The sequence below is a fragment of the Lichenostomus cassidix genome, chromosome 11 (genome assembly GCF_008360975.1).
Source record: "Lichenostomus cassidix isolate B80296 chromosome 11, HeHo_3.0, whole genome shotgun sequence".
NCBI lineage: Eukaryota > Metazoa > Chordata > Aves > Passeriformes > Meliphagidae > Lichenostomus > Lichenostomus cassidix.
In genome coordinates this window covers 17,367,655-17,511,833 of record NC_139492.1, presented here as the reverse complement: position 1 = coordinate 17,511,833, position 144,179 = coordinate 17,367,655, and positions in this window count along the sequence as shown.

Below are 144,179 nucleotides of genomic sequence, written 5' to 3'. Positions count from 1 at the left end.
TTGTGCGAGGAAGGTTAACTCACAGCCGTACTTCTTGTTAACATGCAGTTATTTTAAAGCAACTTTCTCTGCCCGAAACAAAACAAATACTTTACCACAACAGCTGGCATTTCCTGCCCCTCTTTGCCTGGTCCCACAGCAAGTCACAGGGACTCTATTGTACCTCACAAACTCAATTTGTGCTTTTGTTTTTCACACGGCTTTCAAAAGACTGGCTGCTGACACACTGGTTTCACCTACTGTGTTTTCTGTGAAAATCAATTTATTACTTGGCATGTTGGTCTGACAATCAGATAATAAAGTGATATTTGGAGCAAAGTCTGTGCTGGGATAAGAATATTTCTCTTCTAGCTGAGAGATGCATAATTGATTAGGATGAATATATGAAACAAAGAGATCTCCTTCTATTCAGCTCTGGCATTTGAGTTACAGTTTGTCACCTGGGCATCAGCAGGGGAAATGGATTCCATATCCAGTAATCCCTACTTTTATTTGGTAGGAATGGATGCAGCAATCTGTCTTCCCTTTGCCTGCCCTCCCCTGCCAAATCAGGCACAGATACCCACAGGTGTTAAACACAATGCCTGCAGCTGCTGCATTTCCAAAACACAGCAGATTATGTGGATGTGATGCCCAAAGCAGCCACAAGAGACAAAAATGAGGTTAGGATGCAGCCTCCCTAGAGGGGATTTTAGGCTCACAGAATTGACCAAATCACAGTCTCTGATGCAGTTAGCCTTGTTTAAAGACCCACTGAACCTCACAGGTGCCTAAATTCACTGCTTGTTCCACAATGAGCTCTCCATCCACCTGAGCTTCCCCAGCATCTATGCCCCTTCCACACTCCAGAGGCACCAAGGCTTCCCTTGAAGGCACCTAATCATGGCTTAAAATCTGCCAGAATGGCCTAAAAGGCAGTGCTATTATATCTGTGAGGAATAAATTGAGGAAGGTTAAAAATACCAGAGTGGCAGAGGGGTTAATGGGCAGCAGGGAAGGGGAAGTCTTCTCTCAGAGTTCTTTCAATGTCTGCTAGTGCTCTCTCTTTGCTCCACAGACACACAAAAAAAACCCCAATATCCTGAAAAAAAAATCAGAAAACTATTTCTCAAGACCACAGAAAGAGCCTGGACAGTGTTTTCACCAAACCTTGTGCAGCTCTGACTTGCTCCTTCTACTACAAAGCAAAGGATAACCTGACTTTGGGAAGTCACAGACATCAGAGTAATTCAGCATGAAGTTCTGCTGTAGAAAACAAAGGACTCATATTTGAGACAAATAAATGCTCACAAACACACAGGACAAAATTCTGCACTGAATTCTGTGGAAAACATCTGCATTGGCAGCGTTTGAAAATCAATTAATTTTGGTTTCTGTTACAGATAAACCATCCTGGGAATATGAACCAACTCTCAAAACAAGCAGTGTAGTCCAGTATGTTTTAAATCAGCACCAGTATGTTTCAAATCCCCCCCTAATCACTGTGTGCACCCTGTGTTTCTGTTCCAACTGCTGTCCAAACAACATGACCCTTCCTCCCAAAAAATCCTCCCTCTGAAATGGTGTAGCAATAGCAAAATGCAAAATTTGCCTCCCCACAGAGAACTGGAAGCAGCAGAGATCATCCCACACAGGCAGCACCCTTCACTGAGGATTTATTTATAAAGCCACTCTGATTTGTTCATTGGGAATTAATGAGTTACAGGAAAGAAATGGTCAAGTTCTACACAAACCCTCCCAATAAGAGAGTTTTAAAGTTTTCTGTATAAACCCTTTGTGAAGTACTAGAATGTGCTACTCAACTTGTTCTGAGCAGGGTGTCAGATCAAATGCCCTTCAGAGGTTGCTTTCAACCTAAGTTATAATTATACTGCAGCTGATTTATTTCCACCTCATAGGGCAGCACAATGGAATGAGGCTCCTTCTGCCCTGTTTATACAAAGCTTTGATCAACTACAGTAGCATATGTGGGCCCTGTGCTGTTTAAATTTGACTGTTGCTATTGATCCCCTAGCTAGGACAGAAGGAAATAGGAAAAATAACAGAATTTGATATTGGATATAGGATGTCAATTATCCACAGATATCAAACTGCCTTGCACAGGACCAAGAAGTTTCAATTTCATGCCTGCATCTCTGTACAAGAGTAATTTCTCCTGTGATACAAGGGCATAGAACATAGATTATGAGGATGATTTTGGCTCATTCATCTCTTTGAACTTTTCACTTTGGCCCTTTGTTTTAAAAAAAAAAAAAACAAAACACATACACACAGAGCAAGGCATGGGAGGTTGAGTGTGGAGGGATGTGTTGGGACTCTGGGAAAAGGAGGATTTTCATATAGGACTCCTCCAGCATTAAAGTAACAGAACTGCTCATGAACAGATACATAACCCAGATGGCTTGGTTAAGTCATAATTTCCAGGTTTTTCTTGTATTTACCACTCTTAAAACCCAGCAGGGATTGCATTCAATGCAATAGATTAGCAAATGATTCCAGTTACACCTTCAGCAATTACAGGAACTCCACCCCACTCCATGTTACAGAATAGGGGAAAAAATTAATTCCCAAAGGAATAAAGTTTAAAGCCTCATATTATTGAATTCACTTCTTTTATTCCTTTCAAGTAAGTATGAAAGCTTAGTGAGCTTATCTGATTTTAATATCTAATCATTAGACAGGAGGAGGTGAACAAGGCTTTCAGATGTTAGCAGGAGGGATGAGAGGGGAAAAAGGAACACCTGTCTTTAATCTCTGCATACATCTGCTATTAATATCAAGGGCACTAAGAGTTAAAAGGAGTCCATAACCGTAAATACAGGACAAAAGCAACCATTTGGAAATTCAGGTATATTTGAACAGTCATTTAGAATGTTGAATAAAGTTCAAATGTATTTGGATGTTCATTTAGAATGACACTCAATGTGCAGGAGGAATGTGCCCCAGTAAAGACCTTGTACAAGCCAGTCTCCTGATTGTGAAGGTTAGGAATGTTCCTCAGAGAAGATTGAGGGAATGCAACTCAGAGAGGTTTCAGAGAGGGAAAGCCAGCAACTCAGACAGGTTTCTGAGGAGAAATCATATCCAGATCTTCCTGCATTTCTAATTACCATTGTGTGTTTTTATCCATTGTGTACATTTTTCATCATCCCCATTCATGGCTGCTGGTCCATCCGAAGGTGGGTGTGGGTAATACTGTAGGAATCACATTACTTCCTTCTGCTGCAAAAACAAAATGTTGTGAGGACCCCAAAAGAGCAGAAATGCCTCATAGAGGCATGAAACTCTGTGGATGTTCAACATGGTACCAGGGAAAACTCATCTCCTGGCAAGAAATACCCAAATCTTCAAAGTTATTTAGATGGTGGAACTTCAGATACTTTGAGAATCTACAGTTATATCTGTTGCAGGAGCCGGGCTCGGCCTTCAGCCCACTCGGCTCCGGCTCCGTCCCTCCGGACTAGCACCAGTCGGCCCCCGGGGGCACTGCCTGATTCCCTGGATGGGGAGAGGAGGAGTAGGCCGCCCTGTGGCAGAGGGTCAGGCCCGGTGGCAGGCAGTCGAGTCAGCCTCCAGTCCCCGAGAAGCAAAGAACCACAGAGGGCGAGAGCTTCAAGGTGCTTTATTGACAGGATAGCGGAGAAGCAGGCACCCTAAAAGCTCTCAGGCTGTCCATGGACATGAGGTCTGGCTGTCAGAACCCACGAGGCACAAACGGCCCAGAGCAATGGCAGTTGGGGGGTTTTAAAGTGGGGTACGGGGTTTCCAGGGGTGGGTCAGCAGGGGCAGAGCCAATCAGCTCGGGTACAGCGTTGACAGACAAGCAGGGTAGCAAATGAAACAAAACCAGGGGAGGGATACAATCCAACCAATGAGGGAGCGAGGGAAACAGAACATTCTAGATAGGGGTGGCAGCTGGGGTGGTAACAGGGGTGGGGTAACTAACCTTCTAACCAATAAACAAAGAGAGAACTTTCAGGAGGCGGGGGGTGGGAGGTTACACTTCGTCCTTGGAGTCTTGGACAAAGCTGCATCCCCTGTGGGGAGCTGCGCCACGTTTACAACTGGAGCCCTGGGCTCCGGGCCAGCCGGTTCGGACCAGTGAACCTCCACACCTATCAATGAATCATGGAATGGTTTGGGTTGGAAGGACCTTAAATCCCACCCAGTGCCACCCCAGCCCTGGCAGGGACACCTTGCACTGTCCCAGGCTGCTCCAAGCCCCAATGGCCAAGCTGCCCTTGGACACTGCCAGGGATCCAGGGGCAGCCACAGCTTCTCTGGGCACCCTGTGCCAGGGCCTGCCCACCCTGCCAGGGAACAATTTCTAAGAAACAAAATTTCATGCTTGGTCTTTACAAGAACAAACAAGCAGTCCATGCTCAAGGCCAAATTAAATATTTATTAATGAATTATAACAAAGTAATTAGTGTCAAATTAGAATATACTGGAGATTTGATTAGTACTTAATTGTCTTTACTCACCTGGGAGTCTGTTGTTTCTATATTTTCTGCCAAGTTAAAAATACAAGAGGAGAAAAAGTTGTGCATTGTATTGCCTGATACCATAATTTTTGAAGGTTCCCATCAAGTAAAGACAGCAGAGCTAATAGATACGTACATATAAATCAAAAAATCTGCATTTTAGTCACAATCCTGGAAGTTGCATCCTAATTTGAAGACTCAGTTCTTTAAACAATAATGTGTATTATTAATTCTTCTAGTGAATGTGATAGCAGAGTCACACCCAGGATTCATCTCACCTACATTCTGGGTTGTTAAAGCTAAACCTAAACCCTGGTTTAATGGGACCAGGAGTTCAAGCAGCCAGTTTAGAACAGAGTGCTGAACTGACAGGAGGTTAAATAAAAACTTAAACTCCCAAAGTCACTCCTTTCCACAGTTTATGGGCAAAAGTATGATGAATTTAGATGGTAGGAGTAAGATAACGTGAATTTAGCAAGTGAGAAATCCTTGCACAGCCCTAGTAAATGTGAGCCATAAATTGTGCAACTCTGCAAGGATTACTATGGAAATGGGAGTCTGGCTTTGGCAAACAGCTCTAATCAAAAGGTCTGATTCTCTGGGAATGCCCTAGACTTGAACTGAACTCTTGATTATAGAAAACTGGGAATTGAGGTTTGTCTGATAAGATCTGAATTAAAACCCTGCTCACTCTGCTTTAAATGCATCTAATGAAACGCAAAAGAAAGAAAACAATTCCTGAGTGTTTATGAGCTACAGTTGCAGACCCAGTAACAAGAAAACAAACAAAACAGACTGATCACTGTCACCTCCCACTCTTTTTGGGCAATTGGTGGATCATTTTTGCCCTCCTGCTGTCTCAAAAGACATCAGAGATTCTAAACATCTGCATAGTCCATGGGTGTCCTTGCCCTGCTCTGGAGCCAGAGTAACAAAAAAAATACAGCATTTAAGTAGTGCCTACATTCCCATGTAATTTTTAATAGGCTTTTGGCAATTCTTATTAAAGATAAGACCTGTGCCTCTTAAGATTTCATCATCTTCTTCTGTACCTTTAATATTGCTGGATTTACCAAAATATATGCAATAGTTAATTTGTCAAGGCTGACATTGTAACTTAATAAATACTTTCACCCAATGTGTGTGCATAGAAGAAGGAATTTTCAGATATGTTTCTGGAAATCCATTTGGGGAATCACCTTTTAGATGATTAGTGAAACAAGTCAAGAACAAGAGGAAAAAAAGAAGGAGCATTTATTTTTAGTCAGTTGTGTAACCATTCACATATGTAACTGTCCATATCATATGTCTGCTTCCTCAAAAAGAGTGGAAATCCAAATGACAGTTTGTGTTCGTACCAGGCACTGAAATAAATGTGCAGATAAAATATTAACTTTATCTGTAACTTCTGTTTTCACATCAATGAGACACCTGCTTTATCTCTATGCAAATTCATGATAAATTCACTACAGCAATATTGACCTTCATATTCACCTCCCTTGTATGCAGAAAAGTCAACTTTATGAAACATCAGCAATGGGTTTTAGGAGATACAGACTTTATCTGCCTTTACTATATCAACATAGAGTGAAGAAGATTAAGACTCTTGGACATTTACAAATAAGTGCAATGCATGGCACATGTCCAGAAAAAAGCAAAAATACCTCCAGAGCCAAACTGTATTGCAGGAAAACACTCAGGCACAGGATTGCAGTCTTGTGCAATGAAATGTTCACACCTGGTGGAGATTCCTTGGTTAAGCATCTCTCCAATTTACCTGATCACTGGAGGCTTCCTGTATGGACAGCAGAGAAAGGAAACTTCCAGGGATGGTGAATTCATTGACACCACGAGGTGTTGATTGACTGTGGGAGATGTTGTTTTCAAGCATTTCCATTGTTTTTCTCCATCTCATTTGCTACATGGTGGCAGAGCAGAGACTGCTGAGGGTTCAGATGCTGAAATCCTCTGTTTGACAGGTGTCTTGAGCTCTGCATGAGGCCTGATGGGAATCTGAACCTCAGGAGCATCAATCTACCAGCACTGCCCATGTCAGAAATGAAGAATCATGGAATCATGAATGGTTGGGATTGGAAAGGACCTGAAATCCCATCCAGTGCCACCCCAGCCCTGGCAGGGACACCTTGCACTGTCCCAGGCTGCTCCAAGCCCCAATGGCCAAGCTGCCCTTGGACACTGCCAGGGATCCAGGGGCAGCCACAGCTTCTCTGGGCACCCTGTGCCAGGGCCTGCCCACCCTGCCAGGGAACAATTCCTGCCCAAGATCCCATCCAGCCCTGCCCTCTGGCACTGGGAAGCCATTCCCTGTCTCCTGGCCCTGCAGCCCTTGGCAATTGTCTCTCTCCAGCTTTCCTGCAGCTCCTTCAGGTCCCGGAAGAAAGGATAGACTACCAGCTCTGTTCTTTCACTTAGTTACTAAATTTGATGAAGAATTTTGATTTGAGATTATTTCTAAAAAAAAAACCAGAACAAACAAAAAAATAGTTCCCCGCCCTTCCCCCCCTTTTTTTTTTTAATGTGTTAGTCTAGATTTTTAAATTTTGGGTTGCTTTTGAGGCAATTGAAATGCTTCAAAATGTAGCAGCATACAGGAATAAGCTCCTAGAAATATACTTTTAAAGGTGAGAGGTATTAAATACATAGTCCAGATTCTCTGGAGAAATACCTATTTGCCATCAGTGTGCATACTGGGATGTTCAGCATCACTGAAAATTCGGACTTATTCCAGTGCTTAACTTCAAGCAAACATTCATACAGGGCTGTGAGAAATACAAATGTTCAAAATATTTCAGCTTGGAGCCTTCATGGACTTCTAGAACTTGGATAGAGGGAAAGAAGGGAAATGTTAATCACAGCATTTTGTGTAGCAGAAATTCTGCTGTATCAATGACCAGCTGAAAAAAAAATTACACGTTTTTAATAAGGTCAGCGAGGTTTGAATGCAAATTTATGCTTTATATTTTATAATCGTTTTATATTTCTATGAACAAGAAGATGGCAAAGCAACCAACTTCTGTCCCAGCTTTGCTCTGATCCAAATTAAATTCCCAAATAAGTGTCAAATGCAAAGAGCAGAGTTTCATCAAGGCCTGAACTTCCAGGAACTCATTCTGCTATTGCCATCTTGTGGATGACCTGCAGTGTGATTTTGCTCATCTGGCATCTCTCCCCTCCCGCCTCAGGGAGGAATGTTTCCTGATATTCCACATTGCCATGGCAATCCACTGCCCAAAAGTTACAAAGTTCTTTATGTGAAAAGAATTGAATTTATTAATTTCAATTAACCAATTAAAGAAAATTAGGCGTTTTTCGGTAAATTAGGAGTTACTTTTTCCAAGTTAGGTGTTGAACAGTGGTAGTATGTGAAGTGAACTTTAAAAATTATCAGCTGTGCCATGAAAGTGGCTTTAATTACATTTGTATAGCTCCATTTTATTAGAGGATTGCATTGTGCTGAAGAAGAATGAGCCATTGTTTAAGGCACAAGGCTTATGTGAATCACGAGACTATTGAAAGTCACAAAGCCTTGAAGATAAAAGTTTTAAATATAAATGTATAACAGATTGAGCAAAACTCAGAGACCCTGGTGCTCAGTGGGAGGAGCCTTGTCATACATGAAAAAACTTCCCAGCAATACCAGCACTTGTTATTTTTGTTCTCCCATTTCACTTGGGAGAACTCCCCCTGAAGACAAGATTATGGAATATTGACATAATGATGGAATTCCCAAGTTTAAAAACTTGGGAACTTTTGTGTGCCTAAAGTGTCAATGGCTTTGCTTTCAGATTTACCCTCCCGAGTCTAGAACCAAACACGAGTTCAAGCAATGGCAAAAGTGACTTCAGAGCAGAGTTTTTCACTCCCATGGGACAAGAACTGCAGCAGAAATGTCACAGATATCTCTGCAGAGGCTTTTCTAGCTCCAGTGCTTCCTGCCTGCCTTATTCCAACTGCTGGGTGAGTTGCTTCCAGCCTGGAAGCCCAAATGCCTGGAGATGATGAATCCAGTCTTCCTGGCCACTTTGCTAGGTTTGACACATGGAATTTTACCTGCTGCTTTGCCCCTTGGACAGTTTATTATCTTGTGCCCTCCGTAGTTCTTGAACTCTTTTCTCTTCTTTAAAATGTGTTTTCAGTATCACTTCAATGTAAGAAAAGTTTAGGGTTTTTTGAAGAGAGTTTGCATCTGGATTCTGTATAATTGGTCTGCTTGTTTAGAAAGCAAGTACAAGATTTCGTAACTGGAAAAAAAATCATATTCCATTGAAAAGTATTCGTTCAGTAAGTTTTGCCTAGGTTTTGGGTTTCTTATAAGCAACACAATTACTATGATTATAACTGTGATAGAAGCCTCTGTCTGGCAGCACAGCAGAATTTTGAATTATAGAAGGACATAAGCTTTGTCAAGGTGAACCCCATTGGTACAAAATGAAAGGGGATATTAAAATACAGCAGCTTTTGTAAATGTTGAAGCCACGACCTGGGCAGAAATATGCCAATAAAAAGATTCAAAGGACAAAAAAAAATCTGACTTTAGAAAAAAGGAAAAAATCAGAAAAGATGTAAAGACTTAAAATGGAAAAGACAGCCCCTTCTCAGGCATCATATTATATATTTTGTCAGCCATTTTCTGATTATAGGAAAAGACTCTGTCATTAAAAATAAATTACAAAAGTAGTTTTTTCCGTATGGTTTTCCCTACACAGTAATTTCTAAATTTCCCACTGTGAGTACATGATTAGTCAGTGCCTGTTTACACAAACTCTGTGAGCTTGCAGAACACTGTTCAGGGAAAGGAGGGCTGAGAGAAAATCCTTTTAAATCAACAAACACTGTGGAGTACCTCAACACTGCTGTCACAATTAGAGTACTCAGAATTATGGTGAGTGGCAGAAACCTCCCAAAAGTGGTTCTGCTCTTGGACAGAGGGAGATGTAAAACGAAGGTGGGCAAACAACGTGGCACCTGACTGCATCACTTCTATAATAATGGTTCTATGAAGGTCCATAATTCTTAGAATAGTCTGTACTTTGGTCCCAGTCTAGTTTTATACATTACACCCACAGATTTGAAAGATTCCTGATGGAGAGAACCCATGGGAGGTAACAGCAGAGATGAAGGTGGGCACTGAGAGCCCAAAATGTCACCTAATGATCTCCTGGAGCTCAAAGGTTAGGAATACACATGTGAACCACACTGGAACCAGCCAGCCTCAGTGGGCAGTTCATGTGGTCACGTCCAGGGTCAGCACATCTTGTCACTTGGCACTGCAGACCATCTCCCTTGGGCCTGCAGCTCCTGCCAGCCCACTGGCACTGTAATTAATGTTCACAGAGCTCCACTTGCCCTTCAGACCTGCTGCTCCATCTCCCTGACTCAGTGCAACACGCCTAGACACAAGTTAGTGAATGTAAAACAGTTCTGGGATAGAAAACTTATATTAAAAAACAGATACCATTGGTTAAAAGAAATATTTAAATTTTCTCTGAAAATGCTAATTTGGTATTCTTCACATAAAGATATTTAGAGACTTCTGAGGTAACACAGGCAAGCTGTCTGGTGCTTAAAACTGACATGAACATTCAAGTTCACAATTTTTTGCGTGAGACATTTTATTTATGTCAAAAACTATCTTCTGAAAGGAAGTTATTAACAGGGGAGTTGGTAGAAACTTTAAAAGTTGTTTTGCACCTCCCTCTGCAAAATGTTATTACAGCTCACTAGGATTATGATTTACTGGGAGAAAGAAACAAACATTCATCCCTGGCAGTGTCCAAGGGCAGCTTGGCCATTGGGGCTTGGAGCAGCCTGGGACAGTGCAAGGTGTCCCTGCCAGGGCTGGGGTGGAACAAGATGGGATTTAGGGTTCTTTCTAACCCAAATTCTGTGATGGTTGCAACAGATCTTTGAGATATGGCAAGTAACCTTTTGGTTCAGAAAGGTGCTTCTCTGCCATCTGTTGTGTTAATTGTGCTCTGGTTAAGCTGAGCTCTGTGCTCTTTGCTCTCTCCCTTTGGGGTGATGGCTTTTCTGCCTGGAGCCCCATTGTCCACTGAAATCTGACAGAGGACAAACCTTGTGGACTTACTCCAGCTGCTTAATGCCCAGAGAGGGCAACAGAAAAAATGCTTCTGAAAACATATGTACAATTTATATGGTCCAACCCAGCATTCCATAATGAGGATAGAACAAATGTAAATGTGTATTTATTATCTTTAATGTATTTCTCTGGCTGTATGATGTATTGTCCAGACATTAATTACTTGATTGAATCCTATTTTCCACTGCCTCTCTCCTCACCCCCAGTCTCTCTAGCACACTATTTTTGTATTTCTTTAGGGATTTAGAGCAAGTGATAGCCACGTGCATTTAACAGGAACACCAGTGATTTCAGCTGCAGGACTCTTGGCATGAATGAACTACAAACTGACTTTCAGAACACTGAACAAGATGTTTAAAGCAATTTTGAGTAACTTCCACTTATATTGCTTAAAAGATCTGAGAAGCTGTTTATTTTCTGAGGGCATTTTGAAGTTCTGATGTTTCAAGAATTCAGAATACAAATGGTTTTCATATAAACCCTGAATTTCATTAGAGATTATTAGAACAATTGAAAGGCCTTGCAATAGAGAAGTAATTGATCTGTTCTATTCAAATGAAGAACACTTGTGTACGGTTTAATAAAAAGCATCTCTCATAAAGATTATGTCCTACACATTGTGGGAATTCTGTCACCACAAACAACCTAGATTAATTGTAATAAACAGAAATTGTCACTAAAGCTCTCAGCTTATGCCATCTAATATTGTGTGAATAAATTTCATTTTCTAATATTATGAAACAGTAAGAGTATAATAAATCATCTACCTAAGTCCTTGGAGAATTTTTGCATAATTTACCAAAACAAATTGATTTTAGCAGTAAAGCTACTAATTTACATGGGGAGGAATGGTTTCCATAGTGTGATGAATTTAATTTCTATTTCCCTGTTTGCATGAATTCACTCCAGCAATTCATCACTGCTAGAATTAAACTACAGCCATGTTTTAGTTGAGCAGGCACAGAACGTACACCTGGATGACAATAAAGTGCCTTTCAAAGGTGGGGTGTGAAATGCAGTGGAAATCGTTGGAAAGGCCACACTACCTGTCAAAAATATAAACAATACGATGCTGTACAGCCATAATAAATATTTGAGAATTTCATCCACAGATTGGTTGTCAACTTCCCATTTCTGAGGTCTAATCTTTCTAAGAATGTATAAGGTTTTGTTCTGCGGTGGGATATTTTCTTGTAAAGAACAAGGGTGTAAAAGAGAGTTTGTAAATTGAGTAGGTTTAAATTAGGACAGAATGAACTCTCTCTTCAGATTTTTAAAGTGAGTCATCCATCCAAACACTTACAACATGCACCGTATGGGAATAAATTATCTTTTGCTGTCAGTTCAAGCTGGTTCAATTTGGGACTGAAAAGTGACACAATACCACTGGCAACCCAAGTGTGAAAGGAATGAATTTGTATCCTTATGTCCACAGCCAGCATCAGATAATCCAGCAGCTGCTGGAAACCCGAAGTGAGTGGGTTTGTAGCTGTGGAGAGCAGTGCAAGGATGTTTTTTCCATCCCTGCTCTCAGGCTGGGGAATCCTTCCCTATTTCCCCTTGGGGTCAGGATTCACTGGGCAAAGGTTCCACCCTTCCAACAGGGCAGGGCAGGAGAAAAACTGTCCAGAATTGTTCCCTGCTCAGCCAAGAAAGCCTTAAAATACTCACATGCCTGTTTTTCAGATCTCAAACCCAACTGAAAGCTGCAGGAATCCAGGACAGAAAGCACAGCAGCTAAAAATGGAGCTTTTCTTCCCCACCTTGGGCAGCATCAGATCCAGTGTTCTCTAACAAACACAGCCGCAGGAAACCAAACAAGAAAGGAAGTTGCCTTTTTTGCCTGTCGAGCTGCAGACAGTTGGGTATATTTTGAGGCATTGTAGAGCTCGGATTGTGCCCGTGGATATTCCAGGAATAACATAATACAAAAGAAAAAGATCCTGATTTTTACAGGAGTGGATACAGTGATCAGACTGACTGCTTTTCAGCTTTCCCCCTCCCTCCATCCTGAGGATGAGAACCAGAACACTTCATTGTCATGATCCAGAGCTGGTTTGTCAGGCCACTGACCTCTCCATTTATAAATTGATGCCCATGTTAAATGACAACGATGCAAAACTTGCTCTCCAGGTAATGACACGGAGTGGTTGAAAGGAGAGCTGTCACTCCTCTGTTTAGCACACACAATATGGAAATTAATTTCACAGAAAGTAACTTGCTCCTCCGAGGGAAAAGGACACTGAGGATATTTATAGACTATTTGATTAGTTCCTTTCAGCAGCATCAAATAGGATGACGCTGGAGCAGTCTGTATTTACTTAATACTGAACCTATAAAGAATCCATCATTTACATATTCTCCTCAAAAGCACCAGCTGTACATTCTTAAATAAAGTCATAAATGGCACTGACAAGACTTCATTCTTTTAATGAAAAAAGAGACACTCTGTGGTACAGACTGTGCCTGTACTTCACTTTCCAGACTTTATAAGCTCAAAACTCTATAAATGTTCTCAATTGGAATTTGAAGAAGGCAAGCTGAAACTTCACTTGAAAATGAATTTGTTTGCTTTTGGAGTCTATGTAACATTCAACAACACTTGATTTACATATGTTATGGATAATTATTCCAAATATAAGAGTAAATACATAAAAGAAAACATTCAAGACAGCAGAGTCATTTTTACCTCCAGCCATCAGTTCTACTTCACCCTTGCAAGATTCACATCTGTGCACTGCAGGCACTGCTTGGAATCTACTGTTCAGTTGGAATTTTTCCTTTGTATAAGTTTCAGTAGTGCCAACAGCAGGCTGGAGTGGTTCCCTTGCCCTTTTGAAGCACTGTGTCCCTGTTGCCTGGCCACGGAACTGGATGGGAATCTGCTCTTTTCTGGGGTCAGCATTTTGTCCTTCACTGCTGGCAGCAGCATCCTGGAACTCCTGGATGCTTTCACAGCACACCAAAAATTATTCTTAATTACACACGTTAAGTCTCCTGAGGATATTTGTCATTGTTCCCAAGCAGCTCATTCCAGCTCCTTTCCTTCTTGATATTTTGATTTCTTTGGTTCTCCTGATAACTTGTTTTTAGATTTTATTGTGTCACTGTTAGAGTTTTTCGCTTTCTTTTTCATTCTGACTCTTAAGATCACATCTTGCTTCCTCTAGGGAAGCTTCCAACACACAGAATGTTTCTGCTGCACATTCCTGACTATTTCAGATACCCCAAACCCTACTACACAAGGAGGCCTGAATGTCCTGAGCACAGTGTAATGCTTTCATGGTACATTAGAATGTTTACTGTATTTTATTTAAAAAAATAAAAATAAAAGAGAGGCAGAGGAGCAAGGATGGAGAAATAATTTTGCTAAGGAAGCTCAACACAACCTCAAGGGCCATCTAGAATGAAGCTTTTCAAAACCAGCCTTTTATGTCCTTGAATATGCAGACTGCATCTTCCCTGTCATCATTTCCTCCCACAGAGGGATTTGGAATTACATGATCTGGGGCATGGAGCTGACTAGGAAGCAAGACACCCAAAAGCAGAAGTTCTTTATCAAGAAATTGAGCTTTCCTTTGATTAGAAAAGCAATTCTCTAGCCATTAGTCTAAAACAAGTCTTGGAAAGTAGATTAAAAACTCAGCAAAACAGACCAAATGGCCACAGAACTCTAAACTTTACGGACAGTATCTTGTTTTGGCAACTCCATAATTTGACTTACAACAAAGTCAAAATCTCCATTACAATGAAGGTTTGGGGTATGTTGTTAGTTGGTTTTTTTAGGGTTTTTTTGTTTTGCTTTGTTTCTTTTTGGTTTTTTTTGGGGGGGTTGTTTGTTTTTTGTTTTTTGCCTTGTTTTGTTTGGTTTGGAATTTTGGTTTTTGGTTTTGGGGTTTTTTTTTGAAATTTATTTCTAGTTCACCACAGAAAAAAAAGTTGGACCTGTGAGAATGTATAATTGAGAATATGATTTCCTTCCCTCTGCACATGAGTTCCCACCCCATCATGGCATATTAAGCACACATTGCCAGTAAAGACTGCTGGAATCATACACAAAACCACTGGAAAACACTCAGGACTGAAGTCAAATTTTCTAATCATGAACTGTTAACTTTAACACTCATGTTCTTTGCTACAAGTTGAATGGCTGCTAAATGGATGCATTATTGCCACAGCTTTCATCAGCAGCTCCTGCAGTAATCCTTCTGTTTAATGATCCTGATTTAAAAATCGTTACAGTTAACAACTCCTGATATTTTACTTTCTGCATTTTGGCATTCAGAACTGCTTAAATGAAACAGTTCAATCTTCTAAGTGACAATAATAGTTCTCATTATACCAACCTGCAGGACTTCCATTCTGCTACATTTTGATATATTATGGCCCTGCTCTGCTATGATCATTAGCATTGTATTAAAAATACACTTCATCTTTGTCACAATGCTCATCAAATATTGAATTTTTTGTTTGGAAATTTAACTGTCTTCCTGGGAATCACTCTTCCCACGATGGACATCCTACAGTTCAGATTCAATCTGAGGGTCTGACTGGGTTGTGCTGCTATTGCAAGTGTGTACAACAATGCATTAAAGCTGCCAACTGTTAGAGTAATTTAATTCATGGATAATACCCAGTAATCTCTGTATCATTAGAAAAAAAAAATAATTAAATAGCAAGGACTTGGTGAAGTCGTGTTCTTGAAACCTGTCAAAGCATCTACACTCTCCTGTTTTCATGATTTTATAGTGAAAAGAAGAGGAGAGGAAAAAGTCAAAACAATTTGCTACTCAGTCACCAGGAAAGGAGGAGACAACATTCTGTTTTCTGTGTAATTGCAGCATCTATTTGTCCATCCAGCAGTTCAGCTGAATGTGACAAATGGGCAATGGTCTCACAGAAAACAAATTACCAGGAACACTGTGAAAACTTGGAGCTGCACAGTTCCAAACAGACACAGTTCCATTTGTTCTTTTCCACCTCTTGCTGATTAATAGATATGGAACAGAAATGACTGAGAGTACTAAAAAACAGGGGTTCTGTGTGATGGAGAGGAAAAGAAACAGCATCATTCAAAAGATGAAAATTAAATTGGGGTGGGGGGTGAGGTAAAAGATGAAGGGAGAAAGAATCAGCACCTTCGACTTTTTATTTTAATTGGGGAGTATTTGAATCAAACCATGGTAAGGCCATTTTCCAAGCACAGGAATAGCACAAGTGACAACAGAGGCACAGAATGGCTTTAATACAAAAAGTTCTTTTTTGTGGAAAAACCAGAAAGGGTGCTCAGCCTTGGCAGGAGCTGCCCAGGGAGGTTTGCAGTCCCCATCCCTGCAGGTGTCCCAGGAAGGCCTGGCTGTGGCACTCAGGGCTCTGGGCTGGGGACAAGGTGGCCATTGGGCACAGCTGGCACTCCATGGGCTGGCAGGGAATTTCCAGCCCCAGTCCTGGGATTCTGTGACAGTGAAGACGTCAGTGACCAAATCAAGCTGAAAATACCTTGGGAATTGCATTTACTGTATTCCATGTACTTTATTCCATGCACAGCTGCTGTAGATATAGCAGGGAATCTCCAGGTGTGTCCCAGGTTTCTGTGACACATCCAAGCCCTGCTCCTCTGCCCTAAAGCTGTCCCAGACCCCTGGGGTCAATCCCAATCCTCATGGGTCTCATTTAGGTGCTTAAAGGATCTTGGCAAAGGACCAGCAGCTTTTGTGTTGGCAGTTAGGCTGCAGTGGCCACAAAGAGAGGAATATCCTGAAATCCTTCGATTTCATATTTCTAGAGATCTCTATACCAGCCCTTGTCACTCAGTGCAGCCAGCACTACCTTTAGAAGCTGGCTGTGCAGCCCTACTGCACATTAGTGTTTTATGTGGTATAAAATGGGAATTAGAGACAAGTAACTTCTGCTGGTCCCTTGTTGCTGGAGATATTCCAGGGAATAGAGCTCATGCATAGCAAGGCTACACAAAGTGCCAACTGTTTCATAAGCACTGCTATGAGCAACTTCAGCCTCATCCAAAAGATGTAACTTACACTGGTAAAAAAAACATCGAAAAGATGTAACTTACACTAGTAAAAAATAACATCCAAAAGATGTAACTTCTACAGGCAAAAAAACATCCAAACGATGTAACTTACACTGGCCAAAAAACCACCCAAAAAATGTAACTTACACTGGTAAAAAATAACATCCAAAAAATGTAACTTAGACTGGTAAAAAAGAACACCCAAACATTGTAATTTACACAGGTTAAAAAGAAAAAATCCAAAATATGTAACTTACACTGGTAAAAAAAAAGACTCAAAAGATGTAACTTACACTGGCAAAATTAAAAAAAAAAATCCAAAAGATGTAACTTACACTAGTAAAAAACCCATCCAAAATATGTAACTTCCACAGGCAAAGAAACATGCAAAAGATGTAACTTACACTGGCTAAAAAAACACCCAAAAGATGTAACTTACACTGGTAAAAAAAACCACTCAAAAGATGTAATTTACACAGGTTAAAAAAAAAAAAATCCAAAAGATGTAACTTACACTGGTAAAGAAAAAAAAAAAGATTCAAGAGATGTAACTTATACTGGTAAAAAAAATACCCAAAAGCTGTAACTTACACTGGTAAAAAAAAAAAAAATCACAGTTGTCAAGTCTAATTATTCATCTCAAAGTGAATCTTGGCTTCATATTAATTTTCTTTTCATCAAGGAATCAGTCCAGCTAAATCTCCTAATTGTCATTTACTTCAAAAAAATTAAATGTGATTTAGGTAATAGTTCTTTCAATTCTGAGTAGGAGTGTAGATACACATTAATATAATTTGAGTATATGATCCAGCATGTATATAATTATTTCATTAGGGTTTGTTTCAGGACATACCTTACATTTTTATGCTAAGGAAATTGAAATGGAGAAATTGAATAAAGAAATGAACTCATTACAGTGACTGTGTCATTGGAGGTTGACTGCAAGGTTAAAATTCCTGCTGAAAGCCTATGGAAGACCTAATGGCATTCCATGGATTCTACTTTGGATTATTCATACTACATGTGCTACACCTACAACCCACCTTGGTAACAACCTCAGCTCACTCTGGGGCTAACTCCAGATGGGTAAATAATCAAACCAAGCCTATGTGCTCCTCATTTATCCCTAGAGCAAAGCCAGGGTATGACTGGCACAGGATTTTAATCTGATCCCATAGACTGAAGTAGTGGTAAAGAACATTTTCATGTGAGCAAAGAGAATGTGGTGCTTCTAGAACACCACAATTAATTGGCTACAAACAACAATTAAACAGAAAGCAGAAGAGAAATTCAAGACTGAGATGTTGTTTTGGGTTGGTTTTGTTCAATCTGCCACACAAAGGTGTCACAACACAACAGTTTCACGTTAAATTTGAATCTCATCTTCCTGCTTAGGTAAAGTGAATAATCAGGTTTATGCTGCTCTCTAGCTCTGCTGTGGTTGTCCTTCTGTGGTCTGGAGAAAGTTCTGAGGTAGCCCTGGTGAGAATGACCTGGGCAAACTCAGAACACGAGTACACAGATTAGTGAAATTCATTTTAAATCCTTAAACCGCATTTTAAAATTTCTTTGCAAGCCAAAATGGAGCAACAGCACTGTGTACTCAAATGACTAACCCTGTCATCTCCTCCTAAATACAGAATATTATTTTCATTCACTGCATAAAGAATCAAAACCTATTCCCAATTCTGAAAGCTTAATTGTTCTGCAAAGAGTTCATTAGTCTGTGAAGCTGATATTTTCTTCTCTCCTGTAGCTACAAAGGGCTCTCCCTGCAGGGATGAATCTTTGCTGTTTCACCTTTGTCTGTCCCCAAATCCTTACCTGGTCAGCAGAGCATGGGAAGATTATCCAAGGGCTGAGCTGTCAGCAGATCAATAAATGTCTCTTCAGGGAAACATCAACAGAGCTCCACTGGAGAAATCCCACCTAGCCACAGATCTCCTCAGATTTCAGCACTTGTTGCACTTCTTGATGCACAACTCACCTGGAAATATTGTACCCTAGGGACAGGATTGTCCCACAAAGGTTTATTCTCCAAAGGGTTTTCAAACTAAAAACTGATGTGTGTTATCTTTGAATGAATTAAGAAGAAAAGAAAAACCACAAGCAACAAGTCCCAAGTTGTGCATTATTTACAATATTTGCATATCAGAAAATGAATGGCCCAAGGCAAAATTAAGAGATCGTGCACTGAAGTTAATTCAGTCGGAGAAAAATGCAACATTACAGAGGAGAGTACAATGGGAAAGCCAGATGTGTGTTTCACTTGGAAAGATTGATAGGAATGCAGTGAGAAAGCTCATCTTGTGAAGAATTCACATGAGAAAACAGTGCTTTAGTAGATAAAACTGGAGATAAAATTCTCTACCTGTGTTTGGCAGAAGATCTTGAACTCAAGTTACTGCTTCTGCCTGTTTCTTGATGGTTTTTGAGATCCTGCCTGAGAAGGTAAGCCCTGACTAGAGTTCTTAGCAGGTTTTTGAAGCTAATCTTACCTTTACTGCTCATCCTCCAGCTCTGGAAGGAGGAACACTGCTTCTTCCATCAAATCTCCTAATGCCTGATGTTTGTGCAGGCATTATTTCCTCCAATCTCTGTGCCAAGGGAGGAGGGGAAGAGGTGGGTTGGATTAATTTTTTGTGACTTTATTCTAGTTACTGCCGTGTGGAAACACCTAAACCACCTCTGACAGAACCACTAGGGTACACAAAAAGTGGTAAACAACTACAACAGCCTTTTTTACAGGTTAATCCTGATGTCTGGCAAAACAGTCCAGTTCATACAAGCTGTGTTTTAATAGAGCTAAGCATCCATGGGCAGTAAATACAAGATATATAAACAGAAAGCAAATACTCTGGGAAAGACAGACCCTGCAGAGGATGTTGATGAGCAATTCACAGTGCAAATGTAAAGGAAATAATTTTACTCCTCTGCCCAGAAATACTTCTTGTGGATTAGGTATTCACATGTTTAAAATCATGCTTAGAGAGTGGAGCAGCCTCAGAGAGAAACATAATGTTATATAAGCATTGCAGAAAAATCTTTGCAGGGAAAGATTGAAACAGTCTATCTCTTCAGCTTATCAAAAGGAAGATTGAAAGCAATTAAAAATTGTTGTTGTAGAAGCACATTTATGAGCAGAAAATATCAGTTACAAAAGGGCTCTGCAAGGAAGCAAAGAACAACACAACATGGAAAGTGAAGGCTGGCAAATAAAAGCTGTTAAAAACAATTGGCTTGAACAGTGACTGTGATAGAATAACAGGAGCAAACTATTGAGGGGAAGAGAGAATTTTCCCTCTCTTCAAGAATACAGATGGCATGCCAAGAGAAATCCAGCCCCACAGAAATTCATGGGATCGAGGCAGAGTCATTAGGATAAGCATGTGATAAACTTAAAAAGGTAATTTCAGGCAAGAGAGAGGTCTGCAAAACTATAAAATATACATCTGAACAGTCTGCCCAGGCCTGAATGGGAGATGCTGCTTTAATGAATCAGTGGACACAAAATATAAATCAGTTACCAGATAATTAAGACTTGTGAGTAGCCAAAGGGTAGAAAAACCAAACCAGACATTTCAGAGAATCACAGAATGATTTGGGTTGGAAGGAGCTTTAAAGATTGTGATCCCCCTGCTGGTTTTTCCATTAAAATAACTGAAAAATGTCCACTAATTTGGTATGGCCATGTTGTAATTTTCTCTTCTGGGAAATCCATTTATGTGTCTTGTTTATTTAATTTTTTTAACAATAAATACCAATTTTTAAACACCTGGTTGCTGTGTTCACATTTATTTACATACATCCTCTCTTCACAAGGCAGGTGCTGGTTTGGGATTTCAGTCCAAAACCAATAATTCACTTAATATTTCCTCTCCATACACTTGTTTCGTTGTTGTTCTTGTGAAACTTTTCAGGATCAAAAAGAAACGAGGAAGGAAAAAATATCTATTAAAGTGAACCAAGGCTGCATATTCGACATAAATCAAGTTATTAGCCCATCATGAGTATTTTGGTACATCATGATATACCAATGGCACAAGAAACAGGATTCTGTTGGGTCCTACACTGATTTTCTGCCCAGACTGTGCTGATTATTCAGACATCCCAGGGAGCAGGGACAGGAGGAGAGGGAACAGCATCAGGCACAGCTTGGACTGGATTATCCTGGAGACCTTTTCCAGCCTCAGTAATTCCAGGATTCTGTGATCTACAACTTGGACACAAAGGCTTCCCAGCTCTGACTGGTCTCATGAGGAGAAAGGAAATTTCTCACAGTACCTTGACCTTCATAGTCATAAAAAACAATCCTTGTTCTAAAATGTTGCTCTGCCTTTAGCAAACAGGAGAAAGCTTAGGGTATATCTGCTTCCCCTAAAAATAGGGCAGGAAAAAATTAACATCAGAAAGCAGTTAAATATGCACATTTGTCCTTCACTGAGGAGCAAATAACAGCCTGCTTAGCTTTAAACATATGGCCTTGAGTTCTCCTGACTTCAGGGGAATGAAAGCCTTAAATCTGATTTGCACTGATGGAAGTATCTGAGTATAGAAATGAATTCCAGATCAATGTTATGCACTGAATTCACACTTCTTGGAGTGTCTCTTATGCTTTTGTTGACCAAAGAAGAGATTAATTGTTTCACTTGGAGAAATTTCACTGCTGCATGAATTTCAGAAAGGCAAATATTTGAGAAAGAAAAAAAAATCACCGGCAATAAAAATTGGATACTTCAAAAGCCACTGGTAAAAGCCTCATCAATATTCAGGTGAAAATAGAATACTTTCCTAGAAAGCAAACAAACCCCTCATACGTCAGTCACAGTTTGACAAGGAAAAGCAGTTCTTACTTCAGAAATTGTCCCAACCTTAAATGAAAATGTTTCAAAAACCAAAAAAAAAGTTAGAAAATGGAGCAGGAAATCCCTACTGATTTGGCATATCAGAAAAATTCTGATCCGCAATACATCATGTTTGACCCCAATAACCTCTGATCAAAATTTAAATTGCTCTCTGTAGAAACCATTATATGGCAATTATTTTCTCCAAAGACTCATGATTATTTAAATGGCATAGGATTCATCACTAAGTGATATTCCCAGAATGAAAATTATTTCTTCAGAATAATAATAATAATAATCTTGCTAGAAACATCAGTACAATAGAGAGTTTGTACCAATTCAAAAAAAAAATTAAAAATTAATACATCTGGTGCTGAAAAATTTTACCTGGACAGCGAGGAAGAACACTGAGCTACGTAAATTGCTACATCTAAGAATTTTAATAAGAAAAGTCTTTTTCATAGGTACTCCTCACTTTAATATCATCAAGACCATCTTGATAGCTCTTTTTTTTATGGATTCTGCTGCTTTTAGCTACAACCCAAAGAACAGAAATCTGGCAAATCTCTCTCCAAGGGCTGCAGGGCCAGGAGACAGGGAATGGATTCCCAATGCCAGAGGGCAGGGCTGGATGGGATCTTGGGCAGGAATTGTTCCCTGGCAGGGTGGGCAGGCCCTGGCACAGGGTGCCCAGAGAAGCTGTGGCTGCCCCTGGATCCCTGGCAGTGTCCAAGGGCAGCTTGGCCATTGGGGCTTGGAGCAGCCTGGGACAGTGCAAGGTGTCCCTGCCAGGGCTGGGGTGGGAATGGATGGGATTTCAGGTCCTTCCAACCCAAACTATTCTATTCTATTCTATTCTGTTCTTTATTCCATTCCATTCTATTCCATTCTCTATTCTATTCTATTCTATTCTATTTTCTGTTTTATTCTACCTACACGACATTCATACAAGAGAAAGCTCTGTTGCTACAAGGCTGTACAAAACTCAAAGTGTAACATAATTTACACCATGTTTTAACCACTCCAAATGGGAGCTGAGTGTTGTGTTTTGGGGTTTGAACACTTTTTTCACCAATAAAGACTTTGCACAGACATGGGAACACTTCACACAGAAGGATGTTTTCCATTTATGACATCATTCAACCCACATGGAGTTATAACTCTCTAGGTTTGAAAATACATACTAATTATGTATTTTGATTCATGTGCATGCTTCTGCTGCTTGGAAGTCTCTGCAATGAAATTCCTGAGAATCTAGATGTGAATATAATCATAAATCATAGTGAGTGTTGATGTGTCCTAACACTTACAAGCAAGTTGAATTGTCCAGTAAATCCACTCACTCCCTCACCTCTTCCAGCTCCCCCCAAAGCTGCTGTCACCATCCCAGCACCTGCAAGGGCAGATAAGCAGCTCTGTTTGTGACTCTGCAGTCAGCAGCTTTCTCCAGGAAACTGAAGCTGTCACTTCTGCCAAGCATCCATCTTCTTGCCCCTCCTTGAGCTCCTAAACAGGGCAGCCTGCACTGGGAGCTGCTGGTGTCCCTCAGCCTGGCCTGGCTGGAAATGGAGCAGCTCAAGGAGAAGAGCAGCATTGATCCCAAGAATGCTGCAGGGTAAATACACACAAACATAGGTCTACAGTATCATAGAAGATTTTTTTAATATGCCAAGTTCTGTGTGATGCAGACAGTGGGAGATGCATGATGTATTAGCCTCTGAAGGTAAAGGGAAATGTTCCCTGAGGTCAAGGCAAGCTGCTCAGGACACTTAGCTCCATTTGAAGAGCACCTGAGACTGGCTGTTATCAAAACCTGGGCTAGACAGACACAAAACTTCACTCCATCACATTGTTCACTCCTTTGAGTGGCACTTCCAGTCCAGTCCCTTCCAGTTCCAAAATACCAGGGATGTTCCTCATTTAAAGGCTTGTTAGAGAAAAGACTTCCTAAAAAACACTTTATATTTCCTGTGCCTTTGAAGATATGGAGAAAAGTGTTGAGAACTGGATACAGAAAGACTTTGCTTCCTTGTTAGGCTGGTGCCTAATCCATATTTGAAAAGTTTATTTCCATATAAGTTTTAATGTTTTCTGCATAAATTGTATAAATTTCTTTCAAGGCCAGCTTGGACAGGGTTTGGAGCAACCTGGGAGAGTGGAGTGTCCCTGCACAGAGCAGGGGTGGAATGAGGTGAGCTTTAGGGTCCTTCCAACCCAAACCATCCTGTGATTCTATAATGCAAGATGAAGGAATTTAACCTTTTCAGGGGGGAGATTATTTTAATTTCAAAACTTAAAATTAATGGTCAAATTTTAAAATAATACTTGGAAAATATAAAATGAAAGGTTTCAACATGTAAAATTACAGATCCATGCCAACCTGCATGAATGCCATAGTTCTTTGCAGAATTACATTTTTAATCTTTTCAAGTCTGTTTAAGAAAGGACCTTTTGGATAAGCCACAGCTGCAGGAGTGGCAAGAGCATTTGGAAATCTCTATGTAACAGTCAAAAGAAAAACCAACGAGGTTCCATTTGGCCAAGTAATGGTCCTGCTATTAGAAGAACTGTTATTAAAGAACTCCTGAAGTTAGGACAGCTTTGGATGTGTGTAGGGAGAGTGTAGATATCTAATGAACAAAGTGACTTGGAAGCTCCCAGAACATTAAGATGAGATCTCCAAGGAAATGCCCAAAAATAGAAGCAACCAATATTTATTCACCAAGCTGCTTCTTTTCCAAGAAGCAAACTAAAAGCTCAGTTTAAATAAAAGGATCATGAAGAGTTGCTTGACAAGCTGTTGTCAAGGCAGATAATTCCTGACCTGGAGAAAGGAGGAGTTCTCTCTGCAGGCATGGAAGGACACACAGCATTTCTCATGGCAAGGCAGTGACCCTGCAAAGTTACACCACACAGAGTCCAGCTTAACTCACTGCTTCTTCCCCTGCATGTCTGAAAGGTAAAATATTCTTTATAAAGGCATTTTTTCTCACAGGAAACCTGAAACCTGAAGGCTGCTCAGTAAGCCTCTTGCCATCTGTGATAGCTTGGATCCCAATGCAATTGAGGTAATGACCATTTCACGCCTATCATTTTATAATGACAATATCCCTATCAGCAATCAATTTGTAGCTTTGCTAATCACTGCTCTAACAGCTGCATTTCACCTTAGAGGTGGCTGGATTTCTCTAATGCTGGAAGCAGTCTTCCCTTGGTGCACTCACAAAACTAGACCCCCCCTAAACATTTTCATATTAAGCTTCCTATGGCATTCATGCAGGTTGGCATGGATCTGTAATTTTACATGTTGAAACCTTTCATTCTATATTTTTCAAGTATTATTTTAAAATTTGACCTGAAATTAAAATTGTATCTCCCCAGAAAAGGTTAAATTCCTTCATCTTGTACTATAGAATCACAGGATGGTTTGGGTTGGAAGGAACTTAAAGCTCACCTCATTCCACCCCTGCTCTGGGCAGGGACACTTTCCTCTCTCCCAGGTTGCTCCAAACCCTGTCCAACCTGGCCTTAAAAGAAATTTATACAATTCCCTTCCCCCTCAAAATCGTCAAACAAAACCCACATAAAACTGGAAGGCAGTTTTTCACCTCTGTAAAATACATCCTCAAAGTATTTTCATTCTTGTCATTCTATGAAGCACAAAGCCAGCATAATTACAGCTGTTTAAGGTACAGCAGACCTGCAATCAAGTCTGCTTCAGGAATTGCTTGTGATTCACCTAGCTGGGATTTGGAGTGCTTAATCCATTTCTACAACCCTCAGACTCCTATCAGCTATGTTCTCTATTTTAGTTGTTTCCCAGGAATGCAAAGCATTCTCAGCAGCTGCTGTACAGAAACTCTTGCTGCTCCACTCTCACAACAAGAAGTATTTTTGATGAAATTCTGTTGTGTACAAGAAAAGCATTTACATCCAGATGATCAAACCCATGGGAAGACAAGAGGTATTCTCTTTGGTATATTTGCCTTCCTCTGCTCCAGTCTTTCTGGGAGGTGTTAGTTTTGATAATATTCTCAGGTTCAGGCCAAAGGAATTTGTACTTTGGCTCATTTCTTAAAGCAGGTGGCAGAAGTTACACAAGGGTTGAGGGAGCCTTAGCCATGCTGAGGTAGATGACCATTTGACCTCTGATTTCTGCTGGGAGGAACAGCAACATTGATGTCCTTTCCAGGTCATCCCTTTGCCTCATTTCCATATTAAGCTTCCATCAATCTTTGCAATAGCTTTTCTAAAGACAAATGACTAGACAGCCTCAGTTGGAAAGTTAATGGAGGTTTGCAAACCATGGCCAGTGGAGAGACCATCAACCCACACAGCAGCTCAGCAGTGTTTTTACTGAGACTGTCTGCAGCTGGGTGATTGGAGCACAATTCATTTTCTCAAGCCATCATTTCAGGCACTTTCAGATGGATTTTCTGGACATCAGTGGCATTGCCCTGTGTTAATGGCAGGTGCTGTGGCTACTTCTTGTATTTCTGTGCTGCTCACAGGTAGGGAGGTACCTGGAGGGATCACCACAGCATCCCACCCTGGATGAGGCTGGCAGGGAGCCCTGGAGAGCTCCTAATCCACCCTCCTGCCAGCCCAGGCTCACACAGAGCAGGCTGCTCACAGCTGTACCCAAACCAGGGATTTGGTGTCTCCAAGGGTTCAGACCCCACAGCCCCTTTGGACCACCTGCTCCAGGTTGGACTGTTCTCGCAGTGAAAAGGGTTTTTCTTGTGTTTAAATGGGCTTTCCTGCGTTTCAGATTGCTGAGATTCCCTCCTCTCCTTCACTCTGAACCACTGGGAAGGGTTTGGCTCCATCTCCCTTCCTGCCCCCATTCCTGCCATGTTCACAGTTACCAGCAGCAAGGCATAAACTGGAAGGATAAAAAATAACTGGAATTTCAGTTGCTTTAGCCTCTTCCTGCTCCATTGATTTGTTCTACTTCTCATTGAGCAATTTTACATAGCAGCACTTCCTGCAGGGCTGAAACAGGCTGGAGGCTCCTCTGGGCTGGAGGTGAATCACAATTCCTCTTTGTCTATTCCCTGGAATAAATGGAATTGTAGCTCTGAATTAACCACTGGGAAGAGAGGCAGAGTTCCTCCTTTAATGGGAATGAGGAGTTCCTATGCTCCTGCTCACCAGGCTGACAGAAAACATGAATAAGAGGTGGCAGCAGCCTCAATTTCCCCTCTGCACAAGGAAGATTTTGACAACAAAAGAACACCTTCTTCCATGAATTTTAAATTTTTCTGTCAGAATAATATATTTAAATTCAATTTATAAACTAGTTAAAATAGCAAAAAGGCTAAGAAAGGTTTGATACCAGAAAAGAAATAGAGAGAACTTCAGATATTTCACCAACTTGCTCACTGCTCTCCACCCCCACAGTGGGATGAGGGAGAAAATAGGAAGAACTAGAGTGGGAAAACTTGTGGGTCAAAATAAAGACAAGGAAATCACTTATAAAGCACTGCTGAGAGCAAATCAAACTCTTCTTGAGAGGAGAAGCTTTCCCCAAAGCTTCTCCTCTCCAGGCTGAACAATCCCAGCTCTGCCAGCCTTTCCTCCCAGCAGAGCTGCTCCATCCCTCTGCTCATCCTGCTGCCTCCTCTGCACTCTCTCCAGCAGCTCCATGCCTTATGCAAGAACAGGAAGGATCTTGGTGGATAAAAAAGGAATTTTATCCTCTTGTTACAAAGGCAGCCAAGTTGTGTGATTTACAGACCCCTGAGCACCTAACAAAATGATTTTCCTTTACTCTTCTGAGAAGTCTCTCCTTCTCCCAAGTTGGTTTTGAAGAAGTGTAGCAGCTCAGGGTCATTGGGAGAAGCAGGAATTACCTCACAGTTGTACTGTACAGGCTGCAGAGAAAGGAGAGTGTTTGTATCTGAAACCCGGAAAATTCCACATAATGAATTAAAGTTCTAGTGCAAGTCTGCATTTTAAAAGACTGGAAAAAATCCCTGCTTTGGCACATGACACTAAAATCTTGAATTTCAGCATTTCTTCAAAGGCATTCACACATATAACAGGAAATAATTCTGTGCATATTTAGTGAGCATTTATAGCAAGAGTCATCACTTCTGTTCTCTGTATCATCACAATATTCATCACAATGAATTTTAGTCTAGACAGTTTTTTTTCTCAAGATTAAAAATGTTTATTCATAAAATAATTTAGTTTCACATTTGGGAACTTTGTATAATTCATTTGCATTAAATAACAGTTTTAGTGACTTTAAAAAGGAAACAACTCTACTTATTTTCTGTATGCACATCTCTTAGAAAAGGATTTGAATATTTGGGTAGCTACCATCAATAGCTGCTACCACCTTGGATTTCTTTGTAATTTATCAGGCTTTGTAAAAGTATGTCTGCAATACCTTGATTAAACAAACATTCCATTGCTAGATTAATCAGAGCTTTCATAATATTTCCACAGAATACTTATTTGAATTAGGACTGGTTTTAACTATGATACCTTGATGATCAAGGACTGCAAGAGGCATTTAATACAACAACCAAATATTTGCCTGTTTTTTCTCTGTGCTTAGACATCATTGCAGCTCCTCTTGGCTTGATTAGAAGTGGTGTTAAGGAAGATTTAGATTAATAAAACAGCATGTATGGGAGAATATATGAATATAAAGACCACACAGTTATCACACAATCTGTTCTCCTCACCCATTAGCACAGATTTATTGTGCCTTTACACAAATGACTGCAAGTGGGTTTGACTCTAAAGGCTTGGACCAAAGCTTCTTGACATCAACACAAACCTCAAGTGACTTCAAAGAGCTGTGCAGCAGATTTTCTACCCTCTGTGAGACAAACCTCCCATACAAAAAGATGTTTAGCATCAGGTCTGCTAATCTGGACTCCAATTATTGTCCTTCAAAGCAAGGTTTTTGCTAGAAGCAGATCTGATAACTGAATTGGACACCTGACCTGTCCCAGGAATGCCAGTGGTCTCTGCCTGTTCAGAGACAGCCCTGTGGCACTGGTGGCAGCTGGGGACACCAGGAAGGAGGTCACAGCCTGTTCCCATGGGGAGGAAACACACACTGCTGAAGGAATAAACATTCCCCAGAGTTAGGGTGAATTGATAAATTTAAACATACACTGACAAGGAAAACCTCCTGGTTTGGATCAGTCTAGACCTTAATTCTTCATGCTAGTTTCCATCCAAGAAGGCATCACACCCCAAATTCAGGTTCTCTATCAGACCCAAGCCAGTCCTTTCATAAATCTGTAGTAGCAGGACATGTTTCTAGCCCAGTTTAAAGCAGAGCAGCACTCAGAGGTGAGCTGTGTCCTCTGCTGTCTCAGGGATGCAGCGCAATATGAAATGTCTCTGGCAAATCAATCCTGACAGCAGCCTGTGCAGCTCCCCTGACTGCCAGCCCTGCATTTCCCACCAGCCCTGCAGTGCAGCCAGCACTGGGCACCCTTTTCACTGACCCACAGCAAAGGACAGCCTTTTCTTACCCTTTCTCATACTTACACAGGTTCAGATCACAGAGCTCTGCAATTCTGCTTTATTCAAGTGCTACTCTGTTTAGGGAGAATTGCCCTGCACTCCATGCAATTGCACTGCTCAGTGGGGCTGAGGAACTGGATTTGCACTATGAATATCCCCAATATTTTCCCAGTTAATGATCTGTATTAAAATAAACCTGCAAGGGCATCCATTAGCTCTCCTCTCTTCAGAAGAAGGGAAATGCAATCAAAACAGAAAAGGAAAAAAATTCTTTTGGCTTCAGGGCATCTTTGTTTGAGTTTAGCTACAGCATCATCTAAAATCAGGAAACTATCGACATTCCAAGACAAATTATGGTGTTAGTCACCTTAAATGGTAAGTAATGTCATAGACTTGGGTGTGATTCTTGCTTCATATTTCTGTTCCAAAGACCTTAATTTTAGCCATTGAGATTCACCTTTGAGTGCCTTAGGTGAAGTGTCCTCAATGGGAAAGAATTCACCTTTGGTCAGAGGGAAATATTCACTCACTGCTGTCAGATTTCTCTCATCTTAAAGACCACTGTGCAAAGATGGAGAGAGACTGTTCTCAATTCAAACTCTCCTTTCCACTTCCCTTTGGCTTTCTTAGGTAACTTTGAGGAAGACTATTGCTTAGCTTATTTTTTAGTGAGTCATTATATACAAGTATTACAGTGGCTTTCCCCTCTCCTAGCCTCCCACCTGCCAAAAAAAATAGTGTTGGAAATTAAAGTGTAGTTTATTTTGCCCAAGGTACTCATTGTAAGTCTTAAATTTATTGATCCCTTCTCTATGCAGTGGCAAATTGTGACATATTTCTCTATTTCTTTCAGTCACTAAAATATCTAAGGAGCTTGAAACTGATAGTTGTAAAAAAGCCAGACAGGGATCTTTGTGCTAATGGCAGAGAGTTCTGCTCTCACAAAGGCAGGAGACACCCAGATTTTGGCAAAAAGCTCTCCTGTGCCCCTTGACTGAAAAGGAAAGGTTTCATGAAGGAAACTTGTGATTGCAGCCCTGCAGGAGCCTCATGGCAGTGGCCCTGGCAGCACTGAGCTGAGCACTGGCACTGAGTCCCTCTGCAGCTGCTCCTCCACACTCACCAGCTCTGCTCACCAGCTCAGCCCAGCAGTCCCACGGCAGGCTCTCAGATGTCCTGATCCTCAGAATAGTTTAATCTTAGTGCAACAACTAACAAACACAATCACAGCCTGAGCTGGTGCCTCGGTGTGGGTCAGTGCTGGCTGATCCTGCAGTGTCTGTTCTGCTGCCACTTCCTCCATCTGACAGCTGCTCCTGCTTTGCCTCTCTCCCAGCAGAGCAGGGAATGGCACAATCCACACATGGCAGAGCCCAGACTGATCCCTGGGGAGCCTGGTCCTGACCTACTCCACATCTGCCTTGATCCAGGAAGGAGGACAAGACCCACTTGTTAGCCCAGAGCAGAATCCAGCATCAAAAGCTGAGATCAAAAGCTGCTGTCCTGGACATGGCTGGCACAGGTTAGCCAGATTCATTCTCAGTTTGAAGGGAATTTTAAGTTAGAGTGAGTGTATATGGATGAAAATCTCAAAGTCCAGACAAGATCCAATGAAATTACATCGTCCTTGTTTTCAGTATCTTCCTGCAGCATTTTAGAGAATCACAGAATAACTTAGCTGGATATAAGAATAACCTGGAAGGACCCACCAGGCTCATGGCTCAGCTGCTGTCCCTGCACAGACACCCAGCAATCCCAGCCTGTGCATCCCTGGCAGTGCTGTCCAAAGGCTCCTGGAGCTCTGGCAGATTTGGGAATGTCACCATTCCCTGGGGAGCCTGGGCAGTGCCAGCACCCTCTGGGGGAAGAACCTTTCCTGATCTGCAGCCTGACCTGCCCTGCCCAGCTCCAGCCATCCCTGATCCTGTCCCTGTCTCAGAGCAGAGCTCTGTTCCTGCCCCTCCCTGTCCCCTCAGGAGGAAGCTGCAGACCCCCATGAGGTCTCCCCTCAATCTCCTCCAGCTGAGCAGACCAAGTGCTCTCAGCCACTCCTCATCCAGGCTCCCCTGCACACCTTTCCCCTTCCCCATTCTCCTCGAAGCCAGCTGGAGATGTGGCAGTGGCCAATGGCTTCCTTACCACTTGCCCCATGCACTTGGCATTCTTTAGGCACAGCCTAAACTCAGGACTGTCCACCATGGCCTGGTGAGATCTGGCAAATGTGTATCCAACTCCTGCTGCAGGAGAAGCAGCACTGGCAGGTCAGCAGGTCAGCAGGCTGCCAGAGGTGAAAGGATCACATCAACCACACACCTCCTCCTCTTCCTCACCAGAGCCCAAACACAGAGCTCAGGCAGCAAACAGCAGCAGAATCTGCCCTCAGCAGAGCTCTGGCACCTACACACTTCTAAGAAGCTCCAAGTCTGCTTGCCTGGAGTTGCCTCAGAGCCCAGGAGTTCTCAGGTGTGCAGGAGAAATGCATTAGGATTTGAGGGAAGAGCCTGTGCCGTGGGCAGAGTGAAGGGCTGGCAAATGCTTCTACAAAGGCACTTTGTATTGACGCCACAGCTGCTCTCTGACATGTTAATCCACACCAGCAACTGAGAAATGAGACCTCAATTCCAGCTTGGATCATCTGGCCTGGGCTTCCACATGGATAAGAAGTGCTGTGATAGTTCTCTATAGCAGCTTAATTTCAAAATCGCTGAAGCCTGAAAGCCTCAAATGAGTTTTCCCTTTCTGAAACAGAAAATAAAACTTCAAGATCCAACTGTTGAAAAGCTTCCCTAAATCTCCTGGGAATCACAGTGCAGTTTTATACAGCAATAACAGCCATCACACCCATAATTCTTCATTAGAATAAAGCCTTAGCCATATAAGATCGAATATGTTTTATGTACAACCTTTTTTACTGTAATATTAAAAAAAAATTATATTTAAAAATGACCCTGTTCCATACAGAGTACTAACTGTCCTAAAGCACACAACACATTGATAGTAAATATTGAATTTGAGGGGTGAAGGATAAAAATTTGAAGTAACCCTCCTCCTGACCATTTCAAAGACAACTCATAAGCAGAAGCTGGAAGGTACCAATATTATCCCGCAGTAAAAAAGTGATTGGCAAGGTCAGACTGTTTCTAGAAGCAGCATTTAAACACTAGTTTTACTGAAACTTGGACAAATTGCTAAGAGAAAGGACAACATATTAAGAGAAGGGACAAGTATTAAGAAATTTAGAAAGACTTAAGTAGACAAAGGCTTTCCTCACAGGTAGCATGAAAACAAAATTGATTCTGCAACTGACCCGAGGTGTTTGAATTGATAGAATTAAACCTAGTGTGTCCTTAGGAAACTTACAGAGTAGAGTTTTCCATTATTAGTGTATTGCCCAATTATCCTTCTGAAAATGCATAAATCACCATTTTACCCAAATGCTTTCCAAAAATCTGGTTATCAGCTACACTCCCACATGATGCTGGCTCAGGTCAAAGCCCCATTTATTTTAATTGCTCAAATATCCTAATTCCAACTGGATGGTTAGGAAAGAGTATATTAAAAAAAGAGTAAGTAGTTGAAAAGTTCTCCCTCAACAATTTTCTCCCTCAACCCCTCACTGAGGGGTTTCCTCAGCCAGGTGTGGTTTTATTATCACAGCTCTTGATGGGTTTCTTCTCCACAATTCAGAGTCACATCAAAATCCAAATAAATTGTTAGCTGCTGTTCATCGTGCAGCAAGGCATTTCAGTGCTTAACAAGGTAAATGTTACATTTTAAGATATTTGAAATTCATAAATGGTTCCTGACTAGGAATGTTCAGCTCTGTCTCCTCAGTCTGCCTGCATTGTCTGTACTTGAAAATAGAAAATAAATCCATTTTTTTCCCCCTGAAATTAAGGTCACCCAACTGTGAATGTATTTAAAAATCTCCTACTGCCATGCAAGCATTTGTAGCTTCAAGAGAAGGCAAAATACAACATTTTTGATTGTAACATGGTGTGCCACCTGAACTAGGTGAAATGAACGATTTTCAGGCTGAATGAAGCTTTGGCCTTTAGTTTTGAGAAATTCTCTGTTATGCCCTGACTTGCCTGAAGATGGTACTGGAATCACACAGAGCTCCCTGCAGCTCCAAACTCAATCACCTCATCCTGTCACCCTCACTGCAGAGCTCAAACCATCTCAGGCAGCTGTTCTGAATATTTTAATCCTGCTTCTTCTCTAATTTACAGTAATTTAAATATAAAATAATAAGTTTTTCACGGTGCATTATTGTGCAAATGGCATTTAATGAACCTATTTTTCTGCAGCTCTAACTTCGCTTTCCAGAGTGAGCTTTGCTACAGGTGGGAAAATAATGGATGTTTCAGTTCTGCATCCAAACCTTGAAAACTGGAGAGTGGCTTGGTTGGCTTCTAACAGAACTTGAGGATGCAAAAGGAGAGAGAGAAAATGGTGAGGGGAAAACCAGCCCTACCTTGGGGCAGCTTGCAGTGCATCACTTACCACAGAATAAACTAAATAATGCATCACTTACCACAAAATAAACTCTTTAATGCAAAAGCACTGGACAAAACCACTGAGAAATGCTATTTGGAGGAAAAAATGAAGAAATACTTAAATTTAAGGGGTTGTTTTTTCACACAGTATTTCACTTTGAAACAGATGATGAAACACTAAGCTCTTGCTTATTTCTGGAGAGATTTACTAATTTTTTTATGAAGGAACTAAATCCTTCTTATTTGGGAGCAGGAAAACTGAGAGGAGTGATGAAGATCACTGGAGATATACATATTAGATATATGGATGATGCAGGTTATATATGAGTTATGGATAAAAGACATAACTTAGAGTCAACTGATGTCACTGAGCTTAAAGGGTTTTGAATTTACATTTTTCAGCTTTCATCTTTTCAGTCTTTTTATAAACTTGACAATCTTAACCTTTAATTTTTTTATATATAATTGATTGATGTGCCAATGGAATATCAGCTTGTTTTAAGGAAGGAGAAGTCCACCAAAAAAAATCTTGAATATCCTAATCTTCCAATAATGAAATGTAAAGGATTTTTGTTTAAGCTAAAAAGAAAAAAAAAAAAGAAAAAGATTTGTATATGCCAGGCAGCATCCTGGAGTCTAGTGGGAAATCTCTTTTTAATGCTGCTAGAGACAAATGATACAAGGCCTTGAGTGACAGATTGTGTTCACCTTGTGCTAAAAACAGACTGTGAGGGAATATTCTAATGACTACTCAAATAAATGGACAGACTTGTTTGGATCAAGAGGCTTTTTGTGCTGTAAAATGACTCATTTTTGTATCAAAGATGATCTAATTCAGACACACATGATGCTGAAGAGAAAAGCAAAACAAACCAACAATCCAGCATATCAGGGGCTGGGGCAAAATTTATCCCCATTTTATAAAATTTCTACTCTGGTGGCAATGGAAATTCATCTTGGAAAGAACAACTGTATTATAACAGAGAGTAGATCTAACTAATTTAATCTAGTCCAAAACACCTAGGGGGAAAAAACCCCAAAAACCTAAAACTAAACCTGATTACTATATTCTCTAACTTCACTAGACACTAAATAACCAATTTACATATAATGGCCACATTTTTTCTAACAAAAAGCCAAAAATACTCCATAAATTTTCACAAAGGTTCATCGATGTATAATAAACCCTTAGGAACATTTCCACCCTGGGACAGTGCAAGGTGTCCCTGCCATGGCTGGGGTGGCACTGGGTGGGCTTTGAGGTCCTTTCAGCCCAAACCATTCTGGGATTCCATGATTCTGTGAAGTCTTGAGAGAGCAGCTGTGGAATCTGAATGTGGATCTTCCAAATGAGGAGTAAAGTCAGAAAGAGAGATCACTTGTAAGTCTTTCAGGGCTGATTTTTGGGTACCATCACACACAATACCTTCCCCTTCTGAGGCGACCCCACAGACTAGAAATAAAACCCAGAAAATTAATCGAGCTCCTCATGAAACTGGGAGGAAGGGTCAAAATTAATTTTCTTCTCCCAGGTCAGTAGTGAGACACCCCATCCCAAAAAACAGCCAGAAAACAGACCTTGACCTTTCCCCTAATCCAGCTCTCTGCATCAATCTCCATTTCAGCTCTATTTTTCATGAATATTAAACCAAAGAACTGGATGGCAACTGCATCTGCTGCCAAACTTGTAGCCAACACAAGTCTGAGATGACCCTTTAGCTATTGAATAATTAAAATCCTTCCCTATATCATACCCAATATCTGAAGGATTTCATGCTTCTGTGGTTACATATTTCGGGATTTTTGTCCATATTCTCTATTTCTCAGTCTTTCAGTGCTGCAGAAGGAAACAATTCTTTTCCATTTGAAGGAATGACAATGTCAAAATGGCAACATCATGGTTTCTCTTGCAATTATGTAAGTTTTGAGTACCCAAGAGGGATCCTGAATATTATTTTTTGAAAAATGTTCTCTTGGACCAATTAATAATTGCTCTGATTTACACAATTCTTAATGATCTTTTATGTCCTATTAGAAGAATCATTTTAGCACTAGACTCTTCTCTCTTCCCTTCATTTTATGTGCCCTGAAATCTGTTCTTTAGCACAGAACACATTATCACTTGCCAATTTTCTGCTTATTTGTGAACTTATATGTTTTGCTTGCATCTCCTTTGAAATTTGGATTCTTGGTCACTGAGATTGTTGTGATGTATATTCATATTTTTCTGAAGGACAGGTCACAGAATAGAATGGTCCAGTGTGAATCACAAAGGTTATTTGATGTTCTTTGCAACACGTGCCCAAAAAGTCCTCTCAAAATACTTGTTTGTTTAAAAGGTGATTTGAGAGGTGTTGTTATTGCAGCATGCATCTCCCATAATGAGGATTTCATCTTTTCAAACTGTGTCTGCTCTAAATGGATCCATTCAGGAAGCATTTCTCTGAGTTATTGATGTCTCCAAATTAACACTATAATAACAGGAAATAGCTCTGACCTCCTGTGCTTCAGTGATTCGTCTGGAAGGCTCTCCATAGAGTATAGCAGTGAGAGGAGAGCTGTGCTCTCGTTACACTGCAAGGACACACTGCCTGTCCCTTCCCTTCCCTTCCCTTCCCTTCCCTTCCCTTCCCTTCCCTTCCCTTCCCTTCCCTTCCCTTCCCTTCCCTTCCCTTCCCTTCCCTTCCCTTCCCTTCCCTTCCCTTCCCTTCCCTTCCCTTCCCTTCCCTTCCCTTCCCTTCCCTTCCCTTCCCTTCCCTTCCCTTCCCTTCCCTTCCCTTCCCATGCCAGGAATGGCTGGAGCCAAGCACAACATTTCATTTATTGGGCTCCTTTTGGCACAGAGGCCATTGGGAGTCACTCCCTCCACACCACACCTCCACATCTCTGTCCTATTTAGGATTTCAGTGCCAGAAAGGAATCCTGACTTTGTAGGGGAAAAACTCCATGCAGGACTCAGGTGAATGGATGCAGCAGGACACTGTATACTTATATACTTGATTAAATTGCTAATTAAGAGCAATCAGGGGGGCTGAGAGGCTGAACAAGGAGGTTATGAGAACTGCTGTCCAAGAGCTGCCAGAGGAGAGCACAGAGAATTGACACAATTCTCCCTTTCTGAGCACGTGGAAGCTGTGTGTGCTCTTACTAAGCTCAGACTTTTACCTGTTCCTTATTTCTTCCCTGAAAGAGGATAACAAATGCCTTCTTCAGGAAAGCAGGTGAGATCCTGAGCCAGACCCTAGGGATTTGTGCAGAACCCTTAAGTTTGGAAAATCCCTGCCAGCCCATGGAGTGCCAGCTGTGCCCAATGGCCACCTTGTCCCCAGCCCAGAGCCCTGAGTGCCACAGCCAGGCCTGCCTGGGACACCTGCAGGGATGGGGACTGCAAACCTCCCTGGGCAGCTCCTGCCAAGGCTGAGCACCCTTTCAGTACATAAATGAAGTATGAAGCTTCTCCCAACCAGGAATGTACATTTTCCCAGCTTTCAATGTTCTCTAACAGTTAAATCTGTCTGGACTTGACTGATTTCAATCCTATTCCCTAACATTCACTTATATTCCCAGCAATTTCATAGGTTCTGAGACAAAAATTCCCAGGTTTTAACTCCACCCTGGGCATCCTGGGATTGAAAGCTCTGTGTGTAGCACATACATTTCTTGCTGTGCTGGAAGTCCAGCACAGTTTGCACTGCTTGTGGAGTTGACTGAGCTAAGAAATCTCCTCTTTGTTCTCTTAACCAAAGAGAACAGCAAACGAAAGCCAACCACTCAGACACGCAAGGTGAATCTAGAAAAAGATTTTGGAGTTCTGCTTTTGTATCCCTAGAAATCCATCCTAAAAATTATTTTGCTCACTGGAAGCCTGACTGTAAATTTAGGGCTGTAATTCCTGATTTTAGCCAAGTCAACAGCAGCTCTTCTCAGTGATTTCTATTTTAACAATGTGTAGATTCTAGTGGTCAGTTAATTAGCAGCCAGGCTTTTATTGTAGAATTTTTACTGACATACTGAAATTATGTAAGATTACAGGATTCCTCTCCGTGTTTTCTTATGGCAAGGTAGTTTTACTTACACACTTTAAGCAATGCTGCTGCATCCAGGAATTCATTCTAAAAATTCTGCAATTACCAAAAATTGTTTGAAAGGAAGGTATAGCCTACATTTCTTTTATCTTGTCACTAAAAATGGCAGTAATGTTTGCACTTACAGCAGTGCAACATTTTTGTAGCTTTAATTTTTAAGCTCATCCAGCTCTCACTCCTTACCTTTGTATGTGTTGCATATTAATATTATTATTCTTGGCTCCGTTTATAGCTTCATGAAAACTATACAACCTACTTTGGTATTCTTTAGTCTCTAACAAGTGAGACTGGGAATTGAGGAGTAATCAGTAATGGTTATCTGCCTTTCCTATTTAAAAACAATAATGATGTTCACTCATCCTGAACAAGGCCTTTAATTAATCATTGTAGCAATGCAGACTGAAATCCCAGTGTTCCTATCACTGACGCAGAACAGTAATATTAAGTCCTGCTTAAATGCTTTTGTTCTGCAAAATAAATCTTTACATCAATTCCCAATAATTCAGTAAAATTAAAATATAGCCTGATTATTCTCATTATTACAAAATTATCAAGCAGGTGTATTGTTTTTAAGCAGGTATTATTTTTATCCTGTGAGAGCTGATAGCTACACTATTTAAAGGATGTGTTTTCAGCCAGTGCATAAAGATATTTTTATATCTATTCTCTATATATTTTCCTTACATAGATATTTAAATAGTCTATTTAGAGACAAATTTCTCCTTCTATAAGGTTTTCCACTCAATTTTGCAACATATGTCTAAATTCCACACAGTGTAGCTTAACTCGAGGTTTGTTTTTTGCTTTAAGGTTACCCTGTTTTAATGGGCAGGGCAAGAACCAAACTCTATGCCTTCCCTCCCAGACTGGTTCCCTAAATGACTGAAACACAATATTCACCTCCTATGTAGATCTGTTCATCTCCCACTACTAGCTAATAGCCTAATTAGATTAAAAGCTACCCAGTGCATCTTTTTCCACGTGAATAATTCAAATGCAATGACTAATTAAATTCTTCAGGGAGGCACACAGCTAGTTGTGCTGCTGCTCGCAGTGGCCAAGCACACATCTCCTGAGCTGTCACACTCCAGAGCATCCCCAGGGCAGGGAGGCTGCACAGGGCAGAGCTGTGCAGCTGAGTTCTCTGCAGAGCAGGAATCACTTGTGCAGGGACTGAGCAAACTCCAGCTTCTGAGGAAGAGACAAAACCAAACCAGGAGGAAATGCATTTCTGCAGCAGCCTGGGGTGTGAAAAGCCATATTTCCTAGACACTGCCAAATACAATGTTTGCTCTGAAGGTAATGAATTACACACAGTTATTGGGGTGTTTTAACACCCCTTTAGCTGGACTCCACATCTATTTTTACAGAATTTGATAATTTTATTTCCCTCCCAAGCCTTGCCACAGCTACTCAAGGAAGACTTTGGCTAGTATGAACTGTGCTTTCCATCCTAGATTTTCCACAGCTCTCATGTAACATTCTGGGCCTGCCAATAGAAGAGTGAGTCAGCAAGGCACAGAGATGACAGTGTTAAAATAAAAATTAAAAAGAAAAGAAGAAAAAAAAAATCAAAAAAACAAAAAGAAAAAAAGGAAAGATGAAGGAAAGGTTCTTAGGTTTCTGCTGGGCTCAATGGCATTCCAAAGCAAGGAGCTATGCCTGGCATTCCAGGCAATTGTGGACAAATCTCTTGACCTCTGAGATTTCATTACCAATGAGCAATCGTGGATGCTGACTTTTCCCTACCCAGATCATCAGGTCACAAACACAGGTATCAGTCAGTGCCTGTTAGGCACCTTGGTAATGTAGAAATCAAAGCATTAACTATTTGTCTAGCTGGGTAGAAACCTGGTATCAAGCTCTCAGCATGAAAATCGAATCTGACTTTTAATGAGGAGATTTGGATAGGTGGTCCGGTTTTGAACTTAAAAACACTGAGAAACACTTTCCAAGTGTATTTTTGTCCTTTTAATTAGAGCCTTTGCTCATTTTTCCAATCCCTTTCAACAACCCTCTAATATTTTTTCCAGCCTTGCCTTTTGAGGGGCAGGCACAAAGTGAGGCAGATAGACTGAACAAGGGGATATCAAAGGCTGAATTTCCCCTGTTGCTTTAACCACATGAAAGCTCTCCAAATGTATTCCCTTGCTCCTCTTAGTGGTTTGTATAATGAGATCAGTGGAAGTGAACACTAACATCTCCCTGTTCCATTTGCAGCTGCTGGGAGCTGAAGGGTAGCTGTGCTATGGTAATGATTCCATTTGAAAAGGGAATATTTGCTGCTGCATTCTTTCCTACAGTGATTTTTTTTAATGTTCTGACAGTGTTCTCAGTTTTGGGGAGGAAAGGGAGGAAATAGAAGAGCACTAGAGAAAGGGATGATCCCTGCCTTGGAAATTTAAAATCTGATGAGGAAGAAAGAGGGCAGAACTGACTGGTGGCCTCAGAGGACAGGGGAAAATTATGATAGGGTAAGGAGGAAGGAAAGCCTGTGGTTGCTTATCAAATCAGCTTTATCTGGAATGTCCAAAATAACTTGTGCCAGTCTTCAGAACTGGAACCAGTTCTGCACAAATCAGAGAACCCCAGAATGGTTTGGGTTGGAAGGAACTTAAATCCCACCCAGTGCCACCCCAGCCATGGCAGGGACATTTTGCCCTGTCCCAGGCTGCTCCAAGCTGCTCTCTTGGACACTGCCAGGGATCCAGGGCCAAGTCCTGTCCTTGTCTCAAATATTCCTGACATGCTCCATGCCCTCCCTACAGCATCCTGTATAAAACAGCTCTTCACGTGATCATTTTCCGTCCATATAAAATGATTTAACTGTTTCAGATATGTTTCACATCTAAAGCCTTGATAGCAATAAAACAGTGCAGGAAAAGGCTCCCCAGCCTGACATAAAATTGGATTTATTTGCTGTATTCTGCACACATCCTGCTTTGATGCCACTCCAGGCTACAGAAGCTGCTGCTTATTCACAAGTATGGAATGCTTATGCAAGAATGCACCAGCACTCCCAGACAAGATGCAAACAGTTTTCCTCAGAAGAGGTGTTTTATGATATGCGGATTTTTATGGAAAAGGCAAAATACACAGACTTTCCCTTTGATAAGTTCAGGCTGAGAAGCAATGCACTTATTTTTATACAGATTTTCTTCTCCAGACAAGGTAGCCAGGGGGTGTGTCCCTTTACTATATTATTTTCTCTAATAACACCCAATTTTGAGAGGCTTCCTCCCACTCCTAGGCAGTGCAGTTGTTAGTGCCTCTTCAGGGATCAGAATGGCTTAATCTTTGTTCTGAAGGAGAGTATCATTACAGCTCTTTGAATAATTTAGTTTCTGATTCAGGTACTGAACTGGGCAATAAAAGCTATGAAAAATTATGCAGATCAAATTAAAACTAAAACTTGCCACTTTTCCCTCAACAATTCTAGAACTTCAGAAGTTTAATTGATTTTGATTTGCAACCTGAAATGAGTCCATTTTGTTTCAGGGATCTCTTTCAAAATAGAGAGGAAAAATTTTTAAACTGTGGCTAGATGAAGTAGTGGTTGTATTTTACTGTTGGCTCAAAAGTTAGTCTAAGAGTACGAGAGTACAAGAAGAGGTTTAATCTAAATTATCATCTTTAGGGAATTGTCAGCCTTGTTGATTTTGCCTCTGCTTTACTAATTGATTATTTTATCACTGGATGCAATTTTGCTGAAGTCTGACTGTAGCTGGCACTGACTGAATTCAGAGAAAAAATCCAAAATGAAACTACAAAAGGTCTTGTAGGAAAGCTGTAAAGAAGATTTACACTGCCCAGGTAAATGCACAGACACGTAACAGTTACTAACAGCTGAGCTTTGCCATCCAAATCCATATAAATGTCAGAGAATCAAGAGATCTGTCTCATTTGTGAGCCTCAGTGAGGTAACTGCAGAACCTGAGTGGCATCAGCTCACAACTTACTGTGAGTGATGTTGGAATATCACCTTCTAGCATTCCATGACCATCTTTTCCTCAGAAATCTCTCTTAGCAGCATTTTACTCTTGTAAATCAGAGAAATCAGACATTTAGGAGCATTGTTAATTGTTCTTTTCTAATTACAGCATGAGCTCAGTGACATATGGGTGCTTAACATATGAGAGCAGCCTGTGGGCAGAGCTGGGAATGAGGTCTTGAAGGAAATACATGGATTGTGGGGAGTTTGTGCTAACTAAAGAGAATCAAGCAAGTTTACGTTAGAAAATACATTCACCTCTCACCTTCCATGGAATCCCAGAATGGTTTGGGTTGAAAGGGAGCTTAAGGATCATCCAGTGCCACCCCAGCCCTGGCAGGGACACCTTGCACTGTCCCAGGCTGCTCCAAGCCCCAATGGCCAAGCTGCCCTTGGACACTGCCAGGGATCCAGGGGCAGCCACAGCTTCTCTGGGCACCCTGTGCCAGGGCCTGCCCACCCTGCCAGGGAACAATTCCTGCCCAAGATCCCATCCAGCCCTGCCCTCTGGCACTGGGAAGCCATTCCCTGTCTCCTGGCCCTGCAGCCCTTGGCAATTGTCTCTCTCCAGCTTTCCTGCAGCTCCTTCAGGCACCAAAAGGCCACACTGAGGTCACCCCAAAGCTTCTCCTCTCCAGGCTGAACAATCCCAGCTCTGCCAGCCTTTCCTCCCAGCAGAGCTGCTCCATCCCTCTGCTCATCCTGCTGCCTCCTCTGCACTCTCTCCAGCAGCTCCCTGTCCTTGCTGTGCTGCCCAGGCCTGGGGCAGCTCTGCAGGTTGCAAAAAACTCTCAGATTTAGGCAAGAGATGTGAGGTGAGCTGTTTCTAATGTTTGGTGATTAGCTGTTGGCACCTGAGAATTTGCCAGCACTTGTTACTTCATTTGAATATAGAATAGAAAAAAACCTTTTCCCTTGTTTTATGTAAATGTTTGATGCATTATGTCATTTTACACAGTCACAATGAAAAAAATGGATCAAACACCAAAATAGTTGCTTTGTTTGCCAGTCAGAGAACAATGCCAGTTGTCAGCATTTGAATTATTATAGAGCCATTTGACATGTGTACAAAAAGGACTGTGCATTCTTGACTTGCCTTGTATTGCATCAGCAAATAGAATTACTTAATAGGGTTACTGTTGAGTTATATTGTACATTTCTATTTCAGTTACAGCCTTTTTACATGGCTTCTCTTTGTACTTTACACATATAACTGTATTAGTGAAATGAAAAATAAAACATTGAAGCACAGGCTGCTTCATTAAAAATATTTATATGGTGTATTTCAAAAATATTTTGAAACTTGAACAATTATGTTAAAGCAAAACTCCACGTGCTAGAAGTTTTTTTTTTATTATTTCACTGAATCCAAGTCTCATAGCTTGGTTTGACTTGGAAGGGATCTTAAAGCTCATCTTGTTCCACCCCAGCCCTGTCAGGGACACCTTGCACTGTCCCAGGCTGCTCCAAGCTCCAATGGCCAAGCTGCCCTTGGACACTGCCAGGGATCCAGGGGCAGCCACAGCTTATAGAAACACTAAACCCATTATTTGTGCTATCTAGTTAAAAAGGATGGATCAATCAATTTCATTATTTGAAAGATCATTATTTCTATTGGTGTGAGGCAAAGGCAATCAGAGCAAACATGTGATGTTGCTGATGGGGAGGAGTGAAAAGTGGAATTGCTCGACAGGGAATGGCACAATGTGGGGATGTTCCTCTTGTGATATCTGATTCTGGTTGTGGTTTTAAGTGAAAGCTGCTAATAGCTTCCATTTGAATTTTTGGCAAATAATTTGTTGCAGCTGTAGTTGTTCACATTCACCATTAACTGCAAGAACACATATAAAAAATAATCCTGGTTTGTGCAGGTTATTTCAGACCTCTTCTCCTATAAGACTTACTACCCTAAGCTATGAAAAATTTCTCAATTCCAAAGTATTTCCAACCTTCCAAGAAAACAAGAGTCCAAATGTACCTATTGGAATTCTTCACAGTGGTTAGAAGCAACCATCACTTCTGTTTACACTATAGGAGTATAAATTATATTGAAATATCATTCAGTTAGAGTCATTCTCTAACACTGCAAAGAGATGGATGGTCTCCAGGGTAAGGTTGTCATAAAAAGGAAAATCAAACCAGCTGAATAATACAATAAGTCTGTGTATCAAGCCAGCTCAACCAAGCAGTGATAAGAAGTGTGGCAGGTTTGAGGAGCTGCCTGACAGATTTCATTTGTCTGGGTTCAGATCCTGCCCTGGTGTCATGTGTCACATCCTCCCACCACCCCTCTGCTGCTCTACCAGCACCCCTCCAGCTGCTGTCAGGGGATTAGGAGGAGTCTGCCAGTTCAAATGCTTGAATGGGTAAGTCAAGAGCACAAGTAAAGAGACCATTTCATTTCTTTTTGGTTTGGTTTTCTTTTCTATGCCACAGAATTGACACGTCTTTTGCATTTGGCCCTGTGATTAGACATATATTAAACTTTAGGGCATAAATGGGTAGTGCAGTGTCAAAATGGGGTATTTGACATAAATAGAAATGAGAATGGAAAATGAAGAACTGATGCAGGACTTGGTGACTCACAAAGAGTTACATTTTACAGACCTGTCTAATGCACATTCCTGAGTTAGTTCTGGATGAGTTTTGAGAAATAATTCAGATTCCTAAAGCAGGTGTCCAGTGACACCTTGGTGCATAAATATCCAGTTGATAATTCACCCACCGTGCACTGAAAATCTTCCAGAAAGCATTCTGCATGAGCACTGGATAGCTAGGAGTTTTAATTGCAAGTTCTTTGCTTTCAGGAGAAATCTTTGGACACTCTCAACACCCTGAGCAGAGATGGGAAAGGATAAACTACAGTTTAAAATCCAATAGCACTTTTATTTCAGATCAAAGTTGAAGGGTTTGCTTAGCATTTGTGGTCGAGTCCAACAGGTTTCTAAAATCAAGGAAAGAAAATTCAAGGCCAACATTATTCATAAAAAAATATTTACATATATACCTCTCAGCAAATGTCACTTTATATCTATTGAAATGACAAAAATATTCATTCCTGTAGCAGTTCTAAGCTTTTTGATCATGTACACATCTCCTGAAGGAGGTGGGCAAAGACAAAGGGCAAATATCCAAAAATTCCTGAGCTGCCAAGTGCACCTGAGCTGCAGATCACTACAGAGGCACAGCAGCCTAACTGGAAAAGAAAAAATCACTCTAAAATTCCAGTTTCCATCCAGTCAATACATGGGCTTCTACATTTTCATTTTTATTAATTTTAAAATCTTTACCTTTCTATTTGTGAGCAAAAATAAAAGTGTATGTGAATGAAAATGTCTGGAGGGGAAAAAGCCGGTAACTCAATCTGCCTTCAATCAGCAGCAGTCAGGACTAAAATAGCTGCCAAAAAGCCGTTTCACTGCACTGGAGTTACCAGTCCAGCCTGGTGCCAGAATGCCTCTGGCAATGTTGTTCTGACACACTGGTAATGTCTGCAACTTGTTAGCAAGGGTTGGATTAAATCATCCTGTCACCAATTCCTGCTTTTATCAAGTTAACTTAAACAAATCCACCACTTAAAATAGAAAAATATATTTTTTCCATAAAGTAAGCCTGGACACAATGTATTTGAAATCTGATTATTCTTGTCTATATATAGCAGACTTGTGCTTGGAAGACAGAAGAAAGGATAAGCACCTTTTTTTTTAATTTTAAAAAATATAAAATGGTCAAAGGAAATTATTTTTCTCTCCCAAACTTTAAAAGCAACGCCTTTTAAAAAATGTCGATCTTAGCCAAAATGAGAACGAAAAGAATCTGGTGGGTGGTGCAAGATTTAACATCAAAAAGAAGATCTCTGCAAGAAACAATATTTCTAAGAGTTTACACTTGGTACTGTCAGTCATGTTTTGAAATTTGGCACCTTTAATACTTTAGGGTTGCAAAATCAAATAGAAGAAAACAATTTAGTCAAATAGTGGAGTCAAAGGATGCATATGAAGATGACACCAAAGCCCCATGTGGTAGCAGTGGATGGACTGATGGAATGGCACAGCTGTCAGGGGGACTGAAACCCTGGAAAAACTGGGATTGGCAGAGAGGAGGAAAATCTCAGGAAATTGGGATTGTCAGAGAGGAAAAACTGGGATTGTCCCCGACTTGCTCAGAGAGCACCAAGTGCAGCACAGAGTCCTGAATGAACACATCCATTCACAGGTTTGTGAATGAATTTGTGAACACTGGGGCAAGAGCAAAGCATAATATTTCCTTTTATCTAAGCCCTTCTATCACACAAAGGTGCAATGAAAATGCCTAGGAGTGTTTCAGCAGTTTCTAAGTAAAATATTTGAAAAGTATCCTGACATGAGCCTTTGCCTTCACTGAACTAAACATAATTTCAGTAATCATAGTAGATTAAATCCTGTGTCTAAGATGTTTTTCCACTCCTAATTCTAAATTTAAGCTACTAACAAACAACCTGATAAGAAATTAAAACTGACCACTGTTTTTTCAATCATTGTCAACTTCCTTAAACTAAATTAGTCTATTTTTGGCCAGTTTGGCAGATTGTCGTTCGTCTCTCAGGGGTATCAGTCTCTCAGGCTGAATAATCCCAAACTGGGAAGGGAAGAGTGGATGCATAGAAATATTCCAGCAAAGCTGATGGATACAGAGAGCTGCTGTGTCTCCCAGCTCTGAACTCAAGGTATTTGGGTCAAGTTTGAGCTTCTTCAACTTTCAGAAAACTGGGCAAGTTACTGTGGCTCTCAGAGGAATGGGCTTTCCTGTGTTCTTCTGGGTGAATAAACACTACAGCTGTTTTGAATGAGCTGGTTTGAGTCACTCCAGCTCAGGAGCTCCCAAAGGAAATTTTCCTGCTCGTGGCGAATTCAGCAGGGATTGTTGTGTAAGCACAGTTTTAGAAGAGAAGATTGTGACTAGAGGATTTAGCCTGAGAATGATTAATCCCAGTGCTGTACACCTGTGCCTAGAAGGGAGGCAGCAAATGTTCCTATAGTGAAATGTTTGATAAAACCTGCAGAATGCCTCTCCAGCAATCATGTTCCCCATCTGTGAGGAGCATTAGTTAAAGCTTTACAATACAAAATGGGGTTTGGCACTGCCCTGACTGACCTGCTCTGCCAGCCAGAGCTCTCCAGACAGAGCTTTCAGTCTGAGCAAAACTCACCTCCACTGGGCACTTGTAAAGGCAACAAGTGCCCAACTAAACCCACTGGTATTTGAATTCTTCCTCTTTCCAAAACAAAGAAGAATCTCCATGGACACACACAAGGGCACTGCATAATTCCCATGTTGTCCAGAGAAGCTGTGGCTGCCCCTGGCAGTGTCCAAGGGCAGCTTGGCCATTGGGGCTTGGAGCAGCCTGGGACAGTGCAAGGTGTCCCTGCCAGGGCTGGGGTGGCACTTTAAGGTCCCTTCCAACACAAACTGTTTTATGATTCTCTGATGATCCCATGAAAACACTCTACCCCCACAACTGAGCTGCACAATCCATTCCCTTTCAAGAGCTAACTAAAATACCATCATGGGTTTTCTTCCTCAAAACCCCTCAGCTACCACAGGGCAGTGCAGATGGGCAAAATTCATGCCTCAGCTGGCAGAATTCATGACAGTTCTGCAAGACTGACTTACAGGTTATCCTGATCACTGGAGAGTCAGCAAAATTCTTTTGAGTTTCATATCCCAGTGATGTTACTAAACCCTTTAGATTTCTAGTAAATACACAATCCCACACTTTGACCTTCTTTCTCTGTGATTTACAGCACAGGCCACATTGCTCACCCTAAAATCTCCCCTTTTACAGAGAGAAGCCAAAGCACACAAAGTATGGGTTAGGGGATTCCCTCCACCTTCAGCAGGAACACAAAGCCATTCCTCAGACTTCAGTCAGCTCATCTTCTCTTGGATCCTTAGAACTCCACCATTCCTCAGTCCCAGCATTGCTCACCTCCTGCCAGATAACAGCACAGAACAGCTTTATCTGGGCAGGGTGGGGAAATACAGGGAAAACTGACTTCAAACCATGAGCTGGAAGGGGTTGGTTTAATAAGGAACTCATTCAGGAATTCCATATGCAATCTAGTCCTAGCTGCATACCTAGCTGTACTTCATTTATCTAAATCACCTTTATCCAGGGATGAAAGTGGGATTCTTAAAGATCCTCAACACTACAGGACATAAATCACAGAGAAAGTCCAAGTGCTGATTCCCATACATGACAAATTCAGCTCCCTAAATCTGGATCTGCATAGAGGGAAATATTTTTATTTATGTAATTATAAACAACACACAAAGAGAGAAACTTGGATTGCTGTCAGAAGGGGGTTTTCATAGGTTAAAGCTCTGTCTACTGTACGTTTTTCCCCTATAAATAAAATCAGGCCCAGAATTTGCCCAAAAACAATGAAATATTTTAACTGGATAGACCAAACAGTCTCACAGGAAGCACACACCATTGGGATACTCTGTGTGTCCCCTTAGACTATGCAGAAAATCCATATTTTTCCAGTCTTATAAAAGAAATGGACATTGCACATACTGTTAACATGTTTTGGAATAAGGTTTTACAAGAGCTGAGATTAGTATTAGTGTGACACTAAAAAGTCACCAATCTGTCCTCAATAAGAGATGTCTAGAATATGATCCTTCTTCTTTTTAATAAACAAAATCTTTTTATTCATGGCAAAAGATGAAAAGATGGAATGTTTCACTTGCATTGTGATATTTGAAGGAATGACAAGGCTCTTAATACCAGCCTATGAAATATCAGATTGCATCTAGAAAGGTTTTAAGAGTTTATTAATCTTCAACAAAGAATAGAGGAAAAACTCAGAAGCACTCAGCATATTTTTGGAACAAAAAAAATATTACTTATGAAACTTACAGTCATTAAGAAAGGAAATGGAATTTTTCCCATGAACTTCCATTGGCATTGGAACAGTCTTCAGCTCCTTTGATCACAAAAAATAAAAGTTGAAGAACATTAAGAGAAGTCATACCATAATATCTTATACTAAATTCAACTTTTTTACTGGCTGAGCACTATTTATTTTATCAGGTTAATTTTGAGAAGTTTGGAACTAGAAATGCCTCTTTTTCTGCCCTTCTCCTTTCTGCAAGTATGTTGAAAAAAATTGAAAACAGTCCAGGGTGTTTTCATTAACAAAGGGATGTCAAAGGTGTGTCAGGAAAATCTCCAAGGAAAGTTTAGTAAATGTTTCTCCATTTTTAATAATAAATATTGATTATTTAACAGCCAGGCTTCCAGATGCTGAAATGGCAAAAACACTGTTGGCAGCAAATCAACACAGTTGGAACTGTCTACACTGAGTATAAGAAATTAAAGTTAGTCTTGGGATTCTTTTTACTTCTCTAAGTAAAATTCCTCAGCCTACATTATTTTACTTTTAATTCTTTCATGGTGACTAAATTCACTTTGTGCTGATGTTGTGCTCCAGCCAATTATTGTTTCCAAAAAAAACGGAAATTAAAAAAAGAATTAAAAAAAAAAAATCCTAGAGGGTGCAGCCAGGTGGGTCTGGGTTCATCCCAGAGAACAAGGGACAGGACAAAAGGAAATGAAAAGGAAATGACCTCAAACTGTGCCAGGGGAGGCTCAGGTTGAACATCAGGAAGACTTTCTCCATGGAAAGAGTTGTTATTGAAAAGCTTCTCATCACTATTTATTCTAAAAAGCAAGAGGTAGAAGGAAAATTGTGACATCTAGTTGGCTCTTGGTTTGTATTTATTGATTTAAAAATCCATTTAACCTTAACTTGTTCAGCGCCTTATTATGCCCAAGGAACGTGACCTAAGCAGAGCTGAACAGCTGCTGAGAAGGAGCCTGATTGATTTCAAATCCCTCTCATTTAACTGTGAGCCAAAGGGAGCACTGGACTGCAGAGCAAGAATAGGCTGCAGTCACCAGTGTTGAGATGAAGGTGGGGAAAAGCCACCCAGGGCACAGGAAGAATAAAGACCAACAGAGTGAGCAGAGAGGTGAGCAGACAGGAGCTGTTCGTTGTGGTTATCCAGTCATTGAAACAAAGGGAGCTTTAACAAATGTCAAAATGCCTTTAAAATAAAACAAGGTGTGGAAATGGAATTTAAAGGTGTTGTGTGCATCTTCACCATTTCTGTGAGTTTTAGAGATTCCACTAAGCGTTTGCAGTGTGTCCAAAGGCTGAGGAAGTTCTTGAATTTGACATTTTAAAACGACAAAACTTCTGCAAAATAGATTCACACAAACCTCCTCATAAACACCCTGAGTTCCTTTAAAATAGGAGTCATAGCTCTAATCTCTTCTCAGCATTCACAGGAACTGCCTGCAACTGCAAATAACTTCATCCAGTGGTCAGAAAATTGGAAGCAGTTATCCATTCACTCTTAGGTACAGCACACATCCATGGATATTCATTTTCTGATGAGGTGAGAATGGACTTCCCCCTGAAAAGGAGACAGATCATTGAGAAAGTCTGTAGGCTCAGTTTATTTAATCCTGAAAACATAATGGGAAGAATATAATAGTAATGGGAAGAGTAATAAAACAATGATGAGAAACTCATAATATTAAAAATAGTAACTGTAATAGTCTTTTACCATAGGTACAGCACAGGCTGGAAGTGAGGAACACTTTAGCATGTAAAATCTTGGTGCAGCATCTCCACAGAGACAAGAACTATCCATTCACAAACAAATGCTAAAAGTGATTAAACATCAGACTGAGGCAGACAGAAACACAGGGTGAGGAATCCCAGCAGGGATCATGGTAACACTAGGCTGGGCAAACTCAGAACACACATCTCTGGACATAACTTACACAAGTATTACACATAGTAATGCCAATTAATAATGCTATTAATAATGCACTCAGGTGGCAAATAAGAGCTTCCTCTGTGACCTGCAAACCCTACTTCTGAACACAATCCTGCTAGAGTCCAGCTGAGTAGTTTCATACAAATTTTTTCTAATCTTCTCTGGTGAGAACCTGTGTTTTACCCAGTGAAACAGATTAATACAATGTTTTTTTGATTTTGAGAAAGACTTTCATTGCATCTGCTTCCTTTTGATCTTTTTTTAGAGCCTAACACTAATGATGAGAATTTGATTTCCTGTGTTTATAATAAAGGTGGCATTAGCTATATGTCCTTAATTAAAGCTTTAGGATGTATTAGGCAAGGACACAAGCAGATTTAAAAGTACTAAAGCATTCTTTGAAAAAGTTTCAGCATTTTGCACTTTGCTTCCAGTGTATGAACACAGATTTCACAGACAATGGAGCCAGAGCTCAAGACTTTACAAATAGCAGCAGCATTCCAAAAGCCCACAGAGGAACGGGAAGAATGGATCATTTCTCAGTAACTGGGGTGCAGCAGAGAATGAAGTTCAGTCTCAAAATCTCCTGCTACAGGAATATTTTCAACTTCCTGCCATTTTCATTTCTGTTCTCTGCTCTCTGTGTTTGGCAGCAGGGTGAGCAGTGGGGTGGGAGAGCTCCTCCATTTACCTACTGAACTGAAGTTATTATTTCACCTTCCCATCCTCAGTCTGGTGATTCATGAACAGCACAGAACCATCCGGCCTTACTGATACTGGACACTGAGGTTATTGTTCATTTGCCTGTTGCTCTTGACCAAAGCTGTGAAAACACTGGGCAATAAAGGATTTAAAACAAGCAAATGAGCCTTAATGCCCACTCCTTCACTGGCCTACTTACAGGTGACACCGAGCTGAGGGTCAGGGACATTCCTGAAGGACAGGGCCATCCAGAGGGAAATGGAAATGCTCCAGAAGTGGCCCCTGGGAATCTCCTGAGGTGTAACAGGACAAGTGCTGGTGCTGCCCCTGGGATGGGGCAATCCTGGGATCAATCCAGCTTGGGCTGAGCAGCAGGAGCAGCTCTGGGAGAAGCCCTGGGGAGCTGTGGGTGAGAGCTGGGAGCCCAACCCTGCCCTGGGCTGAACCCAGCATGGGCAGCAGGGCAGGGAGGATTCTGCCCCTGTGCCCCTCAGGTGAGACCAACCTGCAGAGCTGCCCCAGGCCTGGGCAGCACAGCAAGGAGCTGGAGCTGCTGGAGAGAGTGCAGAGGAGGCAGCAGGATGAGCAGAGGGATGGAGCAGCTCTGCTGGGAGGAAACGCTGGCAGAGCTGGGATTGTTCAGCCTGGAGAGGAGAAGCTTTGGGGTGACCTCAGTGTGGCCTTTTGGGGCCTGAAGGAGCTGCAGGAAAGCTGGAGAGAGACAATTGCCAAGGGCTGCAGGGCCAGGAGACAGGGAATGGCTTCCCAGTGCCAGAGGGCAGGGCTGGATGGGATCTTGGGCAGGAATTGTTCCCTGGCAGGGTGGGCAGGCCCTGGCACAGGGTGCCCAGAGAAGCTGTGGCTGCCCCTGGATCCCTGGCAGTGTCCAAGGGCAGCTTGGCCATTGGGGCTTGGAGCAGCCTGGGACAGTGCAAGGTGTCCCTGCCAGGGCTGGGGTGGCACTGGGTGGACCCTTAAAGTCCCTTGCAGCACAAGCCACTTTATGATTATATGATTCCCTTTTTGAAATTATTCTCATTTATCATGTACTTGCCTTGATCAGTGGTTAAGCTGCCAATAACAATCGACATTGGGTGGAGAATAGAGAACAAATAAGTCCTCTAGGTGAATTAACAAGTTGTTATATCAGCTCTTGTATTTTGAATTACTTTTTCATCCTCTCTCCCAAGCTGGAAGAAAATGTTTTAACAGCCCATTAGCTCAGTGTTCTGAGGACTAAACTGCCTTCCTGGCCCTTAAATTTGTCAGCACCTTCTGTGTCAGAAGACAATAAGAAAGAGGCCATAAATATATTGCATAAATGAAAGTTTATATCTGAGAAGATTAGCTATGATCATTAAACTTCTGATTATCAAAAGCAATTCAGGAAATCCCCTCCCTTTTCCTGGCTGCATGTATTTCTGTTTGTATTTTGAGTAACTTGGGTGACTTCCACATTCATTATTTGCACTTTGTTACTGTGAACAGCATTAATGTGTCCTCCAGGGAAAGGTGATAAATAACATAGCACACAACACTTAAATCAATGTTGGTGAACATAATATAGTGTTTTAAGCTATTAGCAAGCAAAATATAATTACTAAGATTTTTGTAACCCCTAAGAAGAGCCCCCTTGGTTACTATTACACACAATTAGGTACTTGTGGGTAGCTTGGGATTTCTGAGCTTTAGTGCATGGAATCTGCACCCTCCATATGCTCCTTCCATCTCTCTAAACTACTGTAGGTTGCCATGGCATCTTTTCTATTCCCTTCACATCATCTCGTTTTGCACCAAATTCCAGCTTTCTCACAGTGAAGGAAGGCAGCTGGTTATCCCTCTTCAGTTTGGTTGGGCAAGGGATATGGATTTCAGTGACAAAACACAGCCATTGAAGAGGCAAATGTGAAATATGACTTTTCACTATTGCTGTGCCAGCTCCCTTTCTTTCATCTTCTTACTCATGCCAGTAACTCTGAATAGCTCTTCATGGAATAAATTAGGCAGAAATAATTTTGTAGAAGTAATGAGGTCACCAAAAGGGTTGGAAAAAATGTGACTCCCTAGTCTTTGGTGGGGTGAACTCTGTGAGACAACATACACAAAACATCTTTTTAATACATGTGTAAATAGCCCATAAACATGACAGGTAAAGGGGGTTTGGGTTCTCCAGTTTTCAGGTCACAGGTTTCAAATTAATTTAAATTTGTAAGAAGAGCTGTCCAAGGAGCAGATTCAGTTGAAATATCTGTTACTAACTGGAACCTGCCTTGATTTCCACACATGCAAATCCATGTTTTTATAATTTTTATAATTTTACTGCCTTTTAAAGACAGTAAAGCCTCATTTGTTCTTAGTAAGTCTGTATCTGCACAGCTCCACTGCCTCTGGCAGAGCCATCCCAGCTTTCCAGCAGCACAAACGAGAGGCCAGGGCAGCTCAGGGACCTTCAACACATCTTGAAGGTCTGACAGTCAACTGCAGATTGGCTCCATCCCATAAGCACAGCCAGTGGGGAAATGGCTCACTGTCAGTTCCTTTGGGCATGAAAAGCTCAGACCTGCTGCTCTAGGCACAGCTCTGTTGCCATCAGGCTGCCATGGCTGTGCTCAGGTAGGCTGCTTCTCTTTCAGGAGACAGATCAAGAATGGTTACTTTGGGAAGACCTAAAGGACAGAAATATATTAAAACGAGGCAATGCTTTCCAGGAATATTTACTGATTCAAGTATAAAATTATCTTCTCTTCAATCTGAGTCGAAACCTGGAACTAATCCCAAAATTTGACTTGTAATAAGAAGTAACCAAAGAAAGAGAAGTTCTCTCTTAGCCTGTCCTTGGGAATACTCACACTTTTTTTTTAAATTTAATTGCTTTATACAAGGACAATGAGAAATTAAGCCTGCATGATATCTGAAGAGCTCTGATTTCCCATGTTTGGATTAACTTAATGAACTTTTTCACTTTCAAGCCCTTTGAATCCTTGTGTTTTCTTTATCTTTGGTCTCTTAGATGCCCAAAACCTGGAATTTCAGAGTAAATTATCTATTAGTCTTCTAAATACAACAGGTATGTGAGATCTGAAGTGCAAAAATAGTTATGCAGAACTTATAAATAACAATAGACTACAGAGTTCAGAGTATAATGTTATTAAAATATACTTCTTTTGGGTTTCTGGCAATCTAGAATTGTCTTCTTAGTGATTAATTATGGGTAAAATCAATTTGCATTAGAAACACTTATTTGTAATTGAATATTCTCCATGTAGAATCTCTGATTTAAAACTACCAAAGTCCTGCTTTCATTTTTCCACATGCTTGGTGACCTTTGCTGGGATTGAATGTGGACATCTCATAGCACAAGGTGAACACCTCAATCGAGGTGGTAAAATTCCACTTTTCCCCTTGGATTTCTGTGTCTGAGGGGAATTGACAGACTGGAAAAGCCATGGGGCACAAGATTAATTCTACAGCCACTTCAAATTTTACAGAACTGTAAAGTTTATACCCTGGATCTGGACAAGAAAAATAGGAAAAGTTGCATTTTATTTTATTTTATTTTAAATCAAGGACCATTTGCAGTGTAAATTGCAGTGATATATAAAGATTTGGTCCCACTCAGCCCTCATTCTATCCTCCACTTAATTAAACAGCAAAAAGGTGATTTACACTGATGTGCTCCTGCTCAGTTTGACTCAGATGTACTTCACCAAAATGCCACATTTGAGTGTGAAGTTGCAATCTCAGGGCTCATTCTCCCAGACAGAATCCATGCTTCCTGAAGTGCCAGGGAATTTTAAATAATGCAAAAACCCTGAGCATTTGGGAACAGCAGTGAAAGTTCAGCTTAGCTTGGGTTTGCAAGCTGCAGGAGGTAATAAAAAAAACTTGAGCATTCCCACTTGGCAAACGCTGCAGAGAAAGGTTCTTTTAGTTATTGTGATTAATTAGGGACTTGGAGTTGTAAACAGGAATGTGTTCATACCTAAAACACAGCATCATCACAAAAAAAGGAAGGAAAAATAATGCAACATTGTTTCCTTGAAAGAGCATATGTAAACATTGATTTAATAAGCCTTTTCATAGTTTTATCTCTGCTTTTTTGCAGTAATAACAATCCAAACTCTGGCTACTCCAGCAGTCAGGGAGACACCAGGCACAGAGGTAAGGAGAGAAGTGAGCTAAAAGTCCAGGATTCCCCCTCCCTCTGAAACTTACCCATTTCACCTTCACTGGAACAGGGAAAAAAGTGATTTCTAAATGCAGCAATAATGTAAGTCCCATCTTTTGGCCCTTTGTTGCCCCAGAATCCCTTATCTCTATGGCAGGCTGTGATATGATCTGTCTCCCTGCAGGACAGAATAAGAGGGCTGTCAGGATGACATGCAGCTAAAAGCAGAAGCTTTCTTTCAATGAAAGGCTTTCCAACCAGTGAAAATATTTGTGTTGCTGTTTGATACTGCTTTAGCTGCCAATACATTCAGATGGAGGGAAAAAAACAGGGGAAAAACATCTTTTTAAATGCCCATGCTGAGGCTGAGCAATAGGAACAGAGCTGAGCCTCCTGAGTTGGGGTTCTGTCCCACAAGGGAATGCTGAGCCTCATCCAACCACATTCCCACCAAAATCCACATTTATTTTGCATTATGTCTAACTTGGTATAATAAAATCAAGTCAAACAATAAACACAAACTCTACTTCCATGGTACAAAATATTTACAGAAATAAACTGAATGCTGAGGCAACCCCTCAGAATCCCTTAGGTTGCAGCACATGTTAAAGATTAAGTACTGAGCAACATAGTTGTCTCACTATGAAATATTTATCTTCTCCCCTCCTTTAAAGGATAAATAATCTATTTTCCCTGCAGCAAAAATATTTTGCTTTGAAAGTACTTGTTTTCCTTAATGTGACTTTAATACTTAATTAAAACTTATGGGCTGCTTTGAATGAGTTACATGTTAGAACTAAACTAAAATAGAAATAAAAATAGAAATAAAAATAGAAATAAAAATGAGTGTCACCAAAAAAACAAAAAAGGAATTTTAGTTGCAATATTAGCTGGAGCCAAATTACATTGTACTTCAGGGACACTATTGAGTTAACTCAGAATTAATCCAGTGGCAGAATTTTGCTGTAGATGTCGTACAAAAGTAATTAGAGTTTGAGATTTCAAAAACCATTCAGTCTTGGTTTAGCTCTTTCTTAATCCTCAAGAAGTCAATGATAAGCCACTCAGAAGCTTTAGTGGAATCAGAATTAAGATTCCAACACACTTACCAGGTATTACTTGTTCTCCTTCCCAAAAATCCTCTGCTCCCCTCGATCTGTTCTCATCAGAGACAAACATTTTGGGCACTGCATTTGTATTGGTTGAACACCCAAATTCAGGTATTTGTAGCAACAGGAGCACCAGGACAAGCCAAGGTTAATTGGTGCCCAGACTATTGCAGAAAACAATGCAGAATGTGATGCAGTTTTCAGCAAATTGTCAGATTGGAAATTGTAAATTTACAATTAGTAAATTGTGAATAGTTCACATGAAATTCTCTTTACTTCAAATGCTTTCCATACACTGAGTTTTCAGCACTGTTTAATTCCTGCCACACCCATCCACCCACCCATTGACATACATTTGAATCACTCAAGGCAGGACACGTAAATTGCAGGTGGAATTTTAGCAACTCCAGGAAAATATGATTGATAATTATAGGAAAACAAGAGGAGTCTATATAATTGAGACCACAGCAGAGTGAACAGCAGATATCATTCTATGATATATATATATAATTCTATGATAACATATCACTCTATGATATATTCTATTTTTTTTTCATTTCAAGTATCTGGGGTTTTGTTCTTTTTAAATTTCTCTGACAGCACAGCTGTAATTTTACAAACTTGCAGTAACTAATTCTGTTTTTTGATACTAAGAAAATTACTTCTGGACACCTGTGACACACAGGTCTGGTTTTCTGATCACAAGAATGCTCTCCAGTATTATACTGTTGATCATCTCATTCAAAAGTAAAAAGATTGATATTTTCAAAACCTCATCTTTGCAAGATCAACCTGGCATTCACCACGCCATGTGTGCTAAACCTTTCCATAGGGGTTTGATAGCAGATTATGGAGACAACTGTATTTTTAATTCTCTATAGAAAGTAAATTTACATTTGCTATGAATGTAAATCATTCTCATGTTTGATCAGTTTTTCTCCACAGAGTTCTTCATTGTCCTGTAAAGCTTTGCTTGACTTTTGACACTCAGAGGTGGTTGGCAGGTGAAAAAAATAGTGGAAATAACATATTTCAATAATGATAATCTGAAAGCCCAGAAGTGCTGATGTCCCAGAAATGAAAATGTGTGATGCTGCTCAGTGTGGTTCATTCAAGGCACTCAGAAGAAGAAACACCACATGGGTTAATGTTATTTATTCAGTTTATGGCTTCCAGAATGCTGCTGCTTTATTGTCTGTTTATGTCTTCTGAGAAAACACATAAGTAGTACAGTTAAAAAAAGTTAATCTCAATACAGTGTTCTCCAAATATATTCCTTGGGTGTCTGCGATTTCCTCTGCAATCTGCTGCTCCTCGAGGGCACTGCTGCTCCTTTTGTTTAGTTTGGTTGTGTACTACACCATTATTTCACAGAACATAAAACAGCACCACGAAAAATTAGGCCAGTGTAAATATAATCTTTGAAATGTGTCTTGTTATTCATAATAGGGCACCTTGTGAATTTTCACCTGGGCTACACATCTATTTCAGTTCAGCAGATGTTGCTGATCCTCCTCGGGGTATTCTAGCTTTCATTGCTTTATTTTCTCACTGAGTAACCAGATGCCAAAGCACAGAAACCCCAAATCTTGGTGAAATGTATGTCTACTCCAGTCATCAGAATACAAATGAGGTATCTAATCTGCCCCAGCAGGGCATAATTACAGATTGAAGACTGCAGGCAAAACCCTGACTGGTGCTTGCTTTGCATTCCTTCCAAATAAATAACGCATTGAGAAAGAATGGCTCCACAGTCTGCACTCTGCTTGGCTCTGTCACTGATCCCAGAGTGACTTTCCCTTGATTTTCACTACCTGGCCAAGGGGTTTAATGTAATTTAACACAACAAGTCCAGACAAGCACAACTGGTGTGATCAGAAGCATCCAAGAGGTTCACTATTAAATAGGTTTCACAACTTCCTCTCTGTAAGGAAAAGGCTGGGAAAGGAATATCATAGAGATCTGAAAGTTGCTGGGGATGCAACGAATAAATAAAAGGATAAATAAATGAATAAATAAAAGAATAAATAAAAGTCTCCTCAAAACACAGGAAGCTGGGCTTATTCAGTGAAACCATCAGGCAGCAGGTTTGAACCAAAGAACCAACTCTCCTGGAACTGAAGCGTTTTCTACATGAAGTTGTGAAGATAAAAGGTTGAATGGCTTCAAAGAGGAATTACAGAGTTCAGGGGACAGAGATTTAGCATCAGCTATCAAACACTGAGATCTCTGTGCAAGATCTTATACAAGATCCCCACATTTCCTGGAAACTGAGAAAACATGACCCTGCGAATGATGTATGCTTTCCCTAAATTTCCAGTAGTGCCTCCTTTTGGAATGAGCCGTCAGAATAAGATGAATTTGGAATTGTGTGGCCATTATATAATCAGCAAAACATTTATCACAGAATCACAGAATGGTTTGGGTTGGAAGGACCTTAAATCCCATCCATTCCCACCCCAGCCCTGGCAGGGACACCTTGCACTGTCCCAGGCTGCTCCAAGCCCCAATGGCCAAGCTGCCCTTGGACACTGCCAGGGATCCAGGGGCAGCCACAGCTTCTGTGAACAACCTGATCACATCAGCTGGAATTTCACAATTTGACATCACATGGAATTTCACATTTTCGTGAAGGAGGAGAACATCTGGCGGTAGTTTAAAAAAACCTACAAAAATGAAAGGGAAGAAAAAACTGGGATTAAAAGAAAAATCCAAACCTTTTCTAATCTCTGGACTGTTTTATTTCTTTTTGTTTGTGGAAAATTAGCAAGCATAATGCTTGACCAAGATCAGTTTTCACTCAGATAAGCACTGATGATCTTAATTTTTTTAAGGAAATGGTACTTTGTCCCTAGGGATGTCCACAGAAGGCAGAAGATCTGCTTAAATAACGCAGGGGTTTTGCCACAAAGTCTGCAGCCACAGATTTCCACCCAGGGAATGCCCAAGCACTCTGTGAAATCACTACATCACAAACCCTGCAGCCAAGAGAGTAACAACATGCTTGGCTGTGTACGTTTCAAACTTAAATCACACCAAATTAGAAATAAAAAGAGGAAATTACATAAAACAGAGCAATTACTCACATGTGTCAGAATTGGGCAAGGATAATATTTTATTAAATACAATGAATTAATTTTTTTCCAGTTGTTTTAGCATTTGCTGATTTATTTGAGATTTTACACGTGTGATTTTACGTGTGATTCAACTTAAAAAAATTAATTAGTGCCTGGAAAAATCTCATCCATTGTGAGCAACTGCAACTATACACTGAGGTTTGTACATTTTTTTGCAACCTGATTGTTAACCCATGTCTTGTTCATGCTGAATGAAATGAACTGCTCAAACACCTGTATTGCAGTGTCTTTTTAGAGATATTTCAACTTCTCCTGAAGAGTTGAAGGTTTACAATACTTTTCAGTCAGCTTAGAAAGATAACTTTTAGCTCCTGTTGATATGGAACTGGAATTTGATCATTTTGTTTTGATGTAAAATTATCTAATCTAAATGAAAATGTAGAAGATAGGTAATGTATTCCATCAAGTTTTGTGTTGGGAAATAGGAGTTAAAAACTGGAATTCCAGCCAAGACAAAGACCATACAGAGCCCCTGATCTCGATATAGCACCCTCAAATTATAAAATACAACAAATGGTTTATCCAGGCTAATATTCCATTAAATAGAACCAGTAACTCCCATAGTATTAGCAACTTAAGAGCAGAATCACAGGGAATAAATGAACACACATGGGAATAGGAAAACCCAAACAAACTTTAACTTAACTTGCCCAGAAATTTAGTACAATTCCAATGATAGTATTCAGTAATAACCTGAACACATCTATGTCTTAAGCATGTCACAATGTCCAAAATCAGTATTATTCCAGTACAGAGGTTGGCAGTTATAGGAGATTTTAACAGTATTAGGGAGAAAATTCTAGTATTGAAAACAGATTATCACTTAAACATCCACCAAAAAATTAAGCAAGTCTCTGTCTTTGCCTTTAGACAAAACAACCTTTCATTCATTTTGTGAATAAAACATCTTCAAACCCATTGAAACATGTTCATTAGCTAGATACTAAGATTCATAGTATCAGAAGAAAATCTGGATTGCTTCTAATATGTTACACATCTCAAATAATTCAATTTTTAATTCCAGTAGAACTTCAGACAAGTTTGAACTGCTATGTTGTTCATACCCAGGTCAAGTTTTACTTACTACATTTAACCCCAAAACACCTGAGAAAGTTTCATGTTTGACTATTAGTGCTAAAACCAAAGCACACTAAAATGCTCCTGTGCACCCAATAGGGTGCTGGGGGAAAGAAGAACTCCTCAGCTTTAAAGAAGAGTTTCAGACATTCTCTTTAGCAGTCTAAAGGCAAAGCTAGAGTTTTCCATGAAAAGATTAAAGAGCAGGAAAGACATTGGAGGAAGATCTTCCCTCCACTTGGACATGACAGATGTTATAGCATGTGCCAGTAAAATAAATAATTTCTAGCAGGGGGAATACACTTAACAGCTGAGCAACAGAGATGTAACTTATCCTGTCAGAGCATGGAAGGAAGACAAGGAATTAAGAGTCCTGAAATAGTAGCAGGGAGCAGACAGAAGTAGTTAAGGATTCCACCATGTGACGCCAGTGTCAGACCCGCTGAAGACAAATGCGGCATCTCAGATGGAAGTATTATTGTTATGAATTTAATTGCCTAATAAAGGCTACAGAGAGGGCAATTTATAAATTATTTAGCTGCTCTGCATTTTAACAGCTTCGGTTTTCTTATGATAGCTTCATCTTCTTAATCAATGCTGAAGCCAGGATTTACAGCTCCTCCCAAAGCTCAGGGCAGCTCTGAGGGAGCAGCTTTGTGACACCAGCGAGAGACTCCAGGCTGTCCCTGAGGTCAGCAGGACAAAGATGTGCCTCACGTGGGTTCAGAGCTGCATTTTGTGGGAACTCAGCACCTTGACAAGGCCAAACGAGTGCCATGGACACCTTTGGATGCAGCTCTGTTGGTCTTTTGTTGGCACACATCAGCCTCTGACACTCCAGTGACCTTCCATGGTTCCAGTCACTTGGACATGCTGCTCCTTAGCACAAACATTCTCCTTCTCAAACGTTTCAGATGGGAGTTGGATTTTTAGGTATTTATTCTAATTCTTTTTAATCACAAAACATGCAGGGAAACTTCTATTCATCTTAGTTTAATATGTCAGCAGATTTTTTAAAATTCTTTTAAACTTTCCTTCAACTTCCCTTCTACCCTCAAGGTTACTTTTTTGGAGTATGAGCACGTCACATTTATCTTCTGAACAAAATTTGCAATTTCTACTTTTCCTATTTTTACAAACACAAGTACAATCACTTTTAATAAAATATATTTGATATCTGATATATCCTCAAAACAATTATTAATTTAGAACATTTCTGGCCATTAAAATTAGACACATAAAATAAATTTCATATATCGGCTTTCTTATTAACTTGATCTCTTTCTTTAGTTGTAGATACTATATACACAATATTTTCTTGATGAAAAACATTTTAAAAATGGCACAAAAGCCCTTTTAACTGTGCTATGTAAAGTCATACCCAGAAATATAAGTGGCTGGGAGCACAGAACAGCAGTTTGGGGAGTAGATTTTGACATCCAGTGAATACAAGTTTCAGAGCATGCAGGAACTACTCCCAGACACTTGTCCCAAAGACAGATGGGAAATTAATCACCAGCAATCAAATTTATAAATGATAGTTCAGTGAAGAGAACAATTAATAATACACATCTTTGTGTGGTTATTCAGCTCCTGACCCAGCTCAGCTCAGTTTTGCTGTGGGATCAGGAACAATTCCTTACTTGATGCTGATTGTTGCTGACACCAATTTTTCCAGGTTTAACTGCTGGATTGCTCCTTCTTCTTCTCACACCAAATGCTTTCATCTCTCAGAGCTGAGGGGAGGCAGCACAGCCAGAGCTGCTCTGTGCTCCCAGCGCTCTCCCTGCTCCATTTGCAGCTAAAACGCTCCCCAAATGTTTCTTTTTGTGCAGCCTGGCAGCACCATGTGTGTTTTAGGATGGTAATAATGACAAACAACTGCAAAAACACCCCAAAGCTACAATTAACACAAACAGTGATGTTTTATTTCGTCGTAGCTGTAGAACCAAAATGAGATTCTCATTTTGGCACTCGAGTGAGGGGCGAGTGGAAGTGATTGGGTAACACCTCAGGCTTTCCATGATTCTAACTCCTAATTAAGCAAGCCAATTGCAGTTTGAAATGTGAGCAGACTGCTCTCAGGAATGTTTCATTCCCCTGCAATGAGCACTCACGCTTGGATGCATTTCCCAATCAAATGGAAAGGGAACACGTTTGAAGCAAAGAACCAACCTACATGAAATGCCTTTGACCCTACCTTGCAGTACCAAATGGATTTACTTTCCCAAATATTCACCTCTTGAGGATTTTGTTTTCTTTCAGGCATTTTCACTTACAGATCCCACAGAAGGGACAAAGTCCCACTGTATTCTTGGCCAGAAAATTATCTGTTAGATGGCTTGACAGTGCTATCAGGTGTATTTGAAAACCTTCTGGCATCAGCAATTCCCTGTTGGAACTGGAGGTGAAATACTTTGTGTCAAGAGTAGTCACTTAGCATTTGTTCACAGGAGACTTGTGTTATAACCTCTTTATGCTGTAAAGGGAAAACTGGATATTCTATTAACAGCCATGAGAGGAGCTGAGGAAAAGGTTCTGAGGAAAAATCTTCTTAGGTTACCAGAATCACCTGTATCTGATTTATTCTGCTGCATCGAGGACATATCCACATACAAGATGGAATCCATATTTGCACAGGAAGGAAAAGGTTAATGAATCATTTTCCCTTTCTGTGCAGCCCAATGCAGGCAGGAGACTTGACTCTCAGGTTGCTGTGGTACAAAAAGTCCCTCTAAATGCACCACTTTGGTGTTTCTCAAATCTGCTTCTGCATTATCTTCATAAACATTCAGCTCAGCCTTTACACAGAGCCCAGAGGTGGTTAACTGCTGACCAGCAGCTTTCTCCATCCCATATGCCAGGAACCAGGATTTCAATGGGATTTTTGGTGAACTATGGGATTCTGTGCATTTAAGGCGAACCTGAAGATGGCAAAATAAAGAGAGACTTATAAAATGAAATTAATAGAATCATGGAATATCCTGACTTTGAAGGGACCCACAGGGATCATTGAAATCCAACTCCTGGCCCTACACAGTGCTTCCCAAAACATCCCATTCATATTACCAGAAAATGACAGAATGGTGCAAAATTGAAAAGAGAATTAACTTGTGCCTCAGAAGATCCCATGGCAATACATATTAATATTTCTTTTAGAGTTTCCAGAGCTAGAAGTGCATGTTTAGAGTTTCACACCTGTATTTGAAAGACCTCTGCCACCATGCAACTGTAATTACCCACAGAAAGTGGTATTTGGGTTAATCTTTTGGTACAATGTTTTTTTTTAACTGAGTGAAAACACATAGAGATAGAGGAGTTTATATGAGAGATAAAACACTTTGTTTCCAAAATCATCTAGAGAATTTAGCAAATGAAGGTGCAAAAAACCAACACTGATAGAGAGGGTAGATACAAGTGTCGTTATTGTATTGATTCAACTCTGGATAACACTATTATTTTATTTTCTTAGTTTGGAAAACTGTTCTGCAAAGATCAGTTTTCCTAAATTGGTGAGATGTATACAGCAATTCCTTCATAATAGAAATTTTTATATTCAGCAGAGGCATTTTATGGCAGATGTTTAATGCAAAATTACTGCAAAATTACCCCAAGCCTTCATTACCAACTGTTAGGAAGCAGATAACAAATTTGGCATGCCCTTTAAGAATAAGAGACTTCAGGAAATCAGGAGCATCTCTTTCTTCTGTTCAGGAAAATTTATTATGTTGCCTATAGATTCCTTCCCTCAAACTATTTTTTCCTTTACTGTTTCCTATTCATGGCTCCCTAAGCAAACAATTACGGTTTTTTCAAACCAATTTCTTCCTTTTGTTTTTCTAAAGCCTCTGCAATTTGAAAATGCAAGAGAAGAGTGCTGGGAGTAGCCAGGCCACCATAAATCCCCCACTGCTGCTTTTTGTGACTCCAGCAGCAGCACAGATCCTGTCATTGATCTGCATGGGCTGGAGTTGCACGGAAATCAATGGAGACTGCTACAGGAAAAAAGGGATCAAAGGCAGGAAACTTCTCCTAATGAACAGAGCTGGAGTCTGGCACAGCTCCCATTAGCAGAACACACTCTGCAGAGAGTTCCCCACACAGCTCAGTGCCAGCCAGGAGTAGCTTGGCAATGTGGGAACTGAAATACCCATCACAACCAAAAATGCTGCTTTTTTCCCCAGTTGTCCTCCCAGAACAGGAAATGTAGCTCTGTTCTTTTGCTCTCCTTTCCCAAATATACTCTAAGATTCCTTAGACATGGAATGACTTTGTCAGTCTGGGAAATCCTTGGCATTTCTGGCTGAGCTGAGCAAGTTTCATGCTTGGAATGAAGCTCAGGTGTGGAAAAGCATTGTCAGTAACAGGAACAATCCAGGCAATCTGCTCCTGAATGGAAAAACAACACCAAACTTCACTGTCATATTTATTTGGGCTAGTGGAAGGTGTCCCTGCCCATGGGATGAGCTTTAAGGTCCTTCCAACCCAAACCCTTCTGGGATTCTGTGATTCACATTATGATTCACATTACGATTTATATCCCACTAGTTCTGACCTGGCACAATTCTCAGGCGAAGCCTAGATTTTGACAGAAAGTTCATTCAACATTTGAGAAAATCCTGCTTGATTTCTGCAATTCCATCACATGAACCAAATCCACAGGTAGCCAAAAGGAAATTTTCCAAATTCCCAGCAAGGGAGAATAAGCCAAATAATTTTGTTATTGCTTCATCTTACTCCACACACTGCCTTGCTCATAATTAATTTTAAAATCATTTAAACAATATATAATTATCTAAGTTATATCTAGTGATCTAAAGGATCATGAAACAGTTTTACTGGTTGCCTAACCCTGTGTTACTAATATGAAGTCTGCTAATGCCATAGGATAAAACTAGACATAGAAAACTAATCTAAACAGTTCGAAAACTATCATCTGTTCCTCTTAAAATATTCAAAAATGCTTCAACAATAAGAATTCAACATATATTCAAAATCCACAATAAGCAACTTTTCAGTTTTAACAGATTCTTTGTTTTAAATTCTTCAAATTAAAAAATAAATTGCTTTTTCTAAGCATGAAACCACACTCTAGACTCCATTTTAGGCAAGAATACTGTGAAATATGAGAAGCCTCATGAGATTGGATGGCAGCAGTGATTCCTGGTGGAAAACAGTAAATTCTCCTTGAACAAAGACAACCTGGATTTACACCAGAACAACACAAACTGGTCAGATATTTGCAGAGACATCCAGGAGGAATATTTATAATACCTAATAATACATAACAGTGGTGCAGGAGAAGCATGGTCACTTGTTAATCCCACAAGATGTGAAGTGTTCAGAGAAGGTGAGAAGTATTATTTATGCATTTTCACAACGTTTGCATTAGTACACAGCCCTTGAATGAAATCTTGGCAAAACTGAAGGCAACTGGAATTTAATATAACTTGGAAAATAATGGTAATCCATTCTGTGTCTAAAACCCACAGTTTCCTACACTAATTTTGTAATTCTTTGGGTTTGACAGGAACAACGTTAAATAAAAATTAAAAGCATACCTACAATGCAAAGATTTCCTAGAAATAAAGCATTATAGAGATAAGAGTTTTAGCTTTGCACTATATTTTCACATTCTGTGTAACTTGGAGCAGTGGCTAGCTGGCATCAAGGGACAGAAAAAGTCTTAAGGAAATCTGTATATCCTTTATGCAATGAAGCATGAAGTAATTGCACAGAAAATATAGTCTCTGATCCTGCAGACCTTCCATTTCCCCAGCAGAACTTCCAAATAATTTGCTTTCACATAAGGAAAAACCAGAGGAGCTTGGAACTGAAAGTTCACCCAGCCAGTCTGGGAACTAGATTTCATGAGAACTGCTCACCACAGATTATCCAGTTCCATTTCTGGTTTGTAGGGAAAGTAGAAAATTGGCATTGATCCAATACCATAATTTGATAATCTGCATAAAACCATTTCAGGTATAAAATGTGCCCAGAAGTGATCATGGGCTAGCAAAATCCTTTAATCCAAAACCACAATCTGGCAGGTGGAAAGAAACTTTGTCTCCATCAGCGTGATTCCTACTATCTCATTTGAACTGGTGCAGCACATCCTCCCAGCAGTATTTTAGTTTTAATTGTGCATCTTGGCTGTGTAACTGCTTCAGGAATTTCCAGTGGACATTGCAATGTAATTCTGCATCCCCAAAACTACAATTGGTTGCTAAAAATAGTTATCCCATTTTGCCACTCCTATATTGATAATTCCATACAGAGGCAAAACAATCTGAAGGAGGAGGTGGGTGAGTGTCAGAGGAAAAAAAATACCAATTTCTTTGCTGCTCCTCGTGATGCATTCAGACAGATGTCCCATTGCCTTCAGAATTCCAAAGAATCTCAGCTACTAGCAGGAATATGGGATTATTTTTTTAAGTCTTGTCTTTCTCCTCACACAACATGTTTAATTCAAAGCTAATTTAAACTACAGATAGTGTAGTAGTAGGAGAGCAAGAAGGAAAATCCCAGCTCCAGACCAGCAATGGGCTGGGAATTCATTCACATGGGAGAGAAGTCAAACCCTGCTGGTTTCTCACACGGTGCTGCCACTGCCTGAAGAGCAGGCACAGGGATTGCACTCCAAGTTAAACACACCTCTGCTGATCCTGCCAAAGAGCATGTGCACTCAGCCAGAGTGGCTTAGGAAGTTCTAAATGGCAATAATATTGTTCCCGGGGAGCAAACACATCATCATCCTCTAGCTGCTCTGTCTCTGGCTTTCTTGCCAAGCTTTGCTTTCTGTCAGGCTGATGTGAGTACAGCTACACAGCAGCGAGAGCAGTCACTTAGCAACTTCGCTGGAGCCACTTGGGAGTGGAGTGTTTCCAGGGAAAAGTTGCTTATTGATCCAAAAGAACTCTCTGTGACTCTGCTGTGCACGCAGATAAGGGTGAGTTTGGCAGGGTGATTTATACAGATGATTGATAGATATGCCTGGGATGGATGCGAACGAGTCACTTAAACCCTCCAAAAATAGAGTCATTAAAAATGAAAACCAAACATTTCTGACACTTCTTCAGCATTTAAATAAGTTTATAAGACATGAAGTACTCAAGGGACAGGAAATTTTGAGGAATGGCACATTTCTTGTCATAGAATCACAGAACGGTGTAGGTTGGGAGGACCTTAAATCCCACGCAGTGCCACCCCAGCCCTGGCAGGGACACCTTGCACTGTCCCAGGCTGCTCCAAGCCCCAATGGCCAAGCTGCCCTTGGACACTGCCAGGGATCCAGAGGCAGCCACAGCTTCTCTGGGCACCCTGTGCCAGGGCCTGCCCACCCTGCCAGGGAACAATTCCTGCCCAAGATCCCATCCAGCCCTGCCCTCTGGCACTGGGAAGCCATTCCCTGTCTCCTGGCCCTGCAGCTCCTGAGGAATTGTCCCTCTCTGGTTTCCCTGCATTCCCTGGAAGGAGCTGTGAGGTCTCCACACAACCTTCTGGGCTGGGGCAGCTCTGCAGCTTTGCTTTCACCTGAGGGGCAGAGGGGAAGAATCTCCTCTCCTGACACACTGGTCATGCTGCTTTCAATGCTCAACCCAAAGGGCTGTGTGACAAAGTGAATAGGTTAAACAATCAGGAAACTTGTTTAGAACAAAAAGAAAATACATGTCCCATAAACTTAGCTGGTTGATTTAAATTCTGCCTGAGCATCCAGATCAAGCAACAGGGCAAGAGGAGGGGCAGGGACTGAGCCCAGGGAGCTCCCCCTGCACAGGAGGCACAACTCCTTCCCTGGGCAGTGCCAGCCCTGAGCACATTGTGCACAGAGCTCTGCAGTCTCCTCCCTGGGGACATTGCAGAGCCACATGGACACTGCTGTCCCTGTGCTCTGGGCTGCCCTGCTGGAGCAGGGAGGTGGCACCAGAGGAGCCCTGGGGGCATGCCAGCCTCACCCAGCCTGGGACTGTGTGATCCATGTGTCTGATCTACCTACAGTGCATAAGGAGATGCAGAGGAGAAAAGCCCAAAATAAAGCTGAGGAAAAATATTTTTTCAATCCTTTCTGAGCAGCTGCTGCTGGGGAAGCTAAACAAACTGAAACTGAACAAACCAGAGTGAAATGCTGCTGACCTTTCCTGCATGAAGCTGTGGTAGAATTTCAGTCGTTGTTGGACTTTATAGGAGTCGTGATCTCAGCAAAAGAAGATTCATGGGAGAAAACCCAAAAAGAACTCTTCCCATGCTGTGCTCACTTAGGCTCCCCCATTAGCTCTAGGGAATGCAAGCTCCCCTTTGCCTCTGCACATGTACAGCTTCACATATTCACCTCTACCAGGGTATTTGATGATATAAAATAACACACCATTGTGTATTATAGAAATAAATAAAAAGCAAGCCACCATGGCTGTGATCTGACAAACAGAAGTGACTGCTGTAATAGCACCATGCTTTTGCACCCTGTGGTAATTCTATTTGCATATTAATGAAGTTGAAGGTCAGATGCCACTAATTACAACCTATCCACTCTGTCCAACATCCCACCACCGAATACTCAGGAGTGGACCTCTTAATGCCATTATGCAAATGATACTTAAGTACAGAAATAAATTCAAAATAGTGGCATCTAAAGCAGCATATTAGCAGGAGGTAAATTAATAAATATATTCAAGAAATTGAAATTAAAAATTATTATTCAACATGAGATTAATCATTACTGAATGATGTGTTAAAAAAAATAATTATTTCTTTCCCACTGGTGTAACAGAATAAAACATCCAGTGTCTTGGCAGGATGTATTACCCAACATTCCAGCATGGGTCTGATAGAGAATACGTTGAAGTAAATATTAAAGAACTACCTTGATCAGTGGAAAAAGTGAAGAACTGATTTAAAATTATTTGAGAATTTATTGAATTGATGCAAAAAACCTCCAAGAAACCATGCAAAAGTAACCCCTAAAAAACCAAAGCTCCACAACATCCCACAGTAGAGCAGCTTGGTACTGGAGGCAATGTATAATATGCTTTCTATAAAGCATAGGTAATGTAAATAATAAGTAAATAGTGGCTTACCATGATAAATGAAGTATTTTTTTCAGAGATAATTCCATGGCATATAAAAAAAAAAAAAAAGAAATTGTGATTATTAGTTATTTGCTGCAGAGTGTGAAAATAAGTCATTTTTTCTACCCTCTATAAAAAATAAGAGTGCAAACAACAGCACAACTTGAAAGAGAAGATCCCATATGAAAAAGGTCCCTGGAAACAAGCACTGAGTTCAGACAATCCAGCATTTCCAGCCCTTGCTGCAAAGGAGACAGGAGGGATACAATTCTTTTACCTCCTGAGGGAGAACAATGACAAATCCAAGATTTCCAAAGCCAAAGCTGTGTGTAAAGGAACCCCTGAAGTCATGGAGGAGGTGAAGAATGGGATGGAGGTGCAAGGAAAGCCACAGGTCAGCACTGATGAGACAACAGAACAGGTCTGACCTGGAACAAAAACTCCAAAAGGAATTCTGGTGATGTGCAGGATCGAGGGATAGGGGGGGATGGAGAGTGTCTGTCCTGCTGGTTCCAATCATGCAGGAAGAGAAAAATTAGTTACAACTTAGATCTGGCAAAAACCAGAGAAGCAGAACAGACACTGAGGAGGTCGTGGAGGGAGAGAACAGTGACACTGCAAAGTGGTACCTGAGGAAAACACTCAGGGAAGAGCTTGAAGGCAACTGAGGGAAAAACCAGATTGCCAGGAGAAAAACAAGTGCGATGTCACAGGGCAATGCAAGGAGTCAGGGCACAAAATGAAAGGATGAGCACTTGTCTTGCAAAGGTCAATCTGGCCTTAGTCCTTTACCCCAATGTAAAATAGAAAGGAGAGCAAAAGAAAAAAAGTATGTAAAAGATAATTCCCTCCCCCACCAAAAAAATTCCTCTCAGTCAAAGCAGCAGAAGCATCCACTCTGTTTACATAAATTAACTCAGTTGTGCAAGGACTTTATCATCCTATGAAAACTTTAGGCTTTAAAAACTTTATCTCCTGTTCCAATGTCCTTCTTACGAAATTTTTATTCATTCTCTTATACCAAGACTTTCTCCTTTGGTTGCTTGCAAATAAATGTTCAGCTTTCAAATGATAAAATTTCACTGCAGAGCAGAAGTCAAGTGCCATGACAAGAGAGCTGTGGACTGAAGGGTAGGAGGGGAATATTGCCACAGCTGGAATTCACAATATAACAAACTCTTTTTAACCTCAGTGGTAAAACAAGGGGAAAGGCAAGTGCAACAGGAAAAACCTTGGACAACACAAGGATGCTCTATGCATCTTGATGCATGTCAAGAAGGATCAGCAGTATTTCTTGGGGATAGATTTCTCCCAGAGTAAAAATCTGTCACAGCAGTATCCAAAATCAGGAAGGCACAGTGCTATTTAAATCTTTGTTTCTAAAGGTAGGAAACAAAGCAGAGTCTTTTAGAATATCCTTCAGAGGATGGTGGGACAACAAATCACCATCTCTGGATCCTGAATTCTGTACTATTTACCCAAGCAGTCTTACATCTATTTCTCAAAAATACTTTATCAATAAGGGAAAACAAAACCAACCCACTCTAAATTTTCACCTTAGTCTTAGCATTCAACAATTTAGCCAATAATGTTTTTGTCCATTTCCAACTCAATGCTTCAGTCTTACACCTATTTTAACTTTTTATCATTTCCTTTGGATGAAGGACTCAGCAAAATCCTTAGAAACTAACTACAGCTTGTATTCTCCTTCCCTGCTATTTTTGCCTTTCTGTAGTATGTAAACCCTTTTAAGTTAATGAAATTATTCTTGCTTTGTTTTTGTCTTTGATTTTATTCAGTGCAAGACAACTGGGAAAGCACATTTAATGTAATTCCTTTCATAATAATCAAGGGAAAAAAGTGAAAAAGTTATTTCCACAGGTTTTGTTTTCATAAGGTTGTATTAAACCAACTTCAATAGCTGTTGTTTTGTTATCAGACTAGCAGAATAAAGTAGAAAAAGTGTTTAATTAACAAATATGAATCAACTTTTTAGGACTGATAATTTAGAGGCTTTAAAATAATGAGCAAAAATAAAAGCACAAAGTCATAAAAGATAAGACTTAGCAGTGTGGTTTTTAATAAAAGAGTTTTCTGGTTTTTATCTAATGCCATCTGGTTTCAGTCTTAGAGGTTTTCAGTGTAGCAATACATTGGATTTAATGTCATGACTATAAAAATCTGTCAGAGGATAGATTTCCCCTCATGGTGTAAGATAACTGAATAATCAAACACTCCTACTATTAGACCTGCAATAATCATTTTAACATTTGTTCTTCCACTGTAAATTCCTATCTCTCATTTAACAGGCATAAGACACAAATCTTGCAAGGAGCTGAGCCAGAACTCCTTTCCAAAATCCTCCAGCAGTGAGTTTTACCTGCACACAGCCTTTTCAGCTCCTTGCTTTGGTTTCCCCAAAGCAGAGGGGTTTGAAAGCTGCCCTGCAGCACACACAGGTTTATTAAGAACATGTTAACAGGATTTGTCTTCTCTGGCAGAACAGATCAACATTAGCAAAAGTCACCTTTGCTACAGAAGGCATAGGAATCTCTCAAACATTTCACATGGACTTGAGAATGATGTGCTGAATGCCTTCAGCTGCTTTCCCCAAATTCTGCATAAACTTTCCACAGCCATCAGGCTGCTTCTGCTCTAAAATGCTCGGGAAGGAAAATCTTGCCAGTATTTGTAGGTATCCCTGTAGCATATTGTGAATGGCCATAACCAATTACTGAAAGTTTGGTGGTTTGGGGGTGTTTTGTTGGTTTATTGTTTGTTTGTTTGTTCTGGGATATTTGGGGGTTTTTTGGGGTTTTTTTTTGTTTTGATTTTTTTTGTTGTTGTTTGTTTTGTTGTTGTTTGGTGGGGGTTTTTTGGGGGGTGGGGTTTTTTTGTTTCTTTGGGATTTGTTTTTGGTTGGCATTTCTTTAGATTTTTCTTTTGTTGTTGTTGTTGGTTTGGTTTGTTTGGGGTTTTTTTGTGTTTGTTTGTTTGTTTGTTTGGGGTTTTTTCTGGGATCTAGTTTAGAACCACACGAGCGGCAGAACATACCCAAAACACCTTTAATTCATGTGTTGAGACAGAGAAATCCTGTGATGACATCCAGTCCCTGAAAGGAGCCTACAAGAGCACTTCAGAGAGACAGTTTCCAAGGGATGGGGTTAGGGTCCCCTTTACCATGTTCACCCCTTTCTAAATCAATTAATCAATCAATCAATGCTGCTGTCTGGTTGTGCCCCAGTGTGAAACACCCACACTTCAGGAGCTCCTCTATAACTCCCCTCCTCAGCAAACAGGTTTCAGTCCAGCTCATTGCCTGTTTATTAATAATTTGTTCCCACTGTATAAAAACTAGAAAAATCAAACCCTTTAGCAGGAAACAGGAAGTAGCTGGAACCTTGAAATGTGAGTGTGCACTGTTAGAACCCAGAGTTGCTGTGCTGAGCCCTAATGAGCACCCAAGGCAACAAATAACTTAATCTGTAACAAGAAAGCACTAGAATATTCACTTCACAGAACTAATCCACTGACATGCAATTCGTTAATTATCTCCATTTGATCTTTTCAGACACTGTAATTGACTGCAGATGGAATGCCACAGTCAGGCACACAGCAAAGGCAGAAATTATATGGAGAGCTGGTTTTGCCAGCCCCACTGGCTGCTGACAACAACCACAGAGGCATGGAGGCTGGAAATGACCTCCAGGATCAGAGTCCAACCTTGGCATCATCCCCACCTTGTCCCCAGAGCCCTGAGTGCCACATCCAGCTGGTCCTTGGACACCTGCAGGGATGGGAACTCCAAACCTCCCTGGGCAGCCCCTGACCACCCTTCCCACTGCTAATGTTAAGAGCACACAGGCAAAACCACAATCTTTGTTCTTCTCAGTCGTTCTGACAACTCACACGATTATTTCAAATCACAGTTGAAGTCATTCAGAATAAATTTTAACACATCGGCTGGAAGCAGCCTAAGCAGAGTGATTTCAGAGAGCTTAGTAAGTAGTTTTATTTTGTGGCAATAACAGAAATCTAGGCCTTGGAGGCTTAGCACTAAAAGAGGGAAGAAAGAATTTCCTGGTGTATAACAGGATCATTATAGTGATGGCCTCAGAGAGTAACACTTTGCAAAGGTCTCATGGTATAAAAATATCAAAGATATTGATCATATGAGCTGAAAAGCTCTAAAGGACCAAGCTCCCTTGAGGAGCATACAAAGAATACTACAACTACCTGTCACTGAAACAGCTTTGTTAAACTATTTTCCTATGCCTTTGAGATTGAAATTATTTACAAAACATTTAAGATTGCCACTTTAATAACAGGGCTAACAAGCAGCACACAGGCCTTACAATACTATCCAACAATGCCAGCTGTAAATTAGCACTAAAAGCTACAACAAAGGTAAAAAGGAACCTTTTTATTGAACTTGGAAAGTTAAAAGTTCATTTGACTTTACACTTTCTGATTGAAGACAACCTCTGTTCTCAGGTGGATATGAAATGATTTTCAAAGGTACTAAACATAAGTAGGTACACTAGAATAAGGAGGCAAGACTGATGGATTTTCTTTTTTTACCTTTGCTAGGTAACTTACATTAAGGTTTTTCTTTTTTTCTTTTCATTTTTTCTTTTTTTTTTTTTAATGGTATGGCTATATGTCTTTTGTACTAGTGTAGAAGTTTCTTAATCCAGTGGTTAAATAGAAAGAGTTAGTCTTCCTTAAATCTATTTAGTAGCTTGTGATAGTGCTGAAAAAAGTGGCACTCAGAGTCATTAGAGAATATATTTCTGTTTTCATCCAAAATGTCCATGACCACACTAAAAATCTTGCTGTTTAAAACCTTCAACAGCTCTGACATCCCAATTAATGAGCAGGATTATACTCATCTGATAAAAGATAAAATCCCTGCTTTCTCACTCAAATGAGCACCTTAAGAGCAAGTGAATGAATAACAATATTTCTTAGCATAGTTTGGCTTGATTATAATGAGATTTAAGAGGTCACAGAATCATTAAATTATTTGGATCAAAAAGGGACCTTAAAGCTCATCTCCTTCCAATCCCTGCCTTGTGCAGGGACACCTTCCACTGTCCCACGTTGTTGCTCAAATACTGTCAAATATTATGAAATTTTATCTCCTCTCTGGCAGATCAAGAAATTTCTTGCAGCACAGGGTTCTCATCAGATTTTACTCCCAAGTTTCAATCATTGCCCTTTACATCTGAAATTGAGCAGACAAATAAAGGGATCTCCACATCAACTTGCTTTTAACTAATTGCAGGGGTTGATTATGTCGCTTCAAACCTAATTAACTGCACTGCCAGAAGTTCACAGAGGTTCCACACTTTCCACAGGCACTGAGGACAAGGTGAGCACAGAGTTCTTGCTTCTCATCTTGAAAGTTGTAAGTTGTAGGAAAAAGTAACATTTCTTGTTTCCTCAGCAATGCTCAGTGCTAATATTCTGAAAGCTGTAACACGGTGAACACAGATTTTTATATTTTTTACATGAAGCAATTAGATGGCCCCATCATCTGAATAGAAGATATATCAAATATTATTTATGTGAGTGAAAACTAAAAGTTTTGTTTAAGCTCAGAAGCTTCTTGTGCTCCAAAGGTGAATGCTTCTGTTATGTAATAAGCCTTCATAGAAGCAAAACCAAAATGTATTTGAAACAAAAAAAAATTACTTTATATTGCATGCTACTGTATAGGGGAATAAGGGGAAATCCAATCTCAAAACAATTTTCTGAAACCAGAAAGAAAACAATGGAATTGCTAAGAAAGCAATCAGACACTTTTTTTTTTATACTACCTGTCTTGATTTTTAATGGCAACAGCTCCATCTCTCAAGATACAATTTGATACCCAATATAAATTATTTTTTCCTGAGTTCAGAGAACTTAAATTGTTTCTTATAGAATGTAAAACAAAACAAAATTAAAAAAAACCCAAAACTAAACAAACAAAAAATGAAAAACATAATTTACTTTTAAGATATGCAAGGAGGAATAAAACCCACAAGTATTGAAACTGTAAAATGTATTTTCTCTTTTCTCCACACACAAAATGGATGGTGATAATATGTTTATGGAATCTGCACCCATAATTATTCATATGGTGTTTTAGTCATCTTTGGTCTACTGGAAATCATAGAAATACTGGGTTTTGATGTAGGTTTGCACCTTCCTTGGAAGAAAACTATTAATCATAGAACCATGGAATATCCTGAGTGGGAAGGAACCCCCAGGGATCATTGATCAACTGCTGTCCCTGCACAGACACCCCAACAGTCCCACCCTGTGCATCCCTGAGAGCATGGAAGCTAACATTACCTGGGACCATGGGTCACACTGGAAAGCATCAGAGAGTCCAGAAAACGTGACTGATATTGCTTCACACTAATGCCCATCTTATTTCTTTGGGTAAACCACCAGTGACTGGCGTTTCTGGAACAGAATATTCAATTTACAAATTACAGAAACTTGAATTCTATTTGTGTCAATAACCTCATGAAAACAATGACCCACAATCAGGTCATTTGAAGTTTTAGTTTCCCAAATTTTAGTTTCTAAACTAAACACTGTTGAATTTTCCTTTCATTTCCTCAAAACGCATTTTGTCTTTTGAGTGTTAGTTGCTTTTGTAACAGCACACAGTATTGACTGAAATGCTGACCAAGCTGGAAGTCGTGTTAGGTGTTTATTGCTGAGAAGCATTTCCATTAGGAGATGGAAAGTAACACACATTTTCACTTTAGGGAGATGACACACACAGGGAAATGTAATAATTAAAACCCCCAAATTTTAAAATTGTGCGTAAAATGACTAAAATTTTACTTACTGACACTCTGGTTCATCTGAATAGATCACTAACTGCTAAATTTGTTTTTCTCCGCTCAAACACAAAATATTGCATGATGGAGATTTTTCAAAATATTTTAATTACAAAATTGAATTTTTAAATGCTTCATGCCATAATTTCATGGGCTGTCTCTGCTTGAGGCCACCAGATTCCCAGGTTTTGGTGTCTGCTCATATGTGATTCTCAACGAGATATTTCTTCCCTGAAAACTAAAGATTCCCAACCATTTCCTCTCTTTAGCATGTTCCATTCAGTCCCTCCCTGTCCATTGCTGATGGACTAAAATCAGAAAAGCAAATCTTGTAGCTCTGCTGCAAGAAGAGATACAAAAGGGAAAGGTGAACTTTGGGGTAATTTGATGTGTTTTGGTGGATTCCTGCCCAGTATGGACTGCAGGTTATCATTTGCTTTCATACATTGCCCCAAGAATGCTCCCAAAATCCCTGTCAGGAGGGAAACAACTCCACCCCTGACTCAGCAAAGTTCAAATGAAACAAATTCAAATCAAACAACAAATTAATACGAAACCACGAGCAGCCACAATTATGAAATTAGCACATGTGAGGAGCAGAACAGCCCTCCTAAGCACCAGAGTCACTCCATTTAATGACTACCAATTACACCAGTGGAGCCCAAAGCACAGGCAGGTATTTTCCCCCTGGCTGATGGACACACTGTGCACACCCTGAGAGATCCTCTGTGCCACGCTGGAAATTGGCTCAGGGTTAGCAGAGACACAAAGTGCCAAACTGCTTCCCAGGCAAACACGAGCAGCACTTAACTTCTGACCTCAAGGTAATTAAATTTATTAGGAATGAAGGCTGGAAGCCTTCTGAAGCCTCTGCAACCTGGTAAAGGCCTTCAATCAGTGCAAGTCAGGCCTCCTTATGCCTTCAGATGTTGGGGTCGCTGCTACCTTCAGAATTTGTTTTTTCTGTCTATTATTGTATAAATAATACACGCGAGTCTAATCCTGCATAGACTCTGTCAGACAAAACTATCTGATGTGGTTTGCTTTCTAGAAATGTGATTGCTGCTGTCAGAAATAAAGCTCTGTGGGAAATCTACTTTTCATGGTCAAGAAAATCCTATGGTGGATACACACTGAAGGGGAGCACTCCAGGTATGAAAGAAATTAGGAAATTAAGCAGAGACTGTGGCTGGAGGGGAATGAGGAAGTGCAAAGCAAGCTTGGAGTGTATGTGTGAAAAAGTGCTGACACACATATCATTGATGATGTAAGAAACTAATCCCAGGCTCTGCTAGCAGCTGCTAAGGTGCACAGAGCTGCAATCTGCTCATGTCCATGCTAATTGTCACAGTCCCTGTCCATTCAGCTGGGCAGCTAGTGGGATCCTAAGTCTGGAAGAGAAGAGTAAGTCTTGCAGTTTTAACCAGTTGTATAGCCAGGTATTTGACTGACTCTCCAGAAGAAAACTTCTGTAAGATTTCTCCCCGCAATGTCCAAGCTGCCCTTGGACACTGCCAGGGATCCAGGGGCAGCCACAGCTTCTCTGGGCACCCTGTGCCAGGGCCTGCCCACCCTGCCAGGGAACAATTCCTGCCCAAGATCCCATCCAGCCCTGCCCTCTGGCACTGGGAAGCCATTCCCTGTCTCCTGTCACTTCAGGCTCTTGCAAAATATTTCTCTCAAATAATGTAGAGGAAGATAAAAAATTGCAACTCTTACCCAGTTGTCATTCTGCAAGAACCTGATCCTTAAACTATTGCATCTGGAACTGAGCAGCTTTGTACAAACGACTCTGCTCAATCTGACATGGTATTTACCAGTCAGCACCATCTTAGCACAGAACATAACTGTGGCATCTGTAGGTTTGTTAGTGACGATTATTTACAGATGCCTGAGGGTCCAAGGTCTGGCATTCAGCCCTTTCATAGTTTACAATCTATCAGAGCCATTGCCTCTATACTGTCAATGGTAAATTTTCACTTAATCCTCACATTTATTACAGGGAAAAAAAAAAAGAACCCAAAGAACCCAGAGAGGGTATAAGCTATTTTATTTCTAATGTGGTTTTATAGCTCCAGTTTGTATTCTCCAGTCCCTGACATTTTGCAAGTCATATGGTGGGTTTCCTCAGGGAAAGTAAATCAGCTGCTCTCCTGGAGTGCAAGCTTCCTAACACACAAAAAAAGTGCTTTGTTTGAGAGCAAAAGTGCTGCACAGTTGTTATGGCAACTGGATTTTAAAAGGAAGTGCATAGTTTGGAGGGGCATCTGCTTAATTCCCAAACAAATTCTTCACCCCAGCTGCCCTGGGTGGAACGATTTGAAATCAGTCTCTTGCAAGATGCACAGTGACTTCCAGCTGAGCAGCTCAGCACAGCTCCCAGTGCCTCCATGGAAAGGATGAGCTCTGGGTTTCAGCTGGAGGGGCTGCTGCTTGGGAGCCCCAAAACCCTCTCCTGTGGCTGCCTGGGAGCCCCCAAACCCTCTCCTGTGGCTGCCTGGGAGCCCCAAAGCCTCTCCTGTGGCTGCCTGGGAGCCCCAAAGCCTCTCCTGTGGCTCAGCTCCGTCAGGCAGCACATTGCAAGAGCAGTAGGTACATGGGATAGAACACTGCACAGCACTCAGCAGAAACTGAATATCCTCCCTTCCTGGGCACACATGCAAAAATAACTTCCAGCGCAGGTGTAAAGTCCTTTAAAAACAAGGAAAAAGCATAAACACAAATAAATAGAAAACTAACTTCCAGCACAGTATGTATAAAGTCCTTCAAAAACAAGGAGAAAGCATAAATAGAGAGAAATTGTTAGAAAACTAACTTCCAGGGCAGGTATAAAGTGCCTTAAAAACAAGGAAAAAGCATAAACAGAAAGAAACAGTTGCAAAACTAACTTCCAGCACAGGTATAAAGTCCTTCAAAAACAAGGAGAAAGCATAAATAGAAATCCATCTGGCATGTGAGTGTGTGTGACGGGCTGGGAGCTGCAGTGCTGCTCATGGTTGTCACTGCACTGTCAGAACCTGTCAGAGATGTTTTAATACGAAGCTCTGAACTAGGAATTGAAGTTATTGTGCATTTTTAAGAAAGTGTGTAATACTAGAATCGTCCATAATTGACAACATTGACTTGCAGTTGTCTTCACTGGGTAGAGTTTTACAAAATTTCAACATTATACAGATGAAGTTTTGCGGATGTTTTTGCAGAAACATGCAGCACTTGCATATACAACGTATTTATGCATAAAGACAAGATTACAAATGAAAAAATGCTTGTATTAGTGAAAACTTATGCCAGAACTAATGGCTTTGTATAGAAAAATTGTCATCCAAGGACTCAGAGCTTCAGCTAAAGAGCCAAGATTCCCAAACTTCCAAGGGATACCCAGAGGTACTCAGTAGTTCTTTGAAAGGGACATTTACCATAAGTCACAGACTGGAGTAAAATATAATAAGCAAAGTAACTGAACATGCCAAGAATCAAAATTCAAAAATAATTAACTAACTTCTGAAAGCTCTGTACGTCCTTTAGTGAACAAGATCAAAAAGTAGAAATCCTCCTGTATCTTGTTGAAACACAAATGGCTTGAGAAAGGTTAAAATGCTGTATTACAACACTCAGAGCATAAAAACTAAATCTGGAATCAACCAGAGCAAGTTCAAATAGAAGGTTTGGATGATGGAATACGTGGTAGCTGCTAAAACTACACTTTCTTCTCACCTGTTATTTGAAGTGCAAGACTTGTGTTCTGCATTCAGAAATCTAAAAGTCCTACCAAATGTGCAAGTTCTGTAGCAAACCCCTGGGATCTGTGCTGGTGAAAATCCTAGAGATTCCTCAGGTATGAACAAGCCCAGAGGAAAGCATCACTTCTGTTGCTGCTCCTTTCCTTTGCTCTTCATTTCAAGGCTGACTTTCTGTTCTCAGGGCTGCTTTGAAAGATGGGCATCAGAGCTGGCTGTTTATACACATAACCAATGGGCATTTTAAAAATCCCTAAATTCTAGGTCATCCATAAATCCTGCCAGCTCTCTGCACCTGCACTGGATGCAGGCAGATTTACAGAAGGAGGAATTGCCCATTCACAGATGAATCTTAACATTAAAGTCCATTTCATTTACATGACCCTGGAGCCTTGTCCAGACAAGCTCACTTGAGCTTTGCCCAGATGGTGCCCATTTGCTTGGGCATCATTTATTACAATTCCCTGAAGTCAGGGCAGGCAGCCAGCTGGCACAGGCTGCCAGACTGGTGCTGGGGAGATTGCATGTCTTCATCACTGCATGGCAAACACAGCAGTGGCAGCTCCAAACTGCCAATGTTTGCATCATTCTCCTGCTTAACCTGCTGCGGTCACGCTTGTTTTGTGCCTGAAAATTTATATATATATATATATATATATATATATATATATATATATATATATATAATTTTTATTTATTTATATTTATATGTATTAATACATTTATTTATTAATTTTAATATAAATTATAATAATTAATTATAAATTATAATAAAATAAATTTATTATATAAATTATAATAAATTACTTCATTTTATATTTATTAATTAATATATTAGTTAATTATATTATATTAATATTAATATTAATATATTTACTATATCTATCTATATAATTTACATTTATATATATATGTATGTATATATAAAATAGCCAGAGCTGTAAAAGAATTGCAGCAAGAGCAGAAAAGAGCTCCCTGAATTAACAGGACACTGGTGCTGCCATGTAAAGGCTAAAATAAAACTCCAAACTCTACAAGAAAATCGTGCAGGATGAAAACAAAAATATCAGGTGAGGACAATATGAAGAAATAATCAAGTCTTTTTCAGCAGATTCTTGTTCTAACAACTGAAGCAGATTACTATGAAGCTTTTACATTTTCAAATGTTCTGCTATGGCAGCATTAGCAAACAGATGAATTAAAGCTACAAGCAAGAGTTTTTATTTAAAATGTCACTGGGTTTAATATTCTGTGTCTTAGCATATATGCAGGAAAACCAGGCAGTGCTGAAACATGAAACTAATACATTTAAAGCTAGAAATTTTTACCAGTGTGTAACTGCAATGGATTATTTCACCTGCTGTGTTATACAACCTATATTCCAAAAGGATCTTTACAGATCATATTCATTAAATATGCTAACTTCACTGTTGCCACACAACTGTTTTATTATCATGGTATTTTCTTTAAGATAACACCTGCTATCAAATGCAACCACTGAGCTATGTCCATGTTTAAAATAAAAATAATAAATAAATAAAAACACCCCCTTCCAAACCCATCTAAAGCCAGTGTGAATATTATACAAGGCAAACATAACAAATCCCTGGCAGTTTGTAATGCCCTGGTGGGGAGTGCCAAGGTAAAATTTACCCACAGCAGAGCAGCAATGGTGAAATGTTCAGGTTATGAGACCAAACAAGAGGAAATAAATTTGTATTATCCAGGCAGCAGGCAGTGCATACCCAAGAATGGAACATCAAAAGAAACACAACCTCTTCTATTCCATCAATGTTAATTGTATCTGTAATAAAACTATTTCTCTTTTCCCAGTTTGCTAATTTTCAAGTATCTAAAGTATTAAACCATTAAATTGCACTAGCTTTTTCCATGGATCTAATAGAGAGCAATTTACTCACTTTTAAGACAGCTTCTGAGCTTTTAAAGGTCTACAGTTTCATGTTCAAGGAGAGTAAGTCTACAACAGGCTTAGAATTTACAGTGAAAGTCCAACTTCTCTAGTTAAAAACGGAGAGCTTGAGATCTCTCTTCTCTTTTCCCAGGAAACCAACTCCATCTCTAAGCCTACATCCCGAGTTTTATTCAACTAAAAATATTTGACTAAACAAGCTTTGCAATCACTGGAACATACAAATGACATCCCAAATCAGAGTCCTGGCTTTAAACCTCACTAAGGAGGAGACCACGAAGCATTTGCTTCACCCAGGGGACAGGTGTGTCCCATGCCTGCCAGACTGCACTGCAGAATCACCTGGAGAATCAGCTGGAGATGTTTGTCCAGAGCAGAGCTGAAGCCTGGAGCAGCTTCTCCTGGGAAAGTGAGGAGCTTTCAGCAGGGCAGGGCATGTTTCAACCCAGGGCACACTCAGCTGCTCTGTGCTAGCACCAGCCTGGTTAGTGGGAGGAGGAGGTAAAGCTGCTGTCTTTGCTTGATACTATTGAAAACAGCTTGGAAAAGGGGAGGAGGCACTCCTGGTGGTTTTGCTGTGGAGGGGCAGTGCAGTTGGAGTGCAGTTATCTCCCAGCTCTGCCTGGAACGTTTTGGAAGGCACAGGCTGGTGGGGACATGTGGCATCTGAGCACCTGATGGTGGGAGCAGCAGTGCTGGCAGAGGGATGGCTGCAGCTCGGGATGGGGGCAGGATGGGAAGCTGCAGTCAGGGGGAATCCACTGTGCTGTGTCTCTTCACTGCCACAGGGTTGGGGCTGCTGAGGCTCCTCTGGCTGGGATTTTTTTGGGAAGGGGGTGTGGGTTGTGCTGAACTCCATGGGAAATCCTGCCTGTGGTAGTGCTGGCCCTGCCTTGTCCCTGGTCACACCATGTCCCCATCACTGGGAGAAGTGCTGCTGTGATGCTCCAAAGGCTGAGCGGGAGAGGTCCCAGTGCTGGAAACGCTGTGCTCCCAAGCGATTTTTCCATGGTGTTAAGGTGCCTGTAAGGATACACTTTGTAGAGGTAATTGTCAGTCTTTTTTATTTGATGGCATGTTTTGAAGTTGAGCTCTTTGCCCATCTATTCTGGGCAGGTGTGGAAGTGCTGAAGTTGGCATTTATTGCAGACAAAGCTGCTGCCCCATTCCTGTCAGGGAACTTGCTTTTTCCTTTGTTATCTACTGAAGGCATGTTGGTTTCTGTCAAGGTTAGGGACTGTTAAAGTTAAGCATATGTTTAAACTCCTCACTGAAGCCATGTGCTCGTTAATGGCTTTACTGAATTGGCAATGGGTTTTTCAGCAGCTCTTCACTCAGCCCATCAGTGTAAACACTTAGTACCTCTCTTTCCGCAGTAATAGAGGGGAAATATATTTTGCAGTTACTGAAACATACAGAATTTGCACTTTTTTTGGTCTCCTGCCTGTAAATGTGCCTTAAGGATACATGGAACTGTCCAGCTGCAATTTTTTTCCTCCATCCATGCTGAGGGTGTTGGGAAATGTTTCCTCATATTATCTTTTTTCTTACATTTGTTGAGAAACTTTGGATTCCTCTTTCCTTTTACCTATCAGGCTGTTTACTCAGCGTGGGGATTCTTGTACCCAATGAGTTTCAGAGCAATACACATGTTCAGTATCTCATGCAGTCCCTGTTTCCACAAACTACAAATTGATTTTCCTTCTCTCATGCTTTTTCCCTGAGTTGTCTTGACCCACCTATCCCACAAGTAAAGCTTCTTGATAAGAACAAGGACCTGATAGGTTTCTAATCTAATCTTTGCTGATAATTCCTTTAGTACTAGTGGAGTTTTTGGTTGGATAGTTTGGTGTTTCGTTGATTTTGTTTTGGGTTTTTTCCTCCTTTTTTTCTTGAGCTTCTGCCGCAGGGAAAAGTCTATCTTGATGGATTTATTTCTGGGCTTGTGGAGAGGTTGGTTTCTAAGTATTTAATTATACCAATATATATGGGCTATAACCTTCCTGTTGCTTTTAATTAATGTATAACTAATTGCCACTGTTGTTTTGGCTTGTGTTTGTTGCCTGCTGTGAGTTTTCCTAAACTTTTCCTGGTGGATTTTTAGGTTATAGAACATGGCCCTCAGCACTGGCTCTGTGATCCTGGCAATCCTCTACAAAACACAAAAGCAGTCCTTGGAGAATCTATTCAAGGGGAATTTTTAAACAGAAAAATTGAACCCATGAAGTGGTTGTAAAGAAAAAAACACGAAGGTGTTTTTTAGAAATGCTATATGCAAAAAGCCCCTTGTTCATGGTTTACAACAGTGTTATAATTCTAAGTTGTTGTCAGATGTAACTGGGGAAAACTAATTGGATTTGTTACTTCAGTGCAACAAATCACACGTGGATTGATAATTAGTTTGTGACTTCAGATAATAAATTTAATACATTAGCAGCTTTCCCATGAGCATTATTTTTTGAAGGTTAGGACTGCAAAATGTACATGTATTAACAAGTATTTGCCAAACAGTTTGAGTAAATAATGAAATACCATGGCCTCAATATCACTTATTTTGACTCCTAACCATGCATTACTTTCCTTGAGAGGTTATGAAACATTAATTAAAATTTTTATTGCTACAGAAGTACTGTAAGGGCAAAGTTTGATAGGTAGAATTCATAAAGGGCCAGTACCTTTGTTAGAATTTAAGGGTGAGGAGCAGCTGTAGGCACTTTCTCCTGTGCTTGCTGATGTCTTATCTGTGAGGGGGTGGATGTGTTTGTTGTTTCTTTGGTCGTATTTTTGTGTATGAACACGTTTCATTGAAGCTGAAACAAACACACAGCTCTTCTGAAAATTTGCTTTCCTCAAGCACTTCTTTTTTTCCTAGCTTAATAATTTCGTTCTTTATTGCTCCATTTCTGGGGTTTTACTTCTGACAGCGGTGTAAGCGCTTTTGTGCCATCAATGGAAGGGTTTCATATTATTTCTAGTGGCACAGAAACAGCCCCAGAGGAGTCATTAGCATCACATTGCAGGCGCTGGAGCTGTTTCAGTGTCAATGAAGTGTCTCTCAGACTTCCATCCGTGTGCTAACAGCCCCAGAGGAGTCATTTCGTGTCACTCGGGGAGCCTGAGCGCTCACGATGTCAATGGAAGTGCACTTCTAATGCCTGCCTAGGTGGCTGGGAAAAATTCCATAACTGTGATGAAATACAGGGGGGTTAGCTTTAATATGTTATTGTGGCTGCTTTGTAGAAGGTTTGGACATAAGCTTTACAAGGAGAGGAATCTGCAGCCTGGGAGGTTTGTGTTTTGGGATGCTGGAAAGATAAAATTCCTCAGGGATTTGCACCTTTTCCCACACTATGTAGTGCCAGCATATTGTGAAGCTGCAATATGGTGGTGGATGCAGTCAGGCAGTAAACACTGCTCCTGCTGCACTGCACAAGGGGTGAAAGCAGCAGTGCTGACACAGAGGGAGCTTGAAACACCAGAAAATAATTATGGTGAAATGTTTGTAGGCTGGTTTCATACAATGAAAGGCAGGTGGATAATTAATGCAAGATTTTGGGGTTTTAAGACAGAAATTGTAATATGCTTTTACTGGCTGTTTAAGGAATATTATTATTACTATTTTTGTTTTTTTCATTTAAATGCACTTTTTATTCTCTGCTCTAATCTACATGGGCACATAGAAGCTATACCTGTTGACTGCATATTTATTCTTTTTATTTCACCTTTCCAAAATGTTACTATTTTGTTACTATACAAACCTTACAGGTACTACTGAAAAACATATCCCAGTATCACTGAGGCCAAAAACATTTCTTAATTTCAGTGTTCCAAATGCAATGCTTTGATAATGCACTTTAAGGTTAATTGCCTTTTATTAATAGGAATGAGAGGTGTCTTTTATGTAGAGAGCAATATACATTTTTCATTTTGTTATTTTCACCTTAGAGCATGGTAAGGGAGTAAAGTATCAAATTATTTTCGGATTATCAGTTAGCTACTTGTACAAACCCAGAGTTCCTTCAGTTTCCCAAAGTAACCTAGTTCAGGTCATTTGCTAGCACCATTACTTACCGTAAGAGTTCTGCCTTAATTTTTGGGACTTTCTTTTTGTAAGAAGGAACAGAGGCACAAACAGAATTCTTTCAGTCACTTTGCCATTTGTTTCTCTCATTGCTGGAGAGATATGAGTTGAAAATATGCAATGTAAAAGTTAAAGTAATGGTTGGTTACACATGAAGGATGTTGTTTTCTTCACACCTTGTGCAATCCCCTTAAGTGTTTTCCAGCTTTTGATGTTGGAATTTTGCCTTTGGATCCTTAAGCCGTAAACTCTCATATCTTAACCATACTACCCTTGCATACCCTTTCCATTTTGAGTTGTGTTTGTACCTTCTCATAACAGACTCAGCTGTGCAGTTTTCTCAAACCTGGGAGCATGTTACATGAAATATGAAAAGTGGGACTCAAATAGAAAGAGCTTAACCCCTAAGAGGAGTAGGTGTCATATAAGAAAAGAGAAAAAAAGGTTAAATTCTTCTCAACATCTTCTAAATCAAGAAGTGCAGAAGCCTCTTGGTTATACTTTGCTGAGGATTAAGTCCCCTGTCACAGCAAATCTGACCACACACACTGTTGGTCACTGGGCTCTGGTACTTAACCAGGAGTAACAGCAAATTGGGAAAAGGGAAAAAGGGCAAAGCCACTCTTTTCCAAAGTGTCATAAGGGAAGAAAGAGATCAGAAGTGAGCCTTAACTGGGACTATGAGTGCCTGAAAATTAACAGGACACTTCTTCTGAGGGGTGGCGTTGGGGAAAACAGTGTCCAAGGAAGTAATAGCAAGATAAATGCTTTGATGTTGCTTTTTATAATGAACTTGCTGTGCTACCAGCAAGAGACCAAACACCACCTCTGACCTGCCTGGTTTTTAGTTCCATTAGATGGTAGCAATGTCTGGCAGCTTTTCTCAAACGTGCACAATGCCATCATGACTGCAAACTTCCTCATCCTTTCACTGAGCACAGGAACACATGTGGAAGTTGAAAAAGTGGCTTCTGTGCTTTTCCTTTTCTGTGCTGTTTTGACATTTATAACCCAATTAGTGAGATTCTTAATCCAGAGTTCTACAGGCTTCTCTCTTCATCTTGATGACTTCTGTGGCTTGAACAAAATAGCCTCAGGTTCTTTTGTGGGACTTCTATCTATGTCTTACCTTTTCTTCTGAGAAGTATTTTGAAATGTCTCCTGGTTTAGCTGTGACATACTTCACTGGTGCTATTTACTGATAGCCCCAAGGGCAGCAAGTGCAGGTGCTGTTAAACATTGGTTTAGTGCTGATTGAAATCCTAGCAAGTGGCTGCTGGGGCTACTTGTTTGGGATGTCTTTTGCTCTGGAACCCTTTGATATACAGAAGTACAGGACTTAAAATAGAAATGTGCTGCAGTTCCTTTAAAAGAAATAGAGCTTAGTTTGTGTATTTGTGCATTTTATGAGGACATTCAGACCACTCTTACAAGAGAGCCAGCATAAGTCTTTGAGAGAATAGGGCCTGCTAGATAGATGAGTGACCAGTAAGGAAATTATTCACTGAAAGTCTTTGAACACATAAATAAAATTGTAATTCATATAACAATAAAACAAAATCCTCTGAAGTTCCCTTGTTTCCAGAGTTTCCATCTGCTTTCAAGAACACACAGGACTTTGTTCTGTGGAACACTAGTTCTTTCCTTGAATACCTGGGGGTGGAAAGATCTGCATTGGCTCTGAAGCAGACATGAAGCAGCTGTCCAGTGTGCTGTCCTGGTCAGGTCCCACAGCTCATTCCTCACTGCAGCTCTTTCAGTTAGCCACTACTTTCCCTGTCCTGATTCTCTGCTCACTGGGACTCTGCTTTCACCTCCTCCCTTTTCAAAAGTAAATTGTTGCAATGGGAATTCCTTATGTACCTGAGCCTTGGACCACTGCTGGGCCTGAAGCCCCCAGTGTCTCATTTGTGTCCTCACCTGTGGGGCAGGGAGAGGAGGAATGGGAGCCACGGTGAGTTAAACCCATCTCTGCTTCTCCTTCCTCCTCGTGGAGAGGAGATCTTTCCCTGCTCCAGCAGCAGACAGTCCTCCATGAACTTCTCCAGAGTCCTTCCCATGGGCTGCAGGACAATTCTCCATGCAGTGCAGCTCCTCAGGAGCAGGCTGCTCCAGCCTGGGTCCCTGTGGGGTCACAGGTCCTGCCAGCTAACCTGCTCCAGTGTGGACTCCTCTCTGCATGGGTTCACAGGTCCTGCCAGCTAACCTGCTCCAGTGTGGAGTTCCCTGGGGTCACAGCCCCCTTCAGGCCCCCCTGCTCCAGTGTGGGGCCCTCCAGGGGCTGCAGGGGGATCTCTGATCCATCCAGGACCCCCATGGGCTGCAGGGGCACAGCTGCCTCTGCATGGGCTGCACCCAGGCTAGGGCAATCTCAGCTCCAGCAGCTCCTGCCCCTCCTGCTCTGACCTGGAGGGATGCAGAGCTGCTCCTCTCACAAATTCTCACTCCTCTCCCAGCTGCAATGCTTCAGGGCTTTCCCCCCTACTTACCCCAGAGGTGCTGCTGCTGTTGCTGATGGGCTCAGCCTTGTCCATCCTGGAGCCACCTGGGACTGGCTCTGCCAGACCTGGGGGAAGCTTCCAGCAGCTTCTCCCCCCAGTACCAGAACCTTCCCACACAACCCCAGTATAACTCTGTTTGACTGTCAGTCTGCAAACCTTTATTCTTAGGTTTAAGGATTACTCATTTTGGGGAGGGGCAGTTTTGAGTGATTTCCTCAAGTACTTATTCCTCGTTTTTACAGTAATGCTAGAAGTGCTATTTTACTTCATAGAGAGCACCACAGCAGTGCTGCATGTCTGCAGGTGTGAGGATTGTTGCCTTTTGTGATTTCCCATTTGGTGGCTCCTATGGGGGAGCTGCAGCAGCCTGGCCAGCCTGGGCAGTAATTGCATTTGTTCTTCAAGGCAATAATGAAGGCAGCAGTGGCAAACAAAGCTGCAGAGTGACCTTGGCGAGGCTGCCCGAGGCGCCGTGCTGTGGCACTGACACCATTAGCTGTGACAGCCATGCCTGGGCCTGGAGATAATCAGACTTTAGAGGGACGTTTGGCAGGGGGCACCTTATGGCTGTCAGTTTGTCATGCTCTCATTACCATGCTCTGTGTGCTGGATTGTGGGAGAACAAGCAACATCTACCTTGAGGCGAGTCAGGCTGTCTGGCTGGAGGTATTAGAAATCTTGACAGACTAAAGCAGTGTATTAAGAGCTTTCACTCTGATGATCCTCTTAAAAATGAGACTTCAGAACATCTAGTGCATAGCATGATTCATCAAAAGCATCAAATAACATATGTTCTCAGCCTTTGATGGCAGTCTTAATGTTATGCTTCGGCTGAAAAGTAAAATTAGTCATAAGTTTTTCAAATGCCGAATTTCCCCGCAATATTTTTGCATGTACATCTTGTGAAGAGGTTGATGTCTGTAATCACTCATTGAAGCAGTGAATCGATGCCTGAGTGAAGTAATTTTTAGGAGAAAATATAAAAACCCCACCCAAATTATAAGCTTGATTTTAATGCTGAAAATGGAGTGAAATATTTCTTTATAACTTCTGTGTATCTGAGGTGTGTCACACTGCATGTCCTCTGCCCTGACAGAGGAAACATTTACTTGTCCTTAGCACCATCTTGTGAATCCCTGGCAGAGTAAATCCTCCTTGTGACAACATGTGCTCCTAGATACTGTTATGGGAGGTAAAGCTGAGTTCCCAGAATCTCAGAGTTCATTCTCTCTTGTCCTCAGTTATGGACTGTCCTGAGTTGGAAGGGACCCACAGAGATAGTCCAGCCCAGATCATGGCCCTGCACAGACACCCCAACAATCCCACCTGTGCATCCCTGAGAGTGTTGTCCAAATTTCCTGCCAAGGAAACCCATTAGGATCCCATGTTTGTGATTTTTAAGGGAGAATTAGCATCTGATTGATGTTCCCAGGAGATATTGAAGTACTTGATCTCCTGCTCCCATAATGCCACCTTCCCAAATAATCTCACAGGCTGGGAACTGAGTGCTTTGCATTTGGCAATACAGAGGTAATACTGAGTGATTTTTGTCAAGCTTGTGTAACAAAAATGCCTTCAGTCTGACAATTGTATACTGTCCTGTCTGTCAGACAGGAGCTTGGATAAGTCACCACGTGTTCTGTGAAGGCATTTCCTCCTCACTTAGAACATAAACAGACTGAAAATCAGCTTTCAGTGGTTCAAAGGTTGTTTACCCATTGCACTTGTGCTTCAGACAATGCCAGTTGTAAAATGCAATTGCAATGCAAGAAACTGATCCACTTCATTTAATTAGTGTTGATCTGATCATTGCTGAATTTTAAGCATAGCTATGAAGAATGACATACTGAAGACTGTAATTGTTTCATAAACTAACAGTGAGGGAAACACTGGAGGACTTGATCCAGAAAGTAAAAAAGAGAAAACCAATACTTTGTTTGTAACATTTTATTCAGAACTATTCATATTTTATTCATTAATGTACTATTGTAATTATCTGCTTGAAACAACAGCCTTTATCCCATTTCTTCTATTAGAAGTTCCTAATTCACTGGATGCTTGGGAGGGAAATATTTAGATATCATTAAAGACATGGAGTAGATTATAGATTCCCAGGAGAAAAAAATGTGGCTTGTATCAAAAATTTAGTTAGGGACACTAAAGGCTTGTAAAGGACACCTCATTATTGGACTTTGTTTTGTATATGATGTGGGTTTAGATGTATTTATGTTCAAATTTGGATTTTTTTGGCAGAATTTGAATGACTAAATTTAGAAGCAGGTCAGCATCAGTTACAAATCTGGTCTGTTGTTTGCATTTGTTGTCTCCGTGGAGCTCTTATAGACTAATTTTTTTAATCCTGTGAAATCTAGATCTTTGACAGATTTGGTCCCAAATTACCTCATGTATTTCATGCATCCTGGAGGAATACCTTGAAAAAGATATTGGCACTGTGCTTTCTGTCCCCAATAATAATGAGTAATAATGAGCTGACTGTTTAGCTTTGAAGATGTCTTTGGTTTATTTTCACAATCAATTTTCTCTCTATGGGAAAAACACAGTTTTAATATTATGTTTTGAAGAAACTGGGCTAGAAAGAGGCTGTTGAAGGTTATCTGGAGTTTTATATCTGCAAAAAAACATCTGAAGGGGACAGAAACACACCCACCCTGAATGTTGTAGAGAAATGTTCTGCGTTTAAAGCATCTGGTTCAGTGCTAAATGAATATTTGTCTTGCCAGTTGTATGGGTTTGGCCCCTGAAAGGCAACTGAAGCAAAGATTTTGTGATAATAGTTGGCAAATATTTTGAATGTACATATGGGTGTTCCAAAAAATAACAGCTGCAGCAGATTGGGGTTTGGAAGCAGTTAATAACGATGATAAAAGAAGCCCATCTCGAAAATAAACCATGGCCTGCAGGTGTCTGTAGTTGTGTTGTCTGGCTTGAGCCAACAATCTCCTGTAAACAGGAATTTTGTTGTTTCTGGCTCTCATCCTTAGCTTTGCACCCATAGCAGTGGTAGAGCAATGTTTGAGCATAAATGTTTGTGAGTTTGGTTGGTAATTAATCGTGTGGTAACCAAAGACAAGGGAAGCACAACTGCTTGTGTTGGCTTGAATTAATTATGATTTCACCTCAAGCAGAATTCCCACCAGCTGCTTGATGCTACACAGCTCATGCCTGTGCAATTGGCCATTTCTTACCTTTACACATTAGTAGGAAACATCCTAAAACACACCAGCCCATTAGCATGAATTTCATAGCTCAGTATTTAGTGCTATGCCAAGATAGCATGAGCACTGTGCTTAGAAAATACTCAGTGAATTGGAACAGGTTCTGTAAAACTTGCCTCTTCATTAGAAATACCTGATTATCATATATTGGGGATATTTCATTGCTTTTCATGCATCCTTGGGGGTTTTGTCTGACAGATCTTATGGGGGAAACAAAGTTTAGTTCAATGCTCAGCTCCTGTGTGTGTAGTTATGAGTTGAGGTCACAGTGCTTCGATTCAGGTGGCAGTTGAGTCAATTCTAATTTTATCTCTGCCTTGAATATGTTTGCTATGATGGGATGTATCACTTTTTATCATTTAATAGATGTGCTCTTAGCTGTAGTAGGAAGTTTAGGAAGCAAAAACAGGACAATCTTACACCCACATGTGTGCAAATGTGCTCAGGGGCACTCTGGCTTCAGTTTTAACCATGAGCTGGTGCCCTTTGAGCAAACCTGGAAATTTATAGCCCAGCCTAGTCCAGTTAGGTTTGAGATATTAACAAAAAGAGAAGAAAATTGTCTGTATTTTTACTAAATGTATTTGACCTATAATGCTGGGAATAAAGGTTACACCGTTAAATCACTCATTTCTGCATTTTTATGGTATTTGCTTCATTTTCCCTTTAAAGGAATAAGTCCAGATTTGTACAACATCTGGCATATTTATAGCAATTAGTTCTGGACAGGTTGCACTGCTGTCATTTTAAATTGCAAAGTCCAAACACACACAAATTGGGACTAGAAATGATTAAGTCAATGAGTAAGTAGTTTATCTTACTCACTTGAATTGTAAAGCTATCAAACCTGACAGGTGTGACTGGTTTGATGCTGTTTGATTAAAATGGAGCTTTTTATAAGTGTTGAATCTTTTAAGTCAGTGCAAATGTGAAACAATTGATGTAAATATTGTTCAGTAAGATTGCTTTCTTTGAATAGAATGTAAACCACTATATAGGAATTGTTGATAACAGAATTCAGAAAAAAATACACGTTTACTAGTAAAATGTGTGTTCTTGTGAAATAAATGGATCAATTATAATAAGTAAGGCTACTCTTGTGGAAAAAAGGTGATTTATTTTTCAAATTACTTTATGGACATAAAGATTGCTGTCAACATCATTCCGTTGTTAAGTCACTTAACAGCTTTGGCTTTCAACTGCAATAGTATTGGAAAACATTTACAGAACCTACCTTAGTGTATTTCCTATGTCATAAAAAAGTACTTAGCATATTAATTATCTCCAATTGCTTATTATTGGCACAGATTTTGACACCAAAGACGATGAACTCTGCCAAACCCACTGTATCATGTCCAAACAGTGATGAGTAACTGCTCAAAATCAGATTTGGTGCAAAAAAAGTTCAGTAACAGAACTGTCCATTTTTCAGCTATGGACACTTCAGTGCAAGCTGCTGTAACTTTCTAGGATGGGAAAACATAGCTGTGCATCTCTTCAGTAGTGGAAAACAGAAACCTTGGAACCCATTTGAAGCTTTGGAGTTGCCCTTTTCCTCTAGCTGATCAAGAAAGTTTGCTTGCTCAAATACAGAACAAAGGACAAGAAAAGTGTGTGTTAGGGAAAAGTACTTTAAATAGATTGTTAAAAGGAAAAAAGATGTCTTTAGGAAATTGCCCTTCATTTTGCAGCAATTAGTTACTGTATCTCTTTTCAGTGGAATGTATATTTTATTTAGTTTTTTTTAAGCATTCAAAAAGTTATTTAATTGGATGTCTCCACTAATCTGTGGTTTGCTTTTGGTTAGAAGAGAATTTGTGTGCTCAGATAATGTTCTTTATTATCTGGAACTGTCTGATCACGTTGTTTTATGTCAGTGCATGCATTAAATCTGGGGCTGGCTGCTGAGTGGTGGACGTGACACATGTTGAAATCAAAAATGTGACATGGAGAAGGAACTTGCAGTATAAACCAGCCAGGAATGCTTCATCAGGTGAACAGCTTGGGTGTAAACAGGTGTGTTCAGCTCTCAGGAACTGAGAGAAATGGTAAAGCCAGGTGTGCTGGAAAGCTTTGCTGTGACACCCCTAGACAAAGGCAGTCTTTTCTCTGTGCCTCTTTCTGTCTGGTTTTCACAGCAAACCCACAGAGACCCAGAAATGGGACTGGAGTGCAGCACTGGAATGGCTGGAAGTGTTTCCCTTGGAATGGTGCTGTTCAGGTGATTTATTGTTTGAAATGTCACTCTGCACGTGGAACCAAGGCAGACTCAGAGCAGAAAAGGAATCTCTGGTGTGATAACAGTGTATCTTTACACTCATGTTCTCATCACTTCTCTGCTCTTTTTAAATAGGAGAATTTAGGAATTGTGCAGTTCTTCTCCTTTGGTTCAAAGCAGATTAGCAGAACTGGAGTCAGTGGAATTGTTTTCAGCTACCACGTGTCTGTCCCAGAGTTAGAAATAGGCAATACTTTTAGGTAGAACTTGAGTAAAAAATATTCATCTGCTGTCCTGAGTAGCAAAGATGTTCAAGGAAGGTACGTCTGTTGTTGATATCACAATTCTGGAATATGTAATAGAAGTTTAATAGCAGAAGAAGTGGGTAAAGATATGGCCCATGTGGATTTCTGATGTTATTCCACAGTAATATTTTCATTACTTGGGGTAATTGGAGTAACTCTTTTTGCCAATATGGTTCTCTACCAAAATACCTCCTTGGCCTGCAAACTGAAAGATGGAACTGTTTGCATTTTGCAGTGTTAAAATTATTACATTAAAAAAAAACAAACAAACAAGTTGTATCCTAACTGTGAATAGTTTGGTTTGAGAGACTTAACTTTTAAGGTTTCCGTCTCAGGTTGCTTTCTACATTCAAATTCCAGTATTAAGCTTTATAATTGTTTGATTTGTGAGTATTCAGCTGAACTATATTTGCAGCCAGTAGAAATTGGCTTTGTTCTGGTGAAGTCAGAGCTGCTCCAGATTATCTGAGAGTGTTGGCCTGCAAAACTCTTGAGTTCCTGTCTTGAAGCCTTGAGAATTTTCTGCCCTAGAAGGAAGAAGCTTCTACAGGAAGTCAGCTAAGAGATTCAAGAGCTTTAAAACAGTGGTTTACAAAGGATAAGAGACTAATGTATACTTGTGGCTTGAATTTTTCTGATTCATGTACTGGTCTTTAAATCACCACAACTTTTTATGTAAATGCTTTCAAATGCAAATTAGTGTAAGCAAGTGGGAGAATATGTGCAGAGAACCCTAAGAAAAAGGCAGCTATGCACTGTATAGGATCTCCTGTGAGAAACAGCTGCTGGGAGGAGGATAATCCTTCCAAGGAAATCCCTAATGAGCCATATTTTGTCCAGCTAGATGTTACCTCTCTCTGTGGATGCACATATATGAAATGATTTTCACTACCCTGCCTAGGATGTATAACGCAAGAAGCCGATGTGTGTAAAATCCTTCTTTAATGCTCTAAGGTGGTAATTTATAGTTCCATTTGATGTTTAGGTAAGATGCTTGCTCTATCAAATATGGTGATTAGTCCCTCTTGAGTATAAGAGAGGGATTTCTGGCAGCAGAATTCTGTTTGACTGTAAAGCCTTGGAGGCTGGAAAGAAATCCTTCATACAAAAAAAATGTCTCTATATAGTTGCTCATCCACCAGATTCTAAAAAGAACCTCTAAGCTGTCAAGAAGTACAATATGATAAAAGCAGGAATGATGAAAAGGAAATGGCACCTTGCAGCTGACCGTATAAAAGCATAAATTCCTCCTGGGACTCCTGCATATAAAAGATAGGTTTCACTGCTTTGCTAAGAACACTGGATCACATTAACTTATTCAAATAGGAGGTCAGATCACAGTGTTTAGGTTTAAAGCTGTCCCACACAGCCCTTGATAAGAAAAAATTGACAAATCACACTTTTGAATAAACTCATTTTAATCCTTTTCTTCCTTTTGAAGTAATAAAAAATATCCCTGTCATGCAGTTGCCATTGCATTTAATGGCTGTCATTTAGTGAAATGGAAAAATGATATCAGAACATAATGCCTTCAAATATGGCTAATAGCATTTTACATGAGGAAAAATACTTTTATTTTACATGAATATGGCTGTTAGTCTATGATTATTATTGAGAATTTAACTGCTTTGCCTATTGCAGCAGAGTGATAAGAACAGATATAACTCCTGTCATCCATATATAAGGACAGAGATTACTGTTCCTTAAGTTTTATATAATTTTAAGAGCTGAACAAATTTTTTGGCCAATTATCACTTTATATCATTTTTATTTGGTATAGCAAGCAAAATATCCCAAATTGTTGTGTTTAAAAATAATTCAGTGATTTTTTTGGCTTTGCATGTGTTGCCTGAAATAAGCTTTTATTTCGGAGCACATCAGTCTTGTTGAGATTTATGGCAATGCCATTGTACAAATGGGCATTAATTAATGCTAAATTACAATGGGTTACATGTGGAAGTACAGGTGACAACCAAATGAGTTCTTGGTGATTAAAGTTTTCCTAGATATTTCATTAATGGAGCAGCTAAAGGACCTTCCCTTCTTTGTGCGAGACATGACTGTATTCCAGAGTGAGGAATTAGACTCTGATTTGCAGTTAAGATGCAACAGATCAACTCTTAATTATTGGAGGATTCTGCCCCACCCAAAATAATGAGACTCCTAGTTATTGGGAGTGGTTTAGGAGCACAAGGAATGCTAAATCATGGCAGGGTTTAGCTGGCATTTGAGCATGAGGACTCCAGTCCTTAACTGATTTTTCTTGGAGCATATGCCTGAGACCTCCAGGTGTTATTTTTTAAATGGTAGTTACAAACAAAAACAGCAGAAAGAACCTAGGGATGTCTTACAGCATGAAGGAAATATTAACAGGATTTCTAAGTAATGCTTCAAGGTGTTTGCTTGGAATGGGAGATTTTAGATCCATGCACTGTTTATTCCATGGATCTGTCAGATTGTTATTGCTGCTGATGTGTACACTTTGTTGCTTGTATCATCCACAAAGTTATGAATATGGAGAGTTTCATGGAGGTGGAATTGGCTGTTCTCCTCATGAATCGGTGGAGATGCTCATTTCTAGAATATTTCTGTTGCAGTTTCTGCTCATAGCAAAGAGGAGGCAACTCCCTCATGTTCTTAGGGGTTTGTAAATTGTTCCTTGGAGAAAAAGGATGAATGGAATGCCCAATATGGAAGAATGCTAACCAAGGATAATGAACAGTAACTACTGAGCTCTCCAGTCAGTGGCTGTTGTTGTTCAGTATCTCTCAAAAGATAAATTAAAATTGTCTTCTGTATTTATCATTCATCCGCTGCCTCCAGCAATATTGCTTTGCATTTAATTTGTAAGAAAAGATGCCAAAGATTTTTAGAATAACAGGTAGCCTTTACTTTAAACACTGCTTTACAGCTGAGCTGATAGTTTCTATATTAAAATACCAGTGACATCACATTTAGTTAATAGGTAGGAAAGTTTAAGGATGACATGTGTGTGTGTAAACTCAACTATCTATTAATTAATTTTTTTTCACTGTGTCACAAATGTCAGATATGAAACCTTAAGCTACAGTGCTGCTTTCTAATGCAATATGCTCCCCTTGTGACTGCAAGTATGGGATAAAAGGATTTGCTTTTCATCATAGGCCAAATTAAATTTTAATTGCCTGTGAAAATACAAATGTCAAAAGCAAATCTTCAAGCCGAGATTATGATCCTTTGTCACAGATGTTATGTCCCCATTTAAAAGTAAAATAAGTGTTTTCTTCAGCTGAAGTATGTTTTCCACAGAATATCCTAAAGTTCTGTTTCTAAACACTGTGCTGTGATATATACATGATGAGTGTTGTTGGTAGTAGAGGATAATCTCCATTTGTGGATGATATCAGCGACTGTTTGGCTCAGTATGTCAGGTTTTTGGTGTCCCATCATCTTGCAGGGACATCAAATGGAACCTAAGGTGTAGCTGGTTAAAGGGCACAGTGGGACATGGACAGCTTGCATACAGAACCCCGGAGCAACAGGAGGCAAAGGAGAACTTTCTTAGTGGATATAAATTAATTAATCTGCAGAATGATGATGCTGAATTCAGGAAAGGAAGGGAATGGACCTGAAGCTTCTTTTTGCTTAATTATACTTCTTATTTCCTGTTATTCCAAGGTGTATTAATCAGGAATGCTGGTTCCAAACCACTGTCAGACAGGTTGATCTGCCTGAGCTGTCAGTGAGAGCTGGGAGCCCAAACCTGCCCTGGGCTGAGCCAGCAGTCTGCAGGTGAGAGCAAAGCTGCAGAGTTGCCCCAGCCCTGGGCAGCACAGCAAGGACAGGGAGCTGCTGGAGAGAGTGCAGAGGAGGCAGCAGGATGAGCAGAGGGATGGAGCAGCTCTGCTGGGAGGAAAGGCTGGCAGAGCTGGGATTGTTCAGCCTGGAGAGGAGAAGCTTTGGGGTGACCTCAGTGTGGCCTTTTGGTGCCTGAAGGAGCTGCAGGAAAGCTGGAGAGAGACAATTGCCAAGGGCTGCAGGGCCAGGAGACAGGGAATGGCTTCCCAGTGCCAGAGGGCAGGGCTGGGTGGGATCTTGGGCAGGAATTGTTCCCTGGCAGGGTGGGCAGGCCCTGGCACAGGGTGCCCAGAGAAGCTGTGGCTGCCCCTGGATCCCTGGCAGTGTCCAAGGGCAGCTTGGCCATTGGGGCTTGGAGCAGCCTGGGACAGTGCAAGGTGTCCCTGCCAGGGCTGGGGTGGCACTGGGTGGGATTTAAGGTCCTTCCAACCCAAACTATGCTGTGACTCCATAAAATACAACTCTGTAACTGTTTCATGCCAGAGCTGTTGGTTCACTCTGATCCCACCAAGAAAGGCACAAGAATGTCATTTTTTAAATGCTGTTTCCTGCAGCTAAAGCTGTAAAGAACGAGAGAACAGTATAGATTAAGTTGGACTCTTTCAGGTACTGGGAACCCTGATGTAGCCCTGAACGAGGCTTTGCTCAGGGCACAGCATTCTGTGCACATTCTGACCATGAAAGGAAACTATTTTTTGGTCTTTAGAGATTGGATGTGGCTTTTGTTGGTAGGGAAGAACTCATTTATCATTTGTTCTTTCACATACCAGTCATGGTCACATAATCATTATTTGCTGCAATCTGATAAAGGCAGAAGCTACAAGTTGTGCTATTGCTGGAACTGAGTGAGAGCACTAAACAGAGGCTGCTGTGTTCAAACTGACCCTTGATGTGCATTGCTCTTTGGATTGGGATCACTACAGCAGCTATGACTTTTGTGAATGGAAGAAAATAGGGAATAATATTTTTAAGTCTTTAGAAAAGCAGACAGGAACATAATGATTCCGTTTCATTCAATTATCATTCAAATATGGCATGTAATTGTAAAACTTATGGAACTATGAAAGTGGAAATTTATAATGATGCAGTCTTAATTTTATTAATTTAATCCATAAAGCAGATATTATACCAAGACAGACATCAAATTAAAACTCTCAGACTCTAATTAGCTTTAGAAGTCTCTTATGTCTAATTTATATGGCTGTCATAATTAATTTAAATACTGATTTCAACCTGGTCATGATGCAGAAAACTCCATTCAGTAGCAACCATTAAAGAAATATTAAGTGGGATCTTATTTTTTAACCATGCTTTAATTTACTGTACCATGTCCAATTGGCTTACATGAGTTGGACAATATTAAGGTACTTTATAAGAGAAAGAATTTCAAGTGGACCACACCACAGACTATTAGGATTGCTTGGCCTGTCATGCAGAAGAAATGTGTATTGAAGTAGAGAATAAAATTTCCTAAATGTCCTTTGGATGACTCCATGAAGTCATCAGCTTTGAGTTTGTAAAGATACCTTTGTGCTCTTTTGCCTGAAGTGATGCAGGAGCAGAGTTTGTGTGTCTGGAGCAGATTCAGTAAAGGACCACAGAAACTTTTGGGAAAATATCAGCATCAGCTGCTGTGTAGTTCTAAAAGCTCTCCTAGTGTGCAGAGTTCTCATTCTGTGCCTGCCCTGGGCTTTGAGCAGTTCAGTGCCCATCATGCAAAATTGAATCCAAAGTCTAGAATCCATTAATTATTCCACCTAGCCTCCCAGTACAGCCCAATTCAGTAGATATTTTCTGGCTGAGAATCCCTGTTGATTTGGCATAGAGAAGTTTATTTATGGATTCTTTGTAGTAATGGTTTATGGCCTTTGCCTAAGTTCCTGGGTGTGCATGCCATTGACAGCAACCTTCCTTCAATGGGATGTTACTGAAATAAATATCTGGGAATCTGTCCATTAAAAATTGTCAGTAGATAGCCATAGAATTCAGTTATACTTAAATCTAGTCCAAGATGTATAGCTTTGAAATTTGCACATATAAACTGGTTAATCCACCCTTTAAAGTGGCCTGTTAAGTTGCTTGGAATTCCACCCTCAGCTGTTGTAAAGTTGCCTCAAGCATCTCCAGCTATTTCCAAATGGGAAAGTTAGGAAAGAATAATTGGTGAGTTATCACTTTGCTGGTTGTTAGATACACTATAAATAGTTGAATTTTCCAGCAGTTTTGGAATGTTTTTCCTTTGTTTGTATAATCTTCAAAACATTATTATGCTGAAGTTGAGGCAAGTGTTTGAAATTTTAGGTTTATACTTAGATTAGGATACTTAGTTGCATCTTGGTTTCTCATTTCTGGTCCATCAGAAAGCAAGAATTAAATCTGTCTGGTCTGACCCTATTACAATCTTTCTAAAATATATGAATCTGTAAGAAATGGAAAAATCCCTTTTAATCCTGTGCTTAAATGAAAAAAAAGAGTCTAATTTTGAAAGAGGCTGCATAACAGTGGATTAGGCAATTGTGTGAAAATGAGTTTAGAAAAGCCAAGACAACATAAAGACAGTCATATAAGACTAATTATCACTTCTCTGGCATATGATAGCTGTCACATTTTTTCACTGAAAATATGGATACTAAGCCTCGGAATAAAAGGGAAGGGGAAAACAACAACTGCAGAAGCATGTAAAAGCTGTATTCTTCCTTGCTGGATGCAATAAAGAGCTGGCACATGAGGAGTCATTCATCATGGAAATGAATGAAGTAGTTTGTTAAACTTATTTCACAGATGTGAAAAGAAGTTTAACTGTCTTCATTAAAGTTTATATAGGATCTTTCAGCTGCTGTGTTTTCCTTGAAATTGTTTCCCTCCAGACTGGGGAGGGGGGGAACCCATATTTATTTTTATATCTATTGCAGCTGACTTGTTTTTTTGGTGGAACAGTTGATTTGGATCAATTTATGGTGACAGAGCATCTGACTTCAGATGAGAGAAGGAGTTGTTTTGGTTGGTGCCTGGCAATTCAGGTAACATGCAAAAAAGTTGATACCTTGTTTTTTTATATATTTGGAAATATGGACAAATTTTGTCCCAGTATAAAATGTAGTTTTCTCTCACCTAGATTAGAAAACATCTTGAGAAAAGGAATAGTTCAGGAGATTCTTCACTTCAGGGTTTTTTATTATGGTTTTTTTAGGAGATATAAGTTACCAAGTCCACATTGCTGTGAATTTTTTTTTTGTTTGTTTTTTTATAGACTTCTTTTTTGTACATGGAGGCTGCCTTTTTGCCAAGCCTGTGTGGCCCATTTCCCTCTCACTTACAGCTGGCTTTCAGAAAGGGCAAAGAGTAGCTTGAACTATCTTGTCTTCTAGGAAAAAGCCATGCTGCTTCCCTCACCTCTCTGATTTAACATTCATGCTTCTTCATGGCTGTCTTAAAATGCTTTTCAAGTCTGGTTCAAATCATATTTTTCTTACACCTTTTAATCTATTATTGCCAGTCAGTCAGCTTATCACTCTGCCAAGCTCAGCTCGCTCTCCAAGTCCCACAACTCATTCCAAATGTCAAGAACCTTTCCCTAGAACAAGTCTGTTGTGCTTAAAACAAAACAAAAACATTGCCATCCTCTAATTTTTTCAAGAGCTCCACAGAGAAATTCAAAATGTTGACTGTGGAAATGATCTATGACCTATAATGAGTCTGGTATTTCCCCTGCAGTTATCCACGTGAAGCCTGAAAAGTTTGCATCAGGAGGAAAAGCCCAACAGTGGGGAAAAAAGAATCTACAGAAATTTGGGATATGATTTTCTTACAGAGTACTGGGCACACAAATTCTGATTTGAGACGTTGATCTTTGTCAAATATTGTAGATTCAGGTGAGGAGTTCAGTCAAGCTGGTGGAGAACTCCCAGAATGACTAAGGTTGGAAAATCCCTGCCAGCCCATGGAGTCCCAGCTGTGCCCAGTGGCCACCTTGTCCCCAGCCCAGAGCCCTGAGTGCCACAGCCAGGCCTTCCTGGGACACCTGCAGGGATGGGGACTGCAAACCTCCCTGGGCAGCTCCTGCCAAGGCTGAGCACCCTGTCCATGGAGAAATTCCTGCTGCTGGCCAAGCTGAGCCTCCCCTGGCCAGCCTGAGGCTGTTCCCTCTCCTGCTGTCCCTGTTCCCTGGAGCACAGCCTGACCCCCCGGCTGTCCCCTCCTGGCAGCAGCTCTGCAGAGCCACAAGGTTCCCCTGAGCCTCCTTTGCTCCAGGCTCAGCTCCTTTCCCAGCTCCCTCAGGAATTCTCCAGCCCTTCCCAGCTCTGTTCCCTTCCCTGGACACTCTCCAGCCCCTCCAGGGCTCTCTGGCCACAGTGGTCCCAGCATGGACACAGCCCTGGAGGGGCTCAGCCCATGGATCCAGCCTGTCCAGCTCCCTGTGCAGGGCCCTCCTGCCCTCCAGCCCCACTTGGTGTCATCTGCACACTGACTGAGGTTGTCCCCAATCCCCTCACCCATAAAGATACTGAACAGCACTGGGTCCAGCAGTGGTCCCTGGAGAGCCTCAGTGGGATGTGGAACCATCCCCACCATCGCTGGTGTGACACAATGCAACTGCCCCAGCAGCTCAGGTGCCTCCAGCACAGTGAGCAGTGAAATTCAGGAAGTGCACAGGGAATGGTTTTTTCCACCATAAGAGCAGAAGTGCATTTGTTTCTTTGCAGTTGCTAGAAACATGAGGGATGATCTGAGTAACTTAACAGTGAGAGGGATATAGGAAACAAACTATGACTATTGCAGTTAGCAAAGGAGTGGAATTTGAATTGCTGATGGTAAATAAATGAATCAATAGAAAGTAATGAACCTTGTGAATTTATTCCTACAGAATGATTTCATAATTTTTTATGGTTTAGTCCTAAAGTGCACAGAAACTTGCAGCTCATTGTTATCACTGACATGACCTCTCCAGACTATCAGTATTTCAGAGTTGGGTACCACTTCAATCACACAGTGAAGTGCTGTAGGTAGCACATATCAAATTCCTTTGGTGTGCTCCTGTGACTCAGGAGTGCAGCAGAACTGGCAGCCTGCATTGTTAAACTTGTCATGATATACATGAGAAGTGTTCTGTGCAGGATCATGGGGGGTCGTGGCATTTGCAACCAAAAAAAGAGAATAGAGAAAAGAATGAAACCCCACATGGAAAAGCTGTTAGAGGAAAGAAGTTTTGTGAGTCTCCATGAAGCCATTATGAATAAAGTCTAAAATTAGCATTAAAGATAATAATGTAAATGCAAGTCTGTAGAGGTTATTCAGAGAATTAAAAAAGGATGTATTAATATTTACAGCTATAGCCAGCTGCTGCTGTGCATACTCCAGGCACGCTTTTGAATTTAGATTTTTTAATTGCTTATCAGTTTAAATAGATGGAAATACTTAAATGCTCAGTCTTGTTGTAATATGGATAGGTTAGAATAAGGGTGTAGAAACTCCTTACAGACAAAACTGGGGGGGAAAAAGGATGGACTTCAGCAGCTGGGGCTAAGCCTCACCATGGCAGGTTTTAGACACAGATCAGATGGAAAAAATGAAAGAATAGTCTTCCTGTGTCAGTAGCTTAATGACCTGCCAAAAAGAAAGTGATTTTTACCACAGCATTTCATATAAGATCATATAGAAGCTGTGGCTGCCCCTGGATCACTGGCAGGCCAGGGAGGGAGAGGCCTTGGAGCAGCCTGGGACAGTGCAAGGTGTCCCTGCCATGGCAGCAGGGGTGGCACTGCATGGGATTTAAGGTCCTTCCAACCCAAACTCCCCTGGGATTCTGCTATTTCCCTCTCTTCAGTCCAAGGAGATCCTTTAGAACTGCTGTTGAAAGCACACACTTTCCCTCAGCCAAGTTTGTCTACCTGTAGCACTTCAGAAGAGCATCGCAGTGCTGAGAATCCATCAGAGCAGTGCTCAGGAATAGGAAATAATTTCACATTGCCTCAGGTTGAAACATCTGGTTCAAGTGCAAATTGTATTTGCATTGTCTTACAGCTCCCAGGAGCAGCACACGGGGGAGGAGAAAAGCTGGCACACTTTTCCTAAAATTCATTTAGATTTTGAGTTTTCACAGAGCAATTCTGAGAGGTTTTGTTTGGAAAGCTTGGTTTGCCTTTAGCTGTGCCCATGCCCTGCCATGCTGCTCCCCTTGTCTGCCCTGGCAGGAGCTGAGATATCTGGCTGGCTCCTTGTCTGCTGTCCCTCACTCATTTCATGCCTTGTCAGCTCCTTGACAGGACATGGTGCTTTGCAAAATTCATCAGAAACATTTATTGGCGTTGTAGATTCAAAAAGTTCCTTCTTTAAAAAAAAAAATAAAGCAACAAAAAAAACCCCAAACAAAAAACAATACAGTGTTTCTTGATAATACAATAAATCTCGAGGGCAGTGATTCCAAGGGAAGGGTTCTCTCCTTGTCACCACTTTCATATCTCCTAATAGAAATAATAGGTAATTTTTGTTCTATGCCATTTGAAAGAGTTCTAGCTGGTAGAAAGTCATAGTAAATAATTAAATACATGTATTTTTCACTTTTCTTTATGACTTAGACTATGACTCATTACTTTAAAAAAAAAAAACAAACTATTTGTAATAAACAATTTAGTTGGCTTGTTTTTAGGCCAGTGTTGGGTAACTGTTTTTTAGAGGGAATTTTAACAAGTAAGAACATAATCATGCTTAGAGGCACATCTACATCTTGCAGTTTTTCTAGGTTAATGCTTAATATTTCCATCTTAATTCTAGAATTTCATTGTCTGGGTAAAGTGTAAGGATTCAAAATTTAATTTTTTTTCCTTTTTTATGGTAACTTGGTATTCATCAATGGTGTTTTGTTTCTTTTATTAAACAAAATTTTCACTAGATTTCAATCAAAATATGAATGCACAGGGAGTCAAACACTACTTATAAAGACCTGAATCTTTAATTATATAAATAAAACTGCCTGAATTTAAGAAACGGACAAAAATTGTTTTCTCTTATAAAAATTTCCATGTCTTTTGGCTCTGGAAAGTATTCCCCAAGCCATGACCTATTTCTATTAAATTTCTGTCATCAGCATTATTTACCATAGGTTTTAATTGTATCAAATTGATTTTCACCCAATCTATAACACCTATATTTGGTTGATACATATGTGTTGTTGCTCTTTTGCCTGGTGTGAATACCATCAGGGCTTCTCTTGTCATGGACTGTTCATTAGGGACAATTATAGTCTAATTTTTTTCACTAACGTAGTATTTGCACCAAAAAAAAAAACCAAAAAAAAAAAACCTCACACAAATAAAAAACCAAAACAACAGCTAGGAAAAGGCAGTACCACAGACACCTAAAATAGGTTTTTTCTCTGTGTTTATTCCATATTTAAAATGCCAACAGCAGGACATAGGGAACTCCAGGTGTGCGTCATCTTTTGACTTGATGCTTTCAGGCTCAAATCAGGTTGTCTGTGAATACTACTGGCAAATAATTATTTTGGTGAATTATCCCCTTATACTTATCAGGCTTAGAGAATCAAAAGAGAGACAGTATAAAGTTTAAGAATATTGTGCTTAATTCCCTTTCGAACACTTCAGAAATGAAAGAAATTAAGAAGTAATGTAAGGATCAAGGAGAGATAGAAAGGAGTGAACATAGAGAAGGGAGTGGTTAAGAATGCAAAAGTAGCTAGGAATTAAATACACTTTGCTCTACCCTGCATGAGGTAGTTTGGGTGTGTATCTTCTTGGGGGCATTATCAGTTTTTAATTAGTTTTGGGGTTTATTTGTTTTCTTTGGGTTTTAAGTTTTTTGTTTGTTTGTTTATTTTTGGGTTGGGTTGTATATTTTTTTAATTTGCTGCGTTGTTTTTACGAATCTGCCTGAAGTATTCAGGCTGATGTTTCAATAACTGCTGCTTCTACCCTGGTTCTCAGTGATTTGAATTCTGTGACCCTCTGGTTTTATTTTAATGGATAGCCTGGGGGCTGTGTGAAAGCCATGTACTCCCAAACAAAAACACCCTTGCCATCTGGGAGCTGTTTCTTCTCAGCTTGTAAAAACAGGTTCAGTATGACTATAAATTTGTTTTCTGCCTGCAGTGTTCCTTTTGGCTTCAAATGGGAGAAAACAACATTGTAGTTTAAGGAAAAATTAAGAATTACATCGGTAGATGGTGCTATAATCTTAGTTTTAGCATGTTAGTGCAACCAGTCTTGAGAGGCTTGCTGCATGATTTCTTTGCACCTTTGAAAAGGAGACTTATAAATATGTAATCAACATGATGCTGTAATTATTTTACATGTTTGACATTTCAAATACTTTAATATGGTCTTTTCTCAGAAGGCAAAGCTATATTTAGGTTTAATTCTTGATGAGGATCTGCTGGACAAGCAACCGGTGTGATTGTGGAGAAAATGAGGATTTGATTGTGCCCACTGTGGCTTTTTCCAGAGCTGTGGGTTGGGTTTGCTGTGCTTCCACCCAGCCCATCTCCCAGTGCTGTGTGAGAGAAGGAAATCTGCTTTTTCCTCTGAGAGTGCTCATCTCACTGGACCCCATGGGATCTTTGCATGCTCAGCTTCTCTCCTTCTCCCCTCCTTTTCTCAGAGGGGAAAGGGAAGAGGGTATTTTGGGAGGTTTGGCTGAGGTATTTGTGCTTTGGAGAGAAGAGGAGCAGGCAGTGTAAGCTGTTGAGATGACCCTCTGAGAAAGGGAGGCTCTTTGTAGCCTCTGACTCTGATGTGTGTGATCTGACTTCAGGGGCTAAACCCCAGATGTTTAAATACATGAAGGTGGAAGCAGTGGCAGTGATAAGGATTCAGTCATCATTTGCAATGAATTCAGAATTCAGGAAAGCAAGTAGCAAGCAGAGGCTGCAGCTTGGAGGGAACTACACTTTGCTAGCAGAGTTACCCTGAGTATCTAGAGTTTGTGCAGCACCAAAGTTATAAAAGCCAGCATAGGTACCATCGAGGAATAGTGAATGGAAAGAAAGATTCCAGGAATAGTAGTTTATTTCTAGAAGTGAAAGCATCCCCTCACCCCTTCAGAGGCTCTGGTGGGAGATGCTGATCAGGTGCTGTGGGTGTCAATCCTTGTCCAGGGCTGGAAATCAGCAGGACCAAGTTGTCACCTTGTGCTGAGGTCAGGAAAACTTTCAGTAAGAGTTTGCCACATTTTAGTGTGACCTCTTGGGATAAATGACTCTCCTTAGTTCTGCCTTTGCATGAGTTCTGCACTGCTCCAGCCCTCTGCAGTGTCACAGATTGAGCAGAGAACCCAATTCTGATCTGCAGAGCTGTAGGCGTGCAAGGGCTACAGTCCCACAGGTGTGTTCTTCATTGATGGCAGGGGGAATTAGACACTGAAAGAATTTATTCTCACCTTATTTTGCATTTCTTAGCCTCTGTTTCTTTGCCATTACAGACTTGGTCCTTTCAGGGAGGGCTGACAGTGATAATTTCTATGAGCCTCTTTCAGGTAAGTCTCAGGATATGGAAACTGTATTAATAGCAAACATGGTTAATTTTCATATGTCCCTGTCAATGAGTCACAACGATGTAACTAATTTGTGCTGGTATGGTGAGAGCACTTGAAAAGCAATTTTTGTGGTAGAATTACTGTTATTTAGAATGCAATGTTCCTGTTCTAGAATGACCAAAACTTAGTGTTTCTCATAAAAATTAAAAAAAAAAAAAAAAGATGCTGCTAGTTGAATGCCATGTTTCCTTCTGTAAGTTTTGGGTAGAGGATCAGGTAAAGCACTTTTTCCTGGTGTAAACCACATCTGGAATACCATGCCCAGCTCTGGGGTCCCCAGAGGAACATGGAAGGAGCTGGAGAGAGTGCAGAGGAGGCAGCAGGATGAGCAGAGGGATGGAGCAGCTCTGCTGGGAGGAAAGGCTGGCAGAGCTGGGATTGTTCAGCCTGGAGAGGAGAAGCTTTGGGGTGACCTCAGTGTGGCCTTTTGGTGCCTGAAGGAGCTGCAGGAAAGCTGGAGAGAGACAATTGCCAAGGGCTGCAGGGCCAGGAGACAGGGAATGGCTTCCCAGTGCCAGAGGGCAGGGCTGGATGGGATCTTGGGCAGGAATTGTTCCCTGGCAGGGTGGGCAGGCCCTGGCACAGGGTGCCCAGAGAAGCTGTGGCTGCCCCTGGATCCCTGGCAGTGTCCAAGGGCAGCTTGGCCATTGGGGCTTGGAGCAGCCTGGGACAGTGCAAGGTGTCCCTGCCAGGGCAGGGGAGGTAGAATGAGAGGATCTTTAAGATCCCTTCCAGTGTAAACCATTCTATGATTCTGTATCAAAAGTATTTTCACTTCTCTTTGAAGGACATTCTAGGAATGCTGAACTGTCCAAAGGTAAGGATCAGTCAGGTCCCTTGGCCCAGTGACTGTGCTTGAACAAAGAATGCAGTTTAGAGACCCTGATCTGTGACATCCCTACTTGTGCTAGCAGCCACAAGGACACTGAACACTTCCTAGTGTGTTTGATTATTAAAACAATGACATTTTTATGCTAAGATGTGAACAGCTGTGAAAGCAGAACCTGTTTAACTGTGGGGAACCTTAACTCAGCTCCTGAATGGGCACTGAGGATCTTCCCAAGTGGATGAGGAGCCTCCTCTGTGCCACAGCATTGCTGCAGAGCCTTGGCAAGCCCCAAAGCCAGTGTGCATTGTCATGTACAAGACATTTTCCCCTCAAGTTCATACTTGAGAGAGGATCCTGAAGGGAGCCTGTGACTTACACTGATTTTTTCTAAACAGAGGCTACAGATGCAATACAAATACAATACAAATCCTAACCTGGGAAGGCTAACAGTATGAAATTCGTATTTTGTTTTATGTTGCTGATAGTTATTTCTTTTATGAGAGTTCCAGATTGCTCCCAAGCAAAGATACATTGCAATAACACACAAGTACATTGTATTGTTAGGAAGTGGCTCATTATAACCTCATCTTATCATATAAACCAGCAGCTCAGGGATGCATTAAAGCACTTAGAATGTGCCTTATGGGCCTGCACAAGAAACAGATTAATGCTGGTGAAATCATATTTTAATTTTTAAATATTCTTTCAAGATGAAAGGAATCCTCTTAGTGCCATGGGTAAGCAATACTTTAAATCTGTGTGATTGTAATGTGGTTATTAATTTAATGTATTATTCTCATACAAAAACACATATTACCCAGGGTCTGGTTTAAAGTGACAATATTGCAGGCACTGAGCATTCCTTTTCTGTGCAAATATAGCAACACAGTCAGTCAAACCCAGGCAATTAGTTTGGTTTGCTTTTCATAATAATATATATCCTGATGCACTGGCAAGCACTTAATTGTTCTTCATATAGTTGTAGTTCATATGACATGGCCAAATTTAAAAACCATTATACACTGGGGGGAAAAGGAAAGATCAGCATGAACCCTTGGAGATCATGTGATGTAACTATGCAATTTCATTCCCCACTCTGGGAAAACAAAAGGAGACTCCTGAAATATATTATTTTTATTAAAAATGGAATTAAAAATTTGAATAAGCAACAGAGGCTTCTAAATTCTGATTTTTATCTCCAAAATTATCACTTTTGAATTAGAATACAGTGTACCAGGCACTAAAGCCTGAAATTCAGTGTTTTTTCTGAGTGTTCTAAGTTGCAGCAGATAGACAATTAATGCCTCCATTTATTCCAAGGAATAAAGGATAGGAAAAAAAAAAACCTTAAAACAGCAGAAACAACAACAAAAAAAACCCAACAAACCCAACTTTGCAGGAATTTGTAAATGGTTTGCAAATGGTTCAGAAGAAAAAAACAGCTGAATTTCTAAAATTTCTGAGTTGCAGCTGTTGCCAGGAAAGCAGCCTTTTGAAAGTTATCCATGGAAGGATATGTCCTCAATTGTTTAGAGCTTTAGGAAAGAATATAATGATGGAGAAGATAATATTAAAACCAGAATTCATTTGCCAGTTAATCCAAGGAACAGAAGAAACCAAGTTCCTTCACTGTTTTATCAGGACTTTATTGATCCTGGTTTATCCTTCTGTGAAACTTCAGGCAAGGAATTGTAGCCAAAGTGCACAATCACTCTTGCAAAGGTGCTGCTGGAATTGAAATAGATGTAAGTGATACTTAAACGTAATAAAAATTCTCTATTCCTTCTTCATATTGTCAGATGGCACTCATGAGGAGAATGTTTATTGTGCAAACAGCAATTTGTTTACCAATATTTTATAGCTGAACCACTTTTGTTAGGAAAGAGCAAAAATAAATACTTCTGGTGTACAGAGGAAGATCTTTAGTCACAAATTTCTGCTGAATAAAAGGGAGGTTTTCTTTGACTCGTCTTTTCTTTTTTTTTTTTCCCCCTGAAAAATGACAAGAATCTAATTTTGGACTTGGACTTTAAATCTGCATCATCAAAGAATGATTTAGAATAATGTTACTGCAAGGAAGGATAGTCAGGTTTTTATGTGTGTCCTCCCACAAACCTCCCTCTCCCTTTCCATTGTTTCTGCTGGAAAATGGGGATTTTCCTGAGATAAGGGCTCCAGGTGGGAATTGCAGGAGGAACTCTCTGGGTGCTTGATTGGTTTATCTCCCTCTAATTCTCTTGCTAACAATTTTATGCAAGGTGACAGATTTGTTTTAAGAAGCCAAAGAAAGTAATGGTTGGCATCCCACAGCTCTAAAAATTAGGGAAGTATTAATGGATCAATGTAAAGAGTGAGGGATTAAGATTATTACAATAAACAGAGCCTGAATTCCACATTTCCTCATTCACAGCATTAAAGGACAGCACTGTAACACACCTGAGAAAAATATTTCCTCTGCTTGTCTTTGTGTATCTTTTTCAGACTTAATTTTATTGTAGAAGAAGCTTTAGCTATGGAAGTATGATGTGAAAAGAATAAGAGTGGATTTCCTGTTCTTTTTGTTTTGAAAAATTGTGAGCTTGTTATTTAAATGATCGCAGAATTCCTTCAGAAGTATGACAAACTTCTGCAATTTACATCTGTTTTCCTAAATTACTGTGTCATTTAAAGCTCCTCACATTATTTGTTACACACACAGAAAAACACCCTCTTCTTATAGATTCCCTCTATCATGGGCTAAAGGCATAACCAGAGTAATTGCACATTACAGGCTTGTCAGGTATTCACATAGAACACGTAACATACAACAGCATCACTTCCTCATGCCTGTGGGTGTTCAAAATTGAATTCAAATTCTGCTCTGAAATAGTTTGGGATTGAGGTATTTGATCTACGTCATATTAGAAAAGTTAATTTTCAAGTCATATAAAGGAAACACAAAAGATACATAAGTTTTTATTAAATTCCTTTTTATTTCACCAGTATCTTAGTATTGTCTATTCTATCTTTAGTCACTTCAGAGCATCAGAAAAAGTAAAATCTTACCTTAAATCTGTGGCACTTGTGGTGATTTGAGAAGTGTTTTATTGTTTTGTCTAAAGTAAAAGCAAATAAATAATGCCTGCTTGTTCTATAGCAGATATTTCAGCAGCTCCCAGTGCACATTGAACACAAGCTGACTGTCATTACCCATTTTACAGATGCAAAACCTCAATCCAAGAAAAGAGACTTAAAAAACTATTTGGAAATTCAGTGACAAGAGCAGAAATTATTCCTCCCTCACTCTGGCATTTCCTTGTCAACACACCAAAACCTTTGACTTCTTGTCATTAAGAAGTTATGTCATTAAGAAGACAAAATATTGCCATTTTTCTTTGTTACTCTGGGATGAATTGAAGAAAAAGATAATTAATTTCATTTGATTAAATCATATGATAAAAAATGCATCCCAGCCCATCCCAATATGTATTTAAAATGCATATTTTCAAAACAGCATTTTGTTTATCAGGTTCAGAGAAAAAGTTTAGGAGATGGGAACAGATTTATGATCTCTGCCATAGCTTCAGTTAGTTGAGAATTCTGTCCAGAGGTTACACATCTTACCTTGGTAAATCAGAGGTATGCTGGATTTTGGTGTGTAAGCATTAAGGAGGAGATTAAGTAGGGACTTGCTGCATTTGGGGAGCTTATTTTACCCTGAGACATACCTAAAATGAGCACAATTGCACATTTAAATAAAAAGTAAGCTGTTTACTGCATATATGAACAATAACTAAACAGTGCTGTGACAGAAATAAGAAGTTGTTCTGATTTAGGATAAAACAGCAGGAACAGAACAGGATCTGGTTTTCTTCCATGCCTTTTTCACAAAATTTTGATGGATTTGTGATAAATCATCTTGTGAGTATCAAACTCTTGCACTAAAGAGAAGTTTAATCAAATTTTTTAATCACTTTGTTCTAAAGAAATTCCTCTTTTAATTTCTTTCATAGCATGTTGCAGGGAGAGTTGATCTGAAAAAAATAACTTTGGATACCCAAAGGTTTTTAGCGGTGCTTTTTAAAGACTGTTATATATCTGCATCATCATGGAACATGCCGGAGTGTTTTCTGAATTATCTTTCATACACAATAACTGATTCATCTAAAGCCTGGACTATATGCTAAGCCACTCCTAGTTGCAACAATTGGTTCTCTCTTAAAAATAAGTAAGCTTCTTACTGAAAGTTCATCTCTACTTTTTTTGAGAACAGAAATATTGAAATGCTCAAATCCCATCAGACTTTATTCAAGTAGTCTTTTTCTGAAGTGAAAAGTAGAACTTTGGGAAGGTCTGCACTTTTAAGATTTCCATCCCCCTCCTTTGAAACAGAGAGTGGGAGTTGGGATTTTCTTGTGACTGCAATTACCTGATTTAAAGCTTTAAATTGTCCCTAGCAGCAGTAACTGTATCAACCGACAAAGCACTTCATGGAGGCTAAAGTTCTGAAACATTCCCTTCATTCCAAACCCAATTTTGGGCACCTGTGTGTGCTCTGAATTTGGGAGCTGGTAAGAACTTGCAGCTCTAAGGTGGGTCTGTTGCTCAAATAGCCCAGTAACCTCGGAATGGCCAGCAAGGATTGTGTTCCAGTGTCAGATGGCACTTATTTGTGGCCACAGCCTGGCTCTTGAGGAGCTGAGCTCTGCTGGCTAGGTGCAGCATTGAGGCCATTCAGGGATGCTTCAGTGCCTTCTTGATTTGGCTTCCCTGTTGGTGAAAAGCAGAGGGTTTATCCCTAGGAAATTTCAAGATCTTTTGCCACAGACTTGAGAATGGAACTCTAATAAATGTGTGAAATTGTGGAGAGAGACACATAAATTTCTGGTATTACGCAAAGGCTTAATAATTTCTTACAGTGCCATGAGACTGTGGGGAAATTGGATGTAAGAGTTACTGCAGAGCTTTTGGTGGCAGTGCCCAAACCCTGCTCAGAACTGTTCTGTGCCCAGCACACTGACATGACAAACTGTCTGCAAACCTCAGCATTCCTGGCCTCAGTTTCACAGGGAGGGTGAGTCCTGAGGAATCATGTGAAGCTGGATATCCCCAAAACAGCAGCATTTTTGAGAGACAGAGCCCACATTTCTACTGCTGGATTGTCACAGGCAATAAGATTAAGTGGAGGGGAAAAACTGCCTGTGATGCCAACCACAATTTCCAAAGCCTGCAGCCTTGCCTTCAAGCTGATGTGCAAAGTGAAGGAAGAGGTTTGCTTTCACTGCATTTATAATTTTTCTACATTCCTTTCTTTATTAAAAACTTTGTTCTGCCAGTAGTTAATCAGTCACACATTTTTAGCCTTCAGTGACTACAATTGTGAGAACTTTTAAATGTTCTGAAAGGCTTAATTCAGGCAGTGGATGTGCTCAGATGCACTGATGTGTGCTGAGGATTGAGGGAGAGCAGTGCAGGAGTACTGGGGAGTGCAGGAGATCATCAGCAGTCTCCATTCATTTCCATCACTCAGCAAAAGACACCAGAGGGCTGTGTATGAATCTCCTTCAGCTCCAGCATCCACCCCTCAGGTGGAGGTTTTCAGTGATGCAGCTCCTCAGAAAGCAGTTCAATAATTATTTCTGCACATTGATTTTTAATTTCTCTATCAACATACCGTGTTTCTTGAAGGACGCCTAATTGGCTTCCACTGCAACCTGGAAGATGAATAGGAATAAGAAAATACTTGTCCATTCCATGTGATGTATAATTGTCCAAGTCAGTTTGTAACGGGACAGAATTTCTCTCATTTCAGTATGGATTATAGGAAATAATGCACTTATTTGCCACTAAGATGTTCACAGCATAAACAAAATTAGAAGTAGAAAGAAAAAGCTTGGTAGTATGTCAGAGAGCAGCTAAGCAGCCATACTCCTGAATTATTCATATGGCTTATGTAAAGATGGAACCTGGAAAATGGAAAAGAAAAGGCTATTATTTATTTATTCTACTGAAGAGTAGCATGTGTAAGTGGAAATACAAGTGGGGTCAGAATTGTAGTTCTAGCATGTTTTGTTTCTGTTTTAAAGTAAAATTAAACTGATGAATCAAATTTATTGGAAGTGCCTAAAATTCTGGTAAGAAATATTCTTGGTTAAAAATTCTGATGAAGTTTCTGCAAATATTTCAGTTACACTGATAGTGTCTTGTGGTATTTTCTACTCAGTTTTCTTTCTATGCTGTTGTAAGCATGTGAAATACAGCTGATACCTTCTGAAAATTTTCTCTACATCTGTATTTTCATATTATGTATCATTGTATATGGTATTTTTCTGTCTCTCTAAAATACTGACATTGTCAGAGAGAGTGGCTTTTTGTGGTTAAAGAATCTTGATGTGAATTTGTCCTGGGCTGAGCATGGAGCTGCACAGCACTGCAGAGCTGCTGCAGGCCTGGCAGGGCAGCATCCCTGCCTGCTGACTGGGACAATGGCCTCCTGATGGCCCTGGGGCAGCCTGGGCCTGCTGGGGCACCCCGGGACACTCTGCTGGCACAGGGACAGCTCGGTGTCCCCAGGGTCCCCAGGACACTCTGCTGGCACAGGGACACCTCGGTGTCCCCAGGGTCCCCTAAACACTCTGCTGGCACAGGGACAGCTCAGTGTCCCCAGGACGCTCTGCTGGCACAGGGACAGCTCGGTGTCCCCAGCATCCCAAGGACACTCTGCTGGCACAGGGACAGCTCGGTGTCCCCAGCTCCTTCCCCACAGAGCTGCCCCAGCAGGTCCCCCAGCCTGTGGTGGCACTGGGGTTGTTGCTGCCCATAGCAGACCTGCATTTACCCTCCTTGAACTGCAGGTTTTTTCCCCGCCCCTCTCCCCAGCCTGCTGAGGCCTCTGAGGGCTGCCCAGCCCTGGGGGATTGGCCACTCCTCGTGGGTTGGTGTCCCCAGTGAATGTGCTGAGGAGGCACTGACCCCTTCACCCCACCATTGCCAAATGAGTTAATCAGTGCTGGGCCCTTGCTGGACCTTGGGGACACCACCAGTGACAGCTCACCAAGCAGACCCTGTGGCATCTGCTGTTGCTGTTCAATATCATTGCTAAGGCTACAGATCAAGTTTTTTCTCTGTATTTTTCCTATATATATATAATTTATTTTAACCTCAGACAATGAAGATGGGAAAGGAAGAACTTTAGGAGCCAGGTTTTACTGTAGAGCAAGATTTAAGTTTCCAGTGTGATAATTCTTCTGAATAACCTTTGATATCCTCTGTGCTTCATTCACTTCTAGATGTGACTGCATTGCCTGTGTGCTTCTGAGCCTAATAGGAGATAGAAAAGACCTTTTCACCAGCTTTCCCTTAGGGTGGAATACTTTATGCTTTTTAGTGCAGAGGTCCTGCATTTGACCCTTATTTCTGCTGACCTACTTGGGGTCTCATTATCTTCAAGAGTTTCTCAGGATGGGTGTTTCACCCATTGAGTGGTAGGAAGGAGTCAGGCTTACAAGTCACTTAAATCAGGAGAGCTGCACCCAATGAAAATGTGGATATCTGTCGATAATTGTTATGGGGTATATCTGTGTGTATTATGCATGTATTACCCATAGTTTAAAAACAATTCTTCAGCTGCTGTTCTAGCCTGTGGCCAATAAAATCAATGACACAGTGACTGAGGACTACAAAAAATACTGTGGTCTTAATTTCTTTTGATCATCAGGTTGGTTGGATTTAAGAATTTTAGTTTACTGACACATTTTCATCTTCTTTCACTTCTTTTTTCAGTTAACAAAGTTAACTTCAGCCGAGGCCTTCATCAGAAAGATTTCTTTGGTATTTTCTTCTCCCTCCAACCTATTCCCCACTGCAGCTTGTCCTGTGCAGAGACTATCAGCATTCATGATTTGTTTTCTGCTCACATTATTTATTTCAAAACGATACATTAAATGTGCAATCCACACGTGTATATTTTGTGTTTCTCCTGTCCCTTTTGTCTTGTTGCTAAAGGGCTCTGTCAGCAGAAATATGACTGATAGAGGAGATAGATCCATGTAGTGTTACTAATGGTGCAAATGTTACACTATTTTGTCAACAGAGCTCTATTGTTGAGAGCAATTTCTCTCACTGTGTCAATATAGATGCCATGCTGTGTTGATATTAATGGATCTGCCAGGAAAGGCATTTAATTAATCAGTTCCCAGAATAAACTCTGTCAACTTTAATTTCCTAGCTAACAGTAATGCTTGGACCAGCATGGTGGGTCAGTCAACAAATGTTGTAATAAGTTAGATTCATGTTGGAAAAGCCTTGGTTCAGGACCTCGAAATGGTGCTGAGGTCAGCAATTTGTTTCTTTCTTTCTGCGACTGTGTTTCAGCAGCCTGACAGCTCTGACATTTGTACAAGGAAAGGAAAGAGTGGTCTGCAGTGCTCCAGCAGGCCAGAGCAGCAAAAACATTTGCCAGACTCTGGAGGAGAACCAGGAGTACATTCAGTCACCTGTTGATCAGCAAGTTTCACTGTACAGTGTAAAAGGACTGTTAATTGCAGATAAACATCATATATGTCTAGTATCCATGGGGGTATCTACGTGCCTGTAAAATATTTTAAATGCTTTTGCTTTCCTCTCATAATTCTGAATTTACCAAATTCCAATTTTGTGTATTAGGACAGCAAGGTTAACGGAATGGCACAAACACAATATCCATGTACACAGTCTTTATCATCTTGTTTGTATTGTCAGGTGAGTGGAAATGATCTCATTATTCAACTATGTTTGATTTCAGGTGTCAAATCTCCAGAAAATTACTATTTCTGGAGATAAGACAAGGATCTTAAATATTTGTCATTGACATGTCTTTACCACAACTCACAATGATACATATTTTAGTATGGTTTACACAAACACTGACTACTCTTTTAAAATCCTTAGAATTGCAAAATCCTGTCATTGTCTGTTATATCCTGTTACTCTTGGGTATTGATTAATATTTTTGCATTTTCTCTTTGTCATGGGTAACAGGACTTCTGTTTGGTTATGTCTCAGTAGGCATGGTAACATCTGAGCTCTGACCAAATTTTCCTACAGGATTGGAAAGTGGAAAGAGGGTTTGGGAGTCAATAAATTCATTTTCTCATTTAAGCTTCTTACTCTTTTTGAAGGCTGTTTAGTCCTCTGATAAAGTATACATATTTTAAGCTTGCCTTTAATGATTTCTTCTAGTGGTAAAACAATCAGAATGCCTCTCCTGTTAGAATTTAGATGAAAACAAAACCCAAATTAACAAAAGATCCTCCCAAAAAAACCCAATTTTTTTTTTTAAATCTTGTTTGTCTGTTTGCAGTATCAAAGGTCTTTTCCAGGGAGTGGAAGTGGCAAATTCCCTTACAAGTGCAGCAGTGGACATGCTCATGGAACCTGGGGTCATGCTTGTTCTACTGAAATCTGCTATCAAGTACATTTTGCCCACCAAATGAAGTAATAAATGAATTTGTGTGTCTCTTGGCTTTTATTCCCTCCAACAAGTACATTATTTATTGACAGGAAAACTGAGCTAAATGCATTTTATCTGCAGAATTACGGATGGGCATTGTTAAATTGCAGTGTTTTTTTAGCAAATTGAATTAAAGGGCTCACCATCGTTTGTATTGATGGAATGTAATAAGAACTTTAATAAAACTGCTTTGTTACCAGAGCAAAGTAAGGTATTTCCTGAAAAATGTGTTTTATTGACAAAAGAGAAATACGATCTTGGGGGAAAGTGCAGGTCAACAGAGTATTGTGCAAACCTGGAAAATTCTTTATGGTGAAAAATTGCATCCCTAATTCTCCTTGCACTTGTTAAAGCATTGTGCTGGATGTGATGGTTTCGCCTAACAAAAGGAGTGCCACAGGCTCAGGTGACACTAATAGGTGTCATTCCCTTGCAGTCTGTGGAGCCAGGCTGGCTTAGAGTGGATAAATATTTGTCAAATTGAGCTTATGGAGATCTAAAGTTTTGTCTTCCTACAATAGCATATTCTTTTTGTGGAAGGTGAAGAGCAATTTAGCAAAGAGGGATGAAAACTCTACACAATGTCTGTGCCTCTGTGTGGTGTTAATATTTTGTTGTGTAGCTTAGTTTAATCCATCTCTAATTCTGAACTAGGATGGTCTAATTATAACTTTAAAATTATTACACTAAAAATAGGGCACTAAAAATATATTGGGTGGCTCTTTTCTCATATCATCCACTGTGAGGTTTTAATATTGAATTCATATTTGCCCACAGTGTCTCAGCAAAGAGAGCACACTTTAGAATGGAATGAAAATCTCCAGCAGAAGGGCTGTAGCACTATTACATTTTTCTTCAAACATGTGTATCTAAGATATATACTCTCAGAATCATAAAAGGTGACTGTCCCAGTGCATTAGCTAGGGATCCTACTCATGGATTAAAATAACAGCACTATTATAGAGTTGAACTCAGGTGGGTCATTTTGGGTCTCTCAATCTTTTGATTGCACTTCTTCTCTTGCATCCTTCAAGTCCTTCAGGGACTTCATTGTTCTGCTTTCAGAAACCAGAACAAATGTGTTATAAAGGATCTTCAGCTGGAAATACTGTAATGGAAACACTGTTGATGTAATATGAAAAGAAGATTAAGATAAGGTGATTGAGAGGAGTGCTGATGGATATACTGTTGGGATTGAGTGCTCGTGAACTAAATATATTTTTGCATTTCTGTTTGTAAGGAAGTTCAAATTTTTGTTTTACAAGCATCCATGGAATTGTAGCAGTTAAGTCTGAAGCATTAGAAGAATTGTCATTTTGGGGAACTAGTGGAAACATGGTACTTTTTTCCTAGAAACTCTGCAATCTGATCTCACCTGGACAACCAAGTGGCTTTTTGAGGATTGTTCAGTAGTGTCTCCACGCTTTGTAGAACAGAGGAGACTTCATGTGCAATGGAATTCATTGCAGATAAATATACTTAGGGGTGTGGACTGAATTACTGGATGTGAAGCTTGAAAACACTTAGAAGTCACTTACATATTTAAAGTCTGTGAATCCACAGCCACCACTGGACTGTCCATCAGTCAGAAATAAAACTTTCCTTTGTTGGCATGTAGCAAAAACATTTCCTTCTTAATTTTCAGATATCTCAACAGATTAGCTACTGCAGCACATTCTGTTCTATTAACATTTTTTATAATTCATTTAAGACTAGTTGTAAGGGCATGAGGAAAAACCCAGTTGTACAGGAAGTGGGAGTCAGAATGAAAACTCCATCAGATGCTTCCTAGATCTACTGCCTGTTGTGAGCCCAACAGCAGCAGCACCTCTGGGGTAAAGCATTTCAGAAGGAGGGGGAAAAAAGGCTCTGCAGAAGTGAAGCTGGAGAGAGGAGTGAGAACATGTGAGAGGAGCAGCTCTGCATCCCTCCAGGTCAGAGCAGGAGCTGCTGGAGCTGAGATTGCCCTAGCCTGGGTGCAGCTCATGGAGAGGCAGCTGTGCTCCTGCAGCCCATGGGGGTCCTGGGTGGATCAGAGATCCCCCTGCAGCCCCTGGAGGGCCCCACACTGGAGCAGGGGGGCCTGAAGGGGGCTGTGACCCCAGGGGAAGGACTCACATTGGAGAAGTTCATGTAGGACCATCTGCTGTGGGAGAGACCCCACTGTGGAGCAGGGGAAGAGTTTGAGTCCTCAAAAGGACCAGCAGAGGCATCGTGAAAAACTGACCACAGCCCCCATTCTCCATCCCCTGGGGGGGAGGAGGCAGAGAACTTGTGAGCAAAGTTGATCCCAGGAAGAAGGAATGGGTGGGTGGAAGGTGATTCAAGATTTAGCTTCATTTCTCATTTTCCTTTGAGCCCCAGCTTGCATGCTGGGGTCAGTTTTGGCCCCTTTGTGACAAGAGGGACCTGGAGGGTCTGGAGTGTGTCCAGGAAAGGGAACAGAGCTGGGAAGGGCTGGAGAATTCCTGAGGGAGCTGGAAAGGAGCTGAGCCTGGAGCAAAGGAGGCTCAGGGGAACCTTGTGGCTCTGCACAGCTGCTGCCAGGAGGGGACAGCCGGGGGGTCAGGCTGTGCTCCAGGGAACAGGGACAGCAGGAGAGGGAACAGCCTCAGGCTGGCCAGGGGAGGTTCAGCTTGGCCAGCAGCAGGAATTTCTCCATGGAAAGGGTGCTCAGCCTTGGCAGGAGCTGCCCAGGGAAGTGGTGGATTCCCCATCTCTGGAGGTGTTTGATGAACTTGGGGATGTTGCTCCTGAGCACCTGGGGTAGAGGTGAACATGGTGGTGCTGCTGGTTAGAAGTTGGTCTTGATGATCTTGGAGGTCTTTTCCAACTGCAATGATTTTTTTAACTCTGTGATTCTACAAATCAAATTAAATTAAGTTACTTTTCCTCAAGTCTGTTTTACTCGTGACAGTAGCTGGTAGGTGATCTGTCCCCATCATTATTTTGACCCATGAGATTTTAGTTATATTTTCTCTCCCCATCTGGCTGAGGAGGGCAGTGACATCTGGCCATACACCTGGCATTCAGCCAGAGTCAACCTACCACCGGGAAAGTTCCTCAAGAATTAGGATTTTGTTTTTATTTCTTCATGTAGTACTAAAATACCGCAGAGTGAGCCATATAATTATTGTGTCACCCTGGTTTGGTGAAAAGGTTTAATAAGTCTGCAGAAAGAAGTCAGAGTTGCATTTGGACAGCCATATTACAAACCAATTAAATTGGGTGATTAGAAAGTGAGAATAAATTGGTTTGTTAATGTGGGTCTGTGGAGGGAATACTTTGCCTGTTGCATATTGCAGTGGACATCCAAAAAAACACACAAAACCCACAAGTTTTAATACATAACAGCTTTGCAGACAACTTGTTCACTGCTGTGTCAAGACCACAGTGGTAATGATGCCTCATGCTGCTCCTAAGCAGTGGTTAAAGCCACTATTTAAATGAACATATTAAGTGTTATTGAAAATCAGCATCACTTGGATGGCAATTCCAAAAGCTGTCTGTGCACCAAAGCCTTCAGCAATGCTCTCACTATGCAGGCCCAGCTCTTACCTTCTGCTCAGAATGGGAAATTAGAGTGATTATAAACCTTTAATCTTCTTTCATTCCTAAGAAATAAAAACATAAAGCCAGAACAATTAAAAGTGGCTGAAAGCCATGGTTATGCAAATCCCCTTCTGTATCATGTTATAATACACCCAAACACTGCCAGAAACAGAGATGATTCTAGGAGGAACCAGAAAGGATTTCCTTAGAAATCCAGAAGTAGAGGACAACATGACTGAGCTGAGGCAGGAACCTCAGGAGGCCCAGCTGTGCTGCTGAGCTGCAGCTGGAATGGGGGGACAGCAGAGGACCAAGGAAAAGGGGACAGGGGACAGTGGAGGGTGTTAGGCAAAGCTTTTTCATAAGGAGGAGCTCAACACTGCAGAGAGGGACATCTACAAGCCTCTAAAAGAGCAGGTAATGGCAGGAGTCTCTGGAAAACAAAAGGAGAAAAAGAAATTGAATGGTGGAACATTATTTTTCAAAGAGGTAAAAAGTCAAAAGAACAAAAGAGTTGTATAAGCACTAAAAATTCAAATATACCTGAATGTAAAGAGGGAACCATAATTTTTTAATTGGAGTTATTGGTGAATTGAGTTTAAAGGGATTAAAATTAGGACTGTAAATGACACTGAAGTTGGGTGTTATTTTTGGTTTGGTTTTGGTGGGGTTTTTTTTTGGTTTGGTTTTTTGCTGGGTGGTTTTTTTGGGTGGGTTTGTTGTTTGTTTGTGGGTGGGGTTTTTTTTTGTTTGGTTGGGTTTTGGGGTTTTTTGGGTTTGTTTTTGTTGGTTTTTTGTTTTTGGTTTTTTTTTGTATGCTCAGGCAAAGCTCAATTCCTGCTGCATGTAGTACCATGCATTAGGATTCCATTTTATCAGCTCAGTCTCTATATCTCTTTATTTAGACTTAGCCTCTGTTCTCCGAATCCTTTTCATCACTGAATTTTTCTTCTGCAAGACAGATACAGAACAATGTAAGATCTAAATTAAAAGTACAATTCTCCTGCTGTTTATGCCTTTTTGCAATTGCACGAATGGTGTGCATGAATGGGTGTAATAATAACATGGGAATCTGTATCCTGCACTCTAAAATAATGAGGTACCTCAGTTCTGAAATTCCTCCTTTGCAGCAAGCTCTTGCACTGTGGTCAAGGCAAGGAGTCCAATGATTGGAAGGAAAGAGGTTTCTATCCCAGAATGAGCTGAGAAATGAGGAGTAGTACCAAGCAGGTTTGTTTTGATCCAAGTGGAGTTGTTAAAAGCTGTACTTATCATGCTGTGTGGTTATCACGGTTTTTGATATGACAACATGTGTGCTTGTCCTTTCATTTGCTGTGGAAAACCATCCTGAGTTCATTATCCTGAGTCTGCTCCACTCCTAGCACTGACATTTCAGCACTGCTCTGGAGTGGGGATGGTGGATCCATCTGCCACAGAAATTCCTGCCAGCCCTTCCCTTGCTCAGCTCTAGGTTGTGTTGTGTTGTGGTTTTAGATTCTGTGCAACAATTGCACAACTCTTCCTAAACCCTGAGATACTGCTAGGACTCCTGGGCTGTCACAGTGAATACTGCAATATTCTGTCAGAGTTAATAGATATTCCTGCATAAGTCTCTCCTTCATGGTGATAAAATGGATGTATTTTGAAACACATTAAATCTGCAAATTTGAGTGCTTTGCCAGTGTTCTTTTTATTGCAAGGTATCCCATTTTCATCTTCATAAAATTAAATGCTTGCATGTACCATATAATTAAATTTAGGCCCAGCAGAGGATTTGATCTGTGGGTTTATTAACTTTTGGCTGCATCACTATTTAATGGCTTTGGAAGTTTTATTAGGCTAAAATGTGTCCAGGATACATTTGTCAATGAAAAAAAAAAAAAAAAAAAGAAAATTATATATAGGGATTGGTAAAATATAAACCCCAGATAATCTCTACACAGTAACCTACAGATGGAGGGGGAACCTGAATCTGCCTCCATTTCTGCCATCAAATCTTAACCACTATTTCCAAAGTGTCAGAGGTAGAAGAAACATAATTTTATTTTGCTGCCCAAGATTTTTGCAACTTAATGCTGAGGGAAGTCCTATTCAATTTTTTTACATAAAACTAGAAACTTTCTGGTTTTGACAGGAATAAATTTAATTTAATATAAACATTAAGAAACAAAAATCTAAAATTATGCCATGTTATTAATATATATATATTACATATAGTATGTTATATATTATGTCATATTATGTGATGTCATACCATATTATTGAATATGTTTTCTAAATTTATGGTCTCTGAATCACATGGTTCCCTGGGGTTCTTTCATCTTCTTTTTTACTTTCTTTGGTGGTGTTTTCTAAGCTGCTATGAACAAACTTGATCTCTTTAGGTTACTCTTTCACTGATCTCTTTTGCTTCCACCGAAATGTGTCATCCTCTGGTTAGCATTTTCCTGCACAGCTCTGGAATTACTTCTCAATTGTACAGTCTGGGTGAATTTCACCTTGGCATTAGTGGGGTTTCTGATCCAAATTTTATAAGCCTTGCATCAGTCAGTCCTAATAATGGTGCCTTCAATGATGGAAACTTGAGAGCCTTTCTAGGTGTCAGGATAATCAGATGCAGCAGGTTTTTATAGATAAATAAATAGATAATTTGCCAATTCTCAAGCACATCTCAGTGTGTGCACACTTCTGCACTTGCTCAGGAGACTTCACAAGGGAGCTGCTCAAAGGCATTTGAGGCATTCCTGTACATGACAGTGAAATACAATGATTTCCACATAAAAACATTGAGTTCTCATAAGAACAGGGAGATTAACTTCTTACTCTATATCTTTGGTTCTTGAGGTTCTCTTTCAATTTGTTTTTTTATAATCCTTCTAATGTAGTAAACCTTTTAACTCTCAGCCATCCTGAGGGTAATTCTTGCAAAGTGCTCCGGGGTGCCTTAGTAGATGGGAAGTCTTTAGAAGAATAAAAGTTGTTATTGTTGTCATTATTGTTGTCATGACACTGATGTAGTGCTTGTTTGCCCCATTATAATGCCACACACAGAACTCCACTGTTAACATTATGACAGACTTTCTGTTGTAATCCTCATTTTTAGACTCTAAAGCTTGACTAAGAATAAATTTTTTAATGTTAAAACAAGTTGTGTCACACCTTGAGAACAAAGTGTAGCAAACTAGAAAAAAAAACCCAAACAAGATGTTATTGAGAGGCAGAAGTTTAACTGGGAGGAGTGGCTGATCCCTCAAGGGCTGGGGGTAGTTGTTTAGGTTGTTGGTTTTTGTTTTTTTTTTTTAATAACAGCATGAAAAGAAAATATTAGAATATAATTCACCTCTAACATAATTCAAAATAGTGGCATTTTGGAATATAGTTGGGGTTTTTTGTGGGTTGCAGTTTTTCAGGTGTCGCTTCTACCAGTTTGCAAATGTGTATTTATTTCTGTTTCCACTGGGCTAATGTAGCACATCTCAATATAGAAAAAAATTATGTATGGTCTGGGAAAGCTGCCTTAAAAAATACGTATGACTTAATTTCCATAGCAATTTTGTTTTAATTAATATCTTAAAGTGATGTGGTCAAGTCTGACAATATTTCAAAATCATAAGTACCATATATAGTCCCCTACTTTTCAGGTTCTTGGATTTGGAATTTAGGCCATGAAAATATTCTGACTTTGAGGTGAATCTGAGCTTGAAATTATTCCATGCATGTGGCCTAACTTCTGAGTGACATAATTTTAAAGCAGTGCAGATAAGCTCAGTAGGAAAAGGCCAGCCTAATCAGCATTTGTAGTTTTAAATCTCTTGAAGTATATTTTTTTTCCAACCTAGTCTGTCTTCAAAGTACCAATCAGCTCCTATCTCTTGCCCAGGAGAGCTAAGGTTAGCTCCAAACCCTTTGCACATCACATCTGTTTGGAAGTCTGAGGCTGGAGAGTTTGGAATTTAATGCAGTGCCATTGCCTTACATATGATTTCAGATACTTTTTAAAAATTGTTATCTTTTATGTAACATGCATTGATTAATATTTATCTTTTTTATTAAATACATTTTTATTTTACATTTGACTACAAGCTCTACTTGTAAAAAGACTACTACAGCACTGTGAGAGAGACACACATTAGGAGATTTCATTCCTTGGAGAAATAGATTTATATTCTATTATAAACTTATCTGATTTTGACTGTATTATAGTTCTGTCTTTATAGCATTGCATTTTAGCCAATACACTGTGAATTATCTCACACTCATTCTTCTCTCTTAGCAGCCACACTGCTGATAAAAACCTTAAAAGTTACTTTGATATCTCTTTTGCCCAATGGCAAAGCTTCAGTCATTCCTGAGCACAAGTTTAAACATTACTCCATTAAACAATCTCTCTTTATAGGGACTAGAAAAGTCTCCCAAGGAGTGTATAGCAACAATTTCAATGTTTTCTATCTTGATAGTTAAAAAATAAGAACATCATTTGAAGCAAAATCCCTCATTTCACTTCCTCGTGACAGGAATCTTTTTTTGCATTTAAAGATCAGTAATACATTTTCTTGGAATAAACTCAACTTCTTTTATAAACTTTGTAAAAATCTGTCCAGAATTTTTAAAGGATGTTATAAACCTCCTTGGGTAAAAAGGGAAGATTATGTGTTTTTTCAAAAGTGTGGAATGCTCACCTTCTGATGAGTAACTGGAATGGAGTAAGGATGAGGTTTAGGGTAATGAAAAGCAGGAGAATCAGTTAATGAGGGAGAATTGCTGTCTGGAAAGGGCATGATGTAAGATAGGCTGCATTGGGGGGTTTAGGTCATAATTTGTTTTGGTTGATTCTCCCAGATTTCCAGCCAACAGAAAAGTGAGACTTTTAAGCAGGAGAGGCTGGAGAATGAAGTCAGCTTTTCTGTTTCCATTCATTCTCAGAATGCAATGTCAGTCAATCAGTTACATTGATATGTTCTTTGATGAATTACAATTTTTGAAACAGACTTTAATATGGGATTTAAATTTTGTTTTAGCTTCAAAAAGTAGGTCATTTTAAGTTGTCCAGATCTGAACCAGCCCACCACTCTGCAAGTTGTGGAGCCTGAAAATTAGTGTTTTAGTTGAATATATATTCCGCTCTAGCTGTGTGATATCTAATCCAGAATTATTTGGTTTAGTACCATTTAGGTCTTCACATTTTCAAAGCTAGTTATACAGCAACAGTGTATTAGCCATGCAATTTATCAATATTTATTCATTATCCAAATGGCAGACGACTTGTCATAATTAATTATTGAAGTAATAAATAGTCTTATTAATAAAAATGGATGACAAGAACAGAATGATTTCCTTGATAAAGACTGATGACAGATTCTAGTATCTGACACGACACTCAGAACGCTGTGCAGATTGAATCTAAGGCCTCCTGCATGGATAATAAATTGTTATTTCAGAGCATAAAATGATTGATACATTTGCTTTGTGTGGGAAAAGCACCTGGGAAAAGATTCTACTCCCTAAGTTATTTAAACAGACTATGGTGAAATTTTCTTTCCTCGTGACAAATTTAACTTTCCAAGGAAGTGACAGCTCTTTGGCAGGGAGAGAGGAATTGATGCCTGCTTGGGGTGCTTGACTTACAGATTCTCCTAGAAGTCATATTCACTGGGAGATCTCCTGGCTCTCAGTGTTTGCTCCTTTGGCAGCACCAAGGAGGGGCTGGGGCAGGCTGGGAGGATGATGATGATGATGGCAGAGCACGTGGCAGAGGCTGCTCAGACAAATGAAGGCTGTCACACACTTTGGGGACACTGCTGCTGCTGGCATTGCTGCCTGCCTGAGGTGGGCTCTGGTTCAAACTCGTGGTTTTTCCCTTGCATTGAGCTCACCTTCAGTGACAAAGCAGCCCCAGAGACTGAGCAGCTTGACAGCTTGGAAACGGCTGGGCTGGGGAAAGCAGGGGTTTCACACTGAATAATGATCTAAAAAAACCCAAACAAACAAACAATCTCAGCAAGTGTTTTATTCATGATCAGTGTTATTGAAGATTAAAATCTTAATATTATATTTCAGAAGTCTTCTGGGGGATGTTGGGTTGGTAAGATGCCTGGCATTTGGTTTCCTTAGCTTAGGGAAAATAACATTTTGTTTCCTTTAGTGCATCTTTTCCCATTTTTCTGTATTTTACTTGAACTGAAAGGCATTCCATATAAAAAAAAAAATCTCTGACATTTGCAATGAACTGAGACATGGAAGTCCTATATGATTTTCTCTTAATTACTTCCTTAATAGCCTATTTAATGTAGTCTATAAAAATCAGTCTTGCCATCAACAAAGTCATGATATGGAGATTTATTGCAGTTCTTACAGAGCCTTGTTCAGTTGCTGAGCTCGAGATCCACGATATTATAAAGAAACAGTAATAGAATGTGCTATTCTACTGCATGTCCATCTAATTAATTTATGGAATTTTATGCTATAATCTGCACTTTGCACTAATTCTGACTCATAGTCCTACAATAATATATAAAATGTAGTTCTATTGGAATTTTGGGTTTAGGCCAAACAGATGAGTAAAGCACCAAGAACTGACTCTGTGTATTAAGACATGAGAAAGAAACCATTATTGCAGGTTGGACACACTCCTCCCTAGAACTGACTTTGCATCCAACCCACACATTTGCTGGTTACTTGAATATAATTACTCTGAGAATGGCAATGTTTTTCTGGCTCACTGATGATGGATACCCTGAGCCAAATCCTATTACAGTCAAATGCATCCAGTCCTAAGTGACAAGTCATCTTTCTGGAAGGACTTAAATGATCAGAAATGATACAAGAATAAACATAGCAGAACTTTCCTTCCCTTTAATATAAATTTATGTTTCAGCAACAGGTAGAAGGGAGTAGGAGATAATTGACTACCTTTAAAACTGCTCCCTAATGTGGATAATCACCAATATAATTACATGGGAAATTCTAATAGTTAATTCTAATTTTGGCAATTATATGCTATATGCCTCACAACAACAGTTCTGTAGGAATTTTATCTCTCTCAAAGTGATCAAAGTTTAAATTCAAATCCAAGTGCTGAAATTCAAAGGAATTCTGTCAAAATTGCCTATCTCTGCAGAGCAATAGCTGTAACATAAAAGTCAGCTTAGGAAAACACATATTTTGTGACACATACATTTGGAAGAGGGAAAATGTGATATTGTTTTGTCTTCACAACACACCTGAAACCACAGAGTTCAGTGCTGATATTAGAATGAAAGATCTTCGGGATCCTAATGCAGTTCCTGATGCAATTATTCTTGTCTTCACTCCCAGATATTTTTGGCAGCAGGTTTGGTGAGCATTTCTTTACCCTGCAGAGAATTGTGCAGTTGGGCACATGTAGAGTTCAATATAGAATTTATTTATCTTAGAGGGTTGTCCTTGTTTAATTACTTGGTTTGGTTTGTAATCCCAGCAATTTGAAGTGGAAAATAGATGCTCTTTTCATGTTAGTGTTTCTAAAAGTTTTTTCAGTAAGATTACTCTCATATTTAATAATAAAAGCCATTTAGAATTCTGTTGGGTTTAGCTGCAGTAAATTGTATAGCATTCTTCCAAAAGAGACAATCAAAGAGTTTGAACTTTTCAAGCAAAGAATCAAAGGAAAAGGAGCAGAATAGAATGCTGAAGTGAAACATGCCACAGAAATCAAGCTGAAAAAGCTGATGGGGACTTACCAACATCTGCTCCTTCTGCTAAAATCTGCTCTGAAGTCTGAACAGCTCAAAGAATTCTGTTTAATATGAAACTGTCCACCACCTGATTGCTACTTAGCAGCTGGGAGGGAAATCAGGAACTCACTTTTATGTATAGAATTAATAACAGGAATTTAAAAATGCCTTAGGTGCACCAAGAGACTGAGAGTGAAGTGATGGTTAGGCAGATAACAGGTGTCCCCCATGAAGGTTGTCCAGGTTAGTTTAAATGCTGTGAGATGAGTTTGTTGTGAGTCAGCTCACTGCATCATGAATACAGCAGAGCTAAATACCCTCATTTGGGGCCCTTTTAGAAAGCTCTCCATGTAAATTTTGTTTATCCAGTTTCAACGTGCACTCAGATGAAACACCCTATTTCCATGTTTTTAAAGTAAATTACCCTGAATAGAGAGAAGGTGATTTGCAATGTAATTAGGCTAAAGTGAAATCCAAGTTTCACACAAAGGTCAAGTTATCCTCTAGTTCATAATTTACAAAGTTTTTACCTTTTCTATCAGTCCCTACCCTTTGAAGTGCCGTTTCATTTTCGAACCGACGTAATTACACAGAGCTTCAATTGTTAATAGCACCAGTGGGAACTGGTGATTCATTGTTTCCTGGATTATAGAACACTGCTCTTGTAAACCACAGACTCAGAATTTTCAGTTCTGTGTCTGTTGACAAATGTATCCATCTAACAGACAGACACACTGGAAAACATGTTTGGAAAAACTGGACAGAAACTGCTTTTTTAATTTCTTCAGAGAGTGGTTGAGAAGGTGGAAGCATCTCTTGTACTGATTAAAAGAGGGAGAATTAGACTAATTTCAGCTATATTTAAAGTGAAACATAATTTAAATATCATACCATATTCTTTTCCTTGTATGTCCATAAAAGATTCCATTTTGCAATTACTCATATTTTTGAGTCCAGCTGTTATTCTGCAGCTGCACAGCAGCTTAATCTGATCTACATGGGGGTTGTGAAGTCCTTCCTCTTGCTTTAGCCTTGTGTTTTCAACATATTTTCAACCTTTTCTCCCTTCCCACCATCATCTCTATTCCAACATGCTTCTGTGGCTTCTTCCTTTGCTTGCTGCCCAAAAGCAGATGAAATGTTGTGTACATGTTGAATGCTCCTTAAAGAAAACTTCAGTTGTTTAAATGTATTACTTACAGAAGGATGAAATTTATTATTTATATAGTAAAGAAGCAGTTTGGGTTGTTAAAGAATTTAGAGAGCCAACTTAGAGGGTGGCTTGTGCTTTCTGGAAAGCTGCTGAGTGATTTGCCCTGGTAAATATCATCAGTCTGACATAATTCTTGCTGCACAAATTCAGTATCTAGGAGGACTGGAATTCCTCACATTATTTTGAGCATGAAACAATCCTGTATTCATGGAGTACAGGCTGAGTTTAGGAGCAGGGCTTATGTGCACTTGACACATACTTCCAACTAAACTCCCTCCTGGTTCTTATTTTGGGGGATTTTTTGGTTGGTTGTTTGTTGTTTGGGATTTTTGGGGCGTCAAATAAAAAAATTAATTTAACTGTAAATATTTAACTGTATTAAAAAGTACCTGGGAATCCTCTTTTCCAAAGCATATTCATAATTATACCTTCTAGCTCTTGATCATAATAGATGATCCAAGGATGTTATCCACAGCTAATCATGAATTCATCCATGGTTGAAATCCTCCGAAGTAGAAATGTTATCATCACTTCCATACATCTTTCATACTTTAAAAATAATAATTAAATAAAATTAGTTGAGTGCTCGCTTTTTTTCATTTTGAAGTATGGCTGGATAGGTACAATCTGATTTCCTTAATTATTCTCCAAATTCAGAGTAATATATTAAGAGTGCTGTAATATTTTTCATCCTCAGGGATATTTAGTTCTTTTAAAGCAATTTAAGCAGGAGAGCCTTATTGCTCTGTCAGACTGTAGTTACATCCAGAATTATGAGCACAAAGGATTGTACTCTCACCCATGAAAATTAACAGAGTTCTGCTGCAGAGAAACCAACACCAGTTTTTACAGAAATATTGTGGCATAGTTTGCCACAGTTGGGAAAAAAACCCCTTTGGAATTACAGTGCAGTTTTAGGTAAATGGCATAAATCCAAAGTGAATTCTGCTTATGGCTCTGGGATGAATCCTGAACTCCTGTAAAACCTGCGTTGGCCTGTGCTGAAAGGCCGTGATGCTATCATTGAAGTCTCACACTGAGTTCTCCCATGCAGCAGTCAATTACCCAGTCATTAGTTAATTAGTGACCAGCAGGAGCAATTAGCTGTTAAACATTTGGCACTTTTGGGGGGAATTCCTTAAGGGTCCTCTGGTTTCAGCCAGCCTGTCAGATCAGTCTCTGAAGGTCCATGGGTGCTCTTTCTCTGCATGGTGCTCTTGTTTGCTGCTGTTAGCCTTGGAAGGAAATCCATGGACTCCCCAGCAGAGAGATCCTGAATTGCCAAGGCTTGATGCTCCTGCATTCCTCTGATCTGGAAGGTTAAATGTTGTTAGCACAGCAGAGGGAATGGTCAGGTGTGATTAGCACAGGACAGAGCCATTCAGCAGGCAAACTGGCAGCAGCTGCTCCTTGCTCTGGGGTCTGTGAGAGAGCTGTGGCTGTGGGATGGCAGGAGATCACTGACTGGGAATTGGAGAGCATGGATCCCTCTTCCCTGAGCAGGGAACAGCTCTGAACTTCCCCAGCAGCTCAGAAAACTTTCTGGGCCAGGCACTTCAAGAGTTTTGTGACACTGCCTGGAGAGCAAAAGGCTTTGGCACAAAGATCCTGTTGGGAACTAAGGATGAACCTGAAGTCTGCAGGTCCTGGCTGTGCACCCTAGTGCTGGTTCCCATCAAAGCTGGGATCCCATCAAAGCAGGGTTCCCTCCTCAAAGACACAGGAATCCTTGTGCTCCTTCCTGCCCTTCCCACAGAGGACAGCAGTTCCTTGCTACTCTTATTTGTTGATCTCATTCACATGTACACAGACACCTAACAAACAAAACAAGCAGCAATTTAAAGAGTACAGTTTCCATCCTCATTCCTCAGTCTCCTGTGCATAATGGAATCAGGCTTTCACCACCATTCAGTGTGAGTTTTTGAATTTAGGCTTTTTCTTAGCAACCATTAATTTCTAGAGATGATGCAGCCAATTTAATGAGAAAATAGGATTTTTTTCCACTTCATGCACCAACAACTCAGTTGTTACCTAAGTGTGATTACAAAATAGTGTAGCCCAGCTTTGTCGGGTATCAAATACCCACAGCTCTTACTCACTGTCTGGGGAATTCAATAAGCACTGCTGAAAACAAGGGCATTTGTTAATGTAGGGTGTGTTAATTAAACCACTCGAAAAAGCACAGCATGACTTCTGAATGCAAGGTCAAATCTTCCACACCTCTTGTTACTCAGGTGTTATTGGTCATATTTGTTAGTGACAGTGAGGTAGGAGGTATTGAGAAGTGATTTTTAGTGTCAGGTTTTTAAAATAACCAAATCAACACTGGGAATAAAAATGGGAATGTCTTTCACTTTTACATCCAGATGCTTGTTAAGTAAGACACAGAAGGGAATAGTGGAGCTCACCAAGTTAAAACCACTTACAAAAAATAGAGTGTAAAGGATTAATTCATGTAGCTCTGTGTATATTTATGTATTAAAACCAGTAATAAATGCTGAAATTGTGGGAGTGCTGCTGATACTGTGTTTGAGAGATCTGAGCCTAAGTGTCAAATAACTATATGTTATGACTATTCAAGTTAAATGTGTGCAATTATAACTGATATGTTTAAAATTATTATTTTGAGTATCTTATTTACCACTTATCAGCTGCCAGTTTTAAAAGCAGTGGGGACAAATTGATCAGATGTTTAACCATGTGAACTCAAGTGTTTTCCATCAGCTCTGCTTTTGCTTTGGAGCTGAACTGGGTGCAAAACAGAAGACTGTGCAGTAGATCTGATCAGATCTGCACAGAAACATAAATTCCTGTAATAAATTCCTTTACAGCCAGTTGAATTATTTTCCAAACCACACATTAATTCAAAGTTTTTTATGAAATGAGAAGCTAGTACTGTCCTTTGTAAATGCAAAAAAAGGTGCAGGGCACCAAACCCTCTATAATCACTATTTATAATTGAAAGTGGAAGCTATATGATTAAATCTTAATCTCTTGTATAGATACAATGTTCCCCAAATCCTGGCTTTGTGGTTTTCATTTTGCTTTTAATGCATTGCTACTAATGATTTTATGATATTAATGTAGTGAAGGGATAGGGATTTTTGGGGAATACTGCTTACTGCAAAAGGTTAAATGGTTATTTGAAATAATTCATTACAGCTGAAAGAAAACATTCAAATTCTTACATCTGTATACATTTAATCTTCTAGGTGTGCTTTTAACAAGAGTGGTCTGCACATTCCTGTCACTAACTGAAATGCTGTGTTTGATTGGGGGTTCTGCTAGGCTTTAGAGCTAACAGAGATTTGCTTGTCTGCATGGTAAGTGGGATTTGGAATGACAATTTGTTATAGTGCATTACACTTTATTTATAATTCACAAATGGCTTAGAGATTTAGATTTTTGATATCTTGTTCCTAAATCCTCTCCTCATCGTTAGTGTCAGTATCCATTAGATTGGGTTGCTAATAGAACATCCTACCCAGCTGGAAGGGACACCCAATGACCATTGTCCAAAGGCCTCTAAAACCCTGACACACTTGGGCACCTGCCCAGCAAGGAGAGGAGCTCACCAGTTATTCTCAAAATGGGAGCAGATGAACAGAGCAGTGGCACAACAATTCTCTTGCACCAACCCTTCCCAGTGCTCCTCTCCCCCTCCAGTGGAACCCACCTTACTGCCCTGCAGAGGGAAGTGTGAGGATGAATTGTTCTTTCATTTCAAATAAGGTGAGAAAATACAGTCTTGTGCAGCTTTGAGGTTGCCAAAGAAAAGCTGGTTCATGTTTGCTGTACCTGAAGTGATACAAGAAGAGAATTTGAATAAAACCATCAGAATCAGTAAATACAGTTTCATTTTTCAGCCCAATTAAATCTTAATACCAAGTACAGCTTGCAGGGTTTTTCCTGAGGGATTTTTGCCATTTACTGTATTTGTGTTCTTACAATTTCTTGATCAAGAGCAGTTCCACGATGTCACGATCATTTCTGAAAATTTTGAGTAGTGTAAGAGTTTTAAACATTTGAGTACGAATCTTGGTTGAATTTGTTTTCTTTAATTGAGTGCTTGCTATTTGGCATTGAACAGTTCCTATGCCACTGCTCAGAAAGACCTTCTGAGCAACAGCAGATGCACCCCCTCACAGGACAGGAATGTTTGGAATTAGAGTATCACAGGGAAACCAATTCTTGTGTTCCTGCAGAGACAAACAGTTGGCTGTGCTCTGAGCAGCAAGTTCTCTTCAGATGCTCTCATGTATTCCAACAGCCATGTGACCAGAAACAGGCAAAGTGTGAGGAAATTCCAGCTTTTTGTGTGGGTGAAGAAGGAAAAAGTTATTTTAGGAGTCCTAATATTGGAAACATTTAGAATTGTTAATATTACCAACTCTGTATTACAGAGAACTGAGACTGCAACTGTATGTGGTGTTCCATAGAAACAGTCCTCCCAAGAAGCAGAAATGTGACTGCACCAATATAAACACTGGTCTTTCTCCTCATGTTAAAATGAAAATATTTTAATAAAACTTTAGACTACAAGCAAGCAAAGGATTTCAGACAACCAGCTCATTTGCCTTAGGTAGTGTAATAGAATATACAGGAAGCAAACCAAGAGATAACACAACAGGCTTTCCTTAAAAGAGCCCAATAAATGACATTCCAAGTCTGATGGATAAGATTCCCAGCTCAGCAGAGACTGTGGAGCAGCTGTGGATTTCAGAGTGTTGGCAGAGGTTTCCCTATGTTGTGCTCCCACAAGTTATTATTGCATTGGAAAAAATGCTTTTCACCTGGGGTTCAACATGACAAACACATTAACAGAACCCCATTATATCAGGATTACATTCCCCTATTTAGATCTGCCCTGCTTTCACTTTGAGGATATTACCCCTTGGCAGCTCAGTATGGCTGGCAGAAAATATCCTCAAAATGTAACTCTAGTCCACCTACATTACCCCTGAAAATTTGTTCTGTGAGGACACAACTGCCCAGCAGTGAGGGATCAGAACTGGGCATTCCCAAAGTTCTGAGAAATTGCAGAAAGCAACTTGTGTCAAGCCATGGGGCTCTCGCTAGTCTGACACCACAGAGGTGGGGTTAGTTTTTTTTCTATAAGATATTTGGATTTCACAAAGTCTGTGGCTAAAGGCGTGAGATTTGTTCTGCTGAGAAGCATCTCAGTGTTACAGTCTTGATAAATAAGAGACTGTTGGGGTCATTCTCAGATCCCTGTGTGTTCTCCTTTCTCTCACCCCCATACCTTTCCATTAGGTTCTTGTATTTGGCTGTAAGGTATAAGGTGCTTTGTGCTTCTCAGTTTCTAATTAAATCTACTTCAGAGCAAGTCTTCTCGAGTGCTTCACTACAGCTGGCTCTGCTAAAAGTTATTGAACTACTATTGTTTTCTGTTAGTGACACAGGAGTTCTTGTGAGGGGAAAAAAAAGTTCTCAGTTCTTGTGAGAAAAGGATTAACTTTGTCATAGAATTGTGGCAGAGTTACCTGGATTGGAGTCCCACAGGTCAGCAAGGCCAACTTTCTATTTGAAGAAAAATTAATATGAGCCTGCTGCTAGATGAGGTCAACAGCTTTGTCTAGCAAAGGTTTAGAAACCTCTGTGCCTGGTGATTTTATTACTGAAAGGACAAACTTGCCCACAGCAGCACTGTCCTCCCAGTGAATTAGTGGTGGAGTGGTTTTTGTTGTTTAGGGGTTTTTTCACTTATTTAACCTGACCTTTCCAAGCCCGAGTTTCTGGTTTTCTGAGTTTTCAGTGTGCTCAAGAAGAGTTCAGGCTCATCATCCCTCAGTGCACTGCAGCATCCTATAACTAAAACTGTATTTACAGATCTTAGTCACTGTGATTTTCCAGTAGCCCAATTGTCCTTCCTCAATCATAGATTTTATTGTCTGTAAACCTTTGATTATGAGTTTCCTGGTTTCACCATCCAGCAGGGCAGCCCAGAGCACAGGGCACAGCTGTGTCCATGTGGCTCTGCAATATCCCCAGGGAGGAGACTGTAGAGCTCTGTGCACAATGTGCTCAGGGCTGGCACTGCCCAGGGAAGGAGTTCTTCCTCATGTTCAGAATAGGTTCTGAAATTCCAGTGGGTTTTTGCATTTCCTGCTGTTATTAACTGTGTGATGTTTGTGGCATTTTAGTGCAATGGAATTGTGGCTATATAGGGATATGCTAAATAACTTGGAAGTGGGAATGAAGAGCAGGTTTTGTTCTAATTATTGCCACAGAACCTTGTCCCTTTGCCCAGTGTGACCCAAGTGGCTGCAGCAGCCCTGTGGATGATTCTGTTTGAACAATTTATTACCTCTTGGCTGCAGGACATCGATCTGTACCTCTGCAGGCAGGTGCCTTCCTGCTCCTCTGCTTTATCTCCGTGTTCAACTGCACAAGAAGTGTAAAAACTCGTGTTAATTTTCCAAACCATGTCCTCTCTGGTACCTCAGTCCCACCTAATTGCACTGCAGTGGATTTTGACATCTAAACTAATGCGTAACAGATTTACTTCAAACTGTGGGGCAAAGCAAACCCTCCTTTAATTTATACTGATGTCAACAGAACTTTTACCACTTTGACACCATCTGGTTACAGAATGGCACTTCACTGACATTGTACAGTAAGGTGGTGATATTTGAATTCTGTGCTGGGAAATGGAAACTCTGGATTTCATTTGAGAGGCCTGGACAGCTTCCAAATGTATGTAATTTTGCTTAAATTTTATTTAACCAGTCCATAAAAAGAGTCTGAACCAACAGCCAGTTATGGTTTTTTAGTTTAGTTTATTTAAGATGATTTTATGCAACAAAGTCAAGAAACATTTCCTTTCTTTCCCTCCTCGGTTTCTGATCTCTTTTCCTCAGTGTCATTAGCAGTGCATGATGATGAAACAGTGATATCCATGCTGCTGCCAGGTGGTCATTTTCCTTCCATTTGAGTTCCAGATACTGGAGCTGGTTGCTTTGCAGTAATTATTAGTTGCTTTTTCTGCTCAAGCTGAGGGCAATTTTAGTGCCCATTACAGGGAAGTTTTTTAAACAAGGTAATTAGCAATTTACCAGTAATTGTTGCAGTAGAATAAGAAAAAAATCCACTGTGCTACCTGATGTATTTTCACTCTAACCTCTGGTATAGATTCTCAGCTGTGGAAATTGGCTTAGTTTGGTGGAAGCCAAATTCAGTAGTGATTTATATACCTGAGGATCTGCCCTATCTTTAGTCTTTCTCTTTTACAAATCTACATTGTTACTCTGTTTCATTCTTTCTTTTGATCTCAGGTTTTTTTTTTCCTGCTGTCTGCTTTGATGAATATTAGCCACAAACAATAAGTAAAAAATGAACATTATTTTTAAAGATATATATATATAGATATACATATATATATATATGCATGTACACATCTGAGAAAGCTTTTCTTAGGGAATAGCAGCTTTGAGGAAACAAGTCTGTAAAAGTTCAGGGATGTGGTAATTAAACTTCCATGCATAAATTCTTTATTCTGTCTCCCCACTTGAGCTATGCAGAGCCTGTTGGCTTTCACAGCTCTTGACATTTTGATAGCCTTTGCATTTTAAGCCAGTTTCATTTCATCTCATTCAACACCTAGTTCAGTCTAATTTCATTTCTGAATTAGTGAAAAAGAGACTGAATGCAGCTTGGAAAAGTTTGATTTCCCTGACTAGGAGAGTATAATTGAGGAAATCTCTTTTAAAGGTAACAAGACAATGTAACTCTTGGTGCAAAAATTAGATGCTTTACAGATAACATAATCAAGGTTTTTGTTACCTCTTTTGCTACATACCTTTCAGATACTCAAGTAAAACAAGAGAGTGTTAACATTCTTATTAATTTCATCACTCCAATGCATTTGTGGAGAATCAGCTCTCAGAATCTGCTTTTGCACCTTCTGCAGTTTCATTTGGACTATTTGAGTCTCAACCCATGGTTCTGGTGAATCAACAGCAGCATTTCTCCAAGAGGTTTATCATGTTGGTAACAGGAGGATTCTTCCTTTTCTAGGAGGTAGCTGGTGACTGATAGTGCAAAAATGATGATGTGCTTATTCTCCTACTGGTTATTAGTTGTTTAGTACCCTGTGGATACTTATCAGTCTGTTCTGAGAGAAGTAATTACCCAGCATTTGGGATGTAAATGTTGCTGTTTGAGTTTCTTAAATGGGACCTTATTAAAACAGGAGTGATTTTCTTCTGAGGGTGCTGTTCTTAATAATTATTGGCCTGATCAAAACTATGCTTAAGTGTTCTAAAAAGAGGGGAGGAAGATTAAAGGTGCACAGAACAGGAAAAATAAATCAGGTGATGTTGTAAATAATATAAATATATATATCACATCAAATCTATAGGAATTTGATTCCATGTTTTATTTCCACCTTCATTACCATGTTCTTTATCTAACAAAAAAACACTTTTCATGTTCTTCCAGAATTTCTTCTCTGCAAAGCAATTCTACCCTGTGAACTCCCTCAATATACAGAATATTCACTCATGGCAGTGTCACTCTGTGTGCTGAGAGGGACATGCTAGGAGGAGAAATGAGATTATATTGGTGTCATTACTAATTGGGTTCTAATGTTGACATTCATTAACACAGAAGGAAAGACAACTCTACAGCCAAGACCTTCCTGTTTAGATTTACAACATTAAGTGGCCTGCATGCTACTAAAATCCCATCTCAGCCAACAAGGTACTATATATAGTCTTTGTATTACATTTACATACTTGATTTAAAATATATTAGTTGTGAGTCCTATCAATTTACTAAAGAACAATTTAATTTTGCAGAAAGATCAGTTAAACACCATTATTTTGGTAGCTTTTTACAGTGATGGTCTTAAATAACCATTTACTGTAATCAGAGACTGTAGCATTTGCATATTTTAATTGATTTGCACATTGTCTGCCTGTTCTAGATGGAAAATACTTGTTTGATAGCATTCATGGTTTTAAATAAGTGGATTTAGTTACCCTCCTATTGTGCTGTTCCAGTGTGAGTGGCTATGATTTACAAAATTGGATGTAATAAGCAGGAACAGCAAATATTCCATACAGAACCTGTGGGTCTGTTGGGGTACATGTGTCTCACTGGTTCCAGTTTATGGGAGACTCTGTCCTTTGCAAGGCTTTCCATGAGAAATACGACATGAAAAGATCTGATGCTTTTGATTTTGTCATTCATCCCAGCCTCATCAATCTTCAAGGGTTTGCTTTTGGGGGTTTTCATGGACAAAGCACATTCACCATTGTGGTTCTCCTAAATGAGACACTGTGGGACTTTCCTATTGATTAGGTACATTATCTGCTCTGAGCAGCCAAATTGTACAAAGGTGTAAAATTGTAATAGAAGGCAAACACACAATATTGTGTGATGCAACATTTGTTGGGGTTTTATTTAATGCCATGATTGACCATGTGACCAAAGGAATTTGTACATTCCATGGACTGGACCTGAATGAGAATAAAGTTTTCAAATGGATAATTTTTTAAAAAGAAATAGAAAAATACTGAATAAATAAAGTAGAACTGAAGCTTTAGTAATAAGCTCAGAAGATCACTAGGTAAAATCTGCTGTCTAAAGGGAAAAGGGATTCTGGAGGGGTTGACAGTTACTTAAGGAAGAAATATTAAGACTAGCAAAAAAAAGAGCAAAAGCTCTCCTAAAAAAAGAAGGCATAGGAAGATTAGGGCCTCACCAAGCTGGCTAAATAATGAATTCTTCAATGACTTGACAATGAAATGGAAGCCTATAGAAAACAGAAGTCAAAGCATTAAGAGTGTAAATATCAAAAAAAGCACAGAAATATAAGCAAAACATCAAAAGAGCTGCTAGAGCTCACAAGTCACAGAAAGAATAAAAGGCAGGATTCTGCAAGTACATTAATGGTAAGAGAGAAATGAAGGGAAGGGCTGATCTGCTCCTGAGATGAGAAGGAAAATAAATGACAGCAGATGTTTTCAGAAGGTCAGAGTGTTAATATCTCTTCTGCATCAGTCTTAACTCTAAAGCTATGCTGTGATAATTTTAAAGGAGCCAGCATTAGTGTCAAAGGAGAAAGGACTTGTGAGAGCAGAGGGGAAGATCAGAGCAGAGACTCCTTTGTAAGTTGTGTGCTCACAGATCAGCTGAGCTGGGAGAGACTCAGGCTGCTTGGGAGAATTGACTGAAGCTGCTGCAGGCACTGGGGTGTCTTTGAAACAGGGGATGGCCAAAGTGTCCAAACAAGGGAAAATGGGAAGGTATTCCACTATTTTAACAATGAGGAGGAAGTGAGAGGCTGGGCTTATGAATTAGAGGGGAACAAATAATGAAACCATCTCCTTATAAACATACAAAGTCAGTAAGAGGCCTGATAGAACAGATTTGTGAAAGAAATCATGTCAAAACACCACCATTTCTTTTGTTGTATCAGGTGTTCTATTGATATCTGTGAGGTGTTACTGTATATATCTTAATATTTATACAGAGTGTGTAACTCCATCTAATAGCAGGAAATACTAATTAACAAGCTAAAAATATACATTAGAAGAGACTGTTATAAAGTGCCTTAGAGAATCATATCCAGAAAGTATTTTTTCATGGCCCACTACCTAACTGGGAAGATTCATTGAGAGTCATTATGTTGAAAGCTAAGCAGGATATTAAGAAAAAAATTGCTCAAGGTAAATTTTGTGGAGAAATTGTCTTTGACTATTACAGAATGTCATCACTTCCAGCAAAAAATTAACCTACTTACTTCGGAAATAGTTTCCATAAAGTTGGGTTTTCCATGGGACAGAGAATGGTCTAGACTTTCTTTTAAAGCTTTACTTTTAATATTTGTACTCTAAAAATACAATTATCATTTTCGAAAAGAAAAAAACGACAGTGTATTTTTATTTTCTCCACATAAACGAATAAGATTGTTTAAATTCTTTATGCATTAGTTATGTTCTGAACTTCCAGAAATTTGTTGCTCAAACATACTTCTTAGCTGAAATTCAATTTGAAATTGAATTCCCTGTAATTGATTATTCAGAAGGTTTGAAAAACAAATGGTGTCAGTAACCTGATCCATTTGCAGGCTTTCACATCTTCCAGTCACTGCTTTGTCCTTGGAACCTATTGCTTTGAACCTACAGTAATAATTAAAGACCAGGATTTAAAAATGCATGACTTTCTATCATACCTCCCTAACAGTATTATACTTAATATTCTGATATCCCTGGCGTTGGTATTTCAGGTCTCCTTGGATTGTTCTTCCTGAAGCAGAAGTGAAGGCCACAGTGCTCTCTCCATCACCCTTAACCACAGCCCAGCCTGGTGATTACAAACACAGGGCTGATCTTGAGACTACACGTCTCGAGGTGATTATCTCAACTCGTTTATGTTGAGTATGTGTAGAGAATTTAATGAGAGGAAGGAAGGACTTCTGTGATCCTCACTAATAACAAAATGGTGCTGGAAAGCCCTGCCTCTCTTGGGTTTGATTCAGTCCTGTCATAGATTTGTCTATCTCAAAGTATTGATCACTCATAAAAGGCATGAGGAGCCAGGCAAAAAGCAGGTGTGAGTTGTGTGTTTAATATCACTTTCCCTTGCCCTCAAGGTAACAGACATGCTGGAGTGCACCCAGGTGTGTCAGTGAATCTCCAGCTCAAGGGAAACTCTCTGAAATAATTGATATTTACCATCTTGGTGTCTTTGCAAACTGACATGCTATTACATGAGTAATAATCTCCATGTCCCCTCCAGCTGTGCAGGTTGAGCACAAACTCAAACCTCAGATTTAAAATAAATCACAGAATGGTTTGGGTTGAAAGGGACCTTAAAGATCATCTTATTCCACCCCAGCCATGACAGGGACACCTTGCACTGTCCCAGGTTGCTCCAAACCCTGTCCAGGCTGGCCTTGGACACTGCCAGGGGCAGCCACAGCTTCCCTGGGTACCTGTTTCACTCTGTTGTTTTTTTGGGGGTTTTTTTGTTTGTTTTGTTTTTGGGTTTTTTTAACATAAATTCACCAGATACATATTCCATTTCCTTTCCACCTGTGGTGTTTCCTTTTCCACCCTGACCTGCACTCACCAATTCAACAGGAAGCACACTGGATTTGCTCTTACCCAAGTTGGGAGGCATACACAATCTTCAGGAGTCACACTGGCACACGGTGTTGCTAAACTATGTCTGCACATAACATTTATATAGATAAATTATATAAAGATATAATTATAAAAATCGTGGCTGCATATTTTTCTTATGTATTTAATACCATAATGATCACAGAGTCACAGAATCCTTTAGGTTGGAAAACCCCTCCAAGATCACAGGGTCCAACCTGTGACCAATCCCCACGTTGTCATCCAGCCCAGAGCACTGAGTGCCACATCCAGAATGCTGTGAGGGACAGAAATGTGTCATTCTGCTTTTCTGCAGCAGAAAGAGTGTGAGGGCTCTGTCCCACGGGAGGTTCTGTCCATGTACCCAAGCCAGTGCCAAGCCAGTCCTTTCATTCAGGAGTTGAGAATGTCTAGGAAATCCATTCCCAGTTCTCTTCTCAGAAGTGCTCTGATAAGGCTTTCTTGTGTCCCTGGTGTGTCACAGGACAGGGGAAGGGCAGTGTGACCATAGTGACCTGTTCCCTGCAGCCTGAGCGAACTGCCTGCAGCTCAAAAGAATAATTTTTACATGTTGTGAAAAGCCTGGGGCCATTTCTGTTCCCTTGAGCCTGGAAAGCCTACCCTGAACCCCTTCAGTCTCACAGTGTGCATGGTGTGGATTTGTGGAGGGGTCTGGTGCATCTGCAGTGAAATATGTCCTTCTGTGCAGCAGGACAGAATAATTTGGAAGGGTTATTCCTCAGAGGTCAGGGAGTTGGAAACTTGGAGCAGAGAGGAATTTCCAGGGAGGCTGCTCTGACAGTGTGCACACTCCAGTGGTAATCGGGGTTAGGAAGGCAACAAATAAAAGTGACAGAAAGGCAAAATTAAAGATCTGTCATGAAAGAAGGAGGCAAGAGAAGATTTTTAATAAGTGGAGGAGTTAGTTTGCTCTTAATTAATGACATTAATTTGGCTGACTGAACTGTGATCAGAGGCTTTGATTCATCATCTGGTCATCAAGTCCTCCCAAGCTGATACCTCCTCATTTCTGCTGCCAATTCAGGGAGATACAGCTCTGCAAACTTGTGCAGCTGATTCAAGTATCCTCCATGCACAACCAAATGAGGAGGAGCTCCAAGTAAATCGCTTGAACCACTGCAGTGTGAGAGTGATGGCCAATTAGATTAGGGCTGCAGGATTGGAGAATAGAATTAGCTTCACATGTGGAGAGATCAGATCGGTGAGAACAAACAAAGATGCTGGTCAAGAACTGTTGGACTCTGAAACTCTAAACTTAAAGGTTCTATCATTTTAAAAAATCCCTTTTATTGCAAATGCATTACTTACAGGAAATGATACCAAAGTTTTCTGTAAGACACTTCTGAAATGCTGTAACTAGATTAAGGAAAAATAGGT